Below are 144,179 nucleotides of genomic sequence, written 5' to 3' on the forward strand. Positions count from 1 at the left end.
GCCATCCCTTCCTCCCTGAGAAATCCAGGGGCAGTAGAATTGTACCAGCTCTCACTTGGAGTCCGACTTGAGCCAAGCCATGAGCCGGCCCTTTAAAGAGCCGTATTGCTGTGGGCACTCGTTTGCACGGTGAGCGCGCAGCCCAAAGGCCCAACGTGCTGAGACAGCGCCCGCTGCTGGCTGCACCCTCGCGTGCATTCAGAATTGCAACGCTTGTAATTGGGATCTCCACGTGTCCTTCCCTGGAGAAAAATAGCCTCTCTACAGCGCGTGGCCAACCTGTGGCAATGTGCACGAGATGTCACTGTGGCGGGTGCACACGGGAACATGCACTGCCCAGAGCCCCTTCCCTGAGCGGGTGTGTGCAGGTGCCTGGGAGCACCCTTGTCCTCACCTGGAGTGGGGCCTGGAGCAGTGTGGAATTCAGGGGACCCCCCCCCCCTCAGACGGGAAGCTGCAACCCATACAAAGAATGCTGACAACAGGCGCTGAATGTTGTAATCCCTGCTCCCAAACAATGCCTAAGAGAGCAAACAGCACTTGGATGCCCATCAGGGAAGGCAGGGTCCTGGGAGGGGCGCTGATGACATCCGAGCGCTTAGTGCCTGTCACCTACTTGTCTTGGGGTGTGGCTGTTACAACATGCCTGCCTTGGTCCTCTCACAGAACAGGAGAGGACAGTTCTGGCCACAGCCTCTGCTGAGCACGGCCGCCATCCAGTGTGTGTCATTGAGTCACATACTTATCAGCTCCAGACAGACTCTTGTTCGTTCTCACCTCCTGAGGGCCGCGCGTGGGGCCGAGCACCCCCCTCTGTGTCCATCCTCACTGTGGCTCTAACAAGTCACCACACACTCAGGGGCGGAAAACAACACCAGTTATGCTCCTGCAGGGCCAGCCAGCCAGTCCCCAGCGAGTCTCCCCGGGCTCAGGTACAGGTGCCAGCACGTCCCTGTGGAGGGTAGGAGAGCCTCTTCCCGCCTCTGAGGGCTGCTCATGCCCCCCCTTCAAAGCCACTGGGCGGCCTGCTCCCTGCCTCTGCTGCCACATCATCACCTTCTCTTCTGTCCCGACCTCGCTGCACTCTTACAAGGACCCGCCCAGATAACCAGGGAGTGTCCCCATGCCCAGGTACCTGACGTCAGCACATCTTCAAATGCCTCTTCATGTAAAGTTACAGTCACAGGTTCTTGGGGTTCAGGACACGGGCATCTTTGGGGGCCCGATTCAGCCCGTACACCCACATCCTGGTGAGAGCCCACCTGAGGAGTACTTCTTCCTCCATGGACACAGGCTGCAGCCTGAGCCCAATGTCACAGAGCCTGCAGCAGCCCCTCTCCCGATGTCCCCAAAAGAGACTGGCTCCCACTCTTGAGACAGACCTTTCCATGAGTGTATTTACGCAGTGGCCAGTGTGGCTGCAGCCCAGCCCTGACCCCAAGGGGTCAGGAAGCAAGAGGCTTTCTATAGCTGTCGCCCAAGACCCTGCTTGTTGCCCCTTCCTGCCGGGGAGACTGCCGCTTCACTGCCCAACTTTGGGACAGGCTTGACACTCTGCAATCGGGGAGTTGGCACTTGGAAGTTCTGCCCTGATACACATGACGAGCCACAAAGGAGCCGTCCCGGGGCATTTACCTAGTCACCTGAGGGACAGGCCGACTGCCCGACCAGGCAGCAGGGAGCTGGAGGGGTGCCATGTGTGACGGAAATGCAGAATGAGCCCAGCCCCTCGCATGGCTGAGGGCACTTTTCTTATTGAAAAGTTAGGCACCTTGGCCAGCTGTCCTGAACAGCCAGACTTAACGAGGGTCTGGATTCTTCACGCAGAGTTGTCATAGGAAGACTCAGTGGGAAGGTAGCTTTAAACTGCCCGTCAAGTCGCGGTCTCCAGGGCTTGGCCGAGAGTCTGTGTGTTCCGCCAGCTCCTCTGGGACTGGGCTTTACACACTTTTCAGTGAAAGCTGTATGTGTTTAGGGTGCACACGAGGGTGGATGCACACACATGAGAGGAGGAGGCAGTCCCGCTAAGCGACACATCACCTCCTCACACGCTGACAACATTTTCTGTGATGAGAACACCTGACATTCACTCTGAGGCACTTCCCAGGACACAGCAGAGCTGTTCACTGCAGTCAGGATGCTGCATATCAGCTGCGAGTCTTCTGGGCCCACAAGACTGCGACGTTGTAGCCTTCATGCAACAAGGCCTCAGCCCGCCCCCAGCCACCATCTCTCTGCCTCTATGGATTCGAGTGTTTTAAGATGACACACGTAAGCGACGTCATGCCCCATCTGCCCTTGTCTGTCTGACTTACGCCACGGAACCCAGCAGCACCGCTGGGTCCGTCCAGCTTGCAGTGAATGGCAGGGTTTCCTTTCTCTTTATGGCCGAACATTCCATGGGACACGAGGCTGCCCAGGCCCCGTCCAAAGGTCACTTTGTCCTGTTTTAACACCCAAAGGCACCAGGTGTCAGACGTGCCAGGCGCCCCCCTGCCTGCATTTTAAAGGGGCTCCATCTGCTGCTTTTCACACGGGGAGCATCAGCACGCTTGGCTTGGAGCCTTGAGGAGCCCGGGGCCCAGACCTGCCCCTCAGGGGCTGCAGCACACACTGCGGGAGCTGGGCCGGCTCTGCACTTGTGACCTCAGAAACACGCGCGTGCACGTGGCTCACAGAGGCACGAAAAGTCACCGGCACACTTTAATGTAGGCCATCTAAGGCCAAGGCCCTCACTATCGGAACCCTGGGAAACTGCCTGTTTCAGACCCCAGCGGGGATGACCCCTGGCTCCCCTGCTCACTGCCCCCAGGAGACAGGGTCCAAGCAGGCCTCAGGCTCTCCATCAGGGACCATGGGGGTCGGCGGGGACAGAGGGGCAAGGAAGGCACCGCTTGCTGTGCTGCAGCTCTGTCACCTCACCGGGGCAGACAGTGTCCGTCTGTCCTGTCCTGACCAGCTCGCAGGCCCTGCCCCTGCACAGCAGGCCCTCCCTTCACTGTGCCGGGGTGACAAGCAAGCACAGTGTCTCCAGCTGCCCGAGGAGACTGGGAAGCCAAGACTGCCCCCTTGTGGACAGCTGAGGGCTTACGTGATCCGGCCGGGTCACTCTCACAGAACAGGTACCTTTCTGGAGGTTCTCAAAACACAACTCACTGCCACAAACTATGTTTCCTTTGCCAAAACCTGGTAGGCAGCTCTCACCAGCAGCTCTTATGGAGAGAAAACCCTACTTCACCACTTCACACCCCTCCAGGGAAGGGAGGGAGGAACAATATTTTAAAAACGAGAAAATGCCTGGAAAGCCCCTGTGGCCTTTCCCAGAGTGTACTGACTCTCCAAATGTCTGGCTTCGCCCAGCAGCACGGTCTGGGGGCAGGTACCTGGCCTGACCCCCAGTAGCATCTCAGGGCCTGGCCGGCCCTGGCTGGTTGCAGGCTCCCTGGGCTGGCCGGTGTCTGGGCTGGGAAGACCAGGAACCATGGGAATGGCACCCGGCACTGATCCTCACGGAAGAGCCATGCTTCAGCTTCACTGGGCTTCTCCATGCAGCCGTGTGCCAGGCCTGGCTCACCCTATCTGTCCCCACGCCTCACATGTCACACAGCGGCTTGTGGGCTGTGGCCCAAGGCTCAGCTCCAGAGTCGGGCCGTCCTGGAAAAGCCAAGGGTCTGGCTGATGCTCTCCGTGGTCTTGGGCAGGACTCAGTTTCCCCACATTTATGTTAAGGGGTGATGCTCATTTTCAATTACCCTAAAAACAGATATGGACTCAAGGGTTTTTGTGCAGTAATCATTCGAGAGGTGATCCCAGGAAGCAGGAAGGAGAGAGCAGGGAAGTGAGACAGGAAGCAAGGAAAGTGAGGTCATGAAGTGTCCCCGAGGCTACTATAAGGCAGAGGCATCCATCCCTGGGGAGTGGGGCTTCCCCCCCCCCCCAGCAGAGATCATCCAGGGTTTGCCCAATTGTTTGTTCATCTAGCAGGCATTTGCCCTGAGGCCACTATGAGGCAGAGGCATCCATCCCTGGGGAGTGGGGCTTCCCCCCCCAGCAGAGATAATCCAGGGCTCGCCCAATTGTTTCTTCATCTAGCAGGCATTTAGCCGGTGCCGAGCTGTGCAGGGTCTCACCAGGACAGACAAAGCAACTGAGAGATGTCCCGTTCTGAGTCCTAGCCAGGGCCTAATTCTGACTTCCAGAACTTTCCTCTGGGATTGAACACGTGGTGTCAGTGGATCTCAACATCCTTCAGGTGAGTGGACACGTAGCTGCAGAGCTGGGTGACCCCCAGCAGAGCCACACGGCTGCTGTGCAATGCTGAGCTCACTCATTTGTCTCCTGGTTGTCTATGAGCACCTACTCTAAGCCAGACACTGTTCTAGGCCCTGGGGACACAGTGGCCCAAGGACAAACCCCTGCCCTCAGGAGTCTGCACTCCAGTCCAGACAGACAGTACACCCATAAGCAAATGAGCAAAGACCTGAAGAGACCAAAGAACACACACAGATGGCAGTAAGCACACGAGAAGGTGCCCCAGGGCATGTCACCAGGGAGATGCAAACTGAAACTACGACACCTCCACACGCCTCCCAGCCCGGCCACACCCCAGCACACTGATGTCACCAAGTGCTGGTAGGACGCGTGTCAGCAGGGACTCTCAGTCACTGCTGGTGGGGACACAAATGGCACAGCCACTTTGGATGACTGTCTGGTGGTTTCTCCAAAACTGAAACACTCTTATCATACGACCCAGCAGTCACTCTCAATCATAATTTGCCCAAAGGAGCTGAAAACACATGTCCACACAAAACCTGCTCACAGATGTTTACAGCAGCTTTTTTCGTAACTGCCAAAACTTGGAAACTACTCAGATGTTTTCAATGGGTGATGGATAAGCAAACTGGTCCAGCTAGACGATGGAATATTATAAGCGATAAAGAGAAATTCAGTGAAAAGACACAGAGGAAACTTAAATGCATATTACTAAGTGAAAGAAGCCCATCTGAGAAGGCTACATACTGTGTGAATCCAAGTACGTGATGTTCTGGAAAAGGCAAAACTGCGTGGACAGTACAAGATCTGGGGTTGTAAGGTGAGAGAGCGAGGGGTGAACGCAGGAGAACAGAACATTTTTAGTGCCGTGAAAACTTTCCACTGAAGTATCGTATACTGACAAGAAAGTGCTCAGTGGATTTTCATTCTCATTTCAGTAAACATCATCACATAACCATGTTTGGGTGCTGACACGTGGCTTGCAAAGGTTACAGGGTGTTCCATTATTTCTGTGGTCAGTGCCATGCTGCTGGATACTTAGTCTGTAAAGCTATTCCAAATAACAGTAACATTCCTAAAAACACACTCAGGAGTGTTCAGGAGGAAGATGACATCCTAGCAGATATCAAATTCCTTCTCCTGATTTTGTTTCTCTTTTCTAAACAGAGGGTCGGTTGTTGGGCTGTTCTCATTCTGAAAGTACACACGTTCCAGACGTGGAAGAGAGCCCTTCTGCCTGCCTTTCAGGGAACGTGTAATTATGGAGGCGTCTGGCTCCAGCAAACAGGCATTCTCCTCCCTCTGACTCAGACACAAGATCTTCCAGGCCCAGAGAGGACCTGCCCCTCATGGGCACCGACCTCGGGAGATTAAATGTCACCTGGTGCGTAGGGTTGTGGCATCCCTGAAGTCAAACATTTTGGCTAACACTAGTTAGGCACATCCAGGCGCTCAGGTACGTGCACATGACCAGGTGACACCCGTGCAACTCAGCCAGACACCCAGTGAGCCTAAGGAGCCAGACCACGTCCAGACCACCAGAGTGTGGGCACAGCTTTGCACACTGGTGCACCCACCAGGCACGGGTTCATTGCTACCTGTTCTCTTCTGCACTGTTCTGAAAAGTTCTGCCGCAGGATGGCTGGAACACAGAAAACGGACATGCAGCCCACGGCCCCTGTGGGACCAGGGACTTCCCGGGTCTCTTGTCCATGTGCTTGGCAGCCACGACTCAGCTGGTGTTCTTGTCACCCTCCCAGGAGCGAAGCCACAGGCAGTCCTTGAAATCTACACACCAGTTCCTCACAGTTTGCGAGGGGGTGACACTGGCAACCAGGCCTTCGAACACGGTCCTATTGATGTAGTTCATGTTGGATCTGCTGGCAGTTTCTGAGTGTGGGCCAGGATCGTGTCTCGTGAAGCCGAAGAATGGAAACACGGACCAGGGAGAGGCAAAAAGTTTTAAAAACAGGATAGTTTATTAGAGGCAGGAGAAGAGGTTGCAGCTCCCGAGCAGGAGGGGGTCCCAAATGTGGGGTGCTCCATGACTGAGGCAAAAGCTCCTACCTTTATACCTTCCCTTGCCTGCTTGGGGAAGGGGAGCTATTTGAAGAAGGGAACTTGTTTGAAGAAGGAAACTGGCGCCTTCTAATGAAATTCCTCTACCAGGTTGCTTTTGCTTTACCATCCTAAAGGAATTAGCAAAGGAACCCACTCTTATGTATCAAATCTGCTCCATGTGTCAGGCCAAAATGAATTTTATGATTCACCTCAAGGCCTTGTTACATTATGTCCTGGGGTGAGTGAAGTAGTGATTTCAAAACCTGAAGTTTTAGGATATGGCTGTGTTTTCTTTATCGTACCAGGGACCTACCTGTCTACCTAACAATCATACTCACTAACCTGTTTCACTATCTGACCTAACAGTGCCTCCTCATGGGCAACATTTTTTCATAGTGGAAACAGGGCATGATGTTGGCTAATTCAGCCTCATCAGCGTTCATAAGATCAAATTAGATCTGATCAGATGACATGAGATGACATCAAATCAAATTAGGCATCTTTGAAAACCTGAATTGACATTGAAGTCTGCCCCCACAAATAGATTTTCAGAAAATGAGTCATACCTACGGACCAGCTACTCAAAGCCTGATGGCTTATAGCCGAGACCCTCTTATAAACTCCTTTCCCATGGCTCGTGTCACATCTCTTGCCACGTGGTGATCGACCCCGGGCTGGCCTCACATCCATGACCTGCGGGTGTTTTCAGCACACACAGATGGGCTCCTGGCATGGAGCTGGAATGAAGAGCTTGGCATCTGAACCCAGACATGATCTCTAAGGGGATCCCGCCTGCAGAGCACAGCGGCTTAGGTGTGTGACACCCAAGTGGGAGCTGTCCGCGGTACTGAAGCGACCCCAGGCGTCCCCCTACCCTACCTCCTCCTGCCACAGAGACCTGGAAAGTACAATACAGGCACACCTCGTTTTGCTGAGCTGCACAGACATCATGTCTTTACAAACTAAAGGTTTGTGGCAATCCTGTGCCATTTTTCCAACAGGCTCAGGTGATGATTCGCATTTTTCAGCAATAAAGTATTCTTTAATTAAGGTTGTGCGTTTTTTGACATACTGCTATTGCACACTTAATAGACTACAGTATAGTATAAATATAACTTAATGCACTGGGAAACCAAAAAATCCATGTGACTCGCTTTATTCAGTGTATTGCAGTGGTCTGGACCCGAACAGCAATATCTCTGAGGCATCACAACGCAATAATCCTTCACACACACTAGAAAGGCTATAATAAAAAATAAATAAATAAAAATAACAAACATTGGCAACAATGTAGAGAAACTGGTACGCTTAAACATTGCTTGTGGAAATATCAAATGATGCAGCCTATCTATATAACAGTTCAGCATTTCTTCAAAAAGGAAAAAAAAAATTACCACATGGCTCAACAACTACTCCTAGATACATATTCCAAGGAACTGAAAATAGGTATTCAAACGAAAACTTGTACACAAATATCCATAGCAGCATCTTCACAATAGCCCAAAGGTAGAAACAATTCAAATGTGCATCAATGAAAGGAGAAAGACAATGTGGTAAATCCATAAACTGCAATATTATTTTGCCAGATAAAGGAATACATTAAATGGTACAACCACTGTGGAAAATGGTATGGCAGTTCCTCAAAACTTAAAGATAGAATTAATGTGTGACCCAGCAATTCCACTTCAGGGTATATGCCCAAAATATTTGAAATTAGGGACGCAAACAGATTATGTGTACACCCGTATTCATAGTGAATTCACACTAGCCAAAAGGTGGAAGCCACCCAAGTGTTTATAGATGAATGAATGGACAACATGTGGTATATATGAGGGAACTAGTATTCAGCCTTAATATCTAAGGAAATTCTGGTGTGGGTTACCACATGGCTGAATGTGGAAGTCATTATGCTAAGTGAGAAAAGACAGCTACAGATGGACAAACATTATTTGATTCCACTCATATAAGCTATGTACCAAAATCTAATTCAGAGACAAAAAGTACAATGTGGTTGCCAGGGATTGTGGGGAAATGGGAATGTGGAGTTATTGCTTTATGGATACAGTTTTGTTTCTTTTTAAAGATTTTATTGGGAAAGGGGAACAGACTTTATTGGGGAACAGTGTGTACTTCCAGGACTTTTTTCCAAGTCAAGTTGTTGTCCTTTCAATCTTAGTTGTGGAGGGTGCCGTTCAGCTTCAAGTTGTTGTCCTTTCAGTCTTAGTTGTGGAGGGTGCAGCTCAGCTCCAGGTCCGGTTGCCGTTTTCTAGTTGCAGGGGACACAGCCCACCATCCCTTGCGGGAGTCGAACTGGCAACCTTGTTGAGAGGAAGCGCTCCAAACAACTGAGCCATCTGGGAGCTCAGCAGCAGCTCAGCTCAAGGTGCCGTGTTCAATCTTAGTTGCAGGGGGCGGAGCCCACCATCCCTTGTGGGACTCGAGGAGTTGAACTGGCAACCTTGTGGTTGAGAGCCCACTGGCCCATGTGGGAATCAAACCAGCAACCTTCGGAGTTAGGTGCATGGAGCTCTAAACGCCTGAGCCACGGGGCTGGCCCTGATTGTTTTTTAAAGAGGCAAATTTCAACTTAAAAAAAGAATAATTTTGAATTTCATCAAGTTACACTCTTTTGTGCCTTCTGTTTCAGCGAGTGTCACCATCTAGAATTTAATGTCAGTTACAGAACACTGAGGATTATTCTTACGTTTCAGGAAATAGCTAATTTTCCTGCTGCAGCATTTTCTTTATTTCCTTATCTCAGTTTTCATCTTGTTTCTCTGATTCTGTCACCACTTTATATTCCTGAAGTACCTCTTGTAGTTCTTTTGCCAAATCTACAGAATCCTCTTCTAGTACAGTTTCCTCCTTTTTGTGAAGTGCATATATGTTTATAATTGTTTTCCCTCTTGATAAATTGACACCCTTTCTCAATATATAATATCCCTATTTGTCTCTTTTAACAATTTTTTTACTTCAAGACTATTTTTTTATATTACTATAGCTAACCCCACTCTCCATTGGTTACCCCTTGCATGAAATATCTTTCCATATTTTCACTTTCAACCTATTTGTGTCTTCAGATCTAAAGTGATTCCCTTAAACACAAAATATAGTTGGATCATTTTTTAAATTCATTCTGCCAACTTCTGCCTTTTAATTGGAGGGTTTAATCTATTTACATTTAAAGTAATTATTAATCAAGAAGGAGTTATTCTGACATTTTGATATTTGTTTTCCATATGTCTGTCCTATATATTTTTGTTGTTGTCCCTCAATGACTTTTATGGTCTTCACTTGTGTTCAATTTTTTTCTTGTGTAGCATTTTGTTTCCCTTATCACACTAATGCACTATATTCAACTAATACCCACCTGATAAGGCTTTTGTGAGGGATAAATTAGATAAAAAGGATACTGAAAGTTAAGCACCTAATAAATGAATTCAGTAAACAAGTATAAATTCAAATCACACAAATGTTCATATTTCAAAAGGTCAGCAGCATTCTTCCACCCACAGAATTCATTGTTAGAAAACTAGAATTGTGTCAGAATCGGTGGTAGAAAATATGGACCAAAATGGAGGAAGGGAGATGTTTTTATTATTTAGTTCACCCACCCACAGTGAGAAAAGACACAAGTAGGGAAGAATTCCTATTGTCAGTGAACATCTCACTCAAGAAAATATATTGTCTATAAAAGGATAGTTTAAGATATTAGCACAATTTGACTTGCTGAAAATAAATTATAAATCAGAATTTGAATACAGAATGAGAAATACAACCTCCATATAATTATTAAATATACAGAAAGATCTATATATATGCAAAAATGAATGGAGTAGATCTTGAAAATGTAAATAAACTTTCTAACTCATTGTGGTAGGCTGATAATGGTCACACCATTGATCTGGAAAAGTGTCCAGATCTAATCCACAGAACCCATGAATATGTTACATTATAAAGCAATAGGCCTTTGTAGGTGTGATTTTGAGAAAAGGCGATTATCCAGGATTATCCAGATGCAGACACACTAGGGCAGGGGACCACCAAAGCAAGAAGATGGAATGATGTGAGGAAGTAGCCACAAACCAAGGAATGGAGGAACCTCTAGAATCTGAAAAAGGCAAGGACATGGATTCTCCCTTGGATGCCCTGAAAGGAACACAGCCCTGCCAACAGCTAGATGTTAGACTTCAGACCTCCAGAAAAGTATGATAATAAATTTGTGTTAATTTGTTAAGTAGCAACAAGAAAAGTAACATACTCATTAAGTACTTAAGAACAGCAGTATAGTCTTTAATTATTAAAGGATTGTTTCACATTAAAAATAAAAGAAGACTTAATTAGAAAACATGCATTGTAGTTCAGTGGCTGTTAAATTTGGCTTTATATTTGGAGAGGTTTAAAAAATACAGATGCTTGGGAGCTCCATTTGGAAATGCTGTTTTAGGTAGGCTTGTGATTATACAGGCATCTATTGTTTTAAAATGCTTCCCAAGGTATTTTAGCTTGAGATGGTGGGCATAAATTTGGCATTTCTATTTCTTTTCTCCATAGAAAGCAGCAAGGTAAATCAGAAACAAGTGCAGACCCACAAAATGAGTGGTAATGATCGATATAGATGCAGGAAATGTGTGAGAGAAGATGCAAGACAGATCTCAGGACCACCTTCAGGTGTTCTTTTCCAAGAGGAAGGTGATACCCTGAGTGGCACAACCCAAACCTTTCCTTCAAAATAGTGGCAAAGAACGCATGGCCTGGGACAGGAATGTCTTTGAACTTTGCCCCTCAGAAGGAAAAAAAAGGGAAGTAGGGACAAATGTGAATCACATTATCAACCCATAGATCTAGGACATATGCAGGAAACTGTAATGCAGATAAAAGGTGAAACTGCTCTTTCACTATTAAAGGCCAAAAATAAACATTAAAAAATTGGAAGACTCTTACACTGAGGTTTAATGTGTATGTTGCTCAAATATGTTGAGATGCACTTACATGTGTCTTAATATCTATGTGGCCTTATGACCCAGTAATTTCACTCTTCCGTACAAACCCTGGAGAATGTCTTGCACATGTGCCCTAGGAGACGTGGACCAATCTGTTGAAGAAGCATTGCTTGTATCACCAAAAACTGGGAACAAACCAGAAATTTTCATTAAAAGAAGACTGGAGAGAGAAATTATGACACCTATACAAGAATGAAAAGGAAAAACTACAGCTACACACACCAACATAGAAGAATTTAAAAAATCTAATCTTGAACAATAGAAAGAAGAGGTCAGACAGAATGAAACCATTTGTGTGTAAGGTTGAAAGCACAGCAATTAATTCAATACATTGTTGGGATTTTAAATTGTGAGAAACCTCTACAGAATGGCAAGCAATTGCTGATTACAAAATTAAGGATAATGATTGTGTCTGGAAGTGAAGGAACTAATATTTGTCTTATTATTATCCTATATATCTTAGATATCATTTTTTTATATATTTCCTTGAAATACAGCTATGGCAACTGAGAAAATAAAATTTTAATTAAATTTAAAAAGCAACAATACAGTAGTTAGAGGTGAACCCATTGGACAGCACAGCTCTAGCACTCAGATCTCTCTCTCTCTCTCTCTCTCTCTCTCTCTCTCTCTCTCTCTCTCTCAACGAACAAGCAAACAAACAAACCCATCTCCTGCCTACAAACTGTTTCAAGAGAACTCATTTAACACAAAGAGGAATTCTTAAAAAGAAACCAGCACAAGGTCTACACAAAGAAACCAGAAGAAGAGGGAGGAAAAACAGGATTGTCTAGAACACTCATAAGAAAACAATCTAAGATCAAAACTTAGCACCAAACTACTAATCTTAAAAAATTCAGGGAAGCCATCACCTCTACAAACGGGACAAACACATAGATAGATCCCAGGACTCAGGCAGAAGGCAAGATAACAAAAGGCAAAAGAAACATGGGGGCGCTCGGAAAAAAATACGCACCAAACTATGAAAATGTTGTCCCGTTGGAGAAGGAAATGGATGAGAGGTATTGGCGTACTGTTTTCTTAATAAAAATTCTAGAACTGCTTAGCCCTTTAAATTATGTGGATGTATAACATAAAGCAGTCTGTGCCGGACCGCCCCCCTCCCTCGCCCCCGCGCAATGCTTGGGTTCCGGTCTCTTTGTCCCTCCAGTAGTTGGCCCACCGCTCACTTGTTAGCCTGGGAGAGCCCCTCCTATGTTTTCTTAGGAAAGCTCTACCAGGTTTTCTGCTTGAATGAGCCCCTCTTGCTCCTGGCGTCTTCCTCCTGCTCTGCCTCGTAACATCCTGGCTCCCTCTGCACGTCTCCTCCCTCAGATTTCAATCCCGGTTCTCCAGTAGCTGCTGAGGGTTGCAGGCAGTCGCCCCAGAGCCGGTCTCCACGTCCCGGACCCCCAGGCCGTGCCCCAGCCCCAGGGCACAGCCCCACTTGGGACTCAAGCCTCTCGTTACATCTGGGCATCTGCGCTGTTATGCTTGATCACCTTATTTACAGGAGTGAGGGTTGCGGGAGCTGCCTTTTTATGGCCACCGTGGCGCTGAGGTTTGTTACATCACCGTGGAAACTCGGGGCCATAAATCATGGGCCGGGCTTCGGAGGGGGCGTGGTCGGAGTCCAGCAGGGGGTCTGGGTGGGGAAGATCCGGACCGCGCTCACGCAAGCTGGCAGCTCCGGAGCTTGGGCTCAAACCAACGCCCTGGGCCGCTTCGAAGCATGGAGCCTGCGTAAATCAGCTCAGCGCTGGTGAAGCGGCCTGGAGGAGCTACCCCTCCTCCAGCGGTGGGATGATGATGGGCAGGTCGCTGAGATCTGATTCTAAAATGGATAAAGGACAAGTGTGTTAGTGTGAGAGGGAGGCTGGGCTCAAGGAGAGGGCTATGGAAGGCGGGGAATGAGTAGCTCTGGGGCAAGGACTCAGGCAGGGGCATTTCGCAGGGGACTTCCGGGGGTGGAGTCACTTGGGGCGGGACCACACTGCGTCCCCTTCATCCTGTGGAGGCCCACGCAACTCTAGACCCGATTGGCCGTGTGGAAGCTGGGTGAGGACAAAAGCCCCAGTGCCCGGCAAACACCAGGTGGTGAGTCTGTGCGGAGAGTGGGTTCTGCGGTTCTGCTCAGGCTGCGCTTCCTACTGACGCCCTCAGCACTTCGTTATGAAAATCTGTATAGATTAACACATAGAAGTCAGGGAAATGCAAATCAAACCCAGAAAGAGATACCAAGTCACCCCCGCAAGTACCGCGAGGATCAACAAAAATAGAAAATATCGAGTGTTGAGGAGGTGATACCGAGGTACTGGAATGCTCACACGTCACTGGGAAAATGTGAAATAATACAGCTCTGTGAAAAATGGTTTAGCGTTTCTCCAGTACACTGCATATAGAAATACCATGTAGCCATTGATATATACACCAAAAAACTGAAGAGGTGTACAAAAACCTGTACGCAGTTTCAGAGCAGCACTATTCACAAGAGCCAAGTTGTAGAAACCCAAATTTCCATCTACTGATGAATGAAGAAACAAAGCGGTATATCCATAAAATGAAATATTATTCAGTCATAAAAATGAATTAAGAAGTGATTCTGGCTACCGGATGGATGAATCTTGAAAACGTGATAAGTGACAGAAGCTAGCCACAAAAGGCCACATGGTATGACTCCATTTACAGGACATCCAGATAAGGCAAATCTACATAGATAGGAACCAGGTTAGTGTTTGCCAGGGCCCAGTGAAGGAGAGAATGGGAAATGATAACTCAATGGTATGCGGTTCCCATTTGATGTTTTGGAAGTATACAGAGGGTATTAGCAGTTATCGATGATTGCACAACACTGTGTGTATGCTAAGTGTAACTGAATTGTACTTTATAATCGTTCAAATGGCAAATTTGGTTATGTGCATTTTACCAAAGAATATTAGAATTCTTCCTAGTAGACCCTCTCTGATAGACATAAATCCTCTAATATGCTGAAGCCCCTGACACCCAGACCCTTTCAACTATATGAGAAACTTCTTTAGATTTAAGGCATTAACCACTGCAACTCAAGTTTTGGTCCAAAGTTGAGAAGGGCCCATCCTCAAAAGAAATGTGGTGTCTTTTGTCTAATGCAGTAGATTGTAGTTTTAGAGAGAGACCACAAACTTTGGAAAGAAATTTTAACAGATTGCATTCAATTTGAATTGAAAGTGACAAAAAGAGTACAAATTGGAAAGAGGTTTCTATCCATAAACTTGTCTGGACCTACTCGGTTGCAACCATAGACCTTTTCTTGTGGAATGGAAGGATTGGTCAGGACCTTCAGACCAGACTAGGCTGGAACTCATTGCTGTGGGCCTGCTGTGCTTCTCCCATTCTCTCTCCCTCAGAATTTAGTGTCGCAGCAATCCTGTTTCTTCTGTTACATTTGGGAATGTGGGGGTGTGTTTCTTTAATTCTCAGATGGTCATATTTCCAGAACCATTCCCAATTTTCGCTCATTTGTGAGAGGGTCAGTATATTTTGCATGAGGGAATATAATTTGTGGCCACAGACTATATTGTGGCTGCAAATCCTTTGATACATCAGCCATTAAGAGGTGCCAGTGAGACTCTTCCCCTCAGCACTGGGCAGTCTGCTTTGACCAGTAGAATGAGTAGACCATTAGAATAAATTCTGCCAGGTTTGGAGCCAAGACGTAAATGAAGTGGTTGTTCCGTTTCCTCACTTTGGGTACAGTCTGGAATCCCTGACATATACTAACAAAATTCCAGCTCTCTGAAATCACCCTGCTAAGAGGACATGCATAGGGTGATGTGTTTGGCAGTCCGTCTGAGCTCAGCCTGCCCACCAGACCTGGCAGAGGGTCAGACATTTGAGCGACATGCCTCCCTGTCCACCAATATGCCCATGAATTTACTCAACACATTGTGGTTCAACTGACCAGATTCCTGACCCTCAAATTTGTGAGGTATAATAAGTGGGCATTGTTTTAAGTCACCAACAAAGACTCCAAGCCCCCTTCTGCTTGGTTTTCGGTGCTCACGTTCATCCCTGCGCCTGCTTGGAGACAGCTGCTCTTGGATACAGCAGTTATGCAGACACTGTGTTTCAGACAAAACTTCTCCTCCAAGTGACAAGGTGACCATAAGCAAGTCATTGATCCTGGGCCCCAAGTCCCTCTCTGTAGAGTGAGGCATCAGGTTCTACACAGCACAGAGGATGGTGCAGATGGAGGGGGGAGTGGGAAGGGGGAGGACTGTCATGGGATATGGCTCTGGGGTAGGAAGTGGGACCAGACACTTCTCCGGATATAGCCACCAGGAGAGGGGACTGATGATGTCACAAACATCTCTTTGTGACACATGTGGATCCTGAGCTGGGATTGGCCAGGTGGACACTGCGTGAGAATGAAAGCCCCCCTGCCTGGCAGAGATGATAGGGTGAGTCTGTGAGGAGAGTGGGCTCTCTCGTTCTCTTCAGGCTGTGCCTTCCTACTGACGCCCTCAAGGGCAGTCCCTGCTGAGTGGGTCCCTCTCCTCTGACCCTTAGTAAATCAACTCTGATGGCACATTCATCTTGGATTTCCAGAACTGTGGAGAATTACACTTCTGTTATTTAAGGCATCCAGTCTATACATTTGTTATCAAAGCCTGAATAGACTAACACCTTTGTAGGCAGTGAAATGCAAGCCTAAACCACAAAAACATACTAAGTAACACCCACAGTTCTGGCTAGGATCAACAGAAACAGAAAATATCAAGTGTTGGTGAGGATGTGATACAGAGGTATTGGAATGCTCATACATCCCTGGAAGAAATGTAAAAGAATATAGCTATGTGGAAAGTGGTTTAGCGTTTCTGCAGTATGCTGAATGTAGAAATACCATAAGGCTACCCCAAAGAACTGAAAACAAGTGTTCCAAATCCTGTACACAAAAGTTCATAGCAACAGTATTCACAAAAACCAAATCATAGAAACCCAAATTTCCATCAACTGATGAATGAATAAACAAATGTGATATATGCATAAAATGAAATGTTATTCAGTCATAAAAATGCATAAAGAACTGATAGTGGCAATCACTTGGATGATGTTGAAAACGTCACAAGTGACAGAAGTAGCCGCAAAAGGCACATATGTGTTACTCCATTCATATGACATCCAGAATAGGCAGATCCACATTCACAGAAAGAATGTCAGGTTTTTTTCTAGTTATTAATATTTATTATAGAGCTTTAGTAATTAAACTAGTGATTCTGGCACAAGGTGAGACAGAGACTAATAGAACAGCAAAGATTCTACAAATTGACTCTTGCATATATGGGAATTTGGTATATGAAACGGCATTTTCTTTCTTTTTTATATTAAAGTTTATTGGGGAGACAATTATTAGTAAAGTTACACAGATTCCAGGTGTACCATTCTGTAATACATTACCTATATCTCACATTGTGTGTTCACCACCCAGAGTCAGTTCTCTTTCCATCACCATGTATTAGACCTGTTTACCCTCTTCTAGAGCCCTACTTCACCCTTATGCTCTGGTAACCCCTAAACTATTGTTTATGAGTTCTTGTTTCTTAATTTGTTTGTCTTGTTCTTTTGTTGTTTTCAGTTTTATATAACACGTTATCAGAGAAATCTTGTGGTTCTCCGCTTTGTCTGACTTACTTAGCTTAGCATTATAATTTCAAGATCCATCCTTGTTGTCACAAATGGTACTACTTCATCCTTTTTAGGACAGAATAGTATTCCATGGTGTATATATACCACAACTTCTTTATCCATTCATCTATCGAAGGACATTTTGGTCGTTTCCATGTCTTGGCCACGGTAAATAAAACTGCTATGAATATTGAATCACACGTGTCTTTATGGATAAATATTTTCAGATATTTTTGGGTAGATACCCAGGAGAGGGATTGCTGAGTCATATGGTAATTCCATTTGCAATTTTTGGGGAACCTCCACACTGCCTTCCATAGCAGCAGCACAAATCTGCATTCCCACCAACAGTGTATGAGGGTTCCCTTTTCTCCACAGCCTCTCCAACACGTGTTACTATTTGTCTTGTTGATGATAGCCATTCTGACTGGGGTGAGGTGATATCTCACTGTGGTTTTTATTTGCATTTCTCTGATGATTAGTGATGTTGAGCATTTTTTCATATGTCTATTTGCCATTTGTGTGTCCTCTTTGGAGAAATGTCTCTTCAGGTCCTCCGCACATTTTCCAATTGGGTTGTTTGTTTTTTGGTGTTGAGTTGTATGAGTTCCTTGTATATTTTGGATATTAGCCCTTTATCGGAGGTGTTGTTTGCAAAAATCTTCTCCCATTCAGTTGGTTGCCTCTTGATTTTGTCGATGGTTTCTTTTGCTGTGCAGAAGCTTTTAAATTTTATATAGTCCCATTCATTTATTTTAGCTTTTATTTCCCTTGCCTTTGGAGTCAAATTCATAAAATGCTCTTTGAACCCAAGGTGCATAAGTTTAGTACCTATGTTTTCTTCTACGCAATTTATTGTTTCAGGTCTTATGCTCAGGTCTTTAATCCATTTTGAATTAATTTTGGTACATGGTGACAGGTAGCAGTCCAGTTTCATTCTTTTGCATGTGGCTTTGCAATTCTCCCAGCACCATTTATTGAAGAGGCTGTCTTTTCTCCATTGTATGTTTTTAGCTTCTTTATCAAAAATTACCTGTCTATATTTATGTGGTTTTATTTCTGTGTTCTCAATTCTATTCCATTGGTCTATGTGTCTGTTTTTCTGCCAATACCATGCTATTTTGATTATTGTTGCCCTGTAGTACAAGCTAAAGTCAGGCAGTATGATACCTCCAGCATTGTTCTTTTTTCTTAGGACTGCTTTGACTTTTCGGGGTCTTTTGTGGCGCCATACAAATCTGATGATATTTTGTTCTATTTCTTTTTAAAAAATGGCATTGGGATTTGATGGGGATTGCATTAAATCTGTATATTGCTTTGGGTAATACGGTCAACTTAACTATGTTGATTCTTCAAGCCCATGAGCACGGAATGTCTTTCCATTTCTTTGTGTCTTCTTCAATTTCTCTTTTAAGTGTTTTATAGTTTTCAGCATAGAGGTTTTCACATCCTTGGTTAAGTTTATTCCTCGGTATTTTATTTTTTTTGTTGCAATTGCAAACTAATTTTTTTTTTTTTTTTCTTTCTCTGAGATTTTATTGTTAGTATATAGGAATGCCATGTACTTTTGTATGTTGATTTTGTAGCCAGCAACTTTAGTGTATTCGTTTATTGTTTCTAAATGGCTTTTTGGTGGATTCTTTAGGGTTTTCTATATATAGCATCATGTCATCTGCAAAGAGTGACAATTTAACTTCTTCATTCCCAATTTGGATGCCTTTTATTTCTTTCTCTTGCCTGATTTCTCTGGTGAGGACTTCCAACACTGTGTTGAAAAGCAGAGGTGATAGGGGACAACCCTGTTGTGTTCCTGAACGTAGAGCAAAGGGCTTCAGTTTTATACCATTAATTATGATATTAGCTGAGGGTTTGTCATATATGGCCTTTATTATGTCAACGTATTTACATTCTATACCTATTTTACTAAGTGTTTTAATCATAAATAGATGTTGTATTTGTCAAACGCCTTTTCTGCATCAATTGATATGATCATATAATTTTTGTCCTTTATTTTATGTAGTGTATCACATTGATGGATTTGCATATTTTGAACCATCCGTTTTCCCCTGGGATGAACCCCACTTGGTCGTGATGAATAATCTTTTTAATGCATTGTTCAATTTGATTTGCTAGAATTTTGTTTAGGATTTTTGTCAATATTTACTAGAGATATTGGTCTGTAGTTTTCTTTTTTTGAGTTATACTTATCAGGTTTTGGTATCAGGGTAATGTTGACCTCATAAAATGAGTTAGGGAGTATTGTCTCTTCTTCAATTTTTTTGGAAGAGTTTGAGTAGGACAGGTATTAGACCCTCTTTGAAGGTTTGGTAGAATTCACTAGTGAAGCCATCTGGTCCCGGACTTTTGCTTTGTGCAAGGTTTTGGATGACTGATTCAATTTCCTTACTGGTGATCGGTCTATTTCGATTTTCCAGTTATCCGTGATTCCACCTAGAAAGGCTATGTGTTTCTAAGAACTTGTCCATTTCTTCTAGGTTATTGAATTTGGTGGCATATAGTCCTTCATAGTATTCTTGGATGATCCTTTGTATTTCTGTGGCATCCATTATAACTTCCCCTTTTTCATTTCTGATTTTGTTATTAGTGTCTTATCTCTTTTAATCTTAGTAAGTCTAGTCAAGGGTTTGTCAATTTTATTAATCTTTTCAAACAACCAGCTCTTTGTTACATTAAATTTTTCTATTGTCTTTTTGTTCTCTATTTCATTTAGTTCTACTCAGATTTTTATTGTTTTCTTTCTTCCGCTGACTTTGGGTTTCATTTGTTCTTCTTTTTCTAGATCTTTAAGGAGTACTTATCTGGGACTTTTCTTGTTTCTTGAGATAGGCCTGTTATGATATAAATTTCCCTCTAAAACTGCATTCACTGTATCCCAAAAATTTTCATAGGATGTATTTTCATTCTCATTTGTTTCTATGTATCTTTTGATCGCTTATTTCTTCTTTGACTCAGTTGTTCTTTAAGAGTATATTGTTTTATCTTCACATATTTGTGAGTTTTCCTGCTTTCCTTTTGCAGTTGATATCCAATTTCAAAGCCTTGAGATCAGAGAATATGCTTGACATGATTTCAATCTTCTTAAATTTGCTGAGGCTAGTTTTATGTCCCAATATATGGTCTATCCTTGAGAATGCTCCATGTACACCTGAAAAAAATGTATAGTCTGATGTTCTAGGATGAAGTGCTCTATAATGTCAATTATGTCAATTTCATCTAATGTGTCATTGAGGGCTGACATTTCTTTCTTTATTTTCTGTTTTGATGATCTATCCATAGCTGTCAATGATGTATTTAGGTTCCCTACTATAATTGTGTCTTGGTCAATTCCTCCCTTTAGTTGTGTTAGTAGTTGCTTGGTGTATTTCGGTGCTCCCTGATTGGGGGCATAAATATTGATGACTGTTATGACTTCTTGTTGTATAGTCCCCTTTATCATTATGAAATGTCTATCTTTGTCTCTTGTTACCTTTTTTATCCCGAAGTCTGTTTCATCTGATATTAATATGGCTACAGCTGATTTTCTCTGGATACCATTTGCTTGGAGTGTCAATTTTCACTGTTTCACTTTGAGTCTATGTTTGTCCTTGTAGCTGAGACGTGTCTCTTGGAGGCAGCATATAGTTGGGTTTAGTTTTTGGATCCAATCTGCTACTCTGTGCCTTTTTATTGGCGAGTTCAGTCCATCTGCACTTAGGGTGATTATTGATATATGAGGATTTCCTATCATTCTATCTTTGGTTTTCTTGTAAGACCGTGTCTCCATTGTTTCTTTGCCTTTTTGTTGTTGTCCATTATTTCTGTGTGGTGCTATTCCATAGAATGTTTTATTTTCTCTCAGACTGCAGCCTTTTATTCTCTCTCACTCTGTAGTGTTATGTTTTCTCTGCACTATTCCGGCTTCTCACACATTGGGGGTATTCCCTGGAAGGGGGGCTTCTCCACTGTGGAAAGTTCACCTTGGTCATATGGCCCACCTCCATGGGGGGATTTAGAGTGCTTCTGAATTTCCAAAGCTCTTCCTGTACCAGATTCAGAGCGTGTGTTTCAGCAGCTCTGTTTACTCCTGCGGGGATCCTTCTAGATAGGTAGAGACAGGGGCAGGGTGGGTTGTGAGAGGTGGCCCAGAGCAATGGTGGTGACCACCACCACAGCCAGTCTTGTTCCCACAGCTCCCTCCCCTTTGCCGGAACTAGATGGGCTGCAAGTCCTTGTCTGTGGACCACAGTTCTCAGAACTGCAAATATTCTGTTCTTTTGATCTGACACTACTACTGTTCCGCTTCTAGCACCCGGCAGGTGGGGGCGGGGCTAGATCTGGGAGGATGGGGGGGACGGCTAGTCTCAGTGCCTAAGGCTTCCGTTCTCTGCTCGGCACTGAGAGCTTAAACCACCATTTTCAGCCTTCTTCCTTCAGTCTTTGCTCCAAGGTCCGTGCCGTGAGTGTTGGTTTCAGTCGTGTTATATGCTGTCCCCTCTGCCCTGTGGGCCATAAGCAGAGCCTTAGCAGTCCGCATTCTTCCTTCTCCTGCAGCTGCGGTAGATCTAGGAAGCAGCGAGTTCGGAGCACTGAGCTAGGTCTGCGTCCTGCGCCCGCGCGGCTCCATCTCCACACTTCTCCCTCACTCTTCTCCCTTCCCTCCTCTCCCACTCGTGCAGTTTGTCCACCATTAGGTGAATTCAGTAGTGTGCCTCTTCGTCTTGCCTGTCTGCTGTGCAGGGAGTCCTTTGTGGAGTTATAATTGTTCAATTTATTGTAAATTCCAGGGGAGATTTCAAGAGGCTCACCTCATGCTGCCATTTTTATGTCGTCAGTATTCTGACCACCTTCGTGTTCCTAGGAATGACTTCCAGGAAACCCTTATTGATAATGCTGACTTTTATCTGAAAGATGAACGGGGACATTGCCAAGCTGGATATGCAATAACTTTCATGGTAAACATAAATTTCTTATTTACCTGACAAAGATCTGCCCAACAAGCTGAATTAATTGACTTAACAGGAGCTTGCAAATGAGCCAAAGTTCAAACAGCCAATATGTACACTGACAGTTGCTATACCTCTGGTGTAGATCAGAACTTGGAAATGTTATATAAGAAGTGAGGCTTCTTAACTTCCTCAGGGCAGCCCGTAAGAATGGAAAACAGGTTGCAGAATTTAAATTAGATATCATACAGCAACCAAAACAATGGGCAATTTTCAAAATTCCAGGACATTCTAAGGCTGCCACCATGGAAGCAAAATAAAATAATTTAGCTGATACTGCAGCTAGACTGGCAGCAATAAACAGCCAAATCATCCAGACTTGAGAATGTTTCTTCTCCCTATTAAATCATAAAAGGCTCTGTTTCATAGTTCCAATGGACAGTTATAGAAGAAGAAAAGAAAACATGTCAATAAAAGTGGGAAACTTTGACCCAAACAAATATAGCTTAGCATGTACATGAGCTAATGCATTGGGATCTTGGAAAGATGGTTTCATGGAGTAAAGAATATTATCAGAAACCTCTTACTGTATCTCATACAATGTATAGCAGATGTTCTATCTGTCTAAAATATAACCGTGCAAAATCACTACATGGGTCTTAAGGATATTTCCCTTTTCCTTTAGGTCCATTTGAGATATGGTAATTGCATTTTATCCAAATACCACCGTCTCATGGATTCAAATATGTATTAGTCATGATTTGTAGGTTGTCTCACTGGGTTGAGACATCCCCTTGCAGGAGAACAACAGCCTTAATGGTAGGTAAATTACTTATAATAATAGTAATAATAATAATAATAATAATAATAATAATAACTCAATTGGAGAATTCCCTGTGAGTTACATAGTAACTGAGGGATTCATTTCACTGGGCCAATAATATAATCTATTTGTAATATTTTGCTTATTTTACAGTATTTTCATTGTGTTTATCACCCCAGGCTTTGGGATTGGTGGAATGTACAAATGGTAAATAACAACTTGACTAGGTAAATTTTCAGAAGCTTTTAATTCACCTTGGCCGAAAGCTCTCCTTATCGTGCTTCTCAACCTGAGATATACTTTTGGTAAACACAGGCTTTCTCCTCATTATTCATTGCTCACCCTATGTGAAGGGACATATGAACCAACCTTACTAGAAGGAGGCATGCTGCATTATTATCAAGGACTTATCAATTATCTTAAAGAAATTACTAAATTAGTAACTGAATCACTTCAGTGTGTTCCCAGAAGATGAAGACTTAAAAGACCACGACTCACAACCAGGAAATTTTGTCCATTGGACAAGATGTCAATTAATACTCTCCAACCTTGATGAAAGGGACCTATCAGTGGGCATCAAAGACTCCTCATGGACAAGAAGCTACCATCATCGGGGTAGAGAGCTACCCCACGGCCTGTATATTTACATAATTGATATTGAATTTAAAATAACCATTTGTTTGATAATCTTTACCTGTCTGCTAATAATATTAGTAATAAAAATTATTATACTTGTTCTTTAGGCTTTTCTCAAACCCTGTGCTTATATAGCCCAACTGTAAATAATTGCTGAAGGTATATATTTTTTATGTTATCATTTTTATATTAACAATATTATTTTTATGGTTTTGAAATTTAGAAGGAATATTATTGTAGAAGGAATAAAAGGGATGTATGTATTTTTGAGAGAAGTTAAAAGGAATTAGTTTGTCCTAGTGCGTTGATTGTTTCTGAATGAGAAAACAGAGACAAGCTGTGAAGGACAAGTGAAGTTGTAGATGGTTAGTAGACAAGAAATATTGAAAAATGAATTTATATATATACATAAATATTAGAACTAATTATGCTTACCCCTTAACTGAACAAAGACTATTAACTATATTAATAAAGAGAGAAGTGAATATATATATAAATTGCCTTCTATAATGGCTGCTGAGGCACAGAAAATTTATTTATGAAACTCTTACTGTCCTCCTGGCCTCTAGAAATGTTTAGGTAGTGATGGAAATTTACACCATTATGTTCTTACAGCCTTGGCCCCTATTAAACCTTAAAGTTACAGTTCCCAATTCTAATTAGCAGAAATCAGATTAATGAATGAAACTTGAGTGCTTCCAAATAAAGTAGATAGGCCTCATTAAATCAAAAAGGGAAATGTTTATGTCCCCAATCTATATGGAATGCTGAATTCATCCAATCCTGCCCTATTTTACCCTCCCCAACCAACAACAATATATGGTATTTGGGAAGTGGACATTTTTGTTCAGAAGGGTTAGAAAATTCTTCTGTCATACTAATTCATTTCTATTGTAATGACATCAACTTTACAGTAAATGCTATGGGACTATGGTGTAATACTAAAATTGTAGGCAAATTAACTTTGCCTGAGGTTAATAAAACCCATGATAATATTGATACTGAAAATCCAATGTATTGGGAAATTGAACTTAATCCTCCCATGAAGTCATTTCTAGGGAAACTAATTGGCCAGAAGAAAAATTAGAGCTTTTCAATCATGAAATAGTAGAACATCTTCATTTTTCTGGCCAATCTTATCCTAAGGTACAAATAGCAGTAGACAAGGGAAGAAAACCTATTATTAACTTAATTAAAAATATATATTATAAGACATGTAAAGGATTCTTCAGATAGCTGTGATATTTGCTCTCCTCAGACTCATACTTGGATATTGGATACTTTCTGATCCTAATTGGTATAATTCATTTAATATTGTTATTGCTCTTGGTCCTAGTTTGTACATGTTATATTAGACACAAAAAACAACGTAAGACAGAAAAGGAAAAAACTCAGATCATGATCATAATAGCTCAAAGATTAGAAATCACCCAGAATACATTTAATGAAGACACATAGGATCTGACTGCCTCCCATTTGTTCACATTTTCTTTTAAATATAAATAAATTACTCGGCCGTGACTGCCCTCTAAGGTTATGATGTTGCCACACCCCCAATGGTCCAATGTTCAGCAGAACACTGACACTAAGACGTCCTAGGAATGAGCCTTCCTAGCACCATGGGACCACACTATCCAACCAAAAAGTTGGTAATCAATGCATCCTTCGGATTGATTTATGACCAAAAGGAGAAACTGTGGATGGGAAAGTGACTACATGTTAAACCTGACAAACTCAGGAGACTGAAAATAACCACATAGAATGACATGAACACAAAAATTCCTAACTAAGATGGGCCATCGCGGGAAGTCACATCCTTGGCCTGTAGCTTCCTTGACAAAGGTCGATCTTCACCTAGGTGAGCCTATCTTTTGTCTTTTTGCATATAAGATAACATACCCTTGGAATGTAAGAGTAATCCCTTTCCAGCCCCGCCCCCTCAAGGGGGGACAACCCACCACACCAGAGCAGGAAACTACAAAATCCCTCATTGTTACCTTGTTCCCCAAATACTATCTCTATGTGCTGTAAAATGCTATTAACTATCCTGTTCCCATGAATGTAAAAGAAGGGTGTGTCTCTCCATTTTACTTTTTATCCAATCTCAGAGATTTCCTCACTTCGCTTTCTCCCACCCCCTTAATGTACAACCAATGGATTTCATGTAACCCTCCTCCGTTGATTCTAATGTATATAAAAAGTTGCAAAATGACCATTTTTTCAGAGCATTTCTTCAATCTGTTGAGACTTTGCTTCCCTGCAGTTGTCATCAGCATGGCTCAAATAAACTCTTATAAGCTTTCTCTTAGGCTGGATGTTTTTTGGTCAACAAATGCAACTGAGTAGGCCCAGAGAAGTTTGGGGTATAGAGACCTCTTTCCAATTTTAGTGTCTCTGTCCCATTAAATTCAAATTGCATACATCAGTTAAAATTCCTTTCAAAAGTTTGTGGTCTCTCTATAAAAGTATAATCTATTCCATTAGACAAAAACCACCACCACGATTCTTTCTAAGATGGGCCCTTCTTTCCTTTGGACCAAAACTTACAGTGCATTGGTGCATGCCTGTAAAACTGAGAAAGATTTCTCATGTTGTCGAAAGGATCTGGGAGGCAGAGGCTTCAGAATATTAGTGGACTTATTGTCTATCAGAGAGGATCTACTAGGAACAATTCTAATATTCTTTTGGTAAAATTCACAAACAAATTTGTCATTGTAGAGTGACATTTATCTTACAATGTTGTGCAATCATCAATAACCTTATCTAATACCCTCAATCTATTTCCACCATTACCGAAAGGAAACCCCATATCACTGAGCAATCACTTCCCACTCTCCCCTTCTTCTAGGCCCTGGCAAACATTAACGTGCTTTTGGTCTATTTGGATTTGCCTATTATGGACATGTCATGTAAATGGAGTCACACAATTCGGGGTCTATTATGGCTACCTTGTTTTACTTTCCATGTATGTAGATTCATCCATGTGGCAACCAGTATCAGTACTTCATTCAGTTTTATGACTGAATATTTCATTTTATGGATATAGCACATTTGTTGATTCATTCATCAGTTGATGGAAATTTGGGTCTTTACATTTTGACTGTTTTGAATAGTGCTGCTATGGGTTTTTCCATACTAGTTTGGAACACCTGTTTTCTGTTGTTTGGGGTATATATCAGAGGTCATATGCTATAACTATGTTCAACTTACTGGAGAAATGCCAAACCATTTTGCACAGAGCTATACAATTTTACATTTCCACCAGACATGTATGCACTTTCCAGTTTCTCCACATCACATCCTCATCAACACTTGATATTTTCTGTTTTTGTCATCATAGCCATCTTTGTGGGTGTGATGTACCATCTAATTATGGTTTGGGTTTGCAATTCTGTGACTACTAATGGGTTAGTCTATTCAGACTTTCATAACAAAATGTTGTAAACTGGGTGGCTTAAATAACAGAAACGTGTTTCTCCAAAGTTCTGGAAATGCATGAAGAAGGTGTTATTAGAGTTGATTTCTAATGAGGATAAGGTTAGAGGAAACTCCACAGAAGGGTCTGTCACTGAGGGTGACAGAAGGAAGATCCAGACTGAGCAGAATCAGACAGCCCAATATCTGCACATACTCTCCATCTGATATCTGCCTGGCACTGGGGCTTTTATCCGTGCCCAGTGCCCTCCTGGCCAATCCCAGCTGAGGATCCACATGTGTCACAATGAAACAACTATGACACCATCAACCCCTCCATAGGTGGCTGCAGCCACAGAAGTGCCTTGACCCACTTCCTGCCCAGAGCCTTATCCCATAACAGTCCTTCCCCTTTGAGCTCTGGGCTCCACCTGCGCCATCTTCTGTGCTCTGTAGAGCCAGCTTACTCACACTAGAGAGGCCCTTGAGCCCAGGGAAAATGGCTTGCCTAGAATCACCTTGCTAGTACAAAGAGGAGAATGTCCTGACATGCAGTCTGTGTGAGCCCTGGCTCCAAAAGTGCTCTGTCCAAGAGTGCAGGGATGAATGTGAGCTCCGGAAACCAAGCAGAAGAGGGCTTCTAGTCTACGTTGGTGACTTTCAGCAATACCCACTTATTATACATAACAAGTTTGGGCATCAGGATCTTGAAAATTGATCCACATTTGCTGAGTAGTGTCAAGGGCATGTTGGTGCACAGAGAGGCAGGTCACACATTTGTATGGTCCTCTGTCAGTTCTGATAGGCAGGATGGGCACCGTGGGCCTGCCACCTGAATATCCCAATACATGCCTCTCAGCCGGCTGATTACAGACAGTTGGATTTAATTCAGTATATGTCAGTGTTTCTAGAAAATACCTAAAGAAAGAAGGGAAGTTCCACTTCTTTTGAGAGTTGGCTCAGGAGCTGGCACAGTATATACTGTGGGTATTCTTATTCTACTTGTCAAAGCACACTCTGAGTTTCTCCGGGGAGGACATTCTCTGCCACCACTGATTGGGTGATGTAACAACGAATTCGAAGCCACGATAGATTCTCTGTCCACAAATAGATTCCCACATGCAAAATGTACAGACTGTCTTAGAAAAGAGTGAAAATTGGGTATGTTTCCTGAATCATGAAGATCGCAGTATTAAAGAAACACACCCAGTGTGTGCAAAATGTAAAAGATGAAACAGATAGAATTGCCATAGGAGGCCCTAAATTACATAAAAGAGAATGGGAGAGGCACAGCAGACCCACAGCAATCTGAGTTTTAGCCTGGTCCAGACTGTAGTCCTTCAGTATAGCCCAGCCCGGAACCCCAGAAGAGACAACAGCCCTTGACCCGGCTCTCTGACCAATCCTTCCTTTCCACTCCAAGGAAATGTCTATGCTCACAGGTGAGTAGGCCCATCAAGCTTGGTTATAGAGACTTCTTTCCATGTGTAATGATTCTGTGCCATTCAATTCACATTGAATGAAATCTGTGAAAAATTCTTTCCAAAATCAGTGTTCTCTCTGTAAAATTATAATCTACTCCATCAGGCAAAAATCCACCACCACATTTCTTTCTAACAAGGGCCCTTCTCCCATTTGAACCAAAATTTCAGTGGCAGTGTTTAATGTTTTTTATAACTGAGAAGCTTTCTCATGTAGCCAAAAGGATGTAGGAGGCAGGGCCATCAAAATACTAGAGGACTTATTTCTGTGAAAAACGTCCTTGGTAGTTTGATAGGAATTGCGTTGAATCCCTATATTGCCTTAGGCAGTATGGACATTTTAAGGATACTAATTCTTCCTATCCATGAGCATGGTATGTGTTTCCATCTATTTGTATCTTCTTTAATTTATCTCTTCAGTGTCTTATAATTTTCTGAGTACAGATCTTTAATTTCTTTGGTTAAATTTATTCCCAGGTATTTTATAGTCTTTGAAGCAATTGTAAATAGTGTTGTTTTCTTAATTTCTCCCTCTGATATTTTATTATTGGTATGTACAAATGCAATGGAGTATTACGCAGCCATAAAGAAGGAAATATTACCATTTGCAACAATATGGATGGACCTAGAGAACATTATGTTAAGTGAAATAAGTCAGACAGAGAAAGACAAATACCATATGATATTACTTTTATGTGGAATCTAAAGAAAAGAATAAATGAATGAACCAATCAGAAACAGTCTCAGAGACATAAAGGAAAAACTGAGGGTTGCTAGATGGGAGGGGGAAGGTGAGGGGATTAGAAAACAGTCGGTAACCACAAGATTGCCACAGGGTAACAAGTTTTTTGGGGGAATGTAATCAATAATGTTGTAAAGCCAAGTTAAATGTATTGTTTAGGAAAGGCACTTGACCAGAAAGGGCTCAGCCAACTTTATAGTCACTCTCTTGGTGTCCTGACTGGAAAGAACAGATAAGCCCTGTTTGTCACAGAATAGCAATCCACGGCTCTGGGAAAGCTTATCGCCCACAGCACCCAAAAATTTGTTTCCATGTGTTCATTAAAAAAAAAAAAAGTTAAAAAAAAAAGATTTTGTAGGGTATCTGATGGACACTTGTCTCATTAGGGAGACCACCTCAGGGATGATGTAGATACCTGATCACAATACTGTACACCTGAAGCTGAATTTGAACAATAATGAATGTCAACTATAGTACAGCATTAGGAATAAAGACAGTGGAAATGTAATGGCTGTGTATGATGTCAGAGGGGTAATGGATAGGGGAGGAGGTTGTCACTGTGTGAGGGATGTAAATGATAAATGTCTAACTATTATATTGTTTTGTGCACCTGAAACCAATATAAAAAAATGGGGGGGGGGGGAGAATATTAGAGGACTTACGGTTTATAAGATGTGCCCTACTAGGAATATTCCTTGTGTTGTTTTGGTAAAATGCACACAACCAGTCTGCCACTTGGACCATTAAAAAATACAATTCAGTCATGCTAATATGCCAACAACATTGTGCTATCATCAACCAATGCTATTTAATACCATTTATCTGACTCCAAACAATCAATAAAAACCCCATGCCATGGAGCTTTCACTTCCCATTCTCCCCTCACCCTGGACCCTGGCAAACACTTTCCTGCCTTCTTTCCCTATGGATTTGATTATTATTGTTCTGTTATGTAAATGCAGTAACACCATATGTGGCCTTCTGAAGCTAGCTTCTTTCATTTGCCATGGTCTGAAGATTCATCCATGTTGTAACCAGTATCAGGACTTCCTTCATCTTTATGACTGCATGATATTTCACTTTATAGATATACCACCTTTGTTAATTTATTCATCAGTTGATTCAATATTGTGTTGCTAAATTTTTGCTATTGTCAATAGTGCAGCTCTGAATTCTGTTTAGGAGTTTCTGAACAACTCTTTTAAGCTCTTTTGTTTATATATCAATGGTCATATGATATTCCCAACATACTAAACAAATTGTGAACTATTTTCCACACTAGCTATATCACTTTATGTTTCCACCAGAGACATGTGAGTGATCCATTTCTTCCACATCACATTGTCAACCGCATGTGATATTTTCTCTTTTGGTTGATCACACCATTCTTGAGGGTGTAACGTATTATCTCATTGTGCTATCGATTTCCCCTTCCCTGACTGATAAAGTGTTAGTGTATTCGGATTTTTATAGCAACATATTGTAGACATTGTGGCTTCAATAACAGAAGTGCATTTCTCACCATCCTGAAAATCCAAGATAAAGGTGCCATGAGCATTGCTTTCTCATGAGGGTCATGGAACAGGAACCTGCTCAGCAGGTTCTGACGCCGAGGGTGTCCGTAGGAAGACCCAGCCTAGCGGAACCACAGAGGTCGTTCTCCTCACAGACTCACTCTCTGTTGTCTGCCAGGCACTGGAGCTTTTATCACCGCCCATCGCCCTCCTGGGCAATCCCAGCTCAGGATATGCATGAGTCAAAATGCAGCTGTGACATCATCATCATCCCTTCTGCAGGTGGCTGTAGCCACAGAAGTGCCTTGACCCATTTCCTGCCCAGAGCCTTATCCCACAACAGTCCTTCCCCTTTGAGCTCTGGGCTCCACTTGCACCATCCTCTGTGCTCTGTAGGTCCAGCTTGCTCATACTACAGAGGCCCTTCGTTCCAGCAGTAATGACTTGCCAGAATCATCTTGCCATTTCAAAGAGGAGAAATGTCCTCAATGAAGTCTATGTGACCCTTGGCTCCAAAAAGTGCTCCCTTGAAGAGTGTGCACAGATGAATGTGAGCTGCAGAAATGAAGCAGAAGGGGGATTCTGGTCTCAGTTGATGACTTTCAACAATAACCACTTATCATACGTAACAAGTTTGGGCATCAGGTTCTTGATTCACAATTGATTCACATTTGCTAAGTAGTGTCAAGGGCATGTTGGTGCACAGAGAGGCAGGCCACACATTTGTATGGTCCTCTGTCAGTTCTGATAGGCAGGATGGCTCCGTGGGTCTGCCACCTGAATACCCCGATACATGCCCTCAGCCGGCTGATTTCTGAGGGTTGGATATAATTGAGTATAGGTCAGGTTTTCTAGAAAATACCTAAGAAAGAAGGGAAGGGACGTCATAAAAATGGCAGCGTGAGTTGAGCCTCTTGAATTCTTCCCTGGAATTGACAACAAATTGAAGAACTACAACTCCACAGAGGGCTCCCTGCGCAGCAGACAGGCAAGACTAAGAGGCACAGTAGAGAAATAACCTAAAGGTGGGCAAATTGTGCAAGCGGGGGAGGAGGGAAGAGAGAAGTGTGGAGATGGCGTTGCGGGGGCACAGGACTCAGACTTAGCTCAGTGCTCCGAGCTCGCTGCATCCCGGGAACTACCACAGCTGCCAGAAAGGGAAGAACTTGGATTGCTAGGGCTCCACTTATGGCCCACAGGGCTGAGGGGGCAGCATATAACACGGCAGAACCCAATGCTCATGGCAGAGACCTTGGAGGAAATACTGACGGAAGAAGGCTGACAACGGTGCTTTAAGCCCTCACTGCTGCGGAGAACGGAAGCCTTAGGCACTGAGACGAGCCACCCCCTCCGTACCCTCTAAAAGCTCACCCTGCCCCCACTTGCTCAGTGCTAGAAGTGGAATAGTAGCACTGTCAGAACAAAAGAACAGAATATTGGCAGTTCTCAGACTGTGGTCCACAGACACAGATTCACAGCCCAACTAGTGCTGGCAAAGAGGAAGCAGGACTTGCTGTGATGGTGGTCGCCACCATTGCTCTGGGCCACTTCTCACAACCCACCCCTCCCCTGTTCACACCTATTTGGGTAGATCCCTGCAGGAGTTAACAGAACTGCTGAAATACACGGGCTTTTACTCTGGTGCAGATAGAGCTTTGTAACTTCAAAAGCTCTCTGCATCCCCACGCGGACACTGCGCCCTGTGACCCAGGTGAACTGTTAACAGAGGAGAACACACCTTCCAGGGAATCCCCTCATTATGTGAGAAGTTGGAATAGTGCAGAAAAATCTAACACTACAGTGTGAGAGAGAAAAAACGGCTGCAGTTGGAGAGAAAATAAAACATTCTACCAACACCTCCTGGAAAACAAAAGAAAGACCTCTTCCTATCAACCTGTTGCACAACCCACTCCTGTAGATGTCTAGGAACAGAAATAATAAATCAGTAATTGTCATGAACAACCAAGGCAACAAGACAGCTCAGAAAGAAAGTGAAAAGTCTCCAGCAAGTGAACTTAAAGATATGGAACTATGTGAAAGAAAACACAGAAAGGCAGTTTAATGAACTCAGAAACACAATCAAAGAACAACATGACCATTTTATCAAAGAGATTGAATTTTAAAAAGAACCAAGTAGAATTCCTGCAGATTAAGAACTCAATAGAAGAAATGAAGAATGAAATAACCAGCTTAGGTAGTAGAGTTGACCAGATGGAGCAAAGAATCAGTGACATCAAAGATAGAAACCTGGAAATGACATGGATGGAAGAAGAAAGAGACTTGAGACTTAAAAGAAATGAAAGAACTCTATAAGAACTTCTGACTCCATCAGATAGAGCAATACAAGAATAATGGGCATACCAGAAGGAGAAGAAAGAGAGAAGGGAACAGAGAGTATATTCAAACAAATAGTCAATGAGAACTTCCCAAACTTGTGGAAAGAACTGGATCCTGGAATCCAAGAAGCAAATAGAACACCTAGTTACCTCAAACCCAACAGGCCTTCTCCAAGGCACATTGTATTGAAGCTGTCAAAAATCAACGACAAAGAAAGAATCCTCAAGGCAGCCAGGGAAAAGAAGATGGTAACCTACAAAGGAAAGCCCATTAGATTCTCATCAGATTTTTCAGCAGAAACTCTACAAGCCAGGAGAGAGGGGAAAAAATATTCAAACTATTGAAAGAGAGAAATATTTGCCAAGAATAATATACCCAGGAAAGATATCGTTTAGATATGAAGGAGGAATAAAAACCTTTCCAGACATACAGAAGCTGAGGAAATTTTCTAATACATGACCTGCACTACAAGAAATGCTAAAGGAGGCTATTCGACCACCACGAACAGAGACAATTTGTAGAAACCAAAATATAAAAAGGGGGAGAGTAAAGGCCTGAACCAAATCTGGGAATGGAGAAGTAAGCATGCTGAAGAAAATGGAATACTCTAAATATCAAACTTTCTTTTACGTAAACTTAAGGGTAACCACTCAAAAAAAATCCAGAACTGAAATATATACCGTAATAAAAGAAGAAACAGAGGGAAACATCATAGAATACCACCACACAGAAATAATAGACAACAACAAAAAGGCAGAGAAACAATGAAAACACAGTCTCACCAGAAAACAAAAGATACAATGATAGAAAATCATCACATATTAAATATCACCCTATGTGTAAATGGACTGAACTCACTAATAAAAAGTCACAGAGCAGCAGATTGGATCAAAAAACTAAAGCCAACCACATGCTGTCTCCAAGAGACGCATCTCAGCTACAAGGACGAGCACAGACTCAAAGTGAAAGGGTGGAAATTGACACTCCAAGCAAATGATATCCAGAGAAAATCAGGTGTAGCCATACTGATATCAGATGAAACAGACTTCAGGGTGAAAAAGGTAACAAGAGACAATGATGGCCATTTCACAATGGTAAAGGGGACTATACAACAAGAAGACACAACAGTCATCAATATTTATGCCCCCAATCAGGAAGCACCAATATATACCAAGCAACTAGTAACAGAACTAAAGGAAAAAATAGACCAAAACACAATTATACTAGGGGACTTAAATACATCATTGACAGCTATGGATACATCATCCAAACAGAAAATAAATAATGAAATAGCAGCCCTAAATGACACATTAGATGAAACAGACACAATTGACATTTATAGAGCAGTTCATCCTAAAATATCAGACTATACATTTTTTTTTTTTTTTTGTACATGGAACATTTTCAAGGAGACCATATATTGGGACATAAAACCAACCTCAGCAAATTTAAGAAAAGTGAAATCATACCAAGCATACTCTCTGATCACAAGGCTTTGAAATTGGATATCAACTGCAAAAAGAAAGCAGGAAAAAACACAAATACATGGAGATTAAAAAACATACTTTTAAAGAACAACTAGGTCAAAGAAGTTAGAAGAGAGATCAAAAGATACATAGAAACGAATGAGAATGAAAATACATCCTACCAAAATTCTTGGGATGCAGCAAAAGCAGTTTTAAGAGGGTGATTTATATCACTACAGGCCTATCTCAAGAAACAAGAAAAATCCCAAATAAATAACCTCAGGTTACACCTAAAGAACTAGAAAAAGAAGAACAAATGAAACCCAAGTTCAACAGAAGAAAGGAAATAATAAAAATCTGAGTAGAACTAAATGAAATAGAGAACAAAAAGACAGTAGAAAAAATTAATGTGACAAAGAGCTTGTTCTTTGAAAAGATTATCAAAATTGACAAACCGTTGGCTAGGCTACTAAGATAAAAAGAGAAAAGACGCTAATAAACAAAATCAGAAATGAAAAAGGGGAAGTTATCATGGATGCCTCAGAAATACAAAGGATCATCCAAGAATACTATGAAAGACTATATGCCACCAAATTCAATAACCTAGAAGAAATGGACAAGTTCTTAGAAACATGCCGCCTTCCTAGGCTGAACCATGAAGAACTGGAAAATCTAAACAGACTGATCACCAGTAACGAAACTGAATCAGTCATCCAAAACCTTCCCAAAAGCAAAAGTCCGGGACCAGATGGCTTCACTAGTGAATTCTACTAAACCATCAAAAAGGATCTATTACCAATCGTGCTCAAACTCTTCCAAAAAATTGAAGAAGAGACAGTACTCCCTAACTCATTTTATGAGGCCAACATTACCCTGATACCAAAACCTGGTAAGGACAACACAAAAAAAGAGAACTACAGACCAATATCTCTGATGAATACAGATGCAAAAATCCTAAATAAAATTCTAGCAAATCGAGGGCAACAATGCATTAAAAAGATTATTCATCACGACCAAGTTGGGTTCATCCCAGGGGCACAAGGATGGTTCAACATACGCAAATCCATCATTGTGATACATCACATAAACAAAATAAAGGACAAAAATCATGATTTTATCAGTTGATGCAGAAAAAGCATTTGACAAGATACAACATCCATTTATGATTAAATCACTTAATAAAATAGGTATAGAAGGAAAATACCTTAACATAATAAAGGCCATATGGGACAAGCCCTCAGCTAATCTCATAATTAATGGTGAAAAACTGAAGCCCTTTGCTCCACATTCAGGAAACAATAGGGCTGTCCCCTATCACCTCTGCTTTTCAAGATAGTGTTGGAAGTCCTTGCAGAGCAATCAGGCAAGATAAAAAATAAAAGGCATCCAAATTGGAAATGAAGAAGTTAAATTGTCACTCTTTGCAGATGACATGATGCTATATATAAAAAACCCTAAAGACTCCACCAAAAAGCTATTAGAAACAATCAACAAATACAGTAAAGTTGCCGGCTACAAAATCAACGTACAAAAATCCATTGCATTCCTATATGCTAACAATGAAATCTCAGAAAAAGAAATACAAAAAACAATTCCTTTTGCAATTGCAGCAAAAAGAATAAAATACCTAAGAATAAACTTAACCAAGGATGTGAAAAACCTGTATGCTGAAAACTATAACGCATTCTTAAAAGAAACTGAAGAAGACAAAAAGAAATGGAGGACGTCATAGGAATGGCGGCAGCGGGGCGCACTTTTTGAGTTCTCCGTCGGATCTTATCAGAAACGGGAAGCTTATAACCCATCAAAGGACTCTCTGCTCATCACGCAGAACAGCGAAGAGACTCGCGCAGGGATTTCTTGCAGGTGGGGAAAAATTGGGCGAGCAGGGAAAGAAGGAAGGGAGCGGAGCGGAGACACGCCGCACCTGCGGCGGCGGTGGGGACGCGGGTTGGAATCGCGGTCCACACCTGTGGCGGTAGAAATTCGGCCCCCACCCTTGGGTTGTGGAAATCTGCTCCGCACCTGTGCCTGTGAAATTCCAGCCCACACCCACGGCTACAGATACGCAGGTTATCCCAGGACGGAGGAGAGCCCGGAAGCCACGAGGTGGGCGTTTTGCCCTGCGTCCCACAGCGGACCTCTCCCGCTGCAGGAGCAGCATATCCAGCATTAACTTCAGCTAATAACCTCAGTTGGTCCTTGGGCCGGACAAGGAACACAGACTCCGTGCCTGGGCACCTTCCCCCGCTCTTCCGACCCTACCCCCGCCTTTCTAGAGACTTGATCTAGCCCCTGCACTAAGGAGCAACGGCAGATTACAGAGGCGCCTTGGAGCCCCGGCTCCGGGAAGACAGGCGGGCCCAGGGAGGAGGCTAGGAGCTGGGAATCTTCCGCCTCCAGCCACCACCTTTTCTGGCCTGCGGGAAGAGTGTTAAGACAGCGGGACTGGGAAAGAGAAGACCCCTCCTTCCATCCCCAGCCCCCACCCTTTCTAGCCAGCCTAGAGCGGGGCAAACACATCCCCAGCTGCAGAGACGCAGGGGTTCCCAGGACAAAAGAGAGAACACAAAAGCCAGGTGGCGGACTCTACTTTGCGTCCCACAGCAGACCTCTCCCCCCCGCAGAGGGAGGATATCTAGCATTTGAGGCTATTAAACTCCATACCTGGGCCCCTCCCCCCGCTCTTCCAATCCTACCCCCACCCTTCCAGAGACTTAAACTGGCTCCTGATCTAAGAGCAGTGTCAGATTACAGAGGAGCCTTGGGGTTTGGGCTAAGGGAAGACTGGCCGCTGGCTTTGGTCCAGGGAAGAGGCTGAGAAGAGTGTGGTCTGCCCTGGACTAGGAGACAGAAGACTCATCCACTCCCAGATACCACCGTTTCTGGCCTGTGGGTGGGGTGTGACACAGCTGGGCTGGGAAAGAGAAGACCCCTCTTTCCATCCCCAGCCCCCACCCTTTCTGGCCTGCCTAGGGCGGGGCAATTACATCAGCGGAGGCACTCCCAGGGATCAGCAGTAAGTGGCAGATACAGCACTCAGCTTTCAGCAGCTGAGGAATTCCCTGCCGGCCACACACACACAGGGAAGAGGTGCCCTAAGACTCAGGAGAGCTGGACACAGGGCTGGTGGTGCTATTCTCGGTGTGCATATGTGCCGGCAAGGGCAGAAACTGCACTGACTTTGTAAAACCTACTGTCCAGACCCCTCAGCCCCACGCATCTAAAGCTGCAGCCTCAGAGTCACTCTGGGCATCAGGTGACCGGCTCTACCTACACAATACGCAGGGGATTACTTGGTGGGCTTAAGCCACAACTGGCGCTGTCTTTTTTTTTTTTTTTTCTGTTTCGATTTGTCTTTATATTTTTGACGTCTTTGCCTGTGTCGAGTGGGGATTCTGTGCTACAGCAGAGAACAACTTGGAGATTACTTGGTGGGCTTAAGCCACAACTGGCGCTGTGTTTTTTGTTTGTTTGTTTGTTTTTTGTTTGTTTGTTTGTTTGTTTTTTGTTCTGTGTTGATTTGTCTTTATATTTTTGACATCTTTGCCTGTGTCGAGTGGGGATTCTGTGCTACAGCAGAGAACAACTTGGAGATTACTTGGTGGGCTTAAGCCACAACTGGCGCTGTGTTTTTTGTTTGTTTGTTTGGTTTTTGTTTGTTTGTTTTTTGTTTGTTTGTTTGTTTTTTGTTCTGTGTTGATTTGTCTTTATATTTTTGACATCTTTGCCTGTGTCGAGTGGGGATTCTGTGCTACAGCAGAGAACAACTTGGAGATTACTTGGTGGGCTTAAGCCACAACTGGCGCTGTGTTTTTTGTTTGTTTGTTTGTTTGTTTTTTGTTTGTTTGTTTGTTTGTTTTTGTTCTGTGTTGATTTGTCTTTATATTTTTGACATCTTTGCCTGTGTTGAGTGAGGACTCTGTGCTACAGCAGAGAACAACCTGGAGATTACTTGGTGGGCTTAAGCCACAACTGGCGCTGTGTTTTTTGTTTGTTTGTTTGTTTGTTTGTTTGTTTGATTTTTGTTTGTTTGTTTTTTGTTTGTTTGTTTTTGCTCTGTTTTGATTTGTCTTTATATTTTTGACATCTTTGCCTGTGTCGAGTGGGGACTCTATGCTATAGCAGAGAACAACCTGGAGATTACTTGGTGGGCTTAAGCCACAACTGGTGCTGTGGTTTTTGTTTGTTTGTTTGTTTGTTTTTTGTTTGTTTGTTTGTTTGTTTTGTTCTGTTTTGATTTGTCTTTATATTTTTGACATCTTTGCCTGTGTCGAGTGGGGACTCTGTGCTATAGCAGAGAACAACCTGGAGATTACTTGGTGGGCTTAAGCCACAACTGGCGCTGTTTTTTTTTGTTCTGTTTTGATTTGTCTTTATATTTCTGACATCTTTGCCTGTGTCGAGTGGGGGTTGTCGATTGTTTTTTTACATGTGAATGTATTTGACTTTTTCCTTGTTGTTATTGTTGTGTTTGGTGATTTGCTTTGTTCTGTAATTGCCCTACCAGTGCCCAGCTTAAGAGGCACAAGATTCAACATACCCAGCGGCCAACTCCAGACCAAGCCAGAGTACTACCGGGTTTGACCTACAAGTGACACACTCAGAGGGGATTCTTTACAGGCACATAGAGGCCAAAGGGCAAACCACATCTAAGCGGTCAATCCTCACGCAGCAGAATAACCTGCGTGGGCAAAGCCAAGTCTCACAACTAGTCAGCCTAGGAGTTAACTCCACCTACTCACAAGCGAAAAGCAATTAAGGATCTTCTTTAACAGGACAATATACACAACACAAGAGTCACTTTTAGAGCACACGCAGGGGAGAAGAACGAAGTAGTGCAAGTCAAATATAAAGGACATTTATTATATACTAATCCAGCAAGAACTAAGAACTCCAGGGCATCTACCTAATACATCGAAGCAAACACAGAGAGTCAGCCAGAATGAGGAAACAAAGAAACATATCCCAAATAAAAGAACAGAAGAAACCTTCAGAAATGGAACTAAATGAAGCAGAGGTAACCAAACTGTCAGAGACAGAGTTCAGAATACTGATGATAAGAATGTTTAAGGAACTTAGAGAGGACATCAAGAAGGATGTAGAAATCATAACGAACAACCAGTTAGAACTAAAGAACACAGTTACCGAAATAAAGAACTCACTTGAAGGAATTAACAGCAGGTTAGATGAAGCAGAGGATCGAATCAGCGACTTAGAAGACAAGTTAGCAGAGATCACCCAAACAGAACAACAGAAAGAAAAAAGAATAAAAAACAATGAAGATGGTTTAAGAGACCTATGGGATAACATCAAGCGCAACAACATGCGCATCATAGGAATACCAGAAGGTGAAGAGAAGAAACAAGGGATTGAGAACATATTTGAAGTAATAATGTCTGAAAGCTTCCCTAACCTGATGAAGGAAACCAACATACAAGTCCAGGAAGTGCAGAGAGTTCCAACCAGGATAAACCCAAACAGGTCCACTCCAAGACACATTATAGCTAAAATGGCAAAGATTAAAGACAAAGAGAGAATCCTAAAAGCAGCAAGAGAAAGACAGAGGGTTACATACAAGGGAACTCCCATAAGACTATCAAATGACTTTTCTGCAGAAACATTGAAGGCCAGGAGGGAGTGGCAGGAGATACTCAAAGTGATGGAAAACAAAGGCCTACAACCTAGGTTGCTTTATCCAGCAAGGCTATCATTTAAAATTGACGGGGAGATAAAGAGCTTCCCAGAAAAGAATAAGCTAAAGGAATTCATTACCACCAGGCCAGCATTGCAAGAAATACTAAAAGGACTTCTGTAAATAGAAGAAAGACGAAACAATTTATCCACAAATTTAAAAATGGCAATAACTATGTACTTATCAATAATCACTTTAAATGTAAATGGTTTAAATGCTCCAATCAAGAGACATAGGGTGGCTGAATGGATAAGAAAGCAAGACCCTTGTATATGCTGTATACAAGAGACTCACCTCAGATCAAAAGACACACACAGGCTAAAAGTGAAGGGTTGGAGTAAGATATTCCATGCAAATGGAAATGAGAAAAAAGCTGGAGTTGCAATACTTATCTCTGACAAAATAGACTTTAAAATGAAGAAAATATTAAAAGACAAAGATGGACACTATATAATAATAAAGGGATCAATTCGACAAGAGGATATAACCCTAGTAAACATCTATGCACCCAACATAGGAGCACCTAAATATATAAAACAGATATTGACTGACATAAAGATGGAGATCAACAGTAACACTATCATAGTAGGGGACTTCAACACACCTCTGACAACAAGGGACAGGTCTTCCAGACAGAAAATCAATACGGAAACAACAGCCTTAAATGACACATTGGACCACTTGGATTTAACCGATATTTTCAGAGCATTCCACCCCAATGCTGCAGAATACACGTTCTTCTCAAGCGCACATGGAACATTCTCCAAGATAGACCATATGTTAGGCCACAAAGCAAGTCTGGATAAATTTAAGAAAATTGAAATCATACCAATTGTCTTCTCTGACCACAGTGCTATGAAATTAGAAATGAACTACAGGAAAAAGACTGGAAGACACACAAATTCATGGAGGCTGAATAATATGTTACTAAATAATGAATGGGTCAAACAGGAGATCAAGGAAGAAATCAAAAGATATCTCGAGACAAACGAAAATGAAAATACAACGACCCAAAATCTATGGGATGCCGCGAAAGCAGTCCTAAGAGGGAAGTTCATAGCACTGCAGGCCTACCTAAAGAAACAAGAAACATCACTAATCAACAGTTTAGCTTCACACTTAAGGGATCTGGAAAAAGAACAACAAAATAAGCCCAAAGGGAGTACAAGGAAGGAGATAATAAAGATCAGAGCGGAAATAAATGAAATAGAAACCAGAAAAACAATACAAAAGATCAATGAATCCAAGAGTTGGGTCTTAGAGAAGATAAACAAAATTGACAAACCTTTAGCCAGACTCATTAAAAAAAAGAGAGAGAGGACCCAAATTAATAAAATCAGTAATGAAAGAGGAGAAGTGACAACAGACACCGCAGAGATACAAAAAATCCTAAGAAATTACTATGAGCAACTGTATGCCAACAAATTTGACAACCTGGAAGAAATGGACAATTTCCTAGATGCATACAACCTCCCAAGGCTAACTCAAGAGGAGACAGAAAACCTGAATAGACTGATTACCACCAAGGAAATTGAATCAGTAATCAACAATCTCCCAACAAACAAAAGCCCTGGACCAGATGGCTTTACAGGTGAATTTTACAGAACGTTCCAAAAAGAATTGTCACCTATTCTCCTCAAACTCTTCCAAAAAATCCAGAGGGAGGGAAGACTCCCAAACACTTTTTACGAAGCCACTATCACCCTGATCCCAAAATCAGACAAAGACACCACAAAAAAAGAAAACTACAGGCCGATATCGCTAATGAACATAGATGCAAAAATCCTCAACAAAATACTAGCAAACAGAATTCAGCAATATATTAAAAAGATTATACACCATGATCAAGTGGGATTCATCCCTGGTATGCAAGGGTGGTTCAACATCCGCAAATCAATTAATGTGATACACCACATTAACAAAATGAAAAATAAAAATCATATGATCATATCAATTGACGCAGAAAAAGCATTTGATAAAATTCAGCAGCCATTCATGATAAAAACCCTTAAGAAAGTGGGAATAGAGGGATCATATCTCAACATAATAAAGGCCATATATGATAGGCCCACAGCTAACATCATACTCAATGGGGAAAAACTAAAACCATTCCCCTTAAAATCAGGAACAAGGCAAGGCTGCCCACTTTCTCCACTTCTATTCAACATAGTGCTGGAAGTTCTAGCCACAGCAATCAGACAAGAAAAAGAAATAAAAGGCATCCAAATCGGTAAGGAGGAAGTAAAACTGTCATTATATGCAGATGATATGATACTATATTTAGAGAACCCTAAAGACTCCACCAAGAAACTATTAGAGCTGATAGATGAATTTAGTAAAGTAGCAGGATACAAAATTAATATTCAGAAATCAGTTGCATTTGTATATACCAATAATAAAACATCAGAAGGAGAAATTAAAAAAGCAATTCCATTTCCAATTGCTCCAAAGACTATAAAATACCTGGGAATAAATTTAACCAAAGAAGTAAAAGATCTGTACTCAGAAAATTATAAGACACTGAAGAAAGAAATGAAAGAAGATACAAATAGATGGAAACACATACCATGTTCATGGATAGGAAGAATTAATATAGTTAAAATGTCCATACTGCCTAAGGCAATATATATATTCAACGCAATTCCTATCAAACTACCAACGACATTTTTCACAGAAATAGAACATATAATCCTAAAATTTATATGGGATAACAAAAGACCCCGGATATCTTCAACAATCTTGAGAAATAAGAACAAAGTGGGAGGTATAACAATACCTGACTTCAAATTATACTACAAGGCTACAGTAATCAAAACAGCATGGTACTGGCATAAAAACAGACCCATAGATCAATGGAACAGAATAGAGAGTCCAGAAATAAATCCATGCCTATATGGCCACTTAATCTATGACAATGGAAGCAAGAATGTACGGTGGGGTAAAGACAGTCTATTCAATAAATGGTGCTGGGAAACTTGGACAGACACATGCAAAAAGATGAAGCTGGATCACCTCCTTACACCACATACAAAAATAAATTCAAAATGGCTTAAAGATTTAAATGTAAGATCTGAAACCATAAAATTCCTAGAAGAAAATATAGGAAGAAACTTCACAGACATTACCCGGAGTAAGATTTTTACTGATATATCCCCTCGCGCGAGGGAAGTAAGAGGAAAAATAAACATGTGGGATTACATCAAACTAAAAAGCTTTTTCACAGCAAAGGAAACCATCAATAAAACAAAAAGGGATCCTACTGATTGGGAAAATATATTTGCCAATGATGTATCTGATAAGGGGTTAATATCACAAATTTATAAAAAACTCACTCAACTCAACTCCAAAAAAACAAACAACCCAATTAAAAAATGGGCAGAGGACATGAAGAGACATTTTTCTAAAAAGGACACACAGATGGCAAACAGACATATGAAGAAATGTTCAACCTCACTAACCATTAGAGAAATGCAAATAAAAACCACAATGAGATACCACCTCACCCCAGTCAGGATGGCTATCATCAATAAATCAACAAACAACAAGTGCTGGCGTGGATGCGGAGAAAAGGGAACGCTGGTGCACTGTTGGTGGGAATGCAGATTGGTGCAGCCACTATGGAAAACAGTTTGGAGATATCTCAAAAATCTGAAAATGGAACTACCTTATGATCCAGCAATCCCACTCCTAGGTATCTATCCGGAGAAATCCAAAACTCCAATTCAAAAATCTTTATGCACTCCTATGTTTATTGCAGCACTATATACAATAGCCAAGACCTGGAAACAACCGAAATGCCCATCAGTAGATGACTGGATTAAGAAACTGTGGTACATTTATACAATGGAGTATTACGCAGCCATAAAGAAGAAAGAAATCTTACCATTTGCAACAACATGGATGGACCTAGAGAACATTATGTTAAGTGAAATAAGTCAGAAAGAGAAAGACAAATACCATATGATCTCACTTATATGCGGAATCTAAAGAAAAGAATACGTGAATGAACTAATCAGAAACAGTTTTGGAAACATGGAGGAAAAACAGAGGGTTGCTAGAGGGGCGGGGGGGTGGGAATAAGGGGAAGATGAGAGGTTTTGGGAACGTACAGAGGGATAGTGGATGGGGGGAGGGGGGTTCACACAGTGTGAGGGATATAAATGATAAATGTCTAAGTTTTGCTTTGTCTTCTGCACCTGAAACTAATTAAATAAAAAAAAAAAAAAAAAGAAAGAAATGGAAAGACATTCCGTGCTCATGGATTGAAAGAATCAACATAGTTAAAATGGCCATAATACCCAAAGCAATATACAGATTTAATGCAATCCCCATCAAAATCCCAATGGCATTTTTTAAAGAAATAGAACAAAAAATCATCAGATTTGTTTGGAACCACAAAAAACCCCAAATAGCCAAAGCAATCCTAAGAAAAAAGAACAATACTGGAGGTATCACACTCCCTGACTTTCGCTTGTACTAGAGGGCTACAATCATCAAAACAGCATGGTATTGGCAGAAAAACAGACACGTAGACCAATGGAATAGAATTGAGAACTCAGAAATAAAACCGCATAAATATGGACAGATAATTTTTGACAAACAAGCAAAAAACATGCAATGGAGAAAAGACAGCATCTTTAATAATTGGTGCTGGGAGAATTGGAAAGTCACGTGCAAAAGAATGAAACTGGACTGCTATCTGTCACCATGTACCAAAATTAATTCAAAATGGAACAAAGACTTAAGCATAAGACCTGACACAATAAACTGCAGAGAAGAAAACATAGGTACTAAACTTATGCACCTTGGGTTCAAAGAGCATTTTATGAATTTGACTCCAAAGGAAAGGGAAGTAAAAGCTAAAATAAACTAATGGGAGTATATGAAAGTTAAAAGCTTCTGCACAGCAAAAGAAACCATCACAAAATAAAGAGGCAACCAAGTGAATGGGAGAAGATTTTTGCAAACAGAGCCTCCAATAAGGGGCTAATATCCAAAATATACAAGGAACTCATGCAACTCAACAACAAAAAAAACAAACAATCCAAGTGAAAAATGGGCAGAGGTTCTGAAGAGACATTTCTCCAAGGAGGACATAGAAATGGCAAATAGACATATGAAAAAATGCTCAATGTCACTAATCATCAGAGAAATGTCTATGTATCTTTTGATCTCTCCTCTAACTTCTTCTTTGACCCAGTCCTTCTTTAAAAGTATGTTGTTTAATCTCCATGTATTTGTGTTTTTTCCCGCTTTCTTTTTACATTTGATATCCAATTTCAAAGCCTTGTGATCAGAGAATATGCATGGTATGATTTCAATCTTCTTAAATTTGTTGAGACTGATTTTATGTCCCAATATATGGTTTATCCTTGAGAATGTTCCGTGTACACTAGAAAAGAATGTATAGTCTGATGTTTTAGGATGAAGTGCTCTATAAATGTCAATTATGTCCATTTCATCTAATGTGTCATTTAGGGCTACTATTTCGTTATTTATTTTCTGTTTGGATGATCTATCCATAGCTGTCAATGATGTATTTAAGTCCCCTAGTATAATTGTGTTTTGGTCAATTTCTCCCTTTAGTTCTGTTAGTAGTTGCTTGGTGTATTTTGGTGCTCCCTGATTGGGGGCATAAATATTGATGACTGTTATGTCTTCTTGTTGTACAGTCCCCTTCACCATTATGAAATGTCCATCTTTGTCTCTTGTTATCTTTTTCACCTTGAAGTCTGTTTCATCTGATATCGTTATGGCTACACCTGATTTTCTCTGGGTACCATTTGCTTGGAGTGTCAATTTCCACCCTTTCATTTTGAGTTTATGCTTGTCCTTGTAGCTGAGATGTGTCTCTTGGAGACAGCATATGGTTGGGTGTAGTTTTTTGATCCAATCTGCTACTCTGTGCCTTTTCATTGGTGAGTTCAGTCCATTCACATTTAGGGTGATTATTGATATGTGAGGATTTCCTGTCATTCTATCTTTAGTTTTCTGGTAAGGCTGTGTCTCCATTGTTTCTTTGCCTTTTTGTTGTTGTCTATTATTTCTGTGTGGTGGTATTCTATGATGTTTCCCTCTGTTTCTTCTTTTATTTCAGTATATATTTCAGTTCTGGATGTTTTTTGAGTGGTTACCCTTAAGTTTATGTAAAAGAAAGTTTGATATTTAGAGTATTCCATTTTCTTCAGCATGCTTACTTTCTCCTTTCCCATATTCCGGTTTAGGCCTTTACTCTCCCCCTTTTTTAGTTTTGGTTGCCACAAATTGTCCCTGTTGATGGTGGTCGAATAGCCTCCTTTAGTATTTCTTGTAGTGCAGGTCGTGTATTAGAAAATTCCCTTAGCTTCTGTATGTCTGGAAAGGTCTTTATTCCTCCTTCATATTTAAAGGATATCTTTGCTGGATATATTATTCTTGGCTCATGATTTCTCTCTTTCAATAGTTTGAATATTTGGTTCCACTCCCTCCTGGCTTGTAGAGTTTCTGCTGAAAAATCTGATGATAATCTAATGGGCTTTCCTTTGTAAGTTACCGTCTTCTTTTCCCTGGCTGCCTTGAGGATTCTTTCTTTGTCGTTGATTTTAGACAGCTTCAATACAATGTGCCTTGGAGAAGGCCTGTTGGGATTGAGGTAACTAGGTGTTCTATTTGCTTCTTGGATTCGAGGGTCCAGTTCTGTCCACAAATTTGGGAAGTTCTCATCGACAATTTGTTTGAATATATTCTCTGTTCCCTTCTCTCTTTCTTCTCCTTCTGGTATGCCCATTATTCTTATATTGCTCTTTCTGATGGAGTCAGAAAGTTCTTGTAGAGTTCTTTCATTTCTTTTAAGTCTCAAGTCTCTTTCTTCTTCTATCTGTGTTATTTCCAGGTTTCTATCTTCGATGTCATTGATTCTTTCCTCCATCTGGTCAACTCTACTACCTAAGCTGGTTATTTCATTCTTAATTTCTTCTATTGAGTTCTTAATCTCCAGAAATTCTCTTTGGTTCTTTTTTAAAATTTCAATCTCTTTCGTAAAATGCTCATGCTATTCTTTGATTGAGTTTCTGAGTTCATTTAACTTCCTATCTGTGTTTTCTTGTATCTCGTTGAGTTTTTTCAGAACTGCAATCTTGAATTCTCTGTCACTTAAGTCACATGTTTCTGTATCTTTAAGTGCCTTCTCTGGAGATTTTTCACTTTCTTTCTGAGCTATCTTGTTGCCTTGGTTATTCATGGCAATTACTGGTTTACTATTTCTCTTCCTAGACATCTACATGAGTGACTTCTGCAACAGGTTGATAGGAAGAGGTCTTTCTTTTGTTTTCCAGTACTTGTTGGTAGAATGTCTTATTATGTCTCCAACTGCAATTTATTTTTCTTCTCCCACACGGTAGTGCTGTTTTCTCTGCACTATTCCTGCTTCTCACACAATGGAGGGATTCCCTGGGAGACGGGCTTCTCCTCTGTTAATAGTTCGTATAGGTCACAGGGCGCAGTGTCCTGGTGGGTATGCGGAGAACTTTTGATGTTCCAAAGCTCTTCCAGCTCCTGATTCAGAGCCTGTATGTTTCAGCAGTTCTGTTTACTCCTGCAGGTATCCGCCCAGATAGGTGGAGTCAGGGGCGGGGTAAGTTATGAGAGGTGGCCCAGAGCAATGGCGGCAACCACCACCACAGCCGGTCCTGCTTCCACAGCTCTCTCCCCTTTGCCGGAACCAGTTGGGCTGCGAGTTTGTGTCTGCGGCCCACAGTTCTCAAAACAGCAAATTTTCTGTTGTTTTGATCCGACACTGCTACTGTTTCGCTTCTAGCACCGGGCAGGTGGGGGCGGGGCGAGCTCTGGGAGGGGTGGGAGGGGGCGGCTAGTCTCAGTGCCTAAGGCTCCGTTCTCTGCTCGGCAGTGAGGGCTTAAACCACCGTTTTTAGCCTTTTTCCCTCAGTCTTTTCTCCGAGGTCTCTGCCGTGTGCGTTGGGTTCAGCCGTGGTATATGCTGTCCCCTCAGCCCTGTGGGCCATAGGCGGGGCCCTAGCAGTCCGAGTTCTTCCCTCACTCGCAGCTGCGGTAGTTTCCGGAAGCAGCGAGCTCGGAGCACTGAGCGAGTTCTGCATCCTGCGCCCGCACGGCTCCATCTCCGCGCACCTCTCCCTTTCCTCCTCCCTCCACTCGCGCGAATCTCCCACCTGTAGGTGATTTCAGTCGGTAGTGGGCCTCTTCGTCTTGCCTGTCTGCTGTGCAGGGAGTCCTTTGTGGAGTTTTTGTTGTTCGATTCGTTGTAAATTCCAGTGGAGCTTTACAGAGGCTCACCTCATGCCGCCATTTTTCCGGAAGTTAGTTGGGTCTCTCTGCTACTCCTGTGAACCCAACACAGCAGCCCAGGGGGCCCCAGCAGGAGGCTGCCTTAGGTCTGGGTCAGATTTTGCTTCCAGAAAAGCACCTTGGGTGCCAGGGGGCCCATAGCGGCTGGTGGTGAGTCTGCACAAACAGCGGCTGAATGAACTCAACCAAGGATTGGCACACACACAAAACCCACCACCAAACACTAATGACCACAGAACAGCAGCAGGGTTGTGCCAAATGGGTCTGGAGACCTTAATCTCTGTGAATTAAATCCCATACTCAGGGAGAGAAGTTAAAGAATCCAGGCCTTCTGAGAATGAGACTAGCCAGTAGTCTCATTGGAACTCGTTGGAACACATGTATGTTATATATGAGGGAGAACAAGCTCCTGGGTTGACCTGACCCATGAGAGGATACTAGTGGGGGGGCTTGGTTGGGCCCAAAGTGCAACCTTTCCTCTGATCACCAGCCTACTCTCTTGTCATTCATGGGGGGGAAATCTTTTATGTTACTTAGCCCAGAGTGGCTCCTTTTCTAATTGTCACTTCTTCATGTGAGACTGCAGGAGTTCTGAGAGAGGGAACTCCAGCACTAGGCCTCTGGAACAGGTATCATTCATTGTTCTGATGATGACACTTAGAACTCACATGAGTGAACGTATTAAAAATAATGGCGAAACTTCTTTAAGTAAAGTTGTACTTGAGACTTACTGCTATTAGACAAAACTAACATTTATGCTCATATTTTTCCATCTATTGAGCAGATAATGTACTGGATAGTGGAATTGGAATAGAAAGATACTGACAAAATTATCTGCATACATTGTTCTCATTGCTCGACTGGTAACTTAAACTTTGAGCCTAAGCTCCTTCCTGGCATCCTCTCAGAAAAACGTGGTCAGAGCAGGAAACAATGCTCACAGACCCAGTTGTACAGAAACTCTATAGCTGGGAGTTTATCCTGAGGAACTCATATTACATGTGTGGACAGTATGAGGATATTCATTGCAGAGAAATAATTAAAGTCAACCTAGATTTAACAGGAGGAGGGCTAGATACATACAACATACATATGAGATGGCATATACGCAACCATTTACAATCATGTTTACACAGAATATTTACACAGTGGGAAATAATCTTGATGTATGTGGAATTTCTTAAAAACCGCAAATGTAGTAACGGTGTTGGATAAATTTCAAGGAACACAACACCTACCAACACTAAATCACAAACAAATAGAAAATCTGAATAGACCTGTAACAAATAAGGAGATTGAATCTGTAATTAAAAATCAAATATAGTAGTATATACTCTACTATAGAAAGGGCTTTGGGAAATGGGGAGAGGCCTACAAACATAAACTTTTATTGCAGAACACTTAACAGAATTGTGTGTATAGGTTTACCCAAATTACTTAATGTCTGAACGACTAAACAAGTCTTTTCAACATATGATTGGTAGAAAAGGGAATGGTGAAGATGCTGAGGAGTCACCCTCCCAGTGTCACAGGGGCTCCTGGGCCACTTCATGCTCTTCTAACTAAGCTTGCTGCACTTCAGTGTGTGAGCAATTTGGAGAAATGAATTTACTTACTATGGCATTTTGTTTTCTGTTATGTTGAATTATAGAGTGTCTCTGACTTATCAACACCTACTTTGAAAATCATCAGCTCATTCTATTCTAAGAATAAGTGGAGAGAACAGGGAAAGCGTAACCTCTCCACTGTAGAGAAACGTCTGCACAGACACATTACTTGAAATCACACTGTTTCACAATAGTCCCAGTGTTACTAATATACAGCATCAAGCAGAAAGGCTTTGGACGGGAACTGGTGCATTATCTCTTCTTGGGTCTCCAGTCTGCCAACTCACCCTGAAGAGTCTGGACTTCTCAGCCTACGTAGTCTCATAAGCCAATCCTTAAAATAAATCTTTCTCCATATCTTCCTATCTTATTTCTTCTGTTTCTCTGCAAAACCATGATAGATTGATATGGCTAAGTCTGCAGAGGCTGGCAATGATTAGGATGTGGAAGGGAGGGAGGGAGGGAGGGAGGGAGGGAGGGAGGGAGGAAAGAAGGAAGGAAGGAAGGAAGGAAGGAAGGAAGGAAGGAAGGAAGGAAGGAAGGAAGGAAGGAAAGGGAAAATGAACTTTGTAAGTTCTAGTCTGAGTGACCGGGAGAATGAAACTGTCTCTAATTAGAAAGTCAACATGAAGTGGTAGATATTTAGGGAGAGGAGAATTAACTCAGGTTGGGACATTTTAGTTTAGGCTGCAATGGTCCATGTAAATGAAAACAGCCAAGAACCAGGGATAATTACGGAGATAAAGTTTAAAGAAGATGTCTGAGAAGGTGATGCAGTACAGATGCCAGTGGAATAGAAGTCACGTCTGAAACCATGGCAAAGGAAGACAGATCAAGCAGCCAAAACAAAGTTCCTTAAAACGGAGAGCGAGATAGAGAGTCAAGTCAAGACCTGCTGTGTGTGTTGGTGTTGAGCAAGGGGAGCCTGGAACCAGAAGAGCCGCCTAGGGAAGGGGACAGATCGGGAGGATTTAGCTGGTGCGGCATCCAGGAAGGAGAGGATTTCAGGGAGAAGCAGGAATCAACCACGAAGACCACTACAGATATGAGGACAAGTAGCTGCTGGAGATTCCACCTCAGTGTGGTTTTCAGCTGAGTGACAGGTATAGACGATGGCTGACAGGGAATTAATAAGAAAATAGCTATTAAACAAGTGAAAGGTTGTAAGAGTAGGGTCATTTCCAAAGACGGAAATTGGGTGGTGGGAAATAATTGCAGACCAATAAGTTGAACAGACAGCCAAAACAAGACGCTACATTGGTCAGTGAGAGGGGAACATACTGTAGCACAGTGGAAAGAACCGGAACTGAATAGACATGTGAGGAGAAGATGACTCGTGGGCTGAAGTACTTATGGAGGGAAAGACAGTAAGAGCCTGGCCTGCAACCCGACCGTTCCTCCCAAGCAGAAAATAGTGGAAGAAGTATAAGTTTGGTTCATCTTCTTACAAAAGGAAACAAACCATAAAACCACCCTCTCCCCCACCAGCATGCAGTCCTTCCTATCAGGTACTGTTAACAGACTCCAGAGGAACAAATTCGGGGTACGGTGCTTCAAAAGAAAAAAAAGACACTCAATTTCCATTCAGAAGAAAAATACCTGATAATACTCTAGATAAAAACATTTAATTAAGTTCCGATTAAAGTACGTTTTGCTGCGTAAGATTGAATCTTGTTGTGTTGTAAATGTAGTAATTAAATCAATGTAGCATAAAAAAGATAAGCCCTCGAAAACTTAGTTGAAATCCAACTACTGAAACCTCACTAGTGTAAGTTACAACAAACCCACAGACAACATCAGGTGCATTTGACTTACCCTCTAATTTTTGTAACAATACTTCTGGCCAGTGATTTAGGAAATTCTTACAGGCAAACAAAGTTCCAGGAGATATCCTTGTCTTTCTTCTTTCTTTCTCTGTCACTTAAGAACAATGAACCTTGATTTTAACACATTTGAGTATCACTTACAAAGTTTTTGTCCCTTTTTAATTGAAGTTGATATGGGCACTTCAGGTGTCTAAAGAAAGAAGGTCGAGCGTAACTGTTGTAAAGCTGCCCACAAAGTGGGAGCAAATAATAGCATGTACAGGTGACACACGAATGGCTGTCATTCCCACATTGCACACGAGGTGGCAGCAGAGAGCGTGTCCCTGCCCACCCTCCTTCAATTGAGAATCCAGGCCCCTGGGACTGAGCTCACTGGGAGATAAATCCTGTTTCCGGACCTTCACAGGAGGCCTCAACGCACCTACTGCTCCCATTTTCCAGAAAAGGCAGAAACAATTACTATCTCCATGCACAGGCAGTTAAACGGGAGAGTGATTGTAACACAGCTCTGAGTCCAGAACCGGGACCAACATGGGCTCACATGGGCCAACAGCGTTTGCACACACTGGATACAAACAGTCCTGGCAGCGTTGGGGTGCATCACGGTCATTCCATTTGAAAAAACTCTGCACATTATCTAATGGTGCAGCTTGCCTTGTACTCACCCAATCAGGTTTTGGGGTGGCACCAGGGCAGGCAGTGGGGAGTGAGGTGGTGGCCTGGCCCTTCACAGGAGCACAAGCCGCACCAGATCCTATGACAACGACTCCCCGTCAGCTATGCGATGGGGGAGTCCTGTGCTCGGGCCTTTGAAAATCTCTTCCTCCTCAGCCCCGAGCACGGGTCTGCTTCTCCCCATCTTCCCTTCCTCTGAGGTCACAACTGACAGGAGCTTCCTGGCTGCTCAGAATGGAGTCTGGGCTGACACTTTCCTTATGGAGGGGTGCCTGAGCCTCAGACAGGCGCAGAGCTGGCTTCTGTCCCCTCCAAGTACTAGCTGTGTGACTTCAGACAAAGACATGGAAAGTCTGTCTCCTCACCTGTCAGGTGGGGATAACCGCTCCCTCTCAGGTGGCTGTGAGATCAGTGAGGTGAGACAGATCAGCTCCTGCCCCACATGTGATGGGCCCTCACTCCCCCTCCCTCTTCCCTTCTCAGTCCTTTCTCTACCTCTATGGGCTGGAAGGATCAAGAGTTTAGCAGATAGTCTCCTTGTGGCAGAATGAGCTCTCCTGTTGGTGTCCACACAGCCACAGCCCCTGAGTGTTGACTCTGGCATCTGTGCCAGCTTCACCCACAGGGCAGGGCTCACCACAGCCCCTCCCTGGTCTTCAAACCCCACTCTCCTCCAAATTCAAGGTCCTGTCTCAGCTGAGGCCAGAGCGCCTCTCACCACTCTTCTCGCTGGTCTCCCTGCTCCCATCCTTCTCTCGTCCAGTGCAACCTCCACACTGTGACCAGCTACATCTTTCTAACTAAGTTAGGGATCTAATCCTGTCACTTCCTGTGCCTACAACTACCAACAGCTTCACTTGGGCTAGAGAGTAAAGCCTCTATTGTCAGCACAGTGTTGAGACTTTATCCGGCCTCATGTTCTTCTCCTGGTCTCATTTCCTATCATAACACCCCGATTCACTCACCAGGTACCCCAGCAGTCAGCATTAACCTGTCTGGTGTGGGCTTTGACAGATAGAGGTGCCAGCACTGAGACTGAGCCTGAATGCAGGAATCTAAATAAAATACAGACTTTCGTGAATAATAATGCATCAACATGTGTACATTGATTGTAACAAATATGGAAAGAGAAGAGAAAGTAAAACTAAAGCAAGATACACCTATGGCGTCGAAATGGGTGATTTCCATTAACAAAATGGACCCTAAAATAAGGAAAATACTAACCAATGAGCCATCCAGGACCTCTTCCTCCCGCTTATTCTCGTCACATTGCTCTGGAGTTCCCTCTCCTGGGACAGGGAAAGAAAGGGGACAAAGCAGTTCGGAAGTTCCCCTGAGATCAGTCCCCACCCAGTGTCCTCATCTCCCGCACACAGGAAATCAGGATTCTGATATGTCAGGTAGGACCCGAAGCAACTGAGAGGGGTTCTCTGGAAGCTGAGGTACTGGACTGGGGCCAGAGAAAAGATGCTGGGTCAGGAAAGCAACAGATTCCACATCGCTGAGCCCTAACCCTAACCCCAAACCTAAAACCTAACGTTTAAATCTGAAACACTAAACCCTTAGCCCGAAGCCTAAATCTAAGCCTTAACATAAACTGTAAAACCTTACAACCATAAACCATAACCAACAGTATAAATCATAACCTAACCCCTCAACATAATACTAAACCATCACCAGAAACCACAAACTATGAACCATATCCATAAACCATAACAATAACCATAAACTATAACCAAAAACACATAGCCATAAACCATAAACGTAATCCATCATCAATCCCATAAACCATATAACACACATGTAGCCATAAACAATACACATAAACCATAACCAAACTGTAACCCATAATCTTCACCTTAACCCGTAACTCGGCACCGAACTCCACCTCAGTGCCAACCTCAGCCCTGTAGGGCACTAATAGCCCCTAACCAGTCAAATCAGAAGTAGGTCACAAAAACAGAATACACAGGTCTATATCCTTTATAAAGATGTAATAATGTTCCATAAAGCAGGACTATGAAACCAACTGCACATTAAAATAATCATGCACCATAAGCAACTGTGTTTACACCAGAAATTCAAAGGTTGTTCAACGAACTGAAATCAACCATGGAATACCCAGCAACAGTATGAAGGAAAAACACACGATCACAAAAAGCTTTTCACAAAACCCAATCCTATTTCACGATTGAAACACTCAAGAAAGTAGGAATAAAAGGAAGTTTCTTCAATGTGATCAAGAACATTAGGCAATACTAAGCAAGCTTCATGGCTCATGTTTTAAGATGACAGGTCTATTCCTGAAATCAGGAACAAGGCCAGGGTGCTGGCTTTCACCACTGTCATTCAATAATGTACCAGAAGCTCGATCCAGGGCATTTAGGAAACAAATGAGAGGCATCCCTGTGAAAGGAAAAACTGAAACTGTGTATTCACAGATGACACATCACATCTTATATACATACTTCCAAAAGAATCAACAAAAAATTATTATTACTAGTAAAGTAATTCAAAGTTAAATGAAAAATTATCACTACACAGAAATCTGTTTTATTTGTATACACTAGCAAGGAATGATTTTTAAAAGAATTTAAGAAAACAGTTCCATTTTAAGTAACATCAACGTTGATAAAATACTTAGGAAGTTTTAATAAAAGTGCAAGCCTTCTACACTGAAAATGACAAAACAGAATGTCTTTCTTTGCTGAAAGAAATTAAAGAAACCTACCTAAATAAACGTGAGGCCATCCCATGGTGATGGAAATTGTTAGGATGGCAACAGAACAGATGCAATGTAAGGATTCAGTGTCATTCCTGTGAAAAGGTCCCAAGGCCTTTGTGGAAAAACACACAAGCTGATCCTAATATTCATAGCAAATTTCCAGGGAAGAAAAGAGCCATAAGGATCTTCAAAAACCAAATCAAGTTGGAGGCTCACCCTTCACAAACGTAATTCGTAATTAGTACAAAACCACAGTAAGGAAAACATGGTGACACTGGCATAGAGATATACACAGAGATCAATGGAATTGTATTGAGGGCCCAGAAATAAACCTGTCAGTTTAAACCAGTAGATTTTTTTTTTAACATACACATTTAACTTATTTATCAACTTATTAACTTATTGTCATTTACAGCTTTATTTTATAAAACACAGAAAGACACTTTTTTCCTATTTTTTTTGGTAAGGAGGGCGTAGCTCACAGTGGCCCATGTGGGGATTGAACCGGCAACCTCGGTGCTAGCAGCACCACGTTCTAACCAAGTAAGCTAACAGGCCACCCCCAGAAAGACATTTTAAAAAGTGCTCTATCACCGGAATTTAAACACTAGAAATATTAGTTTTGTAAGTGTAACTTATATAAATTACAATCCAATAATTGGAGTTTTTCAGTATGGTTACCATACAAATGAAATAAATGGCAAGAGGACTTAATAGCAATATTTTGTTATCTATGTATTATCAGATACTTTAGGACCTAAACAAAGATTCTGAGTATTCAGATGTCTTTTGTTGTGTTCCATACTTAAATACCTCCCTACCTGTATTCTGAGTCAAGTCACTTGATCAAAAGGTGTGATTTGAGATGGCATTTCGTGTGATATCAAAGGTTTTCCTATCTACAGTTACCACCTTCAAGGAATTGACATTACAAGGCCGAAGTAATCTGCTGGGTCCCTTTTTGAACACTGTGCAAAAAATTGTGGTAACACCCTGGAAAGGCAAACAGGTACCCCCCAAATGGGACAATCATGCACGGTCCTGTAAAGCATGTTAAGTTTTCCCCCATCTAAAAGTTAAGCAATAAAATATATGAACTACAGTTGACTTGGTTTCAGGAGAAGCACATCTGAGGATTTATGTTAGTGTTCTCATTTTCAGTCATTACCACGGCTTCTGTAGGCCACCATGCTATTTACTCTGGATTGTGGTAGTGAGGCAGGAAGGCAGACTTGCTCACAATTGGTAATCAACTGTAGTCCTGACTCTTCCCATTTTTCAGGCACAACTTAATCTTTGTATAAATCAGTAGATCAAATAAACAAGAAACTTCCAACAGTGGCAGGAATGTCATTGTAGCTGTGATCTGTCTGAACACAGAACGAATTTCATTTTGGAGAGCTTTCTGAGCCTTTTCTCTGAGTGTACTGTCATTTTTGGCAGTCTTGTCACAATCAATATCAAATTATCATCTTTTAAGGACCTCACCCCTTTCAATATTTGAGAGGACTGCCATCAGTTTCTGAACTGAACTCTTCTATAATAGAAATTCCAGTTGTTCCACCACGTTATTTAGGTATTTCATGAGTTCAGGATGAGTAGCTACAGGCAAGGGTGAGCCCACATTTCTGCACTGGAGTAAAGGTTTCAGGTGGATATAATCCACGCATGTTATATCCTAACATGTTGTCGATGTCAAATAAGAACTCAGCCACAGTTTTACCGCTCCCTTGCACGGTGCTGGGTTACTGTGAGGAGAGCTGCAGGGCCATGTCCAGACCCACAGATGGGGCATGCCCACTCACAGAGGGTGACCGCAGGGCTCACAGCAGCTCCCCGCCATGTATGCACATTGATTTTTTTTTTATTAGTTTCAGGTGCACAAGACAAAGCAAAACTTAGACGTTTATCATTTATATCCCTCACACTGTGTGAACCCGCCTCCCCCCATCCACTATCCCTCTGTACGATCCCCAAATTAATTTTCAAACCCCCATGACCATCTTGTGGTTACCAACTATTTTCTAAACCTCTCACCTTCCCCTTATCCCCACCCCACCGCCCCTCTAGCAACCCTCTGTTTTTCCTCCATGTTTCCAAAACTGTCTCTGATTAGTTCATTCACTTATTCTTTTCTTTAGATTCCGCATATAAGTGAGATCATATGGTATTTGTCTTTCTCTTTCTGACTTATTTCACTTAACATAATGTTCTCTAGGTCCATCCATGTTGTTGCAAATGGTAAGATTTCTTTCTTCTTTATGGCTGCGTAATACTCCATTGTATAAATATACCACAGTTTCTTAATCCAGTCATCTACTGATGGGCATTTCGGTTGTTTCCAGGTCTTGGCTATTGTGTATAGTGCTGCAATAAACATAGGAGTGCATAAAGATTTTTGAATTGGAGTTTTGGATTTCTCCGGATAGATACCTAGGAGTGGGATTGCTGGATCATAAGGTAGTTCCATTTTCAGATTTTTGAGATACCTCCAAACTGTTTTCCATAGTGGCTGCACCAATCTGCACTCCCACCAACAGTGCACCAGCGTTCCCTTTTCTCCGCATCCATGCCAGCACTTGTTGTTTGTTGATTTATTGATGATAGCCATCCTGACTGGGGTGAGGTGGTATCTCATTGTGGTTTTTATTTGCATTTCTCTGATGGTTAGTGAGGTTGAACATTTCTTCATATGTCTGTTTGCCATCTGTGTGTCCTTTTTAGAAAAATGTCTCTTCATGTCCTCTGCCCATTTTTTAATTGGGTTGTTTGTTTTTTTGGAGTTGAGTTGAGTGAGTTTTTTATAAATTTGTGATATTAACCCCTTATCAGATATATCATTGGCAAATATCTTTTCCCATTCAGTAGGATCCCTTTTTGTTTTATTGATGGTTTCCTTTGCTGTGAAAAAGCTTTTTAGTTTGATGTAATCCCACATGTTTATTTTTTTCTTACTTCCCTCGCGCGAGGGGATATGTCAGTAAAAATCTTACTCTGGGTAATGTCTGTGAAGTTTCTTCCTATATTTTCCTCTAGGAATTTTATGGTTTCAGACATTACATTTCAATCTTTAAGCCATTTTGAATTTATTTTTGTATGTGGTGTAAGGAGGTGATCCAGCTTCATCTTTTTGCCTGTGTCTGTCCAGGTTTCCCAACACCATTTATTGAATAGACTGTCTTTACTCCACCGTACTTTCTTGCTTCCATTGTCATAGATTAAATGGCCATATAGGCATGGATTTATTTCTGGACTCTCTATTCTGTTCCATTGATCTATGGGTCTGTTTTTATGCCAGTACCATGCTGTTTTGATTACTTGTAGTATAATTTTTGTAGCCTTGTAGTATAATTTGATGTCAGGTATTGTTATATCTCCCACCTTGTTCTTATTTCTCAAGATTGCTGAGGATATCCGGGGTCTTTTATTGTCACATATAAATTTTAGGGTTATATGTTCTATTTCTGTGAAAAATGTCATTGGTAGTTTGATAGGAATTGCGTTGAATATATATATTGCCTTAGGCAGTATGGACATTTTAACTATATTAATTCTTCCTATCCATGAACATGGTATGTGTTTCCATCTATTTGTATCTTCTTTCATTTCTTTCTTCAGTGTCTTATAATTTTCTGGTACAGATCTTTTACTTCTTTGGTTAAATTTATTCCCAGGTATGTTATAGTCTTTGGAGCGATTGTAAATGGGATTGCTTTTTTAATTTCTCCTTCTAATGTTTTATTATTGGTATATAAACATGCAACTGATTTCTGAATATTAATTTTGTATCCTGCTACTTCACTAAATTCATCTATCAGCTCTAATAGTTTCTTGGTGGAGTCTTTAGGGTTCTCTAAATATAGTATCATATCATCTGTATATAATGACAGTTTTACTTCCTCCTTACCGATTTGGATGCCTTTTATTTCTTTTTCTTGTCTGATAGCTGTGGCTAGAACTTACAGCACTATGTTGAATAGAAATGGAGAAAGTGGGCAACCTTGCCTTGTTCCTGATCTTAAGGGAAATGGTTTTAGCTTTTCCCCATTGAGTATGATGTTAGCTGTGGGTTTATCATATATGGCCTTTATTATGTTGAGATATGATCCCTCTATTCCCACTTTCTTAAGGGTTTTTATCATGAATGGCTGCTGGATTTTATCAAATGCTTTTTCTGCGTCTATTGATATGATCATGTGATTTTTATTTTTCATTTTGTTAATGTGGTGTATCACATTAATTGATTTGCGGATGTTGAACCACACTTGCATAACAGGGATGAATCCCACTTGATCATGGTGTATGATCTTTTTAATGTATTGCTGAATTCTGTTCGCTAATATTTTTTGAGGATTTTTGCATCTATGTTCATTAGCGATATCGGCCTGTAGTTTTCTATTTTTGTTGTGTCTTTGTCTGATTTTGGGATCAGGGTGATAGTGGCTTCGTAAAAAGTGTTTGGGAGTCTTCCCTCCTTCTGGATTTTTTGGAAGAGTTTGAGGAGAATAGGTGATAATTCTTTTTTGAACATTTTGTAAAATTCACCTGTAAAGCCATCTGGTCCAGGGCTTTTGTTTGTTGGGAGATTGTTAATTACTGATTCAATTTCCTTGGTGGTAATCAGTTTATTCAGGTTTTCTGTTTCTTCTTGAGTTAGCCTTGGAAGGTTGTACGCCTCTAGGAAATTGTCCATTTCTTCCAGGTTGTCAAATTTGTTGGCATACAGTTGCTCATAGTAATTTCTTAAAATTTTTTGTATCTCTGCGGTGTCTGTTGTCACTTCTCCTCTTTCATTACTGATTTTATTAATTTGGGTCCTCTCTCTCTTTTTTTTAATGAGTCTGGCTAAAGGTTTGTCGATTTTGTTTATCTTCTCTAAGAACCAACTCTTGGATTCATTGATCTTTTGTATTGTTTTTCTGGTTTCTATTTCATTTATTTCCGCTCTGATCTTTATTATCTCCTTCCTTGTACTCCCTTTGGGCTTATTTTGTTGTTCTTTTTCCAGATCCCTTAAGTGTGAAGATAAACTGTTGATTAGTGATGTTTCTGGTTTCTTTAGGTAGGCCTGCAATGCTATGAACTTCCCTCTTAGGACTGCTTTCGCGGCATCCCATAGATTTTGGGTCATTGTATTTTCATTTTCGTTTGTCTCGAGATATCTTTTGATTTCTTCCTTGATCTCCTTCTTGACCCATTCATTATTTAGTAACATATTATTCAGCCTCCATGAATTTGTGTGTCTTCCAGTTTTTTTTCCTGTAGTTCATTTCTAATTTCATAGCACTGTGGTCAGAGAAGACAATTGGTATGATTTCAATTTTCTTAAATTTATCCAGACTTGCTTTGTGGCCTAACATATGGTCTATCTTGGAGAATGTTCCATGTGCACTTGACAAGAATGTGTATTCTGCAGCATTGGGGTGGAATGCTCTGAAAATATCGATTAAATCCAAGTGGTCCAATGTGTCATTTAAGGCTGTTGTTTCCATATTGATTTTCTGTCTGGAAGACCTGTCCCTTGTAGTCAGAGGTGTGTTGACGTCCCCTACTATGATAGTGTTACTGTTGATCTCTGTCTTTATGTCAGCCAATATCTGTTTTATATATTTATATGCTCCTATGTTGGGTGCATAAATGTTTACTAGGGTTATGTCCTCTTGTTGAATCGATCCCTTTATTATTATATAGTGCCCATCTTTGTCTTTTATTATTTTCTTCATTTAGAAGTCTATTTTGTCAGAAATAAGTATTGCAACTCCAGCATTTTTCTCATTTCCATTTGCATGAAATGTCTTACTCCAACCCTTCACTTTCAGTCTTTTGATCTGAGGTGAGTCTCTTGTATACAGCATATACAAGGGTCTTGCTTTCTTATCCACTCAGCCACCCTATGTCTCTTGATTGGAGCATTTAAACCGTTTACATTTAAAGTGATTATTGATAGGTACATAGTTTTCGCCATTTTTAAATTTGTGGTTAGATTGTTTTCATCTTTCTTCTTTTTACAGAAGTCCTTTTAGTATTTCTTGCAATGCTGGGTTGGTGGTAATGAATTCCTTTAGCTTATTCTTTTCTGGGAAGCTCTTTATCTCTCCGTCATCTTTAAATGATAGCCTTACTGGATAAAGCAACCTAGGTTGTAGGCCTGTGTTTTCCATCACTTTGAGTATTGTAAGAGACTGTTAGCATAAGGACTGCCACTTTACGGTTAAGATAGGGTTAACAGCCCTGGCAGCCCTGAGCTCAAGTTAGCATGAGAACTGCTACTTTAAAGTCAGAGTAAGATTAACAGCCTTGAGCTTAAAACAACCTAATGGCCTTGCTATTAGTTCCAAGATGTGGGCATAGAGACCAGATGTTTTGTCTCCTGATATGGAAGCTTTTGAAGCGTATCTATTGTAAACTCTTTGAAGTATAGCACAACCTGTACTCCCTAAGACTTTAGAAATTACTAAGCACCTTAGAACTGCTATAAAAACCCCTAGCTTTGTAGGCTAGGGGTCCTTGTTAAAACCCGCTGTGTCGGGCAGAGACGGGGACCCCAGCTAGATGGAAATAAACCTCACTGTGTGACTTGCATTATCGTGTGTGTCTCTGTCTTTCTGAGGGGTGAAAGATTCTCGGACTTAACATTTGGGAGCTCGTCCAGGATCACCCCCCTCAGAGAAACAGACAACTCCCGATACCGAGGTTTACATAGGGAACCGCGGTAAGAGGTTTGGCCACCTCTGATTGGAGGAAGTCTGAAACAGGGCTCCCCAGTCTTAATCAGGGAGGGCTGAAACAGGTCCTCGGCCAGAGGCTGAAACAGGTCTCTGCTTAGTCTGGTCTCTGCTTGGTCTGGTCTTTTTGAGAATTCTCACAGGAAGGAAGGAGCGGGTTACGACCCTGGAGGCTCCAACTCTGGAAGTCGTGGGAGACGTCCCCGACGAGAAGGTGGCACAACGGCGTCCGCAGTGGACGCCGTTTGGACGGGCCCGGGGTAAGGATCCTGAGTATGGTGTGATTGAAACGGCGCCTGTGGATGTAGTGTGGTTGACCGGCCGGTAGGTGTTGAAAAGTCCTGTGAGAAGTTGTGTATTTTCTGGCATTGTGTTTTCGGTCCTTTCTTTTGTCTTTTCCTGGTTTCTCTTTATAACCATTATGGGACAGGCTCAAGTAACACCTAAGACTCTGTTCCAGAACCATTTTCCTGACATCCGCGCCAAAGCTCGTGATTATGGCGTGGAAGTGAAAAAAGGTAAGTTTAATACCTTCTGCTCTGCAGAGTGGCCTACTTTTAATGTGGGCTGGCCCCCCCCAGGGGACTTTTTCTCTAGACATCATTAAGAAGGTCCGAGAGATTGTTAATCGGCGCCACCTGGGCCAATATCCCTATATTATGGTATGGCAAGCCTTAGTGGAGAGTCCTCCCTCCTGGCTTAAACCCTTTGTCCCCGATAAGCTGGAAGACACCCCCCCCCCAAGGTCCTGACTGTTTCAGAACCCTCCTGCCAGCCGGTGGGGCCCATGGCTAGCCCAAAACTCCCGGAGAAGCCGGCCCAAAAACCCATCCTACAGGAAGGGTCAAACATATATCCCTCCCTGATAGACCTAGATTTTGAAGAGAATCCCCCCCTTACGCGCCGGCGCCACTCCAGCCTGAGGCCGCCACCGCTTCTGAGCTTCCTCATTCAACGGCTCCCTCTACCCCGGCTCCCCCTGCCTCAGCCCAAGGACCGGCGAGGAGATTGAGGTCTCGTAGACACCGGGAAGGAACTCCAGAGGAGGAGCCATCCTCCTCCACCTCCGCGGGGGCGCCAATTCTCCCCGTGCGAGCCCTAGGAGGGACTGGCCCAGATGGGGAGCGTGCATACCAGTATTGGCCCTTTTCAAGCAGTGATCTGTACAACTGGAAAGCCCAAAACCCTTCTTTTTCTGAGGACCCGAAAGGTTTAACTGACCTGTTTGAGTCTGTCATGCACACGCACTGTCCCACTTGGGATGATTGCCAGCAGCTTCTTAAGACTTTATTCACCACCGAAGAGCACGAGCGGATCCTCACCGAGGCCAGAAAGAATGTCCCCAGCGACAATGGACGACCAACGACTCTACCGAACCTGATCGATGAGCGCTTTTCCCTGAACAGACTGGATTGGGATTATGGGGACTCAGAAGGTAAGGAGCATCTCCGAGTTTACCGCCAGACTCTTATGGCAGGTCTCCGAGCGGCGGCACGCCGCCCCACCAATCTGGCCAAGGTAAAAGCTATAATGCAAGGGGAAAATGAAAGCCCGGCCTTGTTTTTGGAGCGCCTCTATGATGCTTATAGGCAGTACACCCCATTGGATCCCCTAGCAGAGGAGAACCAGTCGGCTGTAATTATGTCCTTTATAAACCAGGCTGCCCCAGATATAAGAAAGAAATTATATAAACAGGAGGGACTAGGAGAGATGTCTATTCGGGATTTGATGAAAGTAGCGGAAAGAGTCTTCAACACTCGAGAGACTCCTGAAGAAAGGGAAGATAGAATTAGGAAAGAAAATCAGGAATTACAGGAACCAATCAGGAAGGAAGACAGAGAACATCCGAGTAAGGAGAATAGGAGGCAGCAGAGGGAGATGGCCAAGATCTTGTTGGCAGGCATACAAGGTACAGTCAGGGAAAGACCGAATCCGGCCGGGCCAGCCCGACCGTGGAGGCCGCGCCCCCAACTGGATAGGAGACAATGTGCCTACTGTAGAGAGTATGGACATTGGAAGAGGGAGTGCCCCAAGAATCAGGGCCAGACCAGGCAGGACGCACGAGTTCTGCTGGCAGGGATGGACAGTGATTAGAGGGGACGGGACTCAGATCCCCTCCCTGAGTCTTGGGTAACTGCATATGTGGAGGGGAAGCCAGTAGGATTCATGGTAGATACAGGAGCTCAGTACTCAGTTTTGAACAAGCATACGGAGCCCTTGTCTCAGAAAACCAGTTTGGTGCAGGGGGCAACTGGGTCTAAGGCTTATCAGTGGACCAGTAAGTGCCAAGTGGACTTAGGCCGCCACCAAGTTACCCACTCCTTCCTGGTTATCCCTGAATGCCCGGCCCCCTTATTGGGGCGCGATCTCCTGACTAAGGTCAAAGCCCAAATCCATTTTGAGCCGGATGGCATCAAGGTATTAGATGGCCAGGGACAGCCCCTCCATATTTTGACCCTGTCTCTTGCGGATGAACATCGCCTGTTTGCCCTGCAAAACAAACCCTACAACCTTCCCCCTTCTGGATGGCCCCATGAGATGGACTATTGGGTTAAAACGTACCCTCAGGCGTGGGCAGAAATAGTGGGTGTAGGTCGAGCGGTCCGCCAAGCACCAGTAGTAGTTGAACTTAAAGCCTCGGCTCAGCCTGTCTGGATCCGCCAGTACCCCATGTCCTCTGAAGTGCGAAAAGGGATTGCCCCACACATTAACCGTCTCCTGGAAGCTGGAATACTAAAACCCTGCCATTCTGCTTGGAACACCCCACTCCTCCCCATTAAGAAGCCGGGGGGGGGGGAACGATTATAGGCAGTCAAGGACCTGAGGGAAGTGAATAAGAGGGTTGAAGACATCTACCCCACGGTCCCTAACCCATATACCTTACTAAGTCATTTACCCCCTTCACATATTTGGTATTCTACCTTAGACCTAAAAGATGCATTTTTTAGCATAGCCCTGGCACCTAACAGCCAACACATTTTTGCCTTCGAATGGCATGATGCCAATTCGGGAAACCCCGGGCAGCTGACCTGGACTAGACTACCACAAGGCTTCAAGAACTCTCCAACTCTGTTTAATGAAGCCCTAAATCAGGATTTGGACTCATTTCACCAGAGCCATACTTCAGTTACGCTCCTGCAGTATGTAGATGATTTGCTCCTGGCGGCCCCATCTGAAGCCGAATGCCGGCAGGCCACTGGAGACCTCCTCCAAGAGCTGGGGCAGCTAGGCTATCGGGCCAGTGCAAAGAAGGCCCAAATATGCAAGCAAACAGTCATCTATCTAGGATATAAGCTGCAAGAAGGAACTAGGTGGTTGACAGAGGCCATTAAAGAAACTATTCTTAGACTTCCAGTCCCGACCTCAGCCCGAGAGGTCCGTGAGTTTTTAGGGACGACAGGCTACTGCCGGCTGTGGATTCTGGGGTATGCTGAAATAGCGAAGCCTCTGTATGATGCAACCAAGGACAAGGTCCCTTGGGCCTGGGGGGCAGACCAACAGAAGGCATATGAAAAACTCAAGGTCGCCCTCTTAAGAGCCCTGGCCCTGGCATTGCCAGATCCCCTGAAGCCCTTCACTCTTTTCGTTGATGAGAGAAAGGGAATAGTGAAAGGGGTGCTGATGCAGCGCCTGGGGCCTTGGAAACGTCCGGTTGCCTATTTATCTAAGAAGTTAGATCCAGTTGCAGCAGGATGGCCCCCATGCTTAAGGATTATCGCAGCGGTGGCCCTAATGGTGAAGGATGCAGATAAACTCACTTTCGGGCAGCATCTGAAGGTGGTGACCCCCCATGCCATAGAGGGGGTCCTGAAATGTCCCCCTGGTAGGTGGATGACCAATGCCCGCCTAACCCATTACCAAGGACTCTTGCTAGACACACCCCGGATTGTCTTCGCTGACCCCACCGCTCTGAATCCAGCCACCCTGCTGCCAACCCCAGATCTGGAAGCTCCTCTGCATGATTGCCAAGAGATCATGGCAGATCAAGTGCGCCCCGACCTCCAGGACGCCACACTCCCTAACAGTGAGTTGGTATGGTACACTGATGGAAGCAGCTTCATTATAGACGGTGTGCGGAGGGCGGGCGCGGCAGTGGTAGACCAAGGTGGGAGCATTATTGGGAGTGCCTCGCTTTCCCCGGGGACCTCAGCCCAGAAGGCCGAACTGATCACACTGGCGGAAGCGCTGGAAGGGGCCAAAGGGAAGCGAGTGACTATCTACACCGATAGCCGCTACACGTTTAGCACTATTCATGTGCATGGCGCCATCTACCGGGAGAGAGGCTTTGTTACAACAGAAGGAAAAGTTTTGTGCAATCTTCCTGAGATACAGAGACTGCTGATGGCCGTGCAAATGCCCAGGGCAGTTGCAGTCGTCCACGTCCCGGGCACCAGACTGCACGGACTCTGGAAGCTGAAGGAAACCGGCGAGCAGATGAAGCCGCCAAGATAGCGGCAATGGCTTCACCAGCATCAGCTTTAGCCCTCAACCTGCCCACACCCGAGCTCCCGCGCCTGCCACCGTGACCTTACTACACTCCGGAAGACCTGCGATGGATCCAGAGCCACCACTGTCCGGAGTCTGATCAGCAGGGGTGGCATCGGGATGCAGAAGGAAGATTGATACTGCCGGCACAGTTAGTACTGTTTCTTCTTTCCAACCTGCACCAAGCCACCCACTTGGGAAAAAAGAAGTTGCTGTCAATTCTCAAGTCTGCCCGCCTCCAGTTTCCCCTACAAGCAGCTCAGATCCAAGAGATCGTAGATCGGTGCATTGGGTGCCAGGCTATGAAACCCAGTAGAAAAGGACCCCAACATACAGGTACGAGGATACGGGGAAGGGCACCGGGACGGAGTTGGGAAGTGGATTTCACTGAGGTAAAGCCGGGAAAGTTTGGGTATAAGTACTTACTAGTAATGGTTGACACATTTTCAGGCTGGGTGGAAGCCTTCCCCACAAAACGGGAAACTTCCCAAGTTGTTGCTAAGGTGTTATTAGAAGAAACCCGAAGTTTTAAGCTCCGATAACGGCCCAGCTTTCATCAGTAAAGTCCTACATGGGCTAGCCCGAGCTATGGGGACCAATTGGAAGTTACATTGTGAATATAATCCCCAGAGCTCAGGGCAAGTAGAGAGAATGAATCGTACTTTAAAGGAGACCTTATCCAAACTGGCCATCGAGACTGGCGGGGACTGGGTGACCCTCTTACCTTATGCCATTTTCCGGGTCCGGAACTCACCATATGTACATGGTCTGACACCTTTCGAAATTCTATACGGGGCACCACCCCCCATTATTGCCCGGACTCTCTCGGATCTGGACCCCAATGTAGCCCCAAGTTATCTGGCCAGTTTAAAAGCCCTGCAAGGGGTCCAGCATGAGATATGGCCTCTAGTGCATTCCCTATATGAAGTTAAAGACGCACCAAACCCGGAACATGGCATCGTTCTGGGAGATTGGGTATGGGTGAAGAGACACAGGTCCCGAACACTGGAGGAAAGATGGAAAGGTCCTTATGTGGTTATTCTGGTTACCCCCACTGCCTTAAAGGTTGACGGCATCGGGCCTTGGGTCCATCACTCTCACGTGCGCCGAGCCAACCAGCTGGAGCAGACACAAGCTGAAGAATGGACTGTGCGGCAGCACCCTGATAACCCTCTGAAGCTGCAACTCTTCAGGCCTCGAGGAAGCGTCAAGCCCCCTGAATCCGCCAACGATGGAGCAGCTGCTAGTCCTGCTTCTACTCAACAGCTGGGAGAAAAGCCACGCGGGGATCAACCCACACCAACCCCATAAGCTGACCTGGACCCTAACGGACGGACAGACCCAAACAACCCTTAATAGCACTACACATACTGCCCCAGTCAATACGTGGTGGCCAGACTTGTTTTTTGACCTGCGTGACATTTTTGGCTTTAAACGTGGACGGTAGTACGACTACTCAGTCAGGTCCAAGCGGGCCTTAATCGACACCTCTCAAGGACATAGTGCACAAGGGTTTTGGGCTTGTCCAGGGAACCTCAGAAACAATTGGAAAACCTGTGGCGGCCCAGACCACTACTATTGTGGTAACTGGAGTTGTGTCACCTCCTATGACGGGCCTCGACAGTGGGACGTTGGGAATAAAGATCTTGTCAAATTCTCCTTTAGGGACCCCCACAACCAGGTACCCCAGGTACGTGTCCAATTTAATCAAGACGCGGCACAGAAAGAGCATGGTTGGTTGTCAGGATTAACTTGGGGGTTCCAATTAGATATAGGTCATTGGGCATGGATGGGCCCCCACCCCGGCGGTCTTCTGACTATTCGACTGTCGGTCGAAACAATTAGCACTCAGATAGGTCCAAATAAAGTACTGGCCCCTCTTATCCCTACCAAGACCCCGGGACTATCAAGGGATAAAGACACCACAAGAAAAGTCGAAGGAACCCAGCCCGAGACCCCTGTAACTCCTTCGACCCCTGTTACACAGGCTACTGAAGACTCATTACGGAAACTGATGCGCACTGTATATGAGGCCCTTAATGCCACCAGTCCTAACCTCACAACTTCCTGTTGGCTGTGCTATGACATTAAGCCCCCGTTCTATGAGGCAATTGGGCTTAATGCCACTTACACCGCCTCTAACAGTAAGAACCCCTCTCAGTGTTCATGGGGGGATCGTAAAATTGGCTTAACCTTGCAACTAGTAAGTGGCAATGGAACCTGTTTAGGGAGAGTGCCCCGGGCTAAGCTAAATCTATGTGCCTCCATAGATCATACCCCTAGATGGAAAAGTGACATCAAATGGTTCATCCCCAATACTAATGGATGGTGGATATGTTCAAAGACTGGCCTCACCCCGTGCCTATCTACCTCGGTCTTCAATGCCTCCAATGAATTCTGTGTCCTGGTAGCTGTATTGCCCCGTGTTCTCTATCACCCTGAGGAGAGTATGTATTTACATTGGGATAGTGACACAAGTGTGAGAAGTAAAAGAGAACCCATCACTGCCCATTGCCACTCTGTTCAGTTTAGGAATAGCCGGAGCCGGGACCGGCATAGCTTCCCCAGCTACTCAACAATCAGGAATGACCTCCCTGAGAGCGGCCATAGATGAGGATATAGAAAGACTAGAAACCTCTATTAGTCATTTAGAAAAGTCGCTCACCTCCCTATCCGAAGTAGTACTCCAGAATAGAAGGGGACTTGATTTGTTGTTCCTCCAACAAGGTGGATTGTGTGTTGCGCTGGGGGAAGAATGCTGTTTTTATGCTGACCATACTGGGGTAGTAAAAGAATCTATGGCAAAAGTTAGAGAAGGGCTAGCCAAGAGAAAACGTGAAAGAGAAGCTCAAGAAAACTGGTTTGAAACTTGGTTCAATAGATCCCCCTGGTTCACCACTTTAGTATCAACCTTAGTAGGCCCAATTCTTTTACTTGTACTTATTTTAACCTTTGGCCCTTGCATATTAAACAAGCTTATTAATTTTGTAAAAGATCGTGTTAATACTGTCCAGCTCATGGTCCTCGGACAACAATATGAAAGAGTGCCCGCCCCTAGAGACCTCAGCTGGCCCATAAATGAGCAAGATTCCTCATTATGAACAACAAACAGGGGGGAATGTAAGAGACTGTTAGCATAAGGACTGCCACTTTACGGTTAAGATAGGGTTAACAGCCCTGGCAGCCCTGAGCTCAAGTTAGCATGAGAACTGCTACTTTAAAGTCAGAGTAAGATTAACAGCCTTGAGCTTAAAACAACCTAATGGCCTTGCTGTTAGTTCCAAGATGTGGGCATAGAGACCAGATGTTTTGTCTCCTGATATGGAAGCTTCTGAAGCGTATCTATTGTAAACTCTTTGAAGCATAGCACAACCTGTACTGCCTAAGACTTTAGAAATTACTAAGCGCCTTAGAACTGCTATAAAAACCCCTAGCTTTGTAGGCTAGGGGTCCTTGTTAAAACCTGCTGTGTCGGGCAGAGACGGGGACCCCAGCTAGCTGGAAATAAACCTCGCTGTGTGACTTGCATTATCGTGTGTGTCTCTGTCTTTCTGAGGGGTGAAAGATTCCCGGACTTAACATAAATAAAGCAACCTAGGTTGTAGGCCTTTGTTTTCCATCACTTTGAGTATCTCCTTTAGCTTATTCTTTTCTGGGAAGCTCTTTATCTCTCCGTCATCTTTAAATGATAGCCTTGCTGGATAAAGCAACCTAGGTTGTAGGCCTTTGTTTTCCATCACTTTGAGTATTTCCTGCCACTCCCTCCTGGCCTTCAATGTTTCTGCAGAAAAGTCATTTGATAGTCTTATGGGAGTTCCCTTGTATGTAACCCTCTGTCTTTCTCTTGCTGCTTTTAGGATTCTCTCTTTGTCTTTAACCTTTGCCATCTTAACTATAATGTGTCTTGGTGTGGGCCTGTTTGGGTTTATCCTGGTTGGAACTCTCTGCACTTCCTGGGCTTGTATGTTGGTTTCCTTAATCAGGTTAGGGAAGTTTTCAGACATTATTACTTCAAATATGTTCTCAATCCCTTGTTTTTTCTCTTCACCTTCTGGTATTCCTATGATGCGCATGTTGTAGCACTTGATGTTATCCCAGAGGTCTCTTAAACCATCTTCATTGTTTTTTATTCTTTTTTCTTTCTGTTGTTCTGTTTGGGTGATCTCTGCTAACTTGTCTTCTGTCGCTGATTCGATCCTCTGCTTCATCTAACCTGCTGTTAATTCCTTCAAGTGAGTTCTTTATTTCAGTAATTGTGTTCTTTAATTCTAACTGGTTGTTCATTATGATTTCTACATCCTTCTTGATGTCCTCTCTAAGCTCCCTAAACATTCTTATCATCAGTATTCTGAACTCTGTCTCTGATAGGTTGGTTACCTCTGCTTCATTTGGTTCCATTTCTGGAGGTTTCTTCTGTTCTTTTATTTGGGACATGTTCCTTTGTTTCCTCATTCTGGCTGACTCTCTGTGTTTGCTTCAATGTATTAGGTAGATCCCCTGGAGTTCTTAGTTCTTGCTGGGTTAGTATGTAGTATGTGTCCTTTATATTTCACTTGCACTACTTCATTCTTCTCCTCTGCGTGTGCTCCAAAAGTGACTCTTGTGTTGTGTATATTGTCCTGTTAAAGAAGATCTTTAATTGCTTTTCGCTTGTGAGTAGGTGGGATTGACTCCTAGGCTGACTAGTTGTGAGACTTGGCTCTGCCGCCGCAGGGTGTTCTGCTGCGTGAGGGTTGATCGCTTAAATGTGGTTTGGCCTCTATGGGCTCTTGTGCCTGTAAAGAATCCCCTCTGGGTGTGTCGCTTGTAGGTCAAACCCCGTAGTACTCTGGTTTGGTCTGGAGTTGGCCGCTGGGTATGTTGAATCTTGTGCCTCTTAAGCTGGGCACTGGTAGGGCAATTTCAGAACAAAGCAAATCACCAAGCACAACAACAAAGAAAAAATCAAATACATTCACATGTTAAAATAAGCGACAACCCCCACTCAACACAGGCAAAGATATCAAAGATATAAAGACAAATCAAAACAGAACAAAAAGCAGCTCCAGTCGTGGCTTAAGCCCACCAAGTAATCTCCAGGTTGTTCTCTGCTGGAGCACAGAGTCCCCTGCGTATTGTGCAGGTAGAGCCGGTCACCTGGTGCCCAGAGTGACGTTGGGGCTGCAGCTTCAGATGCATGGCGCGAGGGGTCTGGACGGTAGTTTTTACAAAGCCAGTGCAGTTTCTGCCCTTGCCTACACATATGCACACTGAGAGTAGCACTACCAGCCCTGTGTCCAGTTCTCCTGAGTCTTAGGACCCCTCTTCCCTGTGTGTGTGTGGTGGGCGGGAGATTTCTCAGCTGCTGAAAGCTGGGAGCTGTGTCTGCAGCTTACTGCTGATCCCTGGGATTGCCTCCGCTGATGTAATTGCCCGCCCTAGGCAGGCCAGAAAGGGTGGGGGCTGGGGATGGAGGAGTCCCCTCTCTCCTAGGCTAGCAAAAACCACACTCCTCTCAGCCTCCTCCCTGGGCCAGAGCCACCCGCCAGTCTTCCCAGAGCCTGAGCACCAAGGTTCCTCTGTAATCTGACACTGCTCCTCAGTTCAGGGGCCAGTTCAAGTCTCTGGAAGGGTGTGGGTAGGACTGGAAGAGCGGGGGGAGGGGCCCGGGTATGGAGTTTGTGTCCTTTGTCCGGACTAAGGCTTAACTGGAGGTATCAGCTGAGGTTATTGCCTCAAATGCTAGCTATGCGGTGGGAGAGGTCTGCTGTGGGACGCAGGGTAAAGAGTCCACCTCCTGGCTTTTGTGTTCTCTCTTTTGTCCTGGGAACACCCGTGTCTCTGCAGCTGCGGAAGTGGTTGCCCCGCCCTAGGCCAGCCAGAAAGGGTGGGGGCTGGGGATGGAAGGAGGGGTCTTCTCTTTCCCAGCCCAGCTGTCTTACACTCTCCCGCAGGACAGAAAAGGTGGTGGCTGGGGACGGAAGATTCCCCCCTCTCCCAGCCCAGCTCCTAGCCTCCTCCCTGGGCCAGAGCCGCCCGCCTGTCTTCCCGGAGCCCGGGCACCAAGGCTCCTCTGTAATCTGCCACTGCTCCTTAGTGCAGGGACCAGATCAAGTCTCTGGAAGGGCGGGGGTAGGGTCAGAAGAGCGGGGGGAGGGGCCCAGGTATGGAGTTTGTGTCCTTTGTCTGGACTAAGGCTTAACTGGAGGTATCAGCTGAGGTTATTGCCTCAAATGCTGGATATGCTGCCCCCGCAGGGGGAGAGGTCCGCTGTGGGACACAGGGCAAAGAGCCCACCTCCTGGCTTCCGCGCTCTCCTCCGTCCTGGGATCTCCTGCGTATCTGTAGCCGTGGATGTGGGCTGGATTTTCACAGGCACAGGTGCGGAGCAGATTTCCACAGCCCGAGGAGGGTGAGGGCTGAATATCTACAGCCACAGGTACGGGGGCAAGTCCCCACAGCACAGGTGTGGACCACGATTCCACCCCGCGTCCCCACTGCTGCAGGTGCGGTGCGTCTCCACTCCGCTCCCTTCCTTCTTCCCCTGCTCGCCCAATTTTCCCCACCTGCAAGTAATCCCTGCACGAGTCTCTTCGCTATTCTGCATGACGTGATGAGCAGAGAGTCCTTTGATGGGTTATAAGCGTCCCGTTTCTCTCTTATACTCTTAAGATCCATACAGGAATTGGAGGCCGCACGTTACTCTTTCCAAGTGACAGGCTTCCACTTGGCAAAGTGGAACGAGACTGTTTTACAGTCTTATCTTCGTCCTTAGACAATGTCTTCCTGGAAGCACTCTGTATTAGATCTTCACCCACAAGCCATTTCTTCATTTTAGCGTGATTTGACAACTGGACATGTGGGAGAGGCCATATTCGGGAAACAGATATTTGAAATCTGGAAATTATTTCTTCTTGGAATGCTATTCAAATTACCATAAAACATTGGTCGTTCAGTAAAAGGCTGATGGCATGATAATTTATTCTTATCAGATGCATTAATTACAGGCTTATTTTCGAAGTCTTATTTGGGAAGGCATTTATTGACTGAGACCTAAATAACGCAACATGATATCCCTAAACCTTCTTTAAAAATTATGGGGTGTTAAGTGAGGGAATTAAGAGACTTCTAAGAGGTGACTGCTGGTCATTTTGTGCAGTAAAGACATGAAGCAGTATAAAATCAAGTGCAGATGTTGTGTGGCAAAGGCGATGACAGTAAGGAGTGTATTTTTGAGACTCCTGATGATTTTATCTTTGTTCTTGATTCTGAGTCATTCAAGGCTCCACATTCTGAGACTCTACTACAGTACAGATGACATTTATGGCAACTGAATTTAGTTCAGAGTTGATACTGGTTTTGGGCAGGACTGTTCTCAGTCAACTTCCTTCATAACCAAACTATATTATCTTATTCATGGAGATTGATGATCTCACAGCCAAACTGGAAACTGCGTCTTCAGAATGTCTACATCTGCTTGGAAAAAATCAATCTCTTTAACAGGAGTTATTATCTATGAAAGGAATACAAAAGAAATGTGAAAAATTACAGAATAAAAATAAGGAGTTGAGAATTATTAAACCTCAAATGTCATATGGCCAATGAATACAGTACAAAAGAGTGAAGTAGAACGGTATAAACGAGATATTTTGAAGAACAAGCAAGACAAGCTGTCGTAAAAAATTGAAAGAAGTTGATCTATTTTTACAGATTCATTTGTTGATCTTTAATGTGCCTTAATTCATTACACTGCAAACTACATTTTGAATATATACATTGTATGCGATTCATCCACTTCCCTTAATAGCTGCTGCTGCTGCTGTTTTCAGGTTTTTTGTTGTTGTTGTTTTGTTTTTGAGATTTGTGGAAGGAAGGTGGCATTTTGTTGTGCGGGAGACCCTGCTCGCTGAGCCATTTTTCAGGCGGGGCGGCCTGTGGGGTCTCTGCTCCTGCTCCCCACACAAGAACGCAGGATATGGTGAGGCCAAAAAGGAACACCCACGGAGCTATAGGTAGGGGAGTCATACCACTATGGTCTCACTGGAGGCTGGGCCCACTGGACGCGCGACCTGCTGTCTGCTCCTCCGCCAACCGACCAACCGACTCTCCTCCACTCTCCTCGACTCTGTTCCTCGACTCTCTTCCGCTCTCCTCGGCTCTCCTCCGTAGCTGCAGCAGTTGTACTAGCGGCCAATCGGCTAACCGGCCACAGCCGACGGCCATCCACCACCCAAGCCAGCACCTTTCCACGTGAGGCCGAAAGCCTGTAAACTACTTTCTGGGGCTCTGTCCCCACGCATTTGTTTCTCCCCTTAGATATTTCAGTGTCCATCATTATTATCACTAAAATGATCTTTGAGAATCATTCTTTCTAGAGAATCATTTTATTTTTAAGAGCAGTTGATATTAAACAAGACTATTAGGAAGTGAAGAAAAAAGGTGATTTAAAAATTGCAAAATTGCACCATACTCTTGGATTTTTAAGTTATATTGCTCGATTTTTAAAATTTGAAATTGATTCTATTATTTGAATAATCAGATGACATGAGTACTAATAGAAGAATGATTCAATTTTATTTTCATATTTCAGATTTAATTCCGTTGATATGGATGATAAATATATTAAACTTCAGCTTTTTTTTTCACATTTAAACTTACTTTCCAAATCATTGAAAGGAGAGTGACTTTACTTGCAAAGTACTAAAGGAACCAAATGTTCTATAATTATTTTTAAAGTGTATCCTGTTGATTGGCTTTAGGCACAAGCAGCTGCTCAAGAAAATTTGGACCCATTAAATGAGTATAACAATATTTCTATCAGAAGTCAAATGGAACTCGGAAGTAAAGGTCTGGAGTCTGATCTCTCCAAAGTGAAAACTTCTCAAGATTCTTGTGCAGTAGAATTGAAAAAATATAAGCAAGCCTACCTGGAAGAACAAAAACTTAGAATATCATTGGCAAATAAACTAAACACATAAGTCAAAACACATAGAGAAGATCAGTTAAGCTCATTAATTTGCCTCTAAAGTATAATTTTGATCCAGCCAGGTTCATGCGATTAGAAGGAAGTGAAAGCGAAGTAAATAGTATAATTTGGGGAAATGATGCTAGTAAATGAACTTAACCTTTACAATGTTAGTCCAGGACATTTGCTTCTCTCCCCCATTTTTTGTTTCACATGACTGTATTTTTCCCACTGAATGTTTTCATAAAGTCAGCCTGATCTACTAGTCTTTAAGCAAAGTGTTTTGGAAACTTTATAAATTAGACAGTGCTATTATTATAAAATTTCTTGTCAGAATTCCCCTAAATCGTTTCTAACGAGTTTAACTATTTTGGGGAAGATAACACTAAACCCAGATGGTTAAGTACTCTGCACATTCTGGCTCTTGGTAAATGCACTTTCTTGATTGTGATCTGTGTTATTACCACTACAGGTGGTTTTGAGAAAAACTGTTTTTTCTAGTCTTTCTGCTCTACACAAAGGTATACATGTTAAATAGGGAAAGATTAACAGAGGGCTAAAAGTCAGCATAATTGACAAGGTGGCTAAAAATAATAAGGTGGTCTGCCTGCCTGAGGGGCTGTGTGGAAGACAGAAAGGGCAGGTCCCGCCTCCAAAGCCTTGGTGACAATGTTATAAGCTAAAGCCTCTGGAGCTGTTTTAATTGTTTTGATAACCAACCAGGCTCTCTTGTTCCCCACTAGAGGCTGTTGCTCTAAATGATGCCTCAGTGCCAAATGGTCACTAATTTCTCCAGGGTAATGAGAGTATTTTCCAAGGGCGGTGACAGCAAATGCTTGAAAATATCTTTGTGGGATTTTTAAAAGTCTCTAACCTGGTTTACTAAGTATGTCTCAGTGCAGTGCTCCAGAATCATACTACGAGTTCAGCCATTGCAGAAGGCAGCAAGTATTACCTGTGAAGCCATCTACATCTCTGAGAGCCCTTTCTCTCCCTCCCTGCTTTGAATTTCTTCTTAGTCTGGCATCCCCATAGAAATATATGTGCTTGTTTAGAATAATTTTAAACCTATATTTGGGCATAGTAGGTGTGCCCCGACACATTTTCAGTGTTAAAATGCTGTTTAATGGGAAATTCCTTTTACTATTTATTATGGCAACTTGAAAAAAATGCAAGTCATTCAGGAAAAATAAAATTCAAAGCTTTGTGTTTTACAATCTTCACAGTGCTGATGAAAGGCTGGCAGAGGCCAGAACCAATCTTCTCACAAAGGAACAGCAGAACCAGTTTCTCAGCACTGCTCTGAGGAGGCCAGTCCTGGAGCCACCTTGCGTTGGAAGTTTGAATACTAAGTTACTCCGCAGTGGGAATCCTGCTCCAAGAGAAAACTTGGTGATTCTGAAGTCAACTGCACAGGCTTCAATTGATAGCCTGGAGGCTTATGGTACCAAGGTTAGTTACATTAGCTTCTTTCCCTTGGGTTTCAGATTTCTTTCTTTTTTATTTCTTTGATAGAATTCTTGTTTTGTTTTGTCTTATATATTCACTGGGGTGATATTGGTTAGTGAAATCATATAGGTTTCAAGTGTACATTTCCATAATACATCATCTGTATATTTCACTATGTGTTCATCCCCCCGTCAGTTCTCCTTCCATCGCCGTATATTTGACCCCCTTTTCCCTCTTCTACCTCTCTCTCTTTCCCCTCACCCACTAAGTGTTGTCTGTGTTTATGAGTTTTTGTTTCTTTCTTTCTTTGTCTTTGGTGAAATTTTGAGTTGTTTCATTGACTAATGCACATGGGGTAAAAGTCATAATTATGTGTGCTAATAATATACATACAAAGGAGACAGAAATTTTACAATCTTTTTTTAAGTCCCTAGATCTCTCCTGTGTTAAGATTTATTATTATTTAGTAAATGTAACTAAAGTGATGCATTTAAAATTCTTGAAAATTTGCCTTTAAATTTTATTTTAGGTGTTAAATATCATTGCCTAATAACCAATGGTATGCTTTGAGATGCTTTGGCTTACTTCTTAATTGGTTTTAGTTGGAGATGATTCATAATAATTTTAAAGTTTTGTGCATCCCAGTGTTTCCTCCCCTAAGCGTAAGTGAATGATGGACGTCCAAACACTTAACCACAAGGGGATGTTTATTATTAAATGAAACGGATGTAATCCTTTTTATGAATTTGGCAAACTTGTAATACTGAAAAAGATTAATCTCTGTTTTTATGGTTAAAGTTATCTTCTAACAAGAGAGTATATCCTTAATTTTTATTTTGTTCATAGCATTATCTATTTCAGTGTTTTAAAATGAGTTGCTTTGCAATTGTACATATTCTAAATAGGGACATTAAGCAAATATTTGAATTTTTAAAATGAAGTTCACTTATGTCTATATGTCTTGACATCATTTGAGTAATTGATGAGTAGGATGGCAATGCTAGGGAATCTTTAATCACAACTTGTTTTCTTCGTGTGACGTGGTTATTAAAAATAGTCATTCTTGAGTTCTTCACCAGCAAGATTTCTGTTTGGCTCTTTTTCATAGTTTCCATCTCTTTGATAAAGTATTCCTTCTGGTCATTAATTTTACTCCTGAACTCATTGAACTGCCTTGTGAGTGTTGTTATATCTGTGAGATTCTTCATGACCGCTGTTTCTTTGTTTTGTTTTGTTTTATCCTCCAAAATGTTTGTTACATTTAAACAACATGGAGAATACAGGAAGGAAAGCACAAATCATCTGCTCAGGAACAATTGGTCTAATTTATATGCAGCATACAATATAGAAAATTAGTTTAAACGGTTAGTAGAGGTCAAATTGAGGAGGGCTTTAAGTGAGTTTGAATTTTATTCTCTAGGCAGCAGTAGGCATAAAAAGGATAATGAAATAATAATTCTTTCATGAAGGAGTATATAATATGTGGCAGAGAGTCTGTTATCTCCTTTGTATTTGAAAAATTAAGTGAAGTATAATGTATGTCGTTAGTTTCAGGTGAACAAGTTTTTCCTGGTTCACGCTAATCTTTGGCCCTAGAAGTAAATACTGTATGTCTTTTGACTATTGACATATAGTAGTTTATATAATATAGTATATAATATAGTCAGCTTTTTGCTGGGGCTACAGCTGAAAATAGCTCATCCCTGTTTCTCTTCGGCCATGACTAGACTGTATTGAACTGGGTTATTTTAAGCTGAGGGCCAGATTGCTGATTGACAGGTGTTATATACGTGCCTGAAAGTCATCAAGAAGTGCTATTTTTTTGTTTTACTGTGCAGAAACTAGTTCTGGGTGTTTTCTTTCTTTTTCCAGTTAATGAGTTGTATTTATTTATTTGTTAACTTTTTTTTATTACTAGTTTCAAGTGTACAAAACAATGTAATATAGTTAAACATTTATAATTTGTATCCCTCACATAATGATGACCCCTCTCCCCTCATCAACGACCCCTCTGACATCGCACACAGCCATTACATTTCCACTACCTCTATCCCTATTGCTGTGCTACGCTTCTTGTAACCATGTATATACATACATGTGTGTGTGTGTGTGTGTGTGTATAAAAATTATAGTTAACATTAACATTCATTATTGTTCAGCTTCAGCTTCAGGTGACAGCGCAGTGGTCAGGCATCTACATCATCCCTGAGGTGGTCTCCCTAATGAGACAAGTGTCCATCGGATACCCTACAAAATCTTTACATTATTGATTACATTCACCAAATTGACTTTTGTATCCCCATGGCAATCTTGTGGTTACCGATTGTGCTTTCTAATCCCCTCACCTTCCCCATGATCCCCACTCCACTCCCATCTAGCAACCTTCAGTTTTTCCTCTATGTCTCTGAGACTGTTTCTGATTAGTTCACTCATTTATTGTTTTCTTTAGATTCCATAAAAAAAAGTGAGATCATAAGGTATTTGTCTTTCTCTGTCTGACTTATTTCACTTAGCATAATGTTCTCTAGGTCCATCCATATTGTTGCAAATGGTAAGATTTCCTTCTTCTTTATGGCTGCGTAATACTCCATTGTATAAATGTACCACAGTTTCTTAATCCAGTCGTCTACCAATGGTCATTTCGATTGTTTCCATGTCTTGGCTAGTGTGAATAGTGCTGCAATAAACATAGGGGTGCATACATTTTTTTGAATTAGAGTTTTGGATTTCTCTGGATAGATACCTAGGAGTGGAATTCCTGGGTCATAAGGTAGTTCCATTTTCAGATTTTTGAGATACCTCCATACTGTTTTCCATAGTAGCTGCACCAGTCTGCAATCCCACCAACAGTGCACAAGGGTTCCCTTTTCTCCACATCCTCGCCAGCACTTGTTGTTTGTTGATTTATTGAGGATAGCCATTTTGACTGGGGTGAGGTGATAGCTCATTGTGGTTTTTATTTGTATTTCTCTAACGATTAGTGAGGTTGAGCATTTTTTCATATGTCTGTTTGCCATCTGTATGTCCTCTTTATAAAAATGTCTCCTCATGTCCTCTGCCCATTTTTTAATTGGGTTGTTTGTTTGTTTTTATGGAGTTGAGTTGAGTTAGGTTTTTAATAAAGTTTGGATATATCATTGGCAAATATCTTTTCCCATTCAGTAGGATCCTTTTTTGTTTTAATGATGGTTTCCTTTGCTGTGAAAAAACTTTTTAGTTTGATGTAATCCCACATGTTAATTTTGTCTCTTATTTCCCTTGCCCAAGGGGATATATCAGTGAAAATCTTACTCTGGGTAATAGATGTAAAGTTTCTTCCTATATTTTCTTCTAGGAGTTTCATGGTTTCAGATCTTACATTTAAGTCTTTAGCCATTTTGAATTTATTCTTGTATATGGTGTAAGGAGCTGGTCCATCTTCATTTTTTTGCATGTGTCTGTCCAGGTTTCCCAGCACCATTTATTGAATAGACTGTCTTTACCCCACTGTAAATGCTTGCTTCCAGTGTCGTAGATTAAATGACCATATAGACGTGGATTTATTTTTGTTCCGCTTGGGTGATCTCTGCTAAGTTGTCTTCTAAATCGCTGATTCGATTCTCTGACTCATCTAACCCGCTGGTAATTCCTTCAAGTGTGTTTTATTTCAGTCATTGTATTCCTTAGTTCTAACTGGTTGTTCATTATGATTTCTACATCCTTCTTTATGTCGTCTCTAAGCTCCTTAAACATTCTTATCATTAGTGTTCTGAACTCTGTCTCTGATAGGTTGGTTACCTCTGTTTCATTTGGTTCCATTTCTGGAGGTTTCCTCTGTTCTTTTATTTGGGACATGTCTCCTTGTTTCCCCATTCTGGCTGACTCTCTGTGTTTGCTTCGATGTATTAGGTAGATCCCCTAGAGTTCTTATTTCTTGCTGGGTTATCTTATGTGGTATGTGTCCTTTAGATTTGACTTGCACAACTTCGTTCTTCTCCTCTGCGTGTGCTCCAAAGGTGACTCTTGTGTTGTGTATATTGTCCTGTTAAAGAAGATCTTTAATTGCTTTTTGCTTGTGAGTAGGTGGGGTTAACTCCTAGGCTGACTAGTTGTGAGACTTGGCTCTGCCCACCGCAGGGTGTTCTGCTGCGTGATGGTTGACCACTTAATTGTGGTTTGGCCTCTATGGGCTCTTGTGCCTGTAGAGAATCCCCTCTGGGTGTGTCACTTGTAGGTCAAACCAGGTAGTACTCTGGTTTGGTCTGGAGTTGGCCGCTGGGTATGTTGAATCTTGTGCCTCTTAAGCTGGGCCCTGGTAGGGCAATTTCAGAGCAAAGCAAATCACCAAGCACAACAATAACAACAACAAAGAAAAAATCAAATACATTCACATGTAAAAACAACCGACAAACCCCACTCAACACAGGCAAAGATATCAAAGATATAAAGACAAAACAAAACAAAACAAAAAGCAGCACCAGTCTTGGCTTAAGCCCACCAAGTAATTTCCAGGTTGTCCTGTGCTATACCAAAGAGTACTTTATGTATTTTGTAGGCAGAGCCGGTCACCTGGTCCCCAGAGTGATGTTGGGACTGCAGATTTAGATGAGTGGGGCTGAGGGGTCTGGATGATAGTTTCTACAAAGTCAGTGCAGTTTCTGCCCTTGCCTGCACATATGCACACTGAGAGTAGAACCACCAGCCCTGTGCCCAGTTCTCCTGAGTCTTAGGGCAATTCTTCTGTGTGTGTGTGTGTGTGTGTGTGTGTGTGTGGCAGGCGGGAGATTTCCTAGCTGCTGAAAGCCCAGAGCTGCATCTGCCACTTACTGCTGATCCCTGGGAGTGCCTCTGCAGTTATAATTGCCCTGCTATAGGCAGGCCAGAAAGGGTGGGGGCTGGGGATGGAGGAGTCTTCTTTCTCCCAGCGCAGCCATGTCACACTTTCCCACAGGCCAGAAAAGGTAGTGGCTGGGGGTGAAGGAGTCTTCTCTCTCCCAGCCCAGCAAAAATCACACTCTTCCCAGCCTATTCCCTGGGTCAGAGCTGCAGGCCAGTCTTCCCAGAGCCTGAGCACTAAGGCTCCTCTGTAATCTGACACTACTCCTCAGTTCAGGGGCCAGTTTAAGTCTCTGGAAGGGTGGGGGTAGGGTTGGAAGAGGGGGGGAGGGGCCCAGGTATGGAGTTTGTGTCCTTTGTCCGACCTAGGGCCCAACTGGAGGTCTCACTGAGGTTATTGCCTCAAATGCTGGATATGCTGCCCCCTCTGCGGTAGAGATCAGCTGTGGGACACAGGGAAAGAGCACACCTCCTGGCTTTTGTGTTCTCTGATCCATCCTGGGATCCCCTGCATCTCTGCAGCTGTGGATGCCGGCCGCGTTTCCATAGCCACAGATGCGGGCCGTGTTTCCACATCTGCAGATACAGGCCATGTTTCCACTCCGCTCCCTTCCCTCTTCCCCTGCTCTCCCAATTTGCCCACCTTCAAGTAATCCTTGTACGAGTCTCTTAGCTGTTCTGCGTGATAAGCAGAGAGTCCTTTGATGGGTTATAGATGTGCCGTTTGTCATAAGATCTGGAGGAGAACTCAAAAAGTGTGCCCCGCTGCCACCATTTCTATGACCTCCCTTTTATTCTTTACATTTGTCATTTCCTTAATTTTAATTTTGCTGTTGTATTTATGTGATGTCTTACATTTAGGGTTTAATTTATTGTAATTAAATGCAACAGATGTCTTTGTAAATTGCACATTCCTGAGCAGTTATACATTCACAGACTGGGCATCTGTCATCACTCTGCAGCTATGAAACATTTCATCTCCCAAAATAAAATCCGTCAGCCACATGCCTCACTCCCCATTCCTTCCTTTCCAGCCCCTAGCCAACTCAATCTCTTTTCTGTCTTCTGTTCCTGGATCTTTTCTCTAAACAAAAGCATAGAATAGGTTCCCTTTGTGTGTGCCCACGTGTTTTTTATGGGATTCATTAATTTTTGTCTCTTTTGATTGGAAGTAGTTTGCTTTTAACTGAAGCCCCAAAGAGATGAAATATTAGATGTATAAAATGAAGCCCTTTTGGTAAATATGCACCTCATCTCAGGGCAGACACCACTATTCACGTGTGATACCAGCCTCAGAAGATAGACCAGAAGTGGCTGGCTCTGTCTGTGGCCATAACAGAGCACAAAAAATGCAAGAAGCTAGAAAAACAAACCGCAAACCCCAAAGCATTTTTCACAACCCAGAACCAGAGAAAGGTCCAGTATCACTTTGGGGCAAAAACATCTGAAATACCAATGTTTTAGAAACAACCAAGAGCAAACACATGCAATTCCAACAAGAGGTAACAGCTGCGGCCAGTACATGTCAGACATGCACTTCCTCCCTGATGCAGACACGCAAATGTAAGCTGTAGATAGAGCTTTGTCTGCATCAGACTGGCAGGGTCCTTGACTGGTGGCGACCACCCTTCCATCTGACAACCATTGGTTTGGTCCTTGTATCTGTGAACCTGTTTCTATATTGTTTCTTCATTTGATTGCCTCTTTGTCTTGGCGATAAGCTTCACGTGGGCGTTAAAAATGAGGATGAGGGGGCGGCTGGTTGGCTCACTGGTTAGAGCACAGTGCTCGTCACACCAAGGTCGCTGGTTCAATCCCCCCATGGGCCAGTGAGCTGTGCGCTGCACAACTAGATTGAAGACAACTTGACTTGGAGCTGAGCTATGCCCTCCACAGCTAGATAGAAACAATGACTTGACATGGAGCTGATGGTTCCTGGAAAAACACACTGCGCCCCAATATTCCTCAAATGAGGATGAGTTCCATTCGCTAATCACACTGTGGACTGAAAAGCATTTGCCTAAATCCCTTTTGGTGCTAGTTAATACAAGGCTGTTCAAACACATTCCTACATGTTTTCCTCAGTTAGTAGCAGTGTGATCACTGAAAAAAACATTACAGAGAACAGAGTTTACAAGTAGCTTGTTAAAATGGTATTAAAAATAGTTATGTCTGAAATCACATTCTTTACCAAAAGAAGAAAAATTCCACTCAATGAAAGAAACCTCTGCTGAATATAGTGTGCAGGTATGCTAGTAGCTTCTCTGAAATTTTATGAGAAATCTTGGAAGTTAAACAATTTCCTACATGCCTCCCTGGACATGTGCTCATTCTGGGTTCCAAACTCTGTAGAATGCAACTCACATGGATCTATTTAGAAAAGTGTCCATGTCCACATTTGACTGCTTTCATAGAAACATGTAAAATGGTAAGTTTCCATTGCGAAGGTTTGAGAAGAGACCTCAGAAGCTGCATTAGAGCATTGTTTGAGTTTGTTTTTCTAAAGGAACAGTTTGCAGTTAATAGAGCGCTGGAACCTTGTTAAAGCCATGTTTTCACAAGTCCACATGACTACACACATTTTTCTACATGCATGAGTTCTAGTCATTGAGTGTGCACTGGGAGTGAGTCTTATTCACTGAGAGAACATCATGCTCAGCAGGCCTGTAGCTTTCTGCAGGCCTGCTGGTTACAGGAGTCGGCCCTCACTTCACTATGTGCTTTGCGGATTGGGTAGCATTAAGTTCACTGACAGCACTGGGAGGCACAGAGATTCTTCTGTGTAATGCACTGCAAACATGCAGACCACAGCTCTAGTGAAATGTGTTGAAAACTGATATCGGAAGCCTTGGGCCAGCTTTCCCTGAAGGAACATTATTGAAATCAGTGTGGTGGCAGTGCTCCCATTTTTATTGTAGTGGGTCCCGGCGTTTCCTACAGGCATTAGAGAATGTCTCTGTTGCTTCTCCTGAAAGAACTTATCCTGAATTTAGTGGGCTGCAGTGCAGGTAGCATCTAAGAAATATTGATAAAAATATTTGTTATAATTGTTATAAAACAATTCCTGGAAATAATATACTATGTGAATTACAAAAGGTATAAGTTCTATTCACTGAAAAAGCCTGGGCTGAGATCTCTGCCAGTAGCTTTCGAGATAAAAGTTATTTTTATTTTTATTTTTTATTTTTTTTTATTTTTAAATTTATTGGGGTGACAATTGTTAGTAAAATTACATAGATTTCAGGTGTACAATTCTGTATTACATCATCTATAAATCCCATTGTGTGTTCACCACCCAGAGTCAGTTCTCCTTCCATCACCATATATTTGATCCCCCTTACCCTCATCTCCCACCCCCCACCCCCCTTACCCTCTGGTAACCACTAAACTATTGTCTGTGTCTATGAGTTTCTGTTTCTCATTTGTTTGTCTTGTTCTTTTGTTGTTTTTGGTTTACACACCACGTATCAGTGAAATCATATGGTTCTCTGCTTTTTCTGAGTGACTTATTTCGCTCAGCATTACACTCTCAAGATCCATCCATGTTGTCACAAATGGTCCTATTTCATCTTTTCTTACTGCCAAATAGTATTCCATGGTGTATATATACCACAACTTCTTTATTCATTCATTTATCGAAGGACATTTTGGTTGTTTCCATGTCTAGCCCACTGTAAACAAAGCTGCAATGAACATTGGAGCACACGTGTCTTTATGTATAAATGTTTACAGATTTTTTGGGTAGATACCCAGGAGAGGGATTGCTGGGTCATATGGTAATTCTATTCGTAATTTTTTGAGGAACCTCCACACTGCCTTCCGTAGCGGCTGCACCAGTCTGCATTCCCACCAACAGTGTATGAGGGTTCCTTTTTCTCCACAGCCTCTCCAACATTTGTTACTACTTGTCTTGTTGATGATAGCCATTCTGACTGGGGTGAGGTGATATCTCATTGTGGTTTTCATTTGCATTTCTCTGATGATTAGTGATGTCGAGCATTTTTTCATATGTCTATTTGCCATTTGTATGTCCTCTTCGAAGAATGTCTCTCCAGGTCCTCTGCCCATTTTTCAATTGGGTTGTTTGTTTTTTTCTTGTTGAGTTGCATGAGTTCCTTGTATATTTTGGATATTAGCCCCTTATCGGAGGCACTGTTTGCAAAAATCTTCTCCCATTCAGTTGGTGGCCTCTTTATTTTGTCAATGGTTTCTTTTGCTGTGCAGAAGCTTTTAAGTTTCATATAGTCCCATTCGTTTATTTTAGCTTTTACTTCCATTGCCTTTGGAGTCAAGTTCATAAAATGCTCTTTGAACCCAAGGTCCATAAGTTTAGTACCTATGTTTTCTTCTATGCAGTTTATTGTGTCAGGTCTTATGCTTAAGTCTTTGATCCATTTTGAATTAACTTTGGTACATGGTGACAGATAGCAGTCCAGTTTCATTCTTTTGCACGTGGCTATCCAATTCTCCCAGCACCATTTATTGAAGAGGCTGTCTTTGCTCCATTGTATGTTTTTAGCTTCTTTGTCAAAAATTATCTGTCCATATTTATGTGGTTTTATTTCTGGGTTCTCAATTCTATTCCATTGGTCTATGTGTCTGTTTTTCTGCCAATACCATGCTGTTTTGATTATTGTAGCCCTGTAGTACAAGCCAAAGTCAGGAAGTGTGATACCTCCATTATTGTTCTTTTTCCTTAAGATTGCTTTGGCTATTCGGGGTCTTTTGTGGTTCCAAACAAATCTGATGATTTTTTGTTCTATTTCTTTAAAATATGCCATTGGGATTTTGATGGGGATTGCATTGAATCTGTATATTGCTTTGGGTAATATGGCCATTTTAACTATGTTGATTCTTCCAATCCATGAGCACGGAATATCTTTCCATTTCTTTGTGTCTTCTTCAATTTCTTTTAAAAATGTCTTATAGTTTTCAGCATATAGGTCTTTCACATCCTTGGTTAAGTTTATTCCTCGGTATTTTATTCTTTTCGCTGCAATTGCAAAAGGAATTGTTTTTTGTATTTCTTTTTCTGAGATGTCATTGTTAGTATATAGGAAAGCAGTGGACTTTTGTACATTGATTTTGTAGCCAGCAACTTTACTGTATTCGTTGAGTGTTTCTAATAGCTTTTTGGTGGAGTCTTTAGGGTTTTCTATATATAGCATCATGTCATCTGCAAAGAGTGATAATTTAACTTCTTCATTCCCAAATTGGACACCTTTTATTTCTTTCTCTTGCCTGATTGCTCTGGCAAGGACTTCCAACACTATGTTGAAAAGCAGAGGTGATGGGGGACAGCCCTGTCATGTTCCTGAACGTAGAGCAAAGGGCTTCAGTTTTTCACCATTAATTATGAGATTAGCAGAGGGCTTGTCATATATGGCCTTTATTATGTTAAGGTATTTTCCTTCTGTACCTATTTTATTAAGTGTTTTAATCATAAATGGATGTTGTATCTTGTCAAATGCTTTTTCTGCATCAATTGATATAATCATATGATTTTTGTCCTTTATTTTGTTTATGTGATGTATCACATTGATGGATTTACGTATGTTGAACCATCCTTGTGCTCCGGGGATGAACCCCACTTGGTCGTGATGAATAATCTTTTTAATGCATTGTTGTATTCGATTTGCTAGAATTTTATTTAGGATTTTTGCATCGGTATTCATTAGAGATATTGGTCTGTAGTTTTCTTTTTTTGTGCTGTCCTTACCAGGTTTTGGTATCAGGGTAATGTTGGCCTCATAAAATGAGTTAGGGAGTACTGTCTCTTCTTCAATTTTTTGGAAGAGTTTGTGCAGAATTGGTATTAGATCCTCTTTGAAGGTTTGGTAGAATTCATTAGTGAAGCCGTCTGGTCCCGGACTTTTGCTTTTGGGAAGGTTTTGGATGACTGATTCAATTTCGTTACTGGTGATCGGTCTGTTTAGATTTTCCAGTTCTTCATGGTTCAGCCTTGGAAGGCTATATGTTTCTAAGAACTTGTCCATTTCTTCTAGGTTGTTGAATTTGGTGGCATATAGTCCTTCATAGTATTCTTGGATGATCCTTTGTATTTCTGTGGTGTCCGTGATAACTTCCCCTTTTACGTTTCTGATTTTGTTAATCAGTGTCTTCTCTCCTATTATCTCAGTGGGTCTAGCCAAGGGTTTGTCAATTTTGTTAATCTTTTCAAAGAACCAGCTCTTTGTCACATTAATTTTTTCTATTTTTTTTTGTTCTCTATTTCATTTAGTTCTGCTCTAATTTTTGTTATTTCCTTTCTTCTGCTGACCTTGGGTTTCACTTGTTCTTCTTTTTCTAGTTCTTTAAGGTGTAACATGAGGTTATTTATTTGGGAGTTTTCTTGTTTCTTGAGATAGGCCTGTAATGAGATAAATTTCCGTCTTAAAACTGCTTTTGCGGCATCCCAAAAATTTTGGTAAGATGTATTTTCATTGCCTTTTGTTTCTAGTATCTTTTGATCTCTCCTCTAATTTCTTCTTTTACCCAGTCGTTCTTTAAAAGTATGTTGTGTGGTCTGCACCATTGAATCCTGTTCAGTACCCTGTGTGGCCTGGGCAAGGACCTGTGCTGTGTCAGAAGGGCTGGACCCACCCTGCTGGAAGACCCTGTGAAGCCTGCTCCTGCCCTGGGCACCCCCCACACCAGGGTTTCCTGCAGGGTGTGGCTCTCGACATGCACGGTTATTCTCTTCACTCCTGTCTTTCAGAGATTCCTTCAGAAGTGCTTCAGGAGAAGGAGCAGAGGAAGCAACTTGGGAGAAAGAAGAACGGGCAGAAGTTCTGTGACCTTGCTGTGCTTGGGGTGAAAAGAGTAAGTAAATAAGTTGTGTACGTGCTCCATTGATTTCCAACTTCTGTTTGGCAGGAAGAGTTTTATTAAAAGCCTCCAAAATGACAGGAGTTGGGGGTGGCATGTACCGCCTACGACCACGCAGGGCAGACTAAGAGGTGGTAAATGTCAGTGCAGGCAAATGAAAGATATCCTGAGCACATCTTTCCTGGGACCATACTCAGGCCACGTAAGCGTCTAAAGTTGCTGAACCAATCCTTCCAAGGCCTCCTCCTTTATCTGTAGAAGAGGGCTGTGTGCTCCTTTAAGACAGCTGGCCACATAACTTCAGGGCATGCAGTTCACATTGCATCCTTCCTGAAGAGTCCCCTGCATTTATCTAATGGCTCGCACAGCAGGAACCAGCACTGCACTTCAGAACCCTTAAGATCCACAGGGAGCATCCCCTAGCAGGATGCTTAATACTGGAAGCCCCATCATGGGGTATGAGGAGATAGTGTTGGCAGCCCTGACGTTGCCCCCTTCAGGCCTCCTGGGAAAAGGGGAGGAGGACAGAAGGGCCCTGGGCTGCTTCTCACGCTGGCAGGGCAGCTCATCTTGTCCAGCTCTGTATCTGTGTGGGTGCTTTGTAGTCTCAGCATCCAGTTGGGGATACTATGGGATCCAAAGTCAGCTCGGGTTTATCCAACCAGCGGGGCCTCTCAGCCCCTGTAAAGCCCTGTGGAGAGCCAGGGTCACCTCATGGCACCATTTTTCAGGTTGAGTGTCTATTGGATTTTTACATATATGTAACAAATCAATCAAAAGACAAAAATATTGAAAACTCAGGGCAGTGCTCTTTTGGGATATGATAAGGGTTTGATTACAATTTGCCTATGTTTTTTTTTTTCTTTTCCAATTTTTAAGTCTATATAACAAGTATAATTGGTTTCATTACATTTAAAACAGGTCTGTCATCTGTGATCTTTTCACTTCAGACTACATTAAGCCAGAATTTCTTTTATAATAAAATAATTATTAATATTATTACCACAGCATCATTGTGTTTAAATTGCAAGGCACAGAGAAAGCTTCAGGATGTTAAAAGAAACAAAAAAAGATTCCCACTCCTACCAATAGTGTATGAGGGTTCCTTTTTCTCCACAGCCTCGCTAACACTTGTTACTATTTGTCTTGCTGCTGACAGCCAGTCTAAAAAGACTCAAATTTAAAAAAGGAAAAGAGGAGTTTTCCAGGTGCTTGTCCACATTTACTGTGCTGCTCTCATGATGGGTGGCTTTGAGTGTGGGGTGGAGGGGCAGGGTCACCACTCCCACCTGTCATCGGCTCTCCTGCTCTTCACAGAGCATGGGAGGAGCTGTGCTTGGCCTTTCCTTCCTGGAGAACTGGTGTCCCCCTCTTTCTCCTTCATCAGTCTCACTGAGCAGGGACCAGTCACCTGAAGCCAGCCTAGCTAAATGTCCAGGTTCAGTTCACTCCTGTCAGACATTGATAGACACTCCAGGCCAGAGACCTCACCCTCAGCCGAGAGCAGCACACAGGCCTCAGTGCCCCGTGAACCTGACCCCTGGGGAAATCAGGGCCCATGGTCACTTCTCCAGGGTGTGAGGAGCCTCCTGGGTCCCACACACCCTCACCAGATTCCCTCCTCCATCTCGGTGACTCCCCAGCGGTCCAGCAGCCATGTTCTTTTTGCACATCTGGTATCAATACCTGTGCAGGCCAAGACCTGGGGCCTCAGCCTGAGTCTCAGAGGGATGGAGATGGCACAATGTCAGGAGCTTCCATGAGGCCAAAGAACAGGAGCCTCCTTCCTGTTCCTCCTTTCCCACCCCAGCTGATACAGTGATGGTTAATTCATTCCTGAATGTATAGATTTAGATCTATGTTTTATGTTTATATCTGGAGAATTTTACATGAATGTATGTATTTACTACTGATTTCCTTTTACATATTTTATATAAATAAAACACATCCATAGAAAAGCATACCAAGCAAGTTAGAACTTAATGAATTATTATACACGGTCACTTCAGTGACCCTAAGCAAGTCACGCCATCTCTCCCATGAGCCTCATATGTGGGCTGCACCTGGGGCACAGCCCTGGGTTTGACACCTTGGCTCAGAAGACTGAAATGAAGAGCCTTTCCTGACCTACACTCCAGTGTTATTCTCTAGATGCACACAAGATGGCAGCAGACAATAACTTTTCCAGGTGACGTGCAAACAGGTATTCTTAAAACTCAAACAAGATGGTAGCAGAAAAGAGCATTTCCTTGCTCATTGTGAGAATCCGGGCCCCTGGGACTAAGCTCACTGAGAAATAGTTCCAGGCCCTTCACAGGCCTCATCTCACACACTGCTCCCATTTTCCAGATGCGGCAGAGACCATTACTAACTCCGTTTCACAGATAGTTGACATGAAGACAGATCCTAACACAGTTCTGAGCCCAGAACCGAGGCCCAAATGGGCCAACATGGGCCAGTAAGCTTGCACACATGGGGTTCTGGACAAACAGAGTGATCCAAACAGTCCTTGCAGCGTTGGGTAGAATCTTGGTCATTTTGTTGAGGAAAATCTGCAGCACCCGGGCACAAAATAAGTCCTATCCAGCACCCAGGCGAGAAATAAGTCCCACTCACTGCACCGGCTGGAAATATGTCCCACCCACCACACTGGCACAAAATGTCACACCCACCATCCGCCCATGTGTCTTTGTTGTCCAATAACTACCGTCTCACCTTCCTTTTTGCTGCAAGGTCACTATGTGCTTACTTATTGCTTATCCGTAAATTTATGACACCTCGCCGTGACATAGTCACTGGATGAATGTTGATTTCTTCATCGATTTCTTCGACACTTGAGAAATGGTTATCGAATGCCAGATATGAGCCAGCGATGATTATTAGGCACAGAGAATAATCGGTAACTGAGATTCCTTGTGATGAAGTCACTGAGTCAGGGGAACACATAATAAACGACATAGATACTGAGTTTTTCAAAGGTGACAAGTACTATGCAAAAAATAAAAATAACAAGGTTAAGGGGATTGGCAGTGCCAATGGCGTAGCTCCCACTTTAAACAGAGCAGTGTTTTAGTTTCTTAAACCGGCTGTAACAACTACAGTGTGTTTACACTTTAAGTTTGGGCTTGAAAAACAAATGTATTGTCTCACAGTTGTAGCAGCTACTGTAAGGGACTGTTAGCATAAAGACTGCCGCTTTACGGTTAAGATAGGGTTAACAGCCCGGGCAGCCCTGGGCTCAAGAACTGTTACTTTAAAGTCAGAGTAAGATTAACAGCCTAACAGCCTTGAGCTTAAAACAACCTAATGGCCTAATTGTTAGTTCCAGGATGTGGGCATAGAGACCAAATGTTTTATCTCCTGATATGGAAGCTTTTGAAACATATCTATTGTAAACTCCTTGAAGCATAGCACAATCTGCACTCCCTAAGACTTTAGAAATTACAGAATGTCTTAGTTATGTGAGAATTGAAGTCCATAGTGTACTCCCTAAGACTTTAGTGATTACTAAGCACCTTAGAACTGCTATAAAAACCCTTAGCTTTGTAGGCTAGGGGTCCTTGTTGAAACCCGCTGCGTCGGGCAGAGACGGGGACCCCAGCTAGCTGGAAATAAACCTCGCTGTGTGACTTGCATTGTCATGTATGTCTCTGTCTTTCTGAGGGGTGAAAGATTCTCGGACTTAACACTACACGTCCAAAATCAAGGTACTGGTACCATTGGTTCCTTCTGAGGGCTGTGAGCGAAGGATGTGTTATGGGCCTGTCTCCTGACTTGTATGCCTGTCTTCCATCTGTGTCTTCACATCTTTATGTGTGTCTGTGTCCACATTCCCCCTTTAAGGAAAAAATAAAGACAACAGAGATATTGGATTGGTGATCTCTCTAATGACCTCACTTTAACTTGATGACCTCTGTAAAGACCCTTTCTCCAAAAAATTCCACATTCTGGTCCTGGGGGACATATCTTCAAAGATGAGTTTTGGGAGGAATACTTAGTAATCCTTCAAAAAAGTAACCTCAAATTTAGTACTTACCACATGTCCTTATGTCAGTGTCTTTCTAGGAATTTTCTGACGTTTTTCATTCCCCTGGAACGGGGTTCCTGCGAACAATAATATTATCTGGGGTCGTTCATGCTGGCGTGGCTGTCAGTGCATCCATACCTACGAGCTCCTCTAACTGAGTACAAGATCGTGGCTCACTGGTCGTCACTAACAATAATGTTCCATTGTCTTCTTGTACCAATTAGTACAAGAAGGTGGGTGAGATTCTAATTTTATTTCCCTTACAGGTCACTGGCTTTTTTCCCGCTAGATGACCAATGAACTTTTCTGTCTCGAAAGCCCAATAATTCCAGGAGCATACGCCCCATCATCAGCAAGCCCAAGTCTCCATTTCCTGCTCCAGTTTCTGTCTGTGTGTGCACATACACACTCGCACACTTTGTTTGCAGGCAGAGACCATTAAAATTCTCCCTTTAGAACGACAGCATATGACTGTCTTCCCACCTCTGCTCAACTGGGTAATCCCTAGAGAAACTATGGCACCGTGCAGATTAATGCAGGTTTTATACCTCATTAGTGACCTGTTGCCACCCATTTTAGTTTTCAGTTCTAGAAATTAGCCCTGAAGCAGCAATGATTTGGACAATAGCCTTTCACACCGTGAAGGGTATCCACTTTGTTTGAAATAAGCAATACTTTCATCTTTATCCTAAAATTGTCACTTGTCCCAAATTTTTGGGTCTGATACACACCTTGCTATATAGCAAGTGTGCATGGCCACATTGTAAGATTGTGATTAGGCATTGAATTAAGAGACAAAACACAACTTGACTCCTAGAGTTTTGAGTTAGGTAAAATTCATTTAGAAAGGTATTGATTATATATATTCACCCAACCCACTGGTAAAATATAGTTATTCATTTTTCTGAATTACTCTGTGAATAGCCACTCTTGAAAACACAGAATGTCAGGAAACTGTTCAGAGAATTGGCAGAGATGGAGACATCAATAAATATATAGATTTAGTTGCATGCAGAGAAAAATAAGTAATATGCATAAAGAATGAGGCAAGGATTTATATAATTTGATAATTATATACTTAAACAGAAATATGACTTTAAAACTGAGTTTCTATTACTTCTGCTTTTTATGTGGAACTGATCTCAAGCTGTTCTTTCTAGAAAGTCTGGAGTCTCAGGAATAGTGAAAATGGTTGGGAGTGAGCTATCAAACATGAATGGAACCAATTGTGATTCTCAACATGTTGGCCCTGTTCGCGTTCACCCTGTAATTTCCTCTATCAAATATATTTAGGTGGGCAGGTCATTTTTCTCATGTAACCTGTTTCCATGACATGCATAATAATGCGGGGATTCAGTGTTTGAAACCAAACATGCACTCTTAAACGCCACATGTGTCATGTAAACACACACCAGTCTAGAAAGCAGCAGTTGGGCCCCTGTAGTAGTGTAGACAGTGTTCTCCCTGAAAGTTCTAAGATGACAGGTCACCATGGTAATGTGATGATGCCCAACTGCCTTCCCTTCCAACTGTCACTCTGTGTACTGAGAGGAAAGAGGCGAGACCTTCTTAGGCTCTCACACCTCAGATCCTAGCGATGGGAAATCTCAACTGCTGTGGAGGTACGTTCTCACTGATCGCCCGAATGCTGCTCCTTCAGCAGGCTCGTCACCTTTTACTGAAAATATTTTCCTCATTTTTTACGTCCTTTTCACCACCCCAATTTGTCTGTGGAGTGATCAATTCATCTGTAGTTTATTCATATCACTTAATGTACATTCCTGATTCTTCCAACCCGAGGGCTGACGTTTATTTTCCTAAACGTAGAAAACTGTAGCATTTCCTAGGCCAGTTTTGCACTCGTTCTTCAGGAGAATAGATTCAGCGCAGGCACAGACACGCTGCGTTCACTGGGTCGGGGTCAGGGCAACTCCTCTGACTGTAGTGGTAAAACCCAACACCTGACATCAGCAGTCTTAATCCAGAGGTTTTAAGAATAGAAGGGCACAACACGGTGAGAATCCATGGGTTGAAGTGCACAGGGGGCCTGGCTGTGTGGGTGCTTCCTGGGAGATCAGTGCGACATGGCCTTGACTCGAGTGGGTGCAAAGGACTAGGATTACGAGGGCCTGGGTAGTTGTCAGGGAGGGTCACTGGCTATGACTAAGTAAGGGTCCCTCTCAGAGAAACGGGACTCTGCGGCCTGCTTCTTCTGGGTCGGGTGGGATGAGGAGGTTGGAGAGGCTGTGATGTAGTGAGGGGGTCCCGGGCAGGGAGAGGACACTCAGAGCTTGTGCTGCCACTTCCCGCTCTAAGTCAGGCCCGAGTTCAGGCTGCGCAGACGAGTGCTCAAATCAGTAGTCTGCACACAGTGGAGGGCTGAGCCGTAATTCATTGAACTGTCTACCAAAGCACCAGCACAGATGGCAACTTTCCTGGGTCATGTGCATGAACCACTCATCCAGAGTAGGTCAATTAAAGGGAAGCTAGTTTCGGGCCAAGCGGTCACATGGCATTTGACCCAGAATGTTCTGAGCTGGCTTGGGAGGCACGCAGACCTCTGGTCCCTCAGAGTGGTCACCTGATCCTGGGGAAAGCTTGGTGTGGAACACTAATAGAGTGAAGACACTGAGGAAGGATTGCCCAACGTGTGGACTTGCCCTGGTCCTTCAGAGGGGCTCTGTTTGAAGGAAACTTCTGTATCTGAGTCAAGGACTAAAATGTGGAAGGCAGGGCTGTGCTATGAATGTGGACTGTCCGTAGCTCAGTCACCTCGCCCAGGGCATCACCGGCTCCCACAGAAACTTTGAGGCAGAAGGATTTGAGGGTTGGTGTGGTTCCAGGGTCCAGGGCATGATCTCAGGTGACTCAGGGGTTCTGTTCTCTGTGCCCTGGACACCAACCACTTTTTTCCTACTCCCAGATCCCTCACACAGCAGTGTTGCGAGTCTGGGTGAGCCACTTAATCTCTCTAAATGTTTGTGCCGTTTGCCGTAAAATGTGGGTCAAAGCCCCTGCTTTGCCTCTCCTGACATAGGGCAGCTGTGGTCATCACAGGAGATGATAACGGATACTGTCTATGAGCTATGAAGCATCACACCCTTGTAAAGGAAGACAAGCCACCTCTCACCCTCTCTTGCTGGGGAGCCATCTGTATCTCCTCTCCCCATTTAACCACACCACGGGTCTATCTAGCTCATTCTTGCAGTCGTTCAATGATTAGACACTCTGAGTACTTACATAGCACCAGCTATTTGTTTTTCTGAAGGATTTGCCAGTATTGTGTTTAGCCTTATTGCATAATACCAATAAGAAGGTCGTCCTCACATTCCCGCATCTCAGAACAGGCCCTGAGGGTCAGAGGGGTCTCCATAACTTTCCTTGGTAAGTGCAGCTTCTAAATGGGATTGAAGCCCGAGCTACAAGGCTGTTCATTGGGCTTTGCTGTGTTTCTAGAATGTCTCATCTAAATAAAGGTGTTTGCCAACAAAATCTGCCTGTTGGCGAATTAGGTGTACCCCAAATTGCTCGATGTTCCTAGGTCCAACTTTGCTTCAGGAAGGTCATCTGGGCAGCTGGTGAATAAAGACACCAATAGTTGGAAGTGTTAATAAATTATTCCTAATGTCCCTATGGTCTGCCGCTAGAAAGACGTCAGCGGTTCTCTCTCTTGTCATGCATTTCCCAGGATGTTGCGGCCGGCATGAGGACACAGTTCCCCTGAAGATGAGAATATCAGGTGTCCTCAGGAGGATGTGCTCCAGGAGAGTACACATCCGTTCAGCCCGAAGGGTCCATCCCTTAGAGGACGCAGAGGAAGGTACTGTGGAAATACGCTCATTAAGTTAATTCAAGAAGAATTACTCAGTGTCCCATTTTTCTGAGGAAACTATACAAATGTTAATTTGCGTTCTTTTTCCTGTGTGCAAATTGAAATGTTGTCATTTAATCGGTACATTTGTAACTATAAAAGTATAGATGCATTGACAACTTAAAATTCTGTTTACGTCGAATAGCAAAACATATCACAAGCTAATGCTCAGACATTAGCAGATTTTCTACCATTAGCTGAATAGATCCCTCCTGGACGTTTGTGAGCATTGATAGAGATTGTGGAGAATAGGATGCAATTAACATAAGAATTGACCAGATGATACACCGCTTTTTCAGAGCCCACCCCTCCAGAGTCCTGTGTTAACAACACCCCACGTTCCTGTGATATAGTTGTTACACTTAGTGAAGTGATATCAATGTTTTATTGATTCAAATGTGCACAGTCCACATTAAGATTCTCTCCTGGTGCTGTGCCAGTCCATGAGTTTGGCCAAGACCATAAGATTATGTGTCCCTGTTAGAGGATCCCAGGATATCTGTACACCAACGTCATAGTGACATTCTTCACAACAGCCAACAGATGGAAACTTTTCCAAAGTCCATCAAGTGCTGACTGGATAAATACAATCTGATGTATACGCATAGGGGAATGCCATTCAGTCGTGAATGGGAATTGAAGTTTGAAATATGCTACAACACGAAAGGACCTTGTAAATATATCGTGCTTAGTGACATCGGGCAGGCACAGAAAGAGAAATAATGTGTGATTCCACTTATATGAGGTCCTGCAACAGGCAGATTCCCAGAGAGAGAAAGTAGAGATAACGAGGGCTGCAAGGAGGGAGTAGTTAGAGTGATTTGTCAATGGGACCGAGGTGGAGATGGTGAAAAAGATTGGAGCTAGACAGTAGTAAGGAGTCCATAGCATCGTAAATATAATCCATGTCCCTCACCTATAGAATCACAAAATTATTAAAAGCAGCATAAATAGTATATTTAACTAAGTAGTGTATGTATATTTCATCACTGTCAAAAAGTTAAGAAAATCCAATAATTCAAATGATGCAGAGAGGACAGCATATATGAATTCATGGAAAACTGGAATGGTCTTTTAACATTTCAAGAAAAAGTGTGAATTTGTTGTGTTTTAAAATGGGCAAAACAGTCATGAAAATCTCTCACTGAAACGCATGTGCATTTCACTGTCTACCCATTTTTAGATTATTCAAATCAATTACATCTGTTTAGCTAGACACCAAAGTCCCCATGTCTCATTTCTTTCCTTCTCTCCCCTCGGCCTTGCTTCTTCCACCAAGGAGGTCGTCCTGGCACATGTTCAGCTCATAGTTTGAAATACCCACACCCACATACTCTCACTCATGTCCACATCAAGCTAATATGTCCCTGAGTATGTTTCAGTAGTATCACCAATGACTCACATTTATTCTAGCTCTCCCTGACATCCCGGAGGACGGCCTTCCCAGGGACAAGTCCAATGAATCCATCGAACATTTCAAGGTGAGCTTGCCTTCCTCCCTCTGAGGCAGAAATGCTGCTTTATTACATTCTGTAAAACTAAGATATGAAAATGTTAGCAGGTAAAGTCCAGGTGATGCAGACAATTTACTTACTGGGGGAAATAACAGGAGCGAGTGCAGTGTGATACCTGTTTCGGAATGGCATTCAAAAATGGCAGTGTTAATTGAAGACTGTATGTTAGCAAGCATTGTCCTGTAGACACTTTCCTCCTCGAGAAGTATTTTGTATTTGCCAATCCAAAGGAGCTTGAGAGACCACCCATGAAATGCTCCAGACGTTTGCACCAGTGTTCTGGATGTTTTCTCTTGGGGTCACAGGCCCAAGCACTCTTTCTCACCCGGTGCCCCCAGTCACTAAAAGAACAGAAGGCCTGTGTAAACAGTGCCCATACTAATGAGATACTCACCTTGTTTTCTTCTCTTTAACCCCAGGAGGATGCAGCCACAGAAACATGTACGTATTCTGGAAGCACTTGCTGTGGAAAAATCTAGGTGCTGGAGAATGTGGGACTTCCTCGCTGGTTGTCTGTAGAGCACACCTGATTTTGGATTCCTACTAGGAATTAGTTTGGCAGTTCTACAAGGCTTAATGATTGTCCAGAAAGGACTGGACCAGTTCTACGGTCTCCAAAATCTCTAACATTTAGGTGGTGAGGTCTGTGTGTTTGCGATTTGGGTGATACTCTTGCGGCAATGTGTGTGGTGTGACTGCAGATGTCAGTGCTGTGAGTGTGTGACTTCCTCATGAGATTTACCCACTTACACCCAATACACGTGCCCATCTTCTAAAGAAAACCTCAACTCTACTGCACACAATACGTGGTTTTAGTCCCTCACCACAACTACATCGGAGGTTTCTTTCCTATTTTCTTTCCTCACAAGGGGATGGTGCAGACATGAATGGCACAAGCTCTTGAACTCTAGTGGAGGAGCTAAAATGTGAACCCAGGGGTGGGTCCCAAAGTTGATGCTCTTGACCACTGAACTGCATCCACCCCTTAGCCACAGGATTTCTGATTTTGAGGTTTGGGGAAGGGGGGTTGTTTTGTAAATGTGAATGGTGTGATTAGAATGTGAGAGTGTGTGAGTGCTTGACTGTCTCAGAAAATTGACCCACATGCACAACACAATATAGACATCAATTTTAAAATAAAAATGAATCTTGACACGACTGCACACTTTGCATAAGTACTACATTGATCCTTCACCACAGCTGCATCTGGAGGTTTACTATTCTGTTTCCTCCCTTGGAGATGGTGCAGACATGAATGGCACAAACTCTTGACCTCTAGAGGATGAGCCAAAATGTGAACCCAGGGATGCGTCCCAAAGTAGATGCTCTTGACCACTGACCCTCACGCACCCCTTACCCACAGGATCACTACTCACAAAGCAAGGGAGTCCCAGCATCGTGTACATGCCTTGACGGGCTAATGTCTAGAGAGCTCCCACAAACTGCCCCTTGTGAGAGGTGTCCTCAGGGTCACACAGCCAAGGGCACCTACATGTGTGTGGAGCGGCTGACTTTAGCAGTGTCATTGGTGTCAGAGGCACACGTAAGATCCACCTGCTCCTGCTCAGCTCAGATTCTACGAGGTGTGATGCCCACAGGTAGGACCATGTAGCTCAACATCTGTCACTGCTGGGGTCCTTCCTCAGCCAGCTCATAGTCAGGGAGACTACATCACTATAAGCTTTGAAATCACTCAAACCCTATCAGCACAAACCCAAAGGACAGTGAAAAATAAGAAATGAAAGGAAAAGAAAAGAAAAAGAAAGTCAAAGTGATGGAGAGCCTGGTGCCCGTCACCCTTGTAGTAAATCTCCTGTGCAGCTGGGGTACAGAGGCAGTACTCCCACCACGGCCCCTCCTTAATGACCTCTCCCACTGCCATTGCCAGTGTGAGCACGAACCGACTCTGGTTCAATGGACACAGACATTGTATATCAAGGAGACTGGGAGGGCAGTTTCACAGCACTGATAGTGGTGGTTTTAAGTCATGAGATTTTCCGAGTTGCAAAATCCTGTTTGAATGTCTTTATGAAAAAGTATTAGTGAAAAAATACAATGGTATAGTTTGTCTAGAACTGAGTTGAGTCCCCCAGTGAATGTTTCTCTTTATCAAGTACATGACCTTACAGAAGAGATGAGAAGTACAGTAGGAGCATGTGTGGATTTGGGGTAAGATAGCCTGGCGCCAGTGAAGAAGGCCATGGGAAGTTAGCAGAATTTCAAAACATGCAGGAGGAGTCACAGGAGTCTGCATTTGAAACATAGCATGTATTTTAGTGCTTACTCTTCTTAGATGGACGATTTCATGGGGATTAGGGTCCCTTTAGCTAGAAAGGCAAAGGCTCTATTTGTCATCTTTTCGTGCTCCTCTCCTTGTCTTTACTTCTTTCACCAAACCTTCAGCCTTTAGCAGCTCAGTTCAGCCTTATCAACGTCCCTCAGCCGTACACTCTTTCCCCACCTCCATATTGAGCACAGCTCCTTAGAAATTCATAAGCAACACCAGCAATGACCGACACTTATACTCTGTGTCCTCACAGGTCCCCCGGAGGCCCCGCTGGAGGAGCTTCCCAGTAGGTGGGCTTATGCGGTGGAGCCATCTTCCATAAAGGTAAGCTGGTCCTCCTCCTTCTAAGTGAGGAATGTTGCTGCATTTCTTGTTCATTACAATTGAGGTGTGAAAATGTGAGGATATACAGTGCAGTTGATGGACACAACTTTCTCTGCAGGGAGAACATCGAGAGAGAGTCTAGGCCACCTGATATTTGATTCGAACGGGAACTCAAAAATGACAGTGTCAGTTACAGACTGTATGTGAGCGAGGGTTGTCCTCAGGAGAACACTTTCCTTTTTGATATAGTCTTTTGTGTTTCTCCATGCAAATAGTCTTGGGTGACCGTCCGTGAAGAGAAGGAGCCCTTTGCACAGGAGTTCTGGAGGTTTTCTCTTGGGCTCATTGACTCAACCACTGTTTTCCAACAGGTGTCCTAAAGTCACCAAGAACAGAACACCTGTGCAAAGAATGTCCAGCTTTATGTGATTCTCACAGAGTTTTCTTTTCTCCCATGGCAGGAGGATGCCACAGGAGATGATACATGTACGTATTCTGACATCACTTGCTGAAAAATATCTTGGTCCTGAGGAAGGTGGGGCATTTTGTTGGTGTGGTCCGGAGAGGCCCAGTTGATTCCAGGTTCCTGCTGGGAATAAGTGTATGAGGGGATAAGGAGATTAACTTATTGTCCAGAAAAGGACTGTGACCACTTCCAAGGTCCGCAGAAGCAATGACAACATTTAGGTGGTGAGATTTCTGATTTTGAGGTTTGGGGAAGGGAGGGTTCTTTTGTAAATGTGTGTGGTGTGATTATGTATGTATGTGTGTATGAGTGCTTGACTTTCTAAGAATATTGACCCACATGCGCAACACCATATAGACATCAACTATCAAAAATAATCAAATGAATAAATATAAATAAATAAACAAATCTTGGCACTACCGCAAACTTTACACATGTACCTCATTTTCCCTCAACTCAGCTGTTCCTAGAGGTTTAATATTCTTTTTCCTCACATGGAGATGGTGTAGACATGAATGGCAAAAGCTCTTGACCTCTAGGGGAGGTCCAAAATGTAAACCCAGGCATGGTTCCCATAACTGATGCCCTTGACCACCAACCTGAACTCACCCCTCAGCCACAGGTTCATTAGCCAAACAGCAGGAGAGTCCCAGCCTCCGTGTCCATGCCCAGAAGGCTAGTGTCTACTGAGTTCCCAAACACTGCAAATCGCGAGAGGTGTCTTCAGGGTCACACAGCCCGGGGCATCTACAGCTGCATTTAACAGCTGAGTTTGCCATTATCGTTGGTGTGAAAGGCACACGTAGGATCCACCTGCGGCTGACCAGGTGAATCCTTAGAGGTGTGGCGTCCCCATGTTGGATCATGTGGATCCACATCTGTCACTCCTGAGTTCACTCCTCAGCCTCGGTCCCCAAGGAGTTAAGAAAAAGGGAGAGAAAATCTCAACCAGCCCTACAAATGCTCAAACCGTGTAAGCACATACCCAGGGGACAGTGCCCTATAAGAACTCAAAGGAAAACTGGTGGGGAGCCTGGAGCCCATGACCCTTGTAGCAAATCTCCTGTGCAGCTGCCGTAGAGAGTCAGTGCTCCCCTCCATGCCCCTCCATAACAATCTATCCCACTGTCAATGTCAATGCAAGTATGGATAGACTCTGGCTCAATGGACACACATATTGTATATAAAGGAAGACTGGGAGAGAAGGTAAACAGGATTAATAGTGGTTCTTTTAAATAATGTGATTTCAGCCTTTTCAAATCTTCTGTATTTAATTTTCTTTATGAAAATGATTAGTGAATAGATATCGTGGGATAACTTGCTTAGAATTGAGTGCGGTTCCCCAATGAAGTTTGCTTTTTCATCCGTTACGTAATTTTGCAGAAGAAATGATACATACATTTGGAGCATCTATGGATTCTTTAGGAAAACAAAAGTTCTTGAAAGAAGTCAGGAATAACATGGCAATTTATGTGAATTTTCAAACAGGCAGCGAGAATCATAGGAGTCTGTCATTGAAACATAGCATGCTTTTCAGTGTTTACTCTCTGTTGGACTGACTCTTTCCATGGACCAGCTTCCCCTCATCTAGAAAAACAAAGGTTCTGTTCCTTGGCCTTCCTTCATCCAGTAAGGAGGGTGCACCAGCGCACCTCAGTTCACATCTGTCACCCTCATTGGGACACTCTCATCCCATGTCCTTATTGCACAAAGGCATCTATAGTCCCTAAGCAGCACCAGCAATGACTGATCATTACTCTGTGTCCTCACAGATCTCCTTGAGGCCCTGACTGAGGAGCTTCCCAGTAGATGGGCAGATGTGGTCCCATCTACCACCAATGTAAGCTCACCCTCCATCCTCCAAGTGACAAGTGGTACTTTATTTCATTTCAGTAAAGTCAAGATATGAAAATATTAGCATGTCCATTACAGATGATACAATGTTCTTGTTGAGGAAAATGTTGAGTGTCAACCTGTTACCAATGGATACATGTTTCAAAAATACATTCGAAAATAGCAGCATTAAGAACAGAATATATAGGATTGAGCTTTTTCCTAGGCAGCATTTTTCCCCCTGGGAATATAATTGTGTAATGGCCAACCCAAAATGCCTCCATGAGATACTTTCTCCTGCAAAAGGTCATGGCTTTTGACAGGAGTAGTTTGCTCTATTCTTGTTTTGGGTACCCTCGACGTACCAGTTGTCCTATTGGTTTTCTACTGTCATTAAGAGACCCAAAGACCTGTGCCCACACATTTTGGTACGATCTTATCATCATCATATTTCTTTCATTTCAGGTGGCTTCAGTGGACACTGGAGTTGGTATGTATTCTAAAATTCCTCATTTAGTGAAGAAAGATCTAGAAGATGATACAGTTGAGGCTTTCATGCTCACTTTAGTGTACAGAGCTACTCTGATGCCAGCTTCCTGCTGGCAATGAAAACTGTGGACCTAGTGATAGAAACTGACTTTTAGATATATAATTGAGGCCATGTTCTGCAGTACCACTCACAAGGTTCGATGTGCTTATGTGGGACTGAGTTTGTATCTCTATGCATCCATTGCGTGATTCTGAGTGTTTGTGTTTGTGTTTTATTTTTTCTTATGTGTCGAGTGTTTCCCTAGATTAATATTCTTGTAAAGTCCACCAATGCTGGTGCCAACTTTCTCAATAAAAATTCCCATCTCACTAACCATTGTCACCCCAATAAACTTCAATTTAAAAAAAGAGAGCACACACAAAAACATTCCCATCTCATGGCTTCGTGAGTGGATACCTATGTGGTGTATGTACTAATCGCAATAAGATAAATGTGTGCACACATTGTATGCCACGTAGATGGCAATTAACCTGGAAAAGTCCATCACCACACAGGACAGTGCCCGCTGGGTTCTAAAGTGACAAACTCGGTTCAGAACTCCTGTCCGTGCATCAATGCCAGTTTCATTCAATTATGACTATCACCTTTAGTACCTCTCATGGCATTTCAAATGCTCATGACGTGTCACTGCTGGCACTTCCTTCACGCACAGATTTCTATCAAAGGCCTGAGAACGACTCCTCCGCACAACACAGCTGAGTTCTGGGCAGGACTCCGTCCTATTGCAGGTGGCCCCTCGTGTAGCTCATACCACAACCTGTTCTGTAGCAATGTGAGCCAGGAGATGCCTCCAGGTACAGTTGGGGACAATTCACTGTGACTGTCCATAGATATCTAACATTTGACTTGCCAGACTCTTGGAAAGAATACACAATGCCATTTTCATGTCGAAAATCTACCTCCCATTACTCATGCCATCTATGATTATTGTGTGTAGGCAAGAAACACTGTACCTTGAAAGGGAACCAAGAGGTCATCATCAGGACTCAGCAACTGGGTGGCACCAAATCCCCATCTCCGGAGGACGAGAGAAAGGTAGTGCACTGTAAGGCAGGGAAAGAGAAAATCATTGGAGTGACGGGGCATGGCCACTCGTGTCTCTCTAGAACATTCAGGGAGAAAATTGTTCATGGTTTCTTCAGAAGGGCTTTGGAAGAAATCAAGTGAAGGGAGTTATTTTAAGGCAATATAAATATAAGTTGAGACAAACTAAGTTTGAGTGTTGTGTGGAGCAGGACCACTCTGAATAACATGTATTTTAGGAAAATTTGATTATCATTTAGGTTTCAATCTTTTGCCTACAAGCCAAAAAAAAGAAAAAAAAAGTGAGACAGCTTGATCGTAAAATGTCACTTGTTTATCCCTGAAACTTCCTACTACAGAAAAGTTTATCCCAGCAGTCTTTCAATGTCCATGATAGTTTCCCCTTGTGCTGAAGGGAACCTTGATGTGTGGGATGACATGTTAAAATGATTGTCACCAACAGCTGGGCTTCAGGAGTTAATCAAGAGCCGCCTAGTGGACTCGATGTGTTAGAACAGCTCTGAGAGCTTTTCCAGGACATAACGATGACAACAATTTAGAGCAGCAGAGGAAGACACAGGAAGGGCACCCAGGTCACGTGGTGATCAGGTGGAGATTTCAAGGTCAGGAGAAGCAGCATGACCTCAATCCCTGTGTCCAGCCTTGCCCACACTTGAGATGCCATTTTGCTGTTTCTTGGATGGGGATTCGATAGGACACCGTCATGTTCCTGGAGAAAACACTGTATCAACAACATCTTTACAACCTGGAGAGTGGAGCTCCCTCCTTTCTGTGGCTCTTCATCTGCCTGTGGGACAACCAGACCCTTTGTGCTTTACTCACTCCTTCCTTCAAGACTTTCTGTTTTGATTGCTACTTTCATTCTATCTTATTCCTTCTACCTCACTTTCTCTACCCACTACTCACTCTCACTCTTCTTTTTCTTTCTTTAGTTTACTTTTTATCCTTTTACACTTATTTTTTTTTAATGTGGAGAACATACACAACATGAAATTCAACCTCTGAAGGTTTTTAAGTATATAGTACAGTAGAATTCACTATATGTACATCATTGTACAGGCCATCTCTGCATGTTCTTCATCTCTCATTGCTGAAACTGTACACCCATTCACAGTGACTCCATATACCCACCCACTCTAGGCAACAACACTTTTACTTTCTGTTTCTATGAGTTGGACTATTTTACATACTCATTTCAATGGAATCATAAAGTATGTGTTTTTGTTTGTTTCTGAGAATAGCTATTCTCACATAGAATAGGTTCATTCACGATGCTTCAAATGGCAGGATTCCCTTCTTGTTCAAGGCGAATAATATTGCATTAAATGTATTTTCTTTATGCTTTCCCCTGTCCATGGACACTGCGGCTATTTCTTGATGTGGGTTGTTATGAGCAGAGCAGCAATGATGAGGGCCATGCAGTTACCTCTGGAGATGCTGATTTCAATTGCTTGGGATGGACAAATAGAAGAGCTATTAATGCATCTATTTGCAATATTATGAGGAACTTCAATACTGTTTCCACAATGGGTGCACATTTTATATTCCCACTGGGTTTTCATGGTGGGATTGCATGGGTTGAAGTACACAGGGTCCCTGTGTCTCCGGGTGCTTACTGGCCGGGAGAGTGGTAGCCGTGACCCAGTCAATGAGTGGGTGGCATGAACATGGATGACAGATTAGGAGGGTCTGGGGTGAGGTCACAAGCTGTGACTAATGAAGTGTCCCTCTCAGAGGACATAGGGATTTATTTCATGCCTCTACAGTGTCTGGAGGGATGAAGGGGCAGTTGGATCCTGGGTTGAGGTGAGGGAAGCCTTAGTCAGGGATGTGGACACTCAGAACCCGTGAGTCATTGCTCGCTTTCAGCCAGGCCCGAGACCAGCCTGTGCAGAAGGATGCTCACATCAGTCGTCAGCAGAAAGTGGAGGTTTGAGCCTGAGTTCACTGAATTATGAATTACCAGGGCACCAGTGCAGAAGGCCCCTTTCCCAGGTCATGTACATGAACTGCTCATCAGAGTAGGTGAATTAAGCGGAAGCTATTTTTGGCAGAGTTGTCATGTGGGAGTTGGTCCAGAATGTTCTGAGGTGGCGTGGGAGGCCCACAGACTGCTGATCACTCAGGGTGGTTTTCTGTTGAGGGGACAGTTGGTGAGGAATAGCTGACAGTGTGAAGACCTTGGGGGCCGATAGCCACCAGTGTGGACTCCCCTGTTCTTTCAGAGGGTCTTGGTTTGTAGGAAACTGTCGCATTTGTGTCAGGGACGGAAACGTGGGATGTAGACTGTGTTGTGGGTTTGGATCCTCATGGCTCCACCACCTGACCCAGGGCTTCATCTCTCCCTGGCAGAAACCTTGGGGCCTGGAGATTGGAGGGTTGATGTGGTTCAGGGGTCCGGGGCATGATCTCAGTGTCTCAGGTTCTCTGATCTCTATGCCTAGGACATCAACCAAATAGTGGTCCCAGATCTATCACATAGCAGTGTTGTGAGTCAGGGTCAGTTGCTTAATCACGCGAAGTTTCTACGCCCACTATTGCAAAATGTGGATCACGACCCTGGCTTGCCTCCCTCGAGGTGGCGCTGCTGTGGGCATCACAAGAGATGATAACACATACTCTCCATGAGCTGTAAGCATCACACCCATATAGAGGATGAAAAGTCACCTCCCACGTGCCCTTTCAGTGGATGCATCCAAGTGTTATCTGCATTCAACCTCAACAAGTGTCTAGCTCATTCTTGCAGCCATTCAATGATTGGAAAGTCAGAGCAATTACACAACACCTGTCTTTGATTTGCCTGGAGGCTTTACGGTATTTAATTTTGTTTAGCCTCATCACATAATACTAACAAGGAGGTCCTCTTCACATTTTCTCACTTTGAAACGGGGTACTGAGTCCAAGAGCAGTCTCCATATGTTTCAGATATGTGCAGCTTCTGCAGAGGATTGGAATTCAGGGTACTAGGCGTAGTCACTATGTTTTGCTGCGTTTCTATAATGCCTCAGCTAATTAAAGATTTTTCCTACAAAACCTGTCTGTTGAGGGATTTAGTTGCACAGCAAACTACAAGATATTTCTAGGTCCATCTTTATGTCCCATGGGTCATCTACTCAGCTAGTTGGTGAATTAAGGGAACAATAGTTGGAAGTGTGAATAAACTATTCCTAAAGTCCCTATGGTCTCCTGCCAGTAAGATGTCAAAGATTCTCTCTATTGTCATGTATTTCCCAGGAAGTAGCAGCCAGGATGAGGGAAATTGTCTTCCCATAAACAGATCCCACTCATCAGTTTCCAGCAAGAGATGGGAAAGAAGAGTGCGTGAGCGGCCACGCCTCAAGCTCTACCCTGACAGGGACCCAGCAGAAGGTACTGTGGATATATGCTCATTAAGTTAATGCAGGAAGAATTTTGTGTGTCCCAGTTTTAACAGAAAACTACAAAAATGCTAAGCCACGTTCTTCTTTTATGCCTGCAAATTTAAGTATCTTCACAAAATTAGTACTCCTGTAACTATGAAGTCAAGATGCATTGACAACTCAAAATATGGTTCATGTTGAACAGCAGACAATGTCCTTAGCTAATGCTCACGTTAGCTGAGTGTTTAACTTTTGCTGAATAGGTCCCTCCGGAATACAATGTCTCCAAATTTGTACACATTGAGAGACCTTGTTGACAACAGGTTGGGATTAACAAAGGAGTTGACAAGATGATACACAACGTTCCCGCAGCCCACCACTCCAATGCTCCCTGTTAATAACACCTGACGTTCCTGTGATACGTTTGTTACAGTCATTGCAATGATATTAATGTTTTATTGATTAAAATGTACACAGTTCATACTAAGGTTTACTCCTGCTGCTGTGACATTCTATAAGTTTGGTGAAGAGCATAACATTATGTGTCAAAGTTAGAGGATCCCAGGATATCCCTACACGAACGTCATAGCGACATTCTTCACAACAGCCAACAGTTGGAAACTTTTCCAAAATCCATCAAGTGACGAGTGGATAAATACAGTCTGATGTGTACCCAGAGTAGATAGTCGTTCAGTCGTGAACAGGAATTGAATTTTGAAATATGCTGCAACATGAAAAGACGTTGAAAAAATGTCGTGCTTAGTAACACCAGGCAGACACAGAAAGACAAATAATTTGTGATTCACTTATATGAGGTCCCTGCCACAGGCAAATTCACAGTGGAGAGACAACGTAGAGATAACAAGGGTTGGAAGGAGGGTGAAATTAGAGTGATTTGTTAAATGGGAACTGAGGTGGAGATGATGAAAAAGACTGGATCTAGGCAGTAGTGATGAATCCGTAGCGTTGTGCATAGAATCCAGGTTCCTGACTTGCATAGTCACTAATTATTAAAAGCAGCGTAAATAGCATTTCTACCTCACCACTGTCAAAAAGTTAAGAAAATCCAATAATAGAGATGACAAAGGGAGGACAGCATATATGAATTCAGGGAAAACTGCAATGGTCTTGTAACATTTCAGGAAAAAGTGCGACTGTGTTGTGTTTTAATATGGGCAGAAAAATTCATGAAAATCTCTCACTGAAACACAACATGCATTTAACTGTAGACCCGGTTTCAGAGCATTTCCAATTAATTACATTCCATTTAGCTAGACACCAAATACCCCATGTCTCACTTCTTTCCTCTCCTCTCCTTGGCCTTGCGCCTTCCTCCAAGGAATGCGGCCCGGCTCATGTTCAGCTCATAGATATGAAAATCCCATAGCCACACGTCTCTCTCACATCCGCATCATGCTAATCTCCCTGAGTATGTTTGACTAGTATCACCAATGGCACATTTACTCTGTGTTCTTGTAGCTCTCCCTGACATCCCAGAGGAAGACCTTCTCTCTGATAATTGCAATGAGGACATCAAACCTATCACGGTAAGCTTGCCTTCCACCCTCTGAGACAGAAATTCTCCTTTAGTACACTCAGCCAAACTAAGATTGAAAATGTTAGCATGTCCATTCCAGATGATACAGACAATCTTCTGGCTGAGGAGAATGTTGAGTGTGAATTTGTTACCAACTGATACTTGTTTTGAATGTGCATTCAACAATGGCAGCATTAGCAACAGAATATATGGGAGTGACCTTTTTCCTATGCAGCATTTTTGTTTGTTTGTTTGTTTGTTTGTTTTGGAATACAGCTGTGTAACTGGCAACCCAAGATGCCTGTGTGAGATACTTCCTGCAGCAAAAGGTCATGGCTTTTGACATGAGTAGTTTTGCTTGATTTCTTCTTTTGGGGTTTCTTGACCCACCAGTGTTCCCATTGGTTTTCTACAGTCATTAAGGAAACCAAAGACCGGTGCAAACACAAACCGCATGATCTGAACCTTGTCATATTTTCTATCTTTTCAGGACACTCCAGGGGACACCATCGATAGTACGTATTCTAGAATTTCTCATTTGGTGACAAAAAGTGGCGAACATGACAAAATGGGGGCTTTCTTGCTGGCTTTAAAATGCAGAGTCACCGTAATGTCAGCTTTTTGGTGGCAATGAAACTGGGGATATGATGGTAGAACCTGGCTTTCTAGGTGAAGTGTTTCCATGTTCTCCAGTTCCACTTTGGTTGTTCAATGAGCGGGTGTGAGACTGACTGTCTCTATGTGCTTCCATGAGTGTTACAGATTGTGTGTGTGTGTGTGTGTGTGTGTGTGTGTGTGTGTTTAAATTTTTGTCTGATGAGTGTTTCCCAAGATTAATATTCCTGTAAAGCCCACCAGTGTTGGTGCCCACTTTATCAATAAAAATTCCCATCTCACTAGCCATTGCCACCCCGATACACTTTAATTTAAAAAAAGAGAGCGCACACAAAAACATTCCCATCTCATGGCATCGTGAGTGGATACCTATGTGGTGTATCTATTAATCACAATAAGATAAATATGTGCACACATTGTATGCCACATAGACGGCAATTAACATGGAAAAATCCATCACCACACAGGACAGTGCCCGCTGGGTTCTAAAGTGACAAACTCGGTTCAGAACTCCTGTCTGTGCATCAATGCCAGTTTCATTCAATTATGACTATCACCTTTAGTACCTCTCATGGCATTTCGAATGCTCATGACGTGTCACTGCTGGCACTTCCTTCACGCACAGATTTCTATCAAAGGCCTGAGATCGACTCCTCCGCACAACACAGCTGAGTTCTGGGCAGGACTCCGTCCTATTGCAGGTGGCCCCTCGTGTAGCTCATACCACAACCTGTTCTGTAGCAATGTGAGCCAGGAGATGCCTCCAGGTACAGTTGGGGACAATTCACTGTGACTGTCCATAGATATCTAACATTTGACTTGCCAGACTCTTGGAAAGAATACACAATGCCATTTTCATGTCGAAAATCTACCTCCCATTACTCATGCCATCTATGATTATTGTGTGTAGGCAAGAAACACTGTACCTTGAAAGGGAACCAAGAGGTCATCATCAGGACTCAGCAACTGGGTGGCACCAAATCCCCATCTCCGGAGGACGAGAGAAAGGTAGTGCACTGTAAGGCAGGGAAAGAGAAAATCATTGGAGTGACGGGGCATGGCCACTCGTGTCTCTCTAGAACATTCAGGGAGAAAATTGTTCATGGTTTCTTCAGAAGGGCTTTGGAAGAAATCAAGTGAAGGGAGTTATTTTAAGGCAATATAAATATAAGTTGAGACAAACTAAGTTTGAGTGTTGTGTGGAGCAGGACCACTCTGAATAACATGTATTTTAGGAAAATTTGATTATCATTTAGGTTTCAATCTTTTGCCTACAAGCCAAAAAAAAGAAAAAAAAAGTGAGACAGCTTGATCGTAAAATGTCACTTGTTTATCCCTGAAACTTCCTACTACAGAAAAGTTTATCCCAGCAGTCTTTCAATGTCCATGATAGTTTCCCCTTGTGCTGAAGGGAACCTTGATGTGTGGGATGACATGTTAAAATGATTGTCACCAACAGCTGGGCTTCAGGAGTTAATCAAGAGCCGCCTAGTGGACTCGATGTGTTAGAACAGCTCTGAGAGCTTTTCCAGGACATAACGATGACAACAATTTAGAGCAGCAGAGGAAGACACAGGAAGGGCACCCAGGTCACGTGGTGATCAGGTGGAGATTTCAAGGTCAGGAGAAGCAGCATGACCTCAATCCCTGTGTCCAGCCTTGCCCACACTTGAGATGCCATTTTGCTGTTTCTTGGATGGGGATTCGATAGGACACCGTCATGTTCCTGGAGAAAACACTGTATCAACAACATCTTTACAACCTGGAGAGTGGAGCTCCCTCCTTTCTGTGGCTCTTCATCTGCCTGTGGGACAACCAGACCCTTTGTGCTTTACTCACTCCTTCCTTCAAGACTTTCTGTTTTGATTGCTACTTTCATTCTATCTTATTCCTTCTACCTCACTTTCTCTACCCACTACTCACTCTCACTCTTCTTTTTCTTTCTTTAGTTTACTTTTTATCCTTTTACACTTATTTTTTTTTAATGTGGAGAACATACACAACATGAAATTCAACCTCTGAAGGTTTTTAAGTATATAGTACAGTAGAATTCACTATATGTACATCATTGTACAGGCCATCTCTGCATGTTCTTCATCTCTCATTGCTGAAACTGTACACCCATTCACAGTGACTCCATATACCCACCCACTCTAGGCAACAACACTTTTACTTTCTGTTTCTATGAGTTGGACTATTTTACATACTCATTTCAATGGAATCATAAAGTATGTGTTTTTGTTTGTTTCTGAGAATAGCTATTCTCACATAGAATAGGTTCATTCACGATGCTTCAAATGGCAGGATTCCCTTCTTGTTCAAGGCGAATAATATTGCATTAAATGTATTTTCTTTATGCTTTCCCCTGTCCATGGACACTGCGGCTATTTCTTGATGTGGGTTGTTATGAGCAGAGCAGCAATGATGAGGGCCATGCAGTTACCTCTGGAGATGCTGATTTCAATTGCTTGGGATGGACAAATAGAAGAGCTATTAATGCATCTATTTGCAATATTATGAGGAACTTCAATACTGTTTCCACAATGGGTGCACATTTTATATTCCCACTGGGTTTTCATGGTGGGATTGCATGGGTTGAAGTACACAGGGTCCCTGTGTCTCCGGGTGCTTACTGGCCGGGAGAGTGGTAGCCGTGACCCAGTCAATGAGTGGGTGGCATGAACATGGATGACAGATTAGGAGGGTCTGGGGTGAGGTCACAAGCTGTGACTAATGAAGTGTCCCTCTCAGAGGACATAGGGATTTATTTCATGCCTCTACAGTGTCTGGAGGGATGAAGGGGCAGTTGGATCCTGGGTTGAGGTGAGGGAAGCCTTAGTCAGGGATGTGGACACTCAGAACCCGTGAGTCATTGCTCGCTTTCAGCCAGGCCCGAGACCAGCCTGTGCAGAAGGATGCTCACATCAGTCGTCAGCAGAAAGTGGAGGTTTGAGCCTGAGTTCACTGAATTATGAATTACCAGGGCACCAGTGCAGAAGGCCCCTTTCCCAGGTCATGTACATGAACTGCTCATCAGAGTAGGTGAATTAAGCGGAAGCTATTTTTGGCAGAGTTGTCATGTGGGAGTTGGTCCAGAATGTTCTGAGGTGGCGTGGGAGGCCCACAGACTGCTGATCACTCAGGGTGGTTTTCTGTTGAGGGGACAGTTGGTGAGGAATAGCTGACAGTGTGAAGACCTTGGGGGCCGATAGCCACCAGTGTGGACTCCCCTGTTCTTTCAGAGGGTCTTGGTTTGTAGGAAACTGTCGCATTTGTGTCAGGGACGGAAACGTGGGATGTAGACTGTGTTGTGGGTTTGGATCCTCATGGCTCCACCACCTGACCCAGGGCTTCATCTCTCCCTGGCAGAAACCTTGGGGCCTGGAGATTGGAGGGTTGATGTGGTTCAGGGGTCCGGGGCATGATCTCAGTGTCTCAGGTTCTCTGATCTCTATGCCTAGGACATCAACCAAATAGTGGTCCCAGATCTATCACATAGCAGTGTTGTGAGTCAGGGCCAGTTGCTTAATCACGCGAAGTTTCTACGCCCACTATTGCAAAATGTGGATCACGACCCTGGCTTGCCTCCCTCGAGGTGGCGCTGCTGTGGGCATCACAAGAGATGATAACACATACTCTCCATGAGCTGTAAGCATCACACCCATATAGAGGATGAAAAGTCACCTCCCACGTGCCCTTTCAGTGGATGCATCCAAGTGTTATCTGCATTCAACCTCAACAAGTGTCTAGCTCATTCTTGCAGCCATTCAATGATTGGAAAGTCAGAGCAATTACACAACACCTGTCTTTGATTTGCCTGGAGGCTTTACGGTATTTAATTTTGTTTAGCCTCATCACATAATACTAACAAGGAGGTCCTCTTCACATTTTCTCACTTTGAAACGGGGTACTGAGTCCAAGAGCAGTCTCCATATGTTTCAGATATGTGCAGCTTCTGCAGAGGATTGGAATTCAGGGTACTAGGCGTAGTCACTATGTTTTGCTGCGTTTCTATAATGCCTCAGCTAATTAAAGATTTTTCCTACAAAACCTGTCTGTTGAGGGATTTAGTTGCACAGCAAACTACAAGATATTTCTAGGTCCATCTTTATGTCCCATGGGTCATCTACTCAGCTAGTTGGTGAATTAAGGGAACAATAGTTGGAAGTGTGAATAAACTATTCCTAAAGTCCCTATGGTCTCCTGCCAGTAAGATGTCAAAGATTCTCTCTATTGTCATGTATTTCCCAGGAAGTAGCAGCCAGGATGAGGGAAATTGTCTTCCCATAAACAGATCCCACTCATCAGTTTCCAGCAAGAGATGGGAAAGAAGAGTGCGTGAGCGGCCACGCCTCAAGCTCTACCCTGACAGGGACCCAGCAGAAGGTACTGTGGATATATGCTCATTAAGTTAATGCAGGAAGAATTTTGTGTGTCCCAGTTTTAACAGAAAACTACAAAAATGCTAAGCCACGTTCTTCTTTTATGCCTGCAAATTTAAGTATCTTCACAAAATTAGTACTCCTGTAACTATGAAGTCAAGATGCATTGACAACTCAAAATATGGTTCATGTTGAACAGCAGACAATGTCCTTAGCTAATGCTCACGTTAGCTGAGTGTTTAACTTTTGCTGAATAGGTCCCTCCGGAATACAATGTCTCCAAATTTGTACACATTGAGAGACCTTGTTGACAACAGGTTGGGATTAACAAAGGAGTTGACAAGATGATACACAACGTTCCCGCAGCCCACCACTCCAATGCTCCCTGTTAATAACACCTGACGTTCCTGTGATACGTTTGTTACAGTCATTGCAATGATATTAATGTTTTATTGATTAAAATGTACACAGTTCATACTAAGGTTTACTCCTGCTGCTGTGACATTCTATAAGTTTGGTGAAGAGCATAACATTATGTGTCAAAGTTAGAGGATCCCAGGATATCCCTACACGAACGTCATAGCGACATTCTTCACAACAGCCAACAGTTGGAAACTTTTCCAAAATCCATCAAGTGACGAGTGGATAAATACAGTCTGATGTGTACCCAGAGTAGATAGTCGTTCAGTCGTGAACAGGAATTGAATTTTGAAATATGCTGCAACATGAAAAGACGTTGAAAAAATGTCGTGCTTAGTAACACCAGGCAGACACAGAAAGACAAATAATTTGTGATTCACTTATATGAGGTCCCTGCCACAGGCAAATTCACAGTGGAGAGACAACGTAGAGATAACAAGGGTTGGAAGGAGGGTGAAATTAGAGTGATTTGTTAAATGGGAACTGAGGTGGAGATGATGAAAAAGACTGGATCTAGGCAGTAGTGATGAATCCGTAGCGTTGTGCATAGAATCCAGGTTCCTGACTTGCATAGTCACTAATTATTAAAAGCAGCGTAAATAGCATTTCTACCTCACCACTGTCAAAAAGTTAAGAAAATCCAATAATAGAGATGACAAAGGGAGGACAGCATATATGAATTCAGGGAAAACTGCAATGGTCTTGTAACATTTCAGGAAAAAGTGCGACTGTGTTGTGTTTTAATATGGGCAGAAAAATTCATGAAAATCTCTCACTGAAACACAACATGCATTTAACTGTAGACCCGGTTTCAGAGCATTTCCAATTAATTACATTCCATTTAGCTAGACACCAAATACCCCATGTCTCACTTCTTTCCTCTCCTCTCCTTGGCCTTGCGCCTTCCTCCAAGGAATGCGGCCCGGCTCATGTTCAGCTCATAGATATGAAAATCCCATAGCCACACGTCTCTCTCACATCCGCATCATGCTAATCTCCCTGAGTATGTTTGACTAGTATCACCAATGGCACATTTACTCTGTGTTCTTGTAGCTCTCCCTGACATCCCAGAGGAAGACCTTCTCTCTGATAATTGCAATGAGGACATCAAACCTATCACGGTAAGCTTGCCTTCCACCCTCTGAGACAGAAATTCTCCTTTAGTACACTCAGCCAAACTAAGATTGAAAATGTTAGCATGTCCATTCCAGATGATACAGACAATCTTCTGGCTGAGGAGAATGTTGAGTGTGAATTTGTTACCAACTGATACTTGTTTTGAATGTGCATTCAACAATGGCAGCATTAGCAACAGAATATATGGGAGTGACCTTTTTCCTATGCAGCATTTTTGTTTGTTTGTTTGTTTGTTTGTTTTGGAATACAGCTGTGTAACTGGCAACCCAAGATGCCTGTGTGAGATACTTCCTGCAGCAAAAGGTCATGGCTTTTGACATGAGTAGTTTTGCTTGATTTCTTCTTTTGGGGTTTCTTGACCCACCAGTGTTCCCATTGGTTTTCTACAGTCATTAAGGAAACCAAAGACCGGTGCAAACACAAACCGCATGATCTGAACCTTGTCATATTTTCTATCTTTTCAGGACACTCCAGGGGACACCGTCGATAGTACGTATTCTAGAATTTCTCATTTGGTGACAAAAAGTGGCGAACATGACAAAATGGGGGCTTTCTTGCTGGCTTTAAAATGCAGAGTCACCGTAATGTCAGCTTTTTGGTGGCAATGAAACTGGGGATATGATGGTAGAACCTGGCTTTCTAGGTGAAGTGTTTCCATGTTCTCCAGTTCCACTTTGGTTGTTCAATGAGCGGGTGTGAGACTGACTGTCTCTATGTGCTTCCATGAGTGTTACAGATTGTGTGTGTGTGTGTGTGTGTGTGTGTGTGTGTGTGTTTAAATTTTTGTCTGATGAGTGTTTCCCAAGATTAATATTCCTGTAAAGCCCACCAGTGTTGGTGCCCACTTTATCAATAAAAATTCCCATCTCACTAGCCATTGCCACCCCGATACACTTTAATTTAAAAAAAGAGAGCGCACACAAAAACATTCCCATCTCATGGCATCGTGAGTGGATACCTATGTGGTGTATCTATTAATCACAATAAGATAAATATGTGCACACATTGTATGCCACATAGACGGCAATTAACATGGAAAAATCCATCACCACACAGGACAGTGCCCGCTGGGTTCTAAAGTGACAAACTCGGTTCAGAACTCCTGTCTGTGCATCAATGCCAGTTTCATTCAATTATGACTATCACCTTTAGTACCTCTCATGGCATTTCGAATGCTCATGACGTGTCACTGCTGGCACTTCCTTCACGCACAGATTTCTATCAAAGGCCTGAGATCGACTCCTCCGCACAACACAGCTGAGTTCTGGGCAGGACTCCGTCCTATTGCAGGTGGCCCCTCGTGTAGCTCATACCACAACCTGTTCTGTAGCAATGTGAGCCAGGAGATGCCTCCAGGTACAGTTGGGGACAATTCACTGTGACTGTCCATAGATATCTAACATTTGACTTGCCAGACTCTTGGAAAGAATACACAATGCCATTTTCATGTCGAAAATCTACCTCCCATTACTCATGCCATCTATGATTATTGTGTGTAGGCAAGAAACACTGTACCTTGAAAGGGAACCAAGAGGTCATCATCAGGACTCAGCAACTGGGTGGCACCAAATCCCCATCTCCGGAGGACGAGAGAAAGGTAGTGCACTGTAAGGCAGGGAAAGAGAAAATCATTGGAGTGACGGGGCATGGCCACTCGTGTCTCTCTAGAACATTCAGGGAGAAAATTGTTCATGGTTTCTTCAGAAGGGCTTTGGAAGAAATCAAGTGAAGGGAGTTATTTTAAGGCAATATAAATATAAGTTGAGACAAACTAAGTTTGAGTGTTGTGTGGAGCAGGACCACTCTGAATAACATGTATTTTAGGAAAATTTGATTATCATTTAGGTTTCAATCTTTTGCCTACAAGCCAAAAAAAAGAAAAAAAAAGTGAGACAGCTTGATCGTAAAATGTCACTTGTTTATCCCTGAAACTTCCTACTACAGAAAAGTTTATCCCAGCAGTCTTTCAATGTCCATGATAGTTTCCCCTTGTGCTGAAGGGAACCTTGATGTGTGGGATGACATGTTAAAATGATTGTCACCAACAGCTGGGCTTCAGGAGTTAATCAAGAGCCGCCTAGTGGACTCGATGTGTTAGAACAGCTCTGAGAGCTTTTCCAGGACATAACGATGACAACAATTTAGAGCAGCAGAGGAAGACACAGGAAGGGCACCCAGGTCACGTGGTGATCAGGTGGAGATTTCAAGGTCAGGAGAAGCAGCATGACCTCAATCCCTGTGTCCAGCCTTGCCCACACTTGAGATGCCATTTTGCTGTTTCTTGGATGGGGATTCGATAGGACACCGTCATGTTCCTGGAGAAAACACTGTATCAACAACATCTTTACAACCTGGAGAGTGGAGCTCCCTCCTTTCTGTGGCTCTTCATCTGCCTGTGGGACAACCAGACCCTTTGTGCTTTACTCACTCCTTCCTTCAAGACTTTCTGTTTTGATTGCTACTTTCATTCTATCTTATTCCTTCTACCTCACTTTCTCTACCCACTACTCACTCTCACTCTTCTTTTTCTTTCTTTAGTTTACTTTTTATCCTTTTACACTTATTTTTTTTTAATGTGGAGAACATACACAACATGAAATTCAACCTCTGAAGGTTTTTAAGTATATAGTACAGTAGAATTCACTATATGTACATCATTGTACAGGCCATCTCTGCATGTTCTTCATCTCTCATTGCTGAAACTGTACACCCATTCACAGTGACTCCATATACCCACCCACTCTAGGCAACAACACTTTTACTTTCTGTTTCTATGAGTTGGACTATTTTACATACTCATTTCAATGGAATCATAAAGTATGTGTTTTTGTTTGTTTCTGAGAATAGCTATTCTCACATAGAATAGGTTCATTCACGATGCTTCAAATGGCAGGATTCCCTTCTTGTTCAAGGCGAATAATATTGCATTAAATGTATTTTCTTTATGCTTTCCCCTGTCCATGGACACTGCGGCTATTTCTTGATGTGGGTTGTTATGAGCAGAGCAGCAATGATGAGGGCCATGCAGTTACCTCTGGAGATGCTGATTTCAATTGCTTGGGATGGACAAATAGAAGAGCTATTAATGCATCTATTTGCAATATTATGAGGAACTTCAATACTGTTTCCACAATGGGTGCACATTTTATATTCCCACTGGGTTTTCATGGTGGGATTGCATGGGTTGAAGTACACAGGGTCCCTGTGTCTCCGGGTGCTTACTGGCCGGGAGAGTGGTAGCCGTGACCCAGTCAATGAGTGGGTGGCATGAACATGGATGACAGATTAGGAGGGTCTGGGGTGAGGTCACAAGCTGTGACTAATGAAGTGTCCCTCTCAGAGGACATAGGGATTTATTTCATGCCTCTACAGTGTCTGGAGGGATGAAGGGGCAGTTGGATCCTGGGTTGAGGTGAGGGAAGCCTTAGTCAGGGATGTGGACACTCAGAACCCGTGAGTCATTGCTCGCTTTCAGCCAGGCCCGAGACCAGCCTGTGCAGAAGGATGCTCACATCAGTCGTCAGCAGAAAGTGGAGGTTTGAGCCTGAGTTCACTGAATTATGAATTACCAGGGCACCAGTGCAGAAGGCCCCTTTCCCAGGTCATGTACATGAACTGCTCATCAGAGTAGGTGAATTAAGCGGAAGCTATTTTTGGCAGAGTTGTCATGTGGGAGTTGGTCCAGAATGTTCTGAGGTGGCGTGGGAGGCCCACAGACTGCTGATCACTCAGGGTGGTTTTCTGTTGAGGGGACAGTTGGTGAGGAATAGCTGACAGTGTGAAGACCTTGGGGGCCGATAGCCACCAGTGTGGACTCCCCTGTTCTTTCAGAGGGTCTTGGTTTGTAGGAAACTGTCGCATTTGTGTCAGGGACGGAAACGTGGGATGTAGACTGTGTTGTGGGTTTGGATCCTCATGGCTCCACCACCTGACCCAGGGCTTCATCTCTCCCTGGCAGAAACCTTGGGGCCTGGAGATTGGAGGGTTGATGTGGTTCAGGGGTCCGGGGCATGATCTCAGTGTCTCAGGTTCTCTGATCTCTATGCCTAGGACATCAACCAAATAGTGGTCCCAGATCTATCACATAGCAGTGTTGTGAGTCAGGGCCAGTTGCTTAATCACGCGAAGTTTCTACGCCCACTATTGCAAAATGTGGATCACGACCCTGGCTTGCCTCCCTCGAGGTGGCGCTGCTGTGGGCATCACAAGAGATGATAACACATACTCTCCATGAGCTGTAAGCATCACACCCATATAGAGGATGAAAAGTCACCTCCCACGTGCCCTTTCAGTGGATGCATCCAAGTGTTATCTGCATTCAACCTCAACAAGTGTCTAGCTCATTCTTGCAGCCATTCAATGATTGGAAAGTCAGAGCAATTACACAACACCTGTCTTTGATTTGCCTGGAGGCTTTACGGTATTTAATTTTGTTTAGCCTCATCACATAATACTAACAAGGAGGTCCTCTTCACATTTTCTCACTTTGAAACGGGGTACTGAGTCCAAGAGCAGTCTCCATATGTTTCAGATATGTGCAGCTTCTGCAGAGGATTGGAATTCAGGGTACTAGGCGTAGTCACTATGTTTTGCTGCGTTTCTATAATGCCTCAGCTAATTAAAGATTTTTCCTACAAAACCTGTCTGTTGAGGGATTTAGTTGCACAGCAAACTACAAGATATTTCTAGGTCCATCTTTATGTCCCATGGGTCATCTACTCAGCTAGTTGGTGAATTAAGGGAACAATAGTTGGAAGTGTGAATAAACTATTCCTAAAGTCCCTATGGTCTCCTGCCAGTAAGATGTCAAAGATTCTCTCTATTGTCATGTATTTCCCAGGAAGTAGCAGCCAGGATGAGGGAAATTGTCTTCCCATAAACAGATCCCACTCATCAGTTTCCAGCAAGAGATGGGAAAGAAGAGTGCGTGAGCGGCCACGCCTCAAGCTCTACCCTGACAGGGACCCAGCAGAAGGTACTGTGGATATATGCTCATTAAGTTAATGCAGGAAGAATTTTGTGTGTCCCAGTTTTAACAGAAAACTACAAAAATGCTAAGCCACGTTCTTCTTTTATGCCTGCAAATTTAAGTATCTTCACAAAATTAGTACTCCTGTAACTATGAAGTCAAGATGCATTGACAACTCAAAATATGGTTCATGTTGAACAGCAGACAATGTCCTTAGCTAATGCTCACGTTAGCTGAGTGTTTAACTTTTGCTGAATAGGTCCCTCCGGAATACAATGTCTCCAAATTTGTACACATTGAGAGACCTTGTTGACAACAGGTTGGGATTAACAAAGGAGTTGACAAGATGATACACAACGTTCCCGCAGCCCACCACTCCAATGCTCCCTGTTAATAACACCTGACGTTCCTGTGATACGTTTGTTACAGTCATTGCAATGATATTAATGTTTTATTGATTAAAATGTACACAGTTCATACTAAGGTTTACTCCTGCTGCTGTGACATTCTATAAGTTTGGTGAAGAGCATAACATTATGTGTCAAAGTTAGAGGATCCCAGGATATCCCTACACGAACGTCATAGCGACATTCTTCACAACAGCCAACAGTTGGAAACTTTTCCAAAATCCATCAAGTGACGAGTGGATAAATACAGTCTGATGTGTACCCAGAGTAGATAGTCGTTCAGTCGTGAACAGGAATTGAATTTTGAAATATGCTGCAACATGAAAAGACGTTGAAAAAATGTCGTGCTTAGTAACACCAGGCAGACACAGAAAGACAAATAATTTGTGATTCACTTATATGAGGTCCCTGCCACAGGCAAATTCACAGTGGAGAGACAACGTAGAGATAACAAGGGTTGGAAGGAGGGTGAAATTAGAGTGATTTGTTAAATGGGAACTGAGGTGGAGATGATGAAAAAGACTGGATCTAGGCAGTAGTGATGAATCCGTAGCGTTGTGCATAGAATCCAGGTTCCTGACTTGCATAGTCACTAATTATTAAAAGCAGCGTAAATAGCATTTCTACCTCACCACTGTCAAAAAGTTAAGAAAATCCAATAATAGAGATGACAAAGGGAGGACAGCATATATGAATTCAGGGAAAACTGCAATGGTCTTGTAACATTTCAGGAAAAAGTGCGACTGTGTTGTGTTTTAATATGGGCAGAAAAATTCATGAAAATCTCTCACTGAAACACAACATGCATTTAACTGTAGACCCGGTTTCAGAGCATTTCCAATTAATTACATTCCATTTAGCTAGACACCAAATACCCCATGTCTCACTTCTTTCCTCTCCTCTCCTTGGCCTTGCGCCTTCCTCCAAGGAATGCGGCCCGGCTCATGTTCAGCTCATAGATATGAAAATCCCATAGCCACACGTCTCTCTCACATCCGCATCATGCTAATCTCCCTGAGTATGTTTGACTAGTATCACCAATGGCACATTTACTCTGTGTTCTTGTAGCTCTCCCTGACATCCCAGAGGAAGACCTTCTCTCTGATAATTGCAATGAGGACATCAAACCTATCACGGTAAGCTTGCCTTCCACCCTCTGAGACAGAAATTCTCCTTTAGTACACTCAGCCAAACTAAGATTGAAAATGTTAGCATGTCCATTCCAGATGATACAGACAATCTTCTGGCTGAGGAGAATGTTGAGTGTGAATTTGTTACCAACTGATACTTGTTTTGAATGTGCATTCAACAATGGCAGCATTAGCAACAGAATATATGGGAGTGACCTTTTTCCTATGCAGCATTTTTGTTTGTTTGTTTGTTTGTTTGTTTTGGAATACAGCTGTGTAACTGGCAACCCAAGATGCCTGTGTGAGATACTTCCTGCAGCAAAAGGTCATGGCTTTTGACATGAGTAGTTTTGCTTGATTTCTTCTTTTGGGGTTTCTTGACCCACCAGTGTTCCCATTGGTTTTCTACAGTCATTAAGGAAACCAAAGACCGGTGCAAACACAAACCGCATGATCTGAACCTTGTCATATTTTCTATCTTTTCAGGACACTCCAGGGGACACCGTCGATAGTACGTATTCTAGAATTTCTCATTTGGTGACAAAAAGTGGCGAACATGACAAAATGGGGGCTTTCTTGCTGGCTTTAAAATGCAGAGTCACCGTAATGTCAGCTTTTTGGTGGCAATGAAACTGGGGATATGATGGTAGAACCTGGCTTTCTAGGTGAAGTGTTTCCATGTTCTCCAGTTCCACTTTGGTTGTTCAATGAGCGGGTGTGAGACTGACTGTCTCTATGTGCTTCCATGAGTGTTACAGATTGTGTGTGTGTGTGTGTGTGTGTGTGTGTGTGTGTGTTTAAATTTTTGTCTGATGAGTGTTTCCCAAGATTAATATTCCTGTAAAGCCCACCAGTGTTGGTGCCCACTTTATCAATAAAAATTCCCATCTCACTAGCCATTGCCACCCCGATACACTTTAATTTAAAAAAAGAGAGCGCACACAAAAACATTCCCATCTCATGGCATCGTGAGTGGATACCTATGTGGTGTATCTATTAATCACAATAAGATAAATATGTGCACACATTGTATGCCACATAGACGGCAATTAACATGGAAAAATCCATCACCACACAGGACAGTGCCCGCTGGGTTCTAAAGTGACAAACTCGGTTCAGAACTCCTGTCTGTGCATCAATGCCAGTTTCATTCAATTATGACTATCACCTTTAGTACCTCTCATGGCATTTCGAATGCTCATGACGTGTCACTGCTGGCACTTCCTTCACGCACAGATTTCTATCAAAGGCCTGAGATCGACTCCTCCGCACAACACAGCTGAGTTCTGGGCAGGACTCCGTCCTATTGCAGGTGGCCCCTCGTGTAGCTCATACCACAACCTGTTCTGTAGCAATGTGAGCCAGGAGATGCCTCCAGGTACAGTTGGGGACAATTCACTGTGACTGTCCATAGATATCTAACATTTGACTTGCCAGACTCTTGGAAAGAATACACAATGCCATTTTCATGTCGAAAATCTACCTCCCATTACTCATGCCATCTATGATTATTGTGTGTAGGCAAGAAACACTGTACCTTGAAAGGGAACCAAGAGGTCATCATCAGGACTCAGCAACTGGGTGGCACCAAATCCCCATCTCCGGAGGACGAGAGAAAGGTAGTGCACTGTAAGGCAGGGAAAGAGAAAATCATTGGAGTGACGGGGCATGGCCACTCGTGTCTCTCTAGAACATTCAGGGAGAAAATTGTTCATGGTTTCTTCAGAAGGGCTTTGGAAGAAATCAAGTGAAGGGAGTTATTTTAAGGCAATATAAATATAAGTTGAGACAAACTAAGTTTGAGTGTTGTGTGGAGCAGGACCACTCTGAATAACATGTATTTTAGGAAAATTTGATTATCATTTAGGTTTCAATCTTTTGCCTACAAGCCAAAAAAAAGAAAAAAAAAGTGAGACAGCTTGATCGTAAAATGTCACTTGTTTATCCCTGAAACTTCCTACTACAGAAAAGTTTATCCCAGCAGTCTTTCAATGTCCATGATAGTTTCCCCTTGTGCTGAAGGGAACCTTGATGTGTGGGATGACATGTTAAAATGATTGTCACCAACAGCTGGGCTTCAGGAGTTAATCAAGAGCCGCCTAGTGGACTCGATGTGTTAGAACAGCTCTGAGAGCTTTTCCAGGACATAACGATGACAACAATTTAGAGCAGCAGAGGAAGACACAGGAAGGGCACCCAGGTCACGTGGTGATCAGGTGGAGATTTCAAGGTCAGGAGAAGCAGCATGACCTCAATCCCTGTGTCCAGCCTTGCCCACACTTGAGATGCCATTTTGCTGTTTCTTGGATGGGGATTCGATAGGACACCGTCATGTTCCTGGAGAAAACACTGTATCAACAACATCTTTACAACCTGGAGAGTGGAGCTCCCTCCTTTCTGTGGCTCTTCATCTGCCTGTGGGACAACCAGACCCTTTGTGCTTTACTCACTCCTTCCTTCAAGACTTTCTGTTTTGATTGCTACTTTCATTCTATCTTATTCCTTCTACCTCACTTTCTCTACCCACTACTCACTCTCACTCTTCTTTTTCTTTCTTTAGTTTACTTTTTATCCTTTTACACTTATTTTTTTTTAATGTGGAGAACATACACAACATGAAATTCAACCTCTGAAGGTTTTTAAGTATATAGTACAGTAGAATTCACTATATGTACATCATTGTACAGGCCATCTCTGCATGTTCTTCATCTCTCATTGCTGAAACTGTACACCCATTCACAGTGACTCCATATACCCACCCACTCTAGGCAACAACACTTTTACTTTCTGTTTCTATGAGTTGGACTATTTTACATACTCATTTCAATGGAATCATAAAGTATGTGTTTTTGTTTGTTTCTGAGAATAGCTATTCTCACATAGAATAGGTTCATTCACGATGCTTCAAATGGCAGGATTCCCTTCTTGTTCAAGGCGAATAATATTGCATTAAATGTATTTTCTTTATGCTTTCCCCTGTCCATGGACACTGCGGCTATTTCTTGATGTGGGTTGTTATGAGCAGAGCAGCAATGATGAGGGCCATGCAGTTACCTCTGGAGATGCTGATTTCAATTGCTTGGGATGGACAAATAGAAGAGCTATTAATGCATCTATTTGCAATATTATGAGGAACTTCAATACTGTTTCCACAATGGGTGCACATTTTATATTCCCACTGGGTTTTCATGGTGGGATTGCATGGGTTGAAGTACACAGGGTCCCTGTGTCTCCGGGTGCTTACTGGCCGGGAGAGTGGTAGCCGTGACCCAGTCAATGAGTGGGTGGCATGAACATGGATGACAGATTAGGAGGGTCTGGGGTGAGGTCACAAGCTGTGACTAATGAAGTGTCCCTCTCAGAGGACATAGGGATTTATTTCATGCCTCTACAGTGTCTGGAGGGATGAAGGGGCAGTTGGATCCTGGGTTGAGGTGAGGGAAGCCTTAGTCAGGGATGTGGACACTCAGAACCCGTGAGTCATTGCTCGCTTTCAGCCAGGCCCGAGACCAGCCTGTGCAGAAGGATGCTCACATCAGTCGTCAGCAGAAAGTGGAGGTTTGAGCCTGAGTTCACTGAATTATGAATTACCAGGGCACCAGTGCAGAAGGCCCCTTTCCCAGGTCATGTACATGAACTGCTCATCAGAGTAGGTGAATTAAGCGGAAGCTATTTTTGGCAGAGTTGTCATGTGGGAGTTGGTCCAGAATGTTCTGAGGTGGCGTGGGAGGCCCACAGACTGCTGGTCACTCAGGGTGGTTTTCTGTTGAGGGAACCGTTGGTGAGGAAAAAATGTATATATGTATGTGTGTATATATATATATATATATATATATATATATATATATATATGTATGTATTTTACATATATATAATTATATAATTGTAATTCTTATATCTTCCTGATGGATTGATTCTTTTATTATTATCAAATGTTCATTGCTTTCTCTGGTAAACTTTTTTTGTTTTAAAGTCTATTTTGTCTGATATTAATATATCCACTCCAGTTTTCTTGTAGGTGCTATTTCCATGATTTATCTCTTTTCATCATTTAATTTTAAATTTATTTGTATCTTTGAATCTAAATTGTGTCCCCTATAAAGAGCATATAGTTAGAGCGTGCTTTTTTCACTTTAATTCAATAAGACAATCTCCGTTTAATGACAGTGATTGCCTAATATACTCACATGTAATGTTTTCATTTAAATAGTTGGAAACATCTTCCATTCTATTTTTGGTTTCTATGCTTCATGTCTTACTCTATTCCTCATTTATGGATTTTTTTTTTGCGTTAACTGAATATTTCTGTTGTAGTATTTTAATTTATTTAATGATTATTCACTATACTTTTCTAATTTTTTTTCCAGTGTTTGCTTTAGGGATTACCACATACATCTTAACTTATCAGAATCAGCTTCAGGTTTATACTAGCCAAATTCCAGGAGATACACAGATGTGATTCTATATAACGTCATTCCCTTCTCTCTCTCTCTCTCTCTCTCTCTCTCTCTCTCTCTCTCTCTCTCTCTTTCTCTTTGCGGTATTGTTTTTATATGTTATACCTGTTAATTTTATAATTTTTTAATAATTCAATGTTATATTTGTTACTTTACCATTTGTATTGATTTTCCTAGCCAATACAGCCTTGCTCCCACCCATGATGTTTGTGCTATTACTGCAAATATATTATACATGTTACATTTGCATATGTTACAGGCCAAACAATACGTTGTGGATGTACTATTTCATACAATTGCTTTTCAAATCTATTAGAAGAAGAAAAGAGAAAATATGCATGTCTTTAAATTGTATTATATAATTATATTATTACCTTGACAGGTGCCCTTTGTCTTTTTCCTGTGGATTTTAACTAACCTCTGGGGTTACTTGCTTTTAACCTAAAGAACTTCCTTTAATGTGTGTTGTATGGAAGATCTACTAGCAAAAATCCTCTCAGCTTTTGTTTATCTTGGAAAGCGTTTATTTTATCTTCGTTTTTGGAAGACAACTTTGCTCCATTTATGATTTTTTACTCCATTTATGACAGTATTTTTTCTTTGAGCACTTAAAATTTGTTATCTCACTGTTTTCTGGCTGCCAACATTCACACTGAGGATTCAGCTGTTAATTTTACTGTGCTTCCCCTGTAAGTGATGAGCCATTTTTTTCACTGCTTGTAAGATATTCCTTCCATTTGATTTTTAGCATTTTTACTATGATGTGCCTGTTTGTGAATTTCTTTGTATTTAATCTATTTGAACTTCATTGAGCTTTCTGGATATGTAATTTATTGTTTTTCCATAAATTAGAGAAGTTTTCAGTCATCATTTCTTTGAATATTTGTGTTGTTTCTTTTTCTTCTCTCACATTGGTGCTCTCATTATGCATATGTTGGTGGGCTTAATAGTGTTTTATATTTTTCTGAAGCTCTTTATTTTTCTTCATTTATTTCCTGCTCTTTGACTTGCATAATCTCTATTGATCAGTCTCCAGGATTGCAATATTGTTTCTTCTTAAAGTTCAGCTCTCAGGTGTACAATTCTGTATTACATCATCTATAAATCCCATTGTGTGTTCATCACCCAGAGTCAGTTCTCCTTCCATCACCATATATTCGATCCCCCTTACCCTCATCTCCCAACCCCCACCCACCACCCCCCTTACCCTCTGGCAAAAACCAAACCCAAATCTATGTAATTTTACTAACAATTGTCACCTCAATAAATTTAATAATAAAAAAAAAAAAAAAAAAAAAGTTCAGCTCTCCTGTTGAGGTCCTCCAGTGAATTTTTTAAATTTCAGTTACTGTATTTTTTAACTCCAGAATTTACATTTTTAATATTTTTAAAAATAATTTCTATCCTTTTACTGATATACTTTAGTTGATGCAACTTCTTATCATACCTTCCTTTACTTGCTTAATTTTGATTTTCCTTATAAACATTATGAACATGTTTACAATGGCTATTTTTAAGTATTTTTCTGATGAATCTGACATCTGATAATTCTCATGGGTAATTTTTGTTGTCTGATTTTTTTCCCAGTGTTTGGGTTATACTTTCCTATTTGTTTGTAGTAATTTTTGTTGGAAACTGAAAACTTTATATGTTACAGCAAGTTTAGGTATGTGTCTTCCCTTCCAGGCCTTGTTATTGCTATTGGCTTATTTACTTGTTCAGTACATGGTTGCATTACTTTTATGAAGTCTATTTTGCCTCCCCCACTGTTAAGCCTCTATTGTTACTCCCCAAGGAGGTGCAGCTTTGCATGTACCTACAGTCACCATAGGATGACAACAGTTTTGGTAGTGAATTTCTGATCTCTTTTTGTTATTCTATGAACACACCAAGCTCTTAAACTTAGCTTAATGACTGTTAATTGCACAATCGTTTTAAACAATGTACCGAGGACATACATTTTTTTACAACCAATCCTATAAAATTATGACTTTCGTGAAAGAATAGTTTTGGAGGGCAGTGTTTAATACTTTTTCTGATCTCAGGATGGTTCCCCCCAGCAGCCTTATTTCTCAATTCTCTTCTGCAAACTAGACTACCTACAATTCAGCCTGTGTATTAAGCTCTTTCATCACAACCTCCACTGCTCCCGAGGCTTCATTTTATTCAGACTCAATTTCAAATGAAGTCAGGTCTTTAGGAAGAGATTAGAAGCTATCTGTTTATTGACTTGCTTCTCTCCCCAAGAAAAATCCCTTAAGTCGTTGCTTTGGATCTGTGGTTGGGCACAACTGCAAGATTTTCTCTGAGTTAAAGAGTGAAACCCCTGCTCTAGGTGCTTAACATTCAATGGAGGGTGGGGTAGCATCTGGAAGACCTATCAGCTTGCATCTTCTGGATTTGAACCAGAAGCCAGGGCAAGGGTGATCAGGGCCCCAGTCTCCTTAGCTCACTGCACAGTAGAATTCAATGGAATAAGGGACTCCGTTTGTCACCTACACTTGGCTAAGACATCCTCAGCAACAGGGGTGGGCAGAATGAGAAAAGCTGATGTCCTGCTCCTTTAGAAAGAAATCGCTTCACCTGCGAGCTGTGGTAGGGGAGAGGGCCCTGTATCTTGACAGCAGCAGTCTGGTGTGGAGCATGTGCCTCACCCAGCTGAGAGTGGAGAGGCGGGGAACATTCTTGATTCAAACACCACAGGCTGTCAACTTTCATATCTAATTTATGTACATTTTCATCAATTTTTTTTGGATGTTTATTCATGGCTATTTTTCTTTAGGATAATATCTATATGCTTTAAATGATTGGTCTTTTTTTTCCCCCTATAGTTTTTTTTCTCTATTAATTTCACTAACGTAGGAGCAGGTTAGTGGAATTCCTTACACTCAGAACAGAGGTCAATCTCCCTTTATAGTGTTTCTTGATATACATCAGTAACAGAGATAAAAATGGAATTTAAAGCAAAACACTTGTAATTTCCACAAAAATATTATCTATATAGGAATGCAACTAGTAAAAGATGGACAAGTCATTTGTGGAGACATTATAAAATTTTATTTTAAGACATTATAAAGACCTATGTAAATAAATACAGTTACAGAAAATTAATGAATTATAACTTAGATGTCAGTTCTCCCCAAATTGATCTTCAGATTTTTATTTTTTTTCCGCTGTAACCAACTGAGCTAACTGGCCATGCCTGATCTTCCAATTTCAATGCGATCCCAATGTGAAATTTTTTTTGATACTTGAAAATCTGATTCTAAAAATTACATAGAAAAGCAAAGAACCACAATACTGAAGAAAAATAAGAAATTTTAAGAAAGTTATTTAACATGATGGTAAAGTGCACACACAAACACACACGCACACACACATTCACACACCACATGAAATGATGAGGAAGACAAGAATCTACCGAAAAACTCCCAATGACCAGAACTGGAATAAGTTAAGCAGGAAAATGAATACAGCAGTGTTAGATTTAACCTAAAGTATAAAATAAATATATAAATGAATGAAAAATAGATGACTGGGAGAATAACAAATTTCCCATGCAGAGACATTGCAAATAATGCATGTAGATAGTTTATCCTGAAGGTGATGGAGAATAACTTTATTATTCTTTGGTATTCGCGAACTTAGTTGTCTGACCTCACACTTACTTTAAAATAAAAGTCCTCAAAATGAATGTTGTTTTTTTTTTAATTAAATTTATTGGGGTGACAATTGTTAGTAAAATTACATAGATTTCAGGTGTACAATTCTGTATTACATCATCTATAAATCCCATTGTGTGTTCACCACCCAGAGTCAGTTCTCCTTCCATCACCATATATTCGATCCCCTTTACCCTCATCTCCCACCCCCCACCCCCCACCCCCCTTACCCTCTGGCAACCACCAAACCATTGTCTGTGTCTATGAGTTTCTGTTTCTCATTTGTTTGTCTTGTTCTTTTGTTGTTTTTGGTTTATATACCACATATCAGTGAAATCACATGGTTCTCTGCTTTTTCTGTCTGACTTGTTTCGCTCAGCATTACTCTCTCAAGATCCATCCATGTTGTCACAAATGTTCCTATATCATCTTTTCTTACTGCCGAATAGTATTCCATTGTGTATATATACCACAACTTCTTTATCCATTCATCTATCGAAGGACATTTTGGTTGTTTCCATGTCTTGGCCACTGTAAACAAAGCTGCAATGAACATTGGAGCACACGTGTCTTTATCTCTAAATGTTTTCAGATTTTTTGGGTAGATACCCAGGAGAGGGATTGCTGGGTCATATGGTAATTCTGTTCTTAACTTTTCTAGATTTTAGCTTGGATCTAGTAATTGTAATGCAATGTAACGTAATATATAATTTATTTTTGCCTTTGCAATGAATATTTCTTGTTTCCATATTCCTTCATTATATTTTTATATTCAAATCTTAGAACCTATAAACTACATATCCAAAAATCTTAACCTGTGACAATGATATATTTAACTCTTTGAGTTATCTAACATATCATAATGTATTGTCATTTTCAAAACCACCTTCAATATACAATAATAATTAGTTGTAAAATTCACTTGTAAATGCAGTTAACATATTTGAAATTAGTGTGGCACAAATGAAAACATAATTTAGACTGAGTTACTTCATAAGTTCAGAGTGTATATGTTTGCTGTAATGTAAGTAATTACCGCAAGCATATGATAATGCTATATGAGCCATATGTCTTTATTTTCAGGAGAACATATGGAGTGTGTTTAAAATAAGTATATTATAAAAAATATGACAGGTTTGATAAAGGGTACTTTTCCAGGAAATAAACAATCCTCCATGAGAGTAAAATATGAACAACAAATAATAAAGTAATTCAAGTAGAAATGTTATCTCGTTCAAATTGACAAGTATTCAAGGAGGATCACTGCACGAAGGCCATCGTCGTTGTTCAAATAACCTTTAAGATTATGCAAGTGTGTGTGTGTCTGTGGATGACATGGTGAGACATTGTGAGTCTAATCCCATTGAGCAATGGCAAAAACGTCTTCCAATACTAACTGAGTAGTGCTTAAAACCTCTCCATGAGTAGGAATATTAAAGGTACTACCAAGATGGTTTCCCAAATATATACTGCTTACATAACTAAATTTTAAGTTTACAATATGGTATTCAGTAATCTCCAGATCTAGATGTTTTCTCATGTTATATATTGAAACACACAGATAGCACAATAATGGCTGCATTCTTGAAATGCCAGAATGACATATGCCAAACTGATACTGAGGCTCGTGCTCTTGTAATGTGAACTCCAGTTACTTAATTAAGAGCCTTCCCTGCATATGTGGTGAAATAGTGATTTTTTTTTAAATACAACTTAGCAACACTTATAATAGCCTCAATCCTTACCTGATTCTAAAATAACTACTTCATGCTCTGTTTTCCACCCTTATACCAAATTTCAATTTCAAAATTAAATGTATTGAAATTATAAAAGTGTATCTTATGACTGCCGCATACCTACAGAATAGTGACACTGAATGTTTGTGGATTATGGAGCATCATTGTAGATTGTTTTGTCATTCTTAAACACTGTTAAGATTCTTAATTCTAAAATAGATGAAATAATTATAGGGAGAAAAGTGAATTAAAGAACAGAGTAGGCATATGATATATGACTAGAAAAATTTTGAAATGTCACACAAAGTATCCTCTGAAATATATGTAATAGGAAAACATGTAACTGACAAATGAAAAAATCTAAAAGAATAATAAACATAGGACAAGGAATTGAACTTCACAAAATGTTCCAAAACTGAAAATTAAAATAATTAACATCAAGTATATTTATTATTTAATGAACACACAATATCTCTGAGGTATGCCTGTAGGTAAACAGATAGCGATAGATAGATAGATGATAGATAGATAGATAGATAGATAGATAGATAGATAGATAGATAGATCGATAGATAGATGATAGATAGATAAATATTTTTTTTCAAACAGAAATAACTGATCAAATGAACCCAAAAAAATTAAATATGTTTGGCAATGAAACTGATTATTGTCTTGACCCATAAATATGATGACTTTTATTGATCATTTACATCGCATTAGATTATTATTCACATATCACTCTTTGGTAGTACTGTAGAATTTTATTCACTAATATTTCATCTAAAATTCGGCATTCTTACAAGTGAGATTGTCTGATTATATATTTTAGTAGAATTTTATGGAAGAATATCATAGATCTAGAAAAGGAGACAAATCATAATTGTAATAACTGTGAATAAGTATCACACAGTTAATATGTGCATATAATGACTCTCAGAAAAAGACTTAGACATTTACTGGAACTCCAGAAGCACTTCACAAGTCCCTCAAATACGTATTTGTATTCCTTTCTTATTGTGGATTTGGAATGGAGATTAGATTTACCTGTTTTTGAAATTTATACAGTCACAAAGTGTTACAATTACTACTGCTATTTTAATGATGTTTTATCATAATATTAAAAAGTAATTTTGATATTGTAATTTTGAGGATGTGCTCGTGGTTAAACCCAACAATTTTCCATTTATAACCTCTTTTTCCAATTAGAAGAGTTAGTTTATATCCATTAGATCAAACTAATTTTCTTGTATTCTTTATACTTACTTTTGTTCTACTTAATTTGGCATTAGTTGACAAAGGATAGTTAAATATTACCATTTCTGATGTGTTACTATTAACCATCTTATCCTTTTCACTGCTATGCATGCATTATGAGTTAAAAGCTGTGCTATTTGGTGCATACGTATTTGTATTCCATTCTCATTGTGGATTGTAAATGTCATCTTATTAAAATTACCTTTGTTAACACCTTAGTATCATTTGTCTAACTTTGGAAATGATGATCTTTTAATTGTTTTTATACTTGTTTATATTTTCAAATGTTTTTCTAGTTATCATTTTTTATTTTTTATTCAAACATAGATACCACAAACCTGTAATTAAAATCCATTTTTTTTATAATAAAAACTCAGTCAATAGCTTTTGTGTAAGCCACTTACTGTTTATGATCTGGAGATAATTTCACTATAACATGTATGTTGTAAGTGATTAACTGAAGTAGTTAGATGAACTGGATAACTTGCCGTGTGTCACCTTCTTTCTTCAAAGTTTTTAAAGAGATGATGGCATTACACGTTTGGAAGCACTTCTGTTTTGTCAAAAGTATGTAAGACAGTAATACTTTTTACTAGAAGTCAAAATTCGATATCTTTGTAATAATAAGTCACAAATCTTTGGGTAGATTCTGAATAAAAATATGAAATAAAATAGTTGTGTTATCAAATACATGTGATTTATCAACTTCAAAACTGTATTTCATTAACACACATAAAATCATTATAAGTTATGAACTCTACAAACAAAATTACTTGTCTGAACATTATTTCTACATTCAAACACTTTAAGGAATTAATCTTCAAAATCACCTTTTAAAAATACAAATGACATATAATTTTGGTATTAGTTTAAAATTAATATAAAATATTTTGAGATAGCTATGGAAATATGTACTAAGTATTCTGTAAATATAAAGTGATCTTTAAATATTTGTCATATAAAAATTTGTTCTCTCTCAACCTGTTCATAGGTTTGCTTATACTTTCATAAAGCTGCTGAAAATAAATAAATAGAAACACATAAGTGATCTTGGAAGAACTTGGGTATTTAAATGTCATTATGCATTTTTCAAATGAATATTTTAAAATATAATAAAAAAATCACGGTGAGCTTTATGACTCTATTATAGAGCAATTACAAAATTTATTATTGAAAATATTCTCTCCAAGATTCAATAATATTTCACAGAATAAACATTAAGTTGGCATTTCATAAAAAGCAAATAGGGCCATAGTTGTATGTGTGCCATTATGACTTAAGTCTAGTTTCTTATTCTGTAAAATGAGGTTAATAATGTTTGACCAATATCCTCCTGGGTATCTTGGGGGGAAATAAAATAAAATAAAATCTGAAGAAATTAATTTAAATTAAAAAACACCACTCAAATATTAGGAGGTATTCTGTGGATTTAGTGAAAGATCTACAATTAAATTCATTTAATTACTATAGTCTGTATATTTATTCTGTATTTTTTAAAACTATGATTTCTAAATAGGTAAAATTATGTTTCTGTTAAAGTTGACTAGTTTTCTATTCAGTCATATTTCTGACTGCAGGGTGGGAAATTAGAAATTATGTGAAAACAAAATTTTATGGCTTAATTATCTAGATTATACTTTACTTAAATTGAGTTCCTCCTATTATATTTAAAACACTATTATTATTATTCAATATATAAGAATATCTGTTGAACATTATTAAAATAAATGATGACATTTTATTTAAAATCATGTCAACATTTGTAATAAATCATATATAGAAGTCCAGGTTAGATAGTAACACTTAAATATAGATGTTATTTGTGTATACATATATGATTTAAGAATATTTATTAATCAAAAGATTAAAAATGTATAGCATAGGAGCTCAATACTTTTCTTTAGTTGAAACCTTAATCCTAATTCCAAAAGTACTTTTTAGTACATATTGATAGACATTAGCTTGACATTTAGACATTTCCCAATAGCCTTGGTAGAATCAAATGAAACTGTTATGTGTACTGTTGTGGGTGAGGTGGGAATGAATCTTTACTTATTCTCATTATATATTTTCAATTGTAAAGTCTATTTACATTTTGGTTTAGTGGTAATCACAGGCTCACAGCTATAGTTGCAACAAGAAATCTGGAAGAATTTTAATAGATTAGAAAAAAAAATAGAAAGTATGAAGATTGCTGAGGTTCCCCCTAGCAAATTGTGACATTTACATGCTGAAAAGACTGGTTCTTCTATGCCACATGGATAAAATTGTTCTGTTGCACATATTAGTCAACTGATATTTTGTATTTTGAGAAACCAAGATAATGGTTTGTGGGGACCTCATTAGCAAGAAAATTCTCCCCATGAGTAAAAAGACAACAAACTGTGCATTTGGCGTTTATCTAAATATATATTATCACATGTAAGGCACATTTCTTTGTTATGAAATAACTTTCACATTTCAATGTGTTTAAACTGAGGTACATTAAAATTTGAAGAGTTTATTTGAGCAAGCATTGTTTTGAATCAGGCAGAACCAAACCAAAAATGATTAGGAACTCTCCATGGACAGGAGCTGCGGAAAGGCTTTCATAGAGGAGACGTGGAAGGAAAGCATTTAGATTTGACTGGCTGTAGCTTAAACAGTTGTCTTATTAGGTGTCCTAACTGACTATTTATGAGGAGTTGCTCTTAAGTTTTGTATACTAAGATTTGATTGCATTCTAACTTAGGTTTGAGTTTGCTTCTGTAAGCTACTCCAGGATTAGAGCCATCTCAGGCTAAAGGTCTTCTTGTAAGTTACTTCAACAATGTCTCTCTTTAGGTCATTGTCTCCTGTGTGAGATTGAAAAAAAAAAATTTGGTATTAGTGCCACTCTCAGTGACCGTCAGGGTTAAGTTGTTTTTGTCTCATTGTAATACTTATAGGTTATGATGTCAGATCTGTGGAAGAATTGTTTTTGTGGTTCATCTTATTGTTTGTCTTGTTTCTGTTTCTTCAAGCATAATGGGACCGTCAGGTATATTGTTGACGGCTGTAAGCATGCACTGAAAGCCTTTGAAAGAACAGTGTAGCAGGGAGTCACACTGGTGACTACTATCAGGAGGATATTACCAAGAGGCTGAAATACGCTCCTTAGCCAGGACCTCATAAACCAAACCAGTTGCTATCAAAAACATTTTTAAATGTACCTGAAGAGGCATCAACTTGATGTAGCCAAAATCTCAAAATAATCTGTTTTCTCTCCTTTTAAAGGGAGAGATGTTGAACTAATCCTTTTATTTGTTAGTACTATCACACATCACACTCCCAATGAATCTAATTTTAGTAGAACCTGGATTATAGGTTCTGGCTTCAAATTCACCTTTATTTTAATTTTGATTCCGTCTTACTACTCTGTAACCTAGGGCAAGTTACTTAAATTGCAGTTTCTTCATCTATACGATTTGTAACATAAAACGTACCATATTAGTCAGAGTCAATAGAATGCATATATGTAGAGAAGAAGATTTATTGTAAGGAATTGTCTCATCTGATTATGGAGATTAGCAAGTTGAAAATCTGCAGGATGGGCCAGCAGGCTGGAGACTCAGGAGAGATGATGCTGCAGATGAAATCTGAAAAGCAGTCTTTTGGAGAATTCTCTGTCACTCAGGGGAAGCTGGTATTTTTGTTCTATTCAGATTCAACTGACTGGATAAGGCCCATTCACATTATGGAGGGAAATATGTTTACCCATTGTCCACTCATATAAATGTTAATTTCATTCACAACATTTTCCCTGGAATACCCAGAATAATGTTAGATCATACACCTTGGTCACCCTGTGGCCCAGTCAAGTTAACAAAAAATGAACTATTACACCTACCAAAATGGCTTTTGTAGGACAACAAGAAATCGTGCATAATATTGTAGACTATCTCACACATATGCATATTTAATATCTCAAAAGATGTTATCATAGTTATATTGTTCAAAAATGTTAGTAATGGTTCTCAATCTCTTTGTCTCTATTTTTGCCACAAAAGTATCATGAAAATTAAACATATATTATGTACACTAATACAAATAGTGTTAGTTTTAAAGAGGTATATATATTTATACCTCTTTAATTGTCATTAACTTTCCTTAACTTGTTTGTCATTCTGGCTCTTTTACCTTCCATGACTAACCTACAAACTATAAGTTCTAGCAATAAGGAAACACTTGATGTGTTTCCAACTTTTAAGCTTTGACAATTTTTAACTTAATGAGCTCTTAATTAGTCACTCATGGTCTAGCTCAAATGCTACCTCATTTTTTTCACCTTCCGTGACATCGTTAATACCCTAGGCTGTGCTCTGAAATCATAATATCATTGTTTCTAGTTTTATAGTAGTATATTCATTATCAGTCAATTCATTTTCAGTGTTCAAAATTAGACTTTAAAAAACTGTGATTCTCAACATTTCTTTGGACTCACCAAGCAGTAGAATGATGATTAGGTGATTTCTCAACTCAAATTCTAAATCGAGAAAGGTACTATCTTGATTCATCTCAATATCAAGATGACATTATAGCTATGAAACTTGGGAACAATAGAAATTAGCCTTGATATGGATACTTTTCAATGCTGAGAAATCTCTGAAGGGAAGAAGTAAGTAAAGAAAATAGTGTAACCTTTTATTGTGATCTTGAATGTTGTTCATCCCAAAATCGAGATTCACTAGAATATTGGGTTGGAACATAAAGGCACTTATTTGTCTAGCATGGAATTGGTTTAGAACACAGGACCAAAGCAAGACTTACTAGTAAGGTCTACAATTCCCTAAATGTAAGTCCATATCACAGAATTTTTATTCCAATAAGAAAAGAAGTTAGCATGACAAAATGTAGGAAGACTCTATTAATGTTAAAAAATACTTTTTAAAATAATTATAATTTAATTCCCTAGACTACCAGTGTTTAGATCCAATAGAGGGTTATACTCTTTGTGCTCCCTGGTTTATCTCAGAGCATATACTTTACAGGTGTGTCTTGAGTTGTAGAGAAAAAGCATATATATATATATATATATATATATATATATATATATATATATATATATTGCTGTTGGCACTGGAATAACACACTGCCTCACACCATTGAGACAAACATCTCAGAAAGCCTCATGCTTTCAGCAACATGCAATACGAGAATCTTATTCAACAAGCACACCAGAATGGGGCATGTCTCCTCCCTTGAGTAGAGTGTCAAGAAAGGATGAAAGTTTACTTTTTATAGATTGAAGAAAGACATACGAATAGAGACACAGGAACTTCATTCTTCTGTCCTTGTTATAGTATCCTGAAGGATAAGTCAACATGATGAATATGCATAAATAAGAAACACATCAAATAGTGTATAATTTTTCACTGAATTATTTGTCAAAAATTGATTAAAAATTATCCTTAACCAAAATATATTAAACAGAAAAATGTACAAAAAAGTGATCATATCAGAAGTGTTTTAGTTTGCATTTGAACAAGCTTTACTTTGTCTTTGAACAAGCTTAGATTCAAATAGTTCAAATCATTTTCAGTTACAAAAATATGATTTAAAATGCTTAATATGTATGTATGTACCGTGTATGTGTGCTGTAATTAGCTAGAGCAGAGTTGACCAGTCACACTGCATTATGTTTCCATCAAACTAAATGTTATTTTCCAAGTCACATTATGTTAAAATATGACACATCAGTCTAACAATTTGGATTCAAGGTGTATGAAGAGTAATTTTCAAGTTGAGGGTTAAAATACCCATCTTTGTGAAAATACATTAAATGGATATCAAATATTTATAGACATTTTTGTCCTTACTCATTTCACATTTATATTCACTTTGTGTATGAAGTTGGAATACAAAATACCTTATTCTTGTTGATATAATTGAACTGTTTCAGTTGACATTCTTTAAAAATTGACTAAATTTTACAAGCCATTTCACATGCCAGTGATTTGCATAAATGCATCATCCCATTGTTGAGCAAACATGAAAATTTCCAGACATTTTATTGTTACACAGTCAAAGCTGTCTTTGAATTATCTGCACATAAATAAATATACATTTATATGTTAAAGCAAAAACATATATACCTACAATTTTAACACTTGAAGAGGAGGGGTGTTTGAGAACACATATGAGCATAAAAAGAGGGCCCTCTCATTTCTGGATATCACCAGAACTGACTTTGAACATATGTTGTAGATAAAAGGGAATTTCTCTGAAAGTCATAATTATCTGGCTAAGGAGTTTTTATAAATATCACTAAAAAGAGACCAATTTTGAATAACATAATTGGAGGCTTAGAAATTATTTTAAGTATAGGTATAGGATACTAAATTAAAAGGTAAAGCTAATATTTTGGGATTTTAGAGCTGGAAGGAAGATTAACAAAATTACCTTTACAAACAAAAAATGTAAGAACCAAATAAGTGATTTCACCAAGTTTGCAGTCTGGATCACTTCTGAAACTAGATTTAAAGAATTCAAATATACATCTCTCCATGATAACATTACTTCAGTGTCTGTTTGATGGTAAGACAATGGAAGAACAGTAACAGGTATTTAGTGCACAGTATACACGAATGGAACTTCGAGAGGTGCACTGTGCTGCCTCCTGAGCCATTCATCGTGACCTCATTCTCACACATTTCTCGTTTACTTAGGTAGCGAATGTAGTGCTGAGTGGTAAATTAATTTGTGTGTGTCAAACCCAAATTTATATATTTCTGAAGCTATTTTTTTCATACACTAGAAGGATAATCAAAGCTGTAAAGACGCCAAAATAATTGATTCATAAGAAGAAGCACTGGTTCATTAATATTCATTTACTTATTTATTTTTAATATACAAAGCAATTTGTTTTTGTTTACAGTTCTATGTGTTTTGACAAAGACATAGAGGTGTACAGCATCAGTATAATTGAGATCCACAGCCATTAAATCTCCCCCAAAAAGTCCATCTTGCTACACCTTTACAGTCAGCCCAATCCCCTTTTAACACCTGGCAAATAATGTTTTCCTTCCTATAGTCTTGGTTTTTCCTACATATCATACAAATACAATCACATATTATGATTTCTTTTGAATCTTTTCTCACATAGCATAATGCATTTTAACTTGATCCATTGTGTGTGTACTTCAATAGTTCATTCCTACTTATTGCTGAGTAGTATTACATGGTATAGATAAAACATGATGTTTATCTTACCCAATTGTGGAACATTTGGGTCATTCTCAGGTTTTGGTATTAGGAATGAAAGGTGACATAAATATTTGCTTCCAAGTTTTCACGTGAACGTAATTTTTTTTTCTTTGTTTTTTTTCCGTTGTTGTTTTTTGTTTGTTTTTTTATCTTAGCTATGCCAATGGGTAATGTGTCATTGTTATTATAACTTGTATTTCCTTAATAACTAATTCTGAGCATGTTTTACATGCTTCTTGACCAACCTTGTATGTTTTTTTATTCTGTGCAAGTGTTTCTTTACATCTTTTGTTTAATTTCATCAGGATGTTCATTATCCTATTGTTCCGAGTTGAAAGTTCTGTATATACTCTGGAGTCAGGCCTTTTGTCTTTTTTTTAAAGATATTTTTCTTTTCTCATCTAGCCTTATTTTTTTATTCTCTTGCCAATTTCTGTCACAGAACAAACATTTTAAATGAATTAAAATCTGAATTCATCAGTTCTATTTTTAATTAGATTATACTTTTTGATTATCCTAGCTGAATGTCTTTGCCTAACCCAAGTTCACAAATACTTCTTCAAATATTTTCTAAAAGTTCTGGAGTTTCATGTTTTAGATTAAACTTATGAGCCACCTAAAAAAATACGTGGTTTTGTAACTAGCTTCAAGTGTAGATACAAGTTATTATTATTTTGCATTTGGTGTCCAGTCTTTCTAGCACCATTTGTAGACAGGACTATGTTTCCTTTTTAAAAACATTTTTAATTTTTTAATTAAAATATAGCTAACGTACAATATTATATTAGTTTCAGATATACACCATAGTTATTCAACATTTATTTACCTAAAGAAGTGATCACAATGATAAGTCCAGCAACCATCTGACGCCACACCATGCTATCACAATATTGATTATATTATATATGTGGTACATTACATTGACTATATTCCCTATGCTATACATTACACCCCATTTATTATTTGTTTCATACGTGGGAATCTGAACCTTTTATTCCACTTTGTCTTTTCTCCCCTTTACAAAATTTTTCAATTATAGTTAACATTCAATATTATTTTATATTAGTTTCAGGTGTACAGCATATGGTTAGACATTTATATAATTTACAAAGTGATCCCCCCAATAAGTCTAGTACCCACCTGGCAATATATATAGTTGCTGCAGCATTGATGACTATGCCTTCTATTCTTTACCTTACATCCCCATGACGAGTTCATAAATACCAATTTGGACTTCTTAGTCCCTTCACTTTTTTTACCATATCAGGACATCAAGGGTAATACAATGACAGCTCTGAGGCCATGCAAGAAGGAGAGTTCCAAAATTGCTTTGAAGGGTGGATTAGGTGCTGGTGTCTTCCCAAGGGGAGTACTTCGAAGGTAACTGTAGTAATATTCAGCAATTAGTTATGTAGCACTTTTTCTAGGACGAGTTCACGAACTTAATTGTCAGACTTCATACTATCATTTTGGTTGAATTCCAGAGTTCTTAAACCACTGTTTCGACAATTTTGGGCATTTTATCATTACCTTTTTGGGGAGATTATTTGCCAAGCTCTTCTCATTCATTCCAGAATTCATTTCTCCACCCCTCTACTAAAATGTTAGACATTTAATAATAACATGAAAAATATTTGTCTTAACAAGGCTACTTTCTTAGATGTGGTTATCCAAAATAATATTTCAACTCCCCTGTTTTTTATTGGTTCTTTTTTGGCCACATTTTTTAGGAGTCAGAAAATCGTCCCTAATGCAATATAGTTCTTTGATTCAATAGATATTGACATTATAAGGTGAAAACAATGTATGTAAATCCATTGCCATGTGCCTTACCCATGGCATAGCATGCTCTCAATAATAATAAAAACAATAAGTACATAAACAATAACAAATATAACTTTTTAAAATTTCTTTGCAGATATCCCTTGACAATCCTTAACTTTGATCAAATGGTTATCTTGCCATTTTATAAATATATCTCTTACCAATATTGGTATGGGCTAAGGGTTCAAAAAATAAAAAAGTGAAATGTGTTTCCTGCCTTTTTTATTGGCTTAATGTGTACTGAGGTAGAAGGATGAGCAATGAGACAGTCACTCCTCTTGTTTTTGTTGTGTTCCTTTTTTTCTCCTGCATAAAAAGTATAGAGCAAAGGAAGCTGAGCATTTTATGGAGATGAAATAAAAACTGGCAGAAAGTTGTTTTGTTTTCCAAGTATTTATACCATTTACTCTCAGGGAAGCCCTAAATGATCAATTCATTCATATACTTTGCTGTATTTTACTTTTCAACTATAATTTAGTTAAGCCAGTTCTTTAGGGAATGAGTAATACAGTCCAATTTGTGGCTGTTTGGTGATATATCTTCGAAATCCTAATAAGTTATTAGCAATGAACATTCAACAGGATCTTGAGACCTGTTTACACTTTCACCTTCTAGCAAACCAATACCCAAATGCCTCTTCATTTTATTCTGCTACACTGTTTCTAAAAGTTAGATATGTCTTACAGAATTAAACCCAAACCCATTACTATGGCATTCATTGATCTCTAGCATAGCTCTAGATTTGTATATCCCTTTAACAACTTTCGAGCTAATATTTTTTTCTATTTTCTTGTCTTTGTTCAACCTTAAACTTTCTTTTAAAATGTAAAGTTTATAATTATTGCTTAACTCTATGCCATGACTTCTAGAATGTCTCCTTTCTCAGAAAGTTGTTATATTTTTCTCACAAATTTTTTCCACAAATTTTGAAACTTTCCTTTTAGACTCCTGTGGCCCTATAATAATAATAATTATAGGTAGATATGTAAGTAGGTAGATAGATAGATATTTTAAGGTTAAATTGATGGATCCTTCTATGTGTCTTTACTGAGACTGACACCATTTTCTAAAGATAATTGTTGAATTTGAACTTCTATGATATTATACTTATCACCTGATACAAAAAACGTTCTAATTTATATTTCTTAATTTAAAAGACAATATATTAAATGGAAGTGGTATGTATCAATGTGGCCAGTGTCTGATCTTACTGTAACTCTATAAATTCATTTCAAACTTAAAATTTAAGTGATATCAAATTAAAGAAATTTAAACATCAAGGGAATTTTATATTATTTTACATATAATAATGTATATTTATGTATAATATCTACTAATAATGTATTACTGCATTTAGAAATGCCTTTCTCCCTTTCCACTTCCTATTTCTCTCTCTCCTTTCCTACCATGATCCTTTTTTTAATTTTTGTCTCAGTTCTGCCATTTCACATTCAAATCAGATTATCTATTATTTGCATCCCAGTTTTTGTAATATTTGTAGTTAAAAGTTAATTTTGAAGAATGTAATATTTGCATCGATGTTCTCAATTCTGTGAGATTCCCCCCTTGCTATGGATCATTCTCTATTTATTCCAGACAGCGATCCAACCTAAAAAAATGGATATGTAATTAGCTTTAATCAGTGGATTGCTTGCCAGGCACATATGCAAACCTTATTTTATTTCAAGTTCAAATGTTTGTTTTCTTCTACCAATTGCT

The 144,179-nt window shown here is 41.6% G+C and overlaps 2 protein-coding genes and 1 pseudogene across 2 annotated transcripts; 2 read left to right on the plus strand and 1 right to left on the minus strand.

Moving 5' to 3' along the window:
- Positions 1–13,117: 13,117 nt before the first annotated feature.
- LOC141568076 (mitotic spindle assembly checkpoint protein MAD2A pseudogene) lies at positions 13,118–56,957 on the minus strand (annotated as a pseudogene).
- Positions 56,958–62,331: 5,374 nt separating this feature from the next.
- On the plus strand, positions 62,332–66,436 carry LOC148756059 (uncharacterized). Its single transcript, XM_088789445.1, is given in 4 exon segments — positions 62,332–62,428; positions 62,508–62,572; positions 62,829–66,288; positions 66,291–66,436. Coding segments are annotated over 4 exon segments (3,768 nt in total).
- Positions 66,437–75,196: 8,760 nt separating this feature from the next.
- On the plus strand, positions 75,197–76,851 carry LOC148756060 (ankyrin repeat domain-containing protein 26-like). Its single transcript, XM_088789446.1, has 2 exons — positions 75,197–75,342; positions 76,566–76,851. Exons 1-2 carry the CDS (start codon positions 75,203–75,205, stop codon positions 76,849–76,851), a joined length of 426 nt encoding a protein of 141 aa, XP_088645572.1. The 5' UTR covers positions 75,197–75,202.
- The last annotated feature ends 67,328 nt before the right edge of the window (positions 76,852–144,179 follow it).

The sequence above is a fragment of the Rhinolophus sinicus genome, chromosome 13 (genome assembly GCF_057876585.1).
Source record: "Rhinolophus sinicus isolate RSI-liver-muscle chromosome 13, RSI-T2T, whole genome shotgun sequence".
Classification (NCBI taxonomy): domain Eukaryota; kingdom Metazoa; phylum Chordata; class Mammalia; order Chiroptera; family Rhinolophidae; genus Rhinolophus; species Rhinolophus sinicus.

Coding starts and splice junctions, on each gene's coding strand:
- LOC148756060 (XM_088789446.1), top strand. CDS start 75,203: ATGGAACTCGGAAGTAAAGGTCTGGAGTCTGATCTCTCCAAAGTGAAA. Junction 75,343..76,565: donor ATATCATTGGCAAATAAACT/AAACACATAAGT, acceptor CAATCTTCACAG/TGCTGATGAAAGGCTGGCAG.